Below are 144,179 nucleotides of genomic sequence, written 5' to 3'. Positions count from 1 at the left end.
ATAGGGTGGTTTAAATGTTGCTGAATGTTCAAGCAAAGCTACCCAAAGTAAATCACATTTAGGCATGCTTGGCAGCCTTTTGAACTAGCATCTTCTCAGCCTCTTCACTACAAAACAGCTTCACATTCACTGTGCACTGTTAAACATTTTGACAACAAACACACTGCTAAGGTACTAAATATTTTCTAAAGGTGAAATGGTGGAAGCTTTTGGACTGACTAAATCAATTTCCTCATTTATATTCAATCAAGTATGCTTTTCCATTGACAGAAAAGAGCAAAGTGAGAAATCCATTAACACATCCAAAAAAGATACCAGTGGCAAAGCACCTCGAATGATGACGACGTAAAAATGACTGCAAACTAAATGAGGCTACTGTATGTGACTGAATCAGTAAATTTCAGACTAAATGCTGCTACTGTTATGCAAGGCAAAAACTTTTACTCCACTTAATTGATTTCATTAAATATTGTTCAAAATATAGCCCAGGTCAGTTCAGTTGTTGTTGGTCTGTTCGTCAGGCTTGATATTTGGCTGCAAACGTATGTCACCAAACTAGGTGTAGATGTTGGTGGCATTTTCTTAGGAAGCCTGGGTTTATATAGAGTTTTTGATTCAATATTTGAGTAACCAGTGCAAGAAATGATAAAAAGTATATTTATAAAACATAGCAAAAAAATTCTGTACTTTATTTTCTAGATTTTTTACATTTACATTTATCTAATATTATTTTAGTTTCAGTCTACTGTGCTTGCATATACAGGAATCCAGCAGGAGGGACACGCCTACTCTTGCTCGGGATCACACCACATATCTGCCCTGTTCCCAATCACCTATGTATTAATTGTGTACATCTGTTCCTTATTTCCTTTTGCCACTATTTAAACCCACAGGTCCCAGAAGGTAGCGCTGCACATTACTATGTGTTACTACAAGGTGCAATGCTGCTTAGAGAGCTTCACTGGTTTTTTTCCTTCTCTTTTGTCAGTGCTTTCGGACTTTACTTATTATGGATAATAAAGAGCACTTCCTCACAACCTCGTCTCTTTCTTCCTCTGTGCCCACATCATATGTGCCAGTACTTTGTACTAACAAGTTTTTTTTTTTTTGTTTTTTTTTTTTTTTCAGTTGGAAACAACTTTTGTGCTTCTTTATTTACAGAAAATAGTAGTCTAAAAATCTTAACAAAACAATTTATCTACAAAAGTGTTGTTTTAGAATCATAAATGCTTTCAAACTTTTTAGGTTTTAAAAAGTTAGGTCAATCTTACATTTTATGACTTTTCTGCCCTTTCCTTTACCTGTTTGTCATCTGTGACACAGTGGAGATATCAACTGATTGGGATACTAGTGTAATCAATCATTGCTGTGCTTGTGTTAAATGAGATAGCTTCACCATTACATGGCCATAATCTCTGCCATGCACCACAGTTATCAGATCAGATGATGAGGCCTTTTCCTCCTCAACCTGCAGATCTAATTATGGGATGTTTGGCTCAATTCTGACCTGTCTGCGCATTAGCCGGCACAATCAGTGCCTGGGGCCATTCTCGTATTGCTTCTCTCATGTGTCACTTTCCTGTGCCTTAAGTGCATTAGCGTCAGCCTCACTCAGGACGAGGCCTGTCCTGCCTGATAGCCATAATGCACTCAAAAATATACCATTTCAGAGCCTGGTGATTTATATTGCAGGAGGTACATTAATGATACATTAATGGTATCCATTAATGATTTATTTTATAGATATATTTATAGAACAATTATTGCACTGACCTTAAGTTCTTTTTGGTTCTCTGAAATGTGATATAAAGACAGGGGGGTGGATAATTCTTGCAAAATTCATAGCACATGAAAAAATAATCATATGTATACCATAATGCTGGAATGATGGCCATACAAAAATACTGACAGAAACAATAACCAAATTAAGCTTAAGCTTTTATAAGATTCCTATTCAAATTCTATTGATTACATCATGAGATACAAAGAGTGCTAAGGGCTTAATGACTGGGTTTGTTCTTGTATGATCATTTCAGCTGATTGCGTTCATTCAGCAGCTATTTCAATTAAGGATTTTTATAAAAGTCAAATTGCAGTAATATTTGCTGAAAGCAATTTGCAATTGATTGTCTGGTTTGATTTCAGTGAAAATTAAGAGCACCCAAAGACTTTTAAGAATGCCACTGTTAATTTATTTAGTATGAACTGAAGCAAAAGCATTTTAGTGTGAAATAATCATAGTGTCACATTACTTCATTTGTTTAGTATCCAGTATAATTTCATGCTCATTTTCACCCTTCCATAGCCACTTTATATTCAGCTCCTCCTCAGCCACTATGCAGTATAATTATGTGATTTGGGAGAAATATTAAAGAAGCTGATGACAAAGCATCACAGCAAATCTGAAAGTCAGTGCTCTTTCAGTAATTGCAGACTGCACAGTCTTGAACAGCTCAATGTATTTGAGGAAGGCATGCTGTCTCACTCTCTGTTCATAAAGCCAGATAGACAGTCCAATATGTTATTAGATGAAATTCAAAGAGACAGGACCTCGGGACGCTTGACTGCGGAGAGTGTTTTGTCTTGATTATAAAAGTAGTGACATTATACAATTTTGTCCGGTTTAACTGGGTGGACCACTGAAAATTATTCATTGAGTAACCTCCTAACTACACTAACTACACAGAATTCTAAATAATGAATTAACAGTAATAAGTGGAATGGCCTCATGTTTGACCTTCTGCCCCTGGTTCAGTGTTTGCTTCTAAGCATCAAAGCTTCTCAAGTGGACCATGGGCTCATGATCATCAGTGATTATCTTCTCAAAGTTGTTGTTCTGCTAAATATGTATTTTTAGTTTGAAAAAAAAAAAGAGATACCGAAGGATTGTGACTAAAGGGATGTGGCATTCAAGAATGTGGTGAGTTTGGGTGCATACACTTGCCCATGCTGCCTAATGGTTTCACTTCTAATGCTATGTATTATAAACCTGAGTTGCAAACCTGAATGATGAATGTAAACATATACAGAATGAGCTTTCAAATTTCCTGTACCAAACCATTAGGGGTTCACGTAGCACCCAGTCCACCTACTATTAAGGATTCACATAACCTCCAGCCCACTTATAATCAACACCTTTAAGCACCAATCTTGCAAGCTCTTTACCAGGATCATCAGGTAGGCACCTGCCTTAGTCACCTCCCTGTTTCACAGAAATAAGCCCACAAACCTCCAGAGGTCTGGTGTCCCAGACTCTCTAATGACTGATTTCTTTCAATGACTAACTCAAGAGGTAAGCGACCGAGTCAATAATGAATAAAAATCAAAAGGTGAACGTCCCCTCCATCCTAGCAACATGTGTACCTCCAGAGAGGGATCACACAAATTCTCACAAGCTCCTCCTCTTTCTACCTAATTCAGTTGCTACACCCCTAACAGACCACAGAACAAGTCATTTCAATCTGTATCACCTCAGCTGTCAGCACACACTGAATTTGCATCCCTTCTCACATTAGAAGACCATCAATGTCAATCCAATGGTTTGCAGTAAATAAATAAATAGAGATACATACATGTAAATTGTTAATGATTTAAGGGAAGTAATGCTAGATTCTAGATTTATGCTAGTATTTCAAACAATAAGTGACTGAATCATTCTGAATTCTCTGAATAACAAAGTAACATTTGCCTTTTTAGTGATTTAGCCCTAATATTCATAATATATTTGTAAATATTTTCATAATGACACACCAATGTTTTGATGAATGCTAAACACTGGGATAAATCCATCAGCTAACAATGTATGGAAGTCTAACCACCCACCCACTGGGTATACATTGATTCACCCTTCCTTGTGGCCCACACATCAGAAATAAATCTTTAGGTCTTCCATTTATTACTCCTCTCTTAGAGGACTGTAACAGGAACAAAGCAAAATGGTGAGCTTTTTGTTTATGTGCTGCTTTGGTGGGCTTTAAAAAGCATGAGAATGACTGTGGGTGTGCAGCAGTGAGAGCAGCAGCCTGCTGTAGTGCATTGCAGGTGGCTGATCATTAAGAACAAGTTGACCAAAGGCTATTGATTGTAGACACCTTTTCAAGGCTCTTTAGCATAGTCCTGCTCAGAATCCATCACATAGCAACATGTTCATTAAAGTAAGACAAAGTGAACCATTGGAAAGAAAGCATAACGTGTACACATAATGTTTATAGGCAATAATGTGCATAATAACTTTTAACAATCCATAAATGGGCCTAAACACAGAAATATAATATATTTTTGTTCTCCTAGAATACATTACAAGGGTGCGAAGTTGCAAATGCTAGTTGAGGATGTCAGCTCTTGTGCTTGCTACTATGAATGTTTAGTGGTATCTCCAAGACAAGCAGCAAAACAATTAATGACTTTGCAAATGTAATCAGTAAAGCATATAAAAATATGATGCAATCATAAAAAGATAAATTCTCTGGACAAAATCATTTATATGACTAATAATTTGGTTGCAAACAAAATTAATACAGAAAGCATTTTTTTTCCTACTATTACAACTTAAAAACAATGTACTTTGCTAAGATGTGATCTGAAAGGAGTTCACAGCAAGTTCTCGTAAAGAGCATTAAAGAAGTCTGCTCCTTTTGAAGTTCATTCATGCCCTGAACTCCCTTCAGTCCTATGAGAGACAGTGATGAAATTTCAAACCCATCTAAGTAAAACGTTAAAATCATTTTCCATAACCACATAGCCTTCATTTTTCATAACCTCAAAAACATTATGTTGGCCACAAAACACATTTTTCAGAACACCTTTAATGTAGACTCAAACATCCACCCATGCTGCACCAATGAAACTCAGTATATTGAAACACATCAATCTTATCTTGGAATAAATTGCAATTCCTTTAACATTAGGGGAGGACGTTAAGTGCTACAGTGATGTGAATTTTCACCTGCAAAAAATCCTAACATCACTCCTTTTCAGAACCCATACAGTGCAGATAAAATCTTGCCAGAGCAATGAATGGGGGAAGGGGGGTGAGGATGGAAGATAGGTTGTAGGACTATAATGTGTTGGGTGTATTGCCTGGGCTATGTCCTGACAGTTCAACTTAAAGTCTTATAACAGGACCTATCTTCCTCAGCTGAGAATAATGTCCTGTTTAGTTCATACTCCTTATTTGACCAGCTTGGCCTGTCAATATGTTGGACAGAGAGAGCCTGGCATTAGCTAACATGCTTCCCAACCATAAGCCCTGAGTGATGAGCACTTTTAAAGTGGTCAGGTTTATTGACTGACCAGCCCTGACATCTTAAGTCAATGCAGATACAACTTCTATCCTACAGCTCCTCTTATTGGGCTCCTAGTACACCATCACCTCCTGCCATTCAATCGGCTTATCTGTATTTGTCCTTTTGGAAAAGTCATATAAAAAATAATAAAGCAAGCCAAATGTCTCCAGAATCAAGACACTGATATATGTCATCTTTTAATCAAATGAGTGCACTATTCTAATAAATGATCCAGTGGCAAAAGTGTACACGAGTGTGAATGTGTGTCTGTGCTATGTCCTGAGTGTGTTCTTGAGTGTGTCCTACACTGCACATTTACTTATGCACCCAATCCTGATTATGGTCTTGATAAGTCACAAGGTAAACTTGGGTTCAAAAGACAATAGACTGAAATAGACTTTCCTTTTTAAAAAGAAACATTTATGAGTTTATGATGATACATCCTATAAAATACTAACCTTGGTTAAATTTTGTTTGATTACCGTAGATGCTTTAAAAGTGCACTAACCATTCTATCATGCAGTCAAACATGCACTTAAGATAAATTAGACCTCACCTCTGACTGTTCACCTTTCTGAATGAGCTGGAACCCATGGAAACAAACCCTGCTATAGTGAGATGAGTTTGGTAGGAAAATTATTTCAGCCCAGGGATGTTAAATACTCTGAATGCATCAAAATGTGATCTTTATTATTGTAGGCATTCCCTGTATAGCACACTGTTCTTTGATTACTTTTTCAAGAATGCATTATGCACTAGCAAAGCAATGTATAGTCAAAGTCATGTAATTATTTGTCATTTGTACAGCTTACTCTGGGTTTATTGGCATTTAAATTCTTGGGGTAGCTCTGCTAAGAAACTAAACATAATCTAAAGAATACACAAAAATATATAGGTCTGGTATATATATATATATAATATATATTATATATATATAGAGGAGAGAGAGAGAGAGAGAGAGAGAGAGAGAGAGAGAGAGAGAGAGAGGAGAGTTAAAGTGATTGCAGCAGTATAAAAAGATAGAATGATTATGAAAGTAACTGCCAATTTGTGTTTTATTTCATAACCAATCAGAATTACACTGTGAAATAGAACTTATTATGGTATACTAGTTATATCTAATATTATATGTGTCAGGCAAGTGTGCAGTTAAAGCTTATTCAGCAAGCTGGATTTATAATAATGTTCAACTGTCCCTTGCTGATGACTGTGACTGTAGAACAATTTCAAATTCCAGTCCCATTCTAATGCTCTAATTTCCATCCACACAAGACAATACATAGGCTGTCTAGCTGGAAACAAAAACACCTTTCCAGTATTATGGAACAAAACAATTTGAGTCAACACAATCAATATAATCTTCTGTATTCACTTCCCTATGGTGAGGTTATAAATATAAAGCACTGATATGACAAGCTATAAATTAACACATATAAACTACAATCAGTGCCAGTTAGAAGTGATGCTTTTTACATTCTGACAAACATACAACATCACTTTACAGTGCACAAATAATTTGAGGTCTCCCCCCACAAGTGTTGAATACGAAGAGATCGTGGTAGAAATTGCATGGAGGCATAGACCTCGTCCCATTTCTCCTCATGGAAAATGAAAAACCTCTGCTATTTATCAAGTGCTCCTCAATTATGGATGCTGGAAATCTTGCACTGGATTGCAATAAACATTTCTACACACTAAATGGAGGCTGGGAGTGCTGAAAGAAGCTGAGGCATGCACACTTTCTCTATAACTGCCAAAAAATCCTGGACAAAGTGGGAACCAGTGACCATCAATACCTTGTATTGCAGGCCCTCTGTCTTAATGAGGATACCTAATCAGGATGTATTGTGTACAACATGACTGTGCAAATAGTGTGTTTTAGTCATTAAAAAGCTATTATAAAACACTCTTCCACTAACTTGTTACTAATGTAAATGTAACGTTTATAAGTACACTTGCTGTCTTCAGGACGGAGCATAATTTTTGGGTTTGCATATTGTTATCCGAACATGGATTTTGACCTAAATAAACAATTATAAGACCCAAATGAACTATTCTAAGGGCAGAAGCAGCCCTTATAATTCATTTAAATAGTGACGTGATATGGTGGTAGTAACTGAATTAATAACAATACAAAGAAGTGCATGACCTGTGTCTATTCTATTTCAAACACAGACTGAAGACCCATCTATTTGCAGAATATTTAAAGGACAATGACCGTGCTCCCATATGACTGACTAAATTAATACTTATTGTAGGGTACTGTTAGTTGACACTAACTAATACTAATACATGTTTAACTGTTTCATGTTTCCTGTTTTAACAATTTTCCAGGTAAGTGGGCTCCAGCATGATCTACAGAATGCTGCTTCCAACTTAAACTGGATGGTTTAGTATGCTTAGAGAGAATACATTTCAAAAGGTGCAATTTTTCAGGCCAGAAGCTACATTTGTAAACACCCCCCACCCCCTCCCCCCCCCCCCCCCCCCCCCCCCCCCCCCCCCCCCCCCCCCCCCCCCCCACCCATCATCTCTGCATGCAGTGGAGTAATCAGACAAGCAACAGCATGCTGATCTGTGTAGGATTATCCCCACAATGTCATCACTGATAACATAAAATCAGCTAGCACAACACGATCTCCACATGTGAAATTACATATTATTATTATGCATGAATGAAGATTGTGAAAAAATGGTCTGGCCAGAACCCACTCATCTCATCTTATGGCCCAACCCACATCAAATTTACTGGTCATTTTGTATGAGGAATTAAACCTGTCCTTACTTTTTATACACAGTTCCTAAAATGCAGCAGGCTATGATCTTCATTCTGTGATCTGTGTGTTTCCATATGGTTTGCTTTTGTTCAAAAAAGAGAAAATTACCCATGTACCCAAGACATGTGCAAAGAGTGCAAATTTGCTCCTCACATTGTGCCAATACAATATTCTAAATCAGACAGCACATTCCCACTATTAGTAATTTATATAATCCATGCTCCCTGGAAATGTCCAAATAAGAGTGAGACATAGTGAAATGGATATTTGGAGGCCAGAATAGACACACACACATGCGCACACACACACACACACACACACACACACACACACACACACACACACACACACACACACACACACATATGCACACACACACACACACACACACAAGAGAGAACTGTAGGGATTCTGAAAGTTTTTTTTTTTTTTTTTCATCAGGGAGGTCTAGAAAGGTATTTTTGTTCAGAAATGTCTCATTTGAAGAAAAAAAGGCACTAGGGAACAAAAAAGAAGCTTAGCCTTCCATAGTAGAGGCAGTGAATATGGTTTCACCCTAGGTACAACTGAAATACAAATAAAGAACTATGACATAAAGGTAGATGCAATGACAGAAATGGCAAAATAAGAGGAAAGAAACACCCGATCTCTCATCTTATGACCAGAGGACTTACAGGCTGAGATCACAGATATAAGATTAGAGTAGGATAAAAAAAAAAAGAATGGTCATGATCATAGCCCAGTCCAGTAATTATTCATTATTTTGATTTTTTTGTTTTTTTGTTTTTTTTGGATTTAAAAATTTGTGCATTTTGGCATATTTGGAAAAGAAAAATGCAAGCCCAATCTGTCTTTAAATAAAACAACAAAAACTAAACTGCTGTGTTTGATAATAACAGAACACATTCAAGACAAATTTTCCTGGAGATGTATTGCACATAGAAGCTATAGATGCTTTGAATATACCCTAAAAGAAGCTTGAATACTGCCCCCAAGCTGAAACATGAGCAGAAGGTTTTAGTTTTGCCACACAAACTATAAATATTTTAAATAATTCTATACATTGAATAAAAATATCCAAAGAACAAGTCTGGTAATCCACAATTTGGCATGATACTTTTCACAAGCCTGCAGAGCTCAGGTGTAAATTCAATAGTAATACAACAGCAGTCATGCAACCATGGAATATGATGACTCAAAAAATATTTGTAAAATAGATATTTTTTAATTCTGAGGCCACATTCTATATGACGCTGTCCCTTTTGGACTTGAACGCATCTATTAGTGGCCAGATGGCACTGTGAAATATTCAGTGGTGTGAGTTAAAATCATCTGTAGCTTTTCATGCCACATTTAACCAGGCTCATGAGCAGAACTGGCATTCAAAACTTCAGGGCCCTCAATTAAGAACTGTGTGACTGTGGGAAACAGGTTGAAGAGCAAAAATAGATCAATATGGTCACATAGGCAGCTCTTAATATGTAGTGACACTTAGGGGCTTGTGGGACAAAATGAGCCAGACTGAGGCCAGAAGAAACAGACAGATGGAGATAGATTTAGAAAGGGAAATTGGGGGGCGGGGAGTTGGTCTAAATCCTCTCTCTTTGACAAACTTGTCTGTTACCTGTATGTGTGGACATCAGGTAGGTGCAGAAGGACTTTATGATTTACAGTGGAGGCAGGGCTTACCGCATGACTTCCTTCTGACAGTGTGAGGAGTTTTTGTGTATGAACTCACCTTGGATGACCTGAGAGGGCACATCCCACAACACCACTTTTCTCTCTGTGCAGAAATAACTGTGTGTGTGTGTGTGTGTGTGTGTGTGTGTGTGTGTGTGTGTGTGTGTGTGTGTGCATGTCTTTTTTTCTATTTGTGTGCATTTATGTGTGTATGTATGTGCATGCACATTTCTTATTTTCTTATTTCCTTATTTAATTTTGATTTCTTTTGTGCAAAAAAACAATGAGAATTAACACCAGAGACATGGCACCAGGTTAAAATGCTGATCAGTTGTATAAAGGAATACGGATAAGAAAAGGCCAGTTTATAAGGATGACATTTAATTTTGAAAATATGTTATGGGAAGAAAAATAAAAATAGGAAATTAACATAATTATGAATTAGATTTTCCAATAAACAGAGCCAGGAGCCCTTCATTCACTAAAATTGGAATAAATTAGTTTTTTTGACATTGTTCACACACACTAACAAACTCTTCTACACAGACCATTTTGTATCAGAGCCCTTAACAGAAATCCACAATTAAGACACTGAGGGAGGGGGATTGGTTAAGGAGAAGGGCAAATACCAATCGTGACCCAATTACTAAGCAGGGGAAAAAATAATAATAATTCAGGCAGTGAAGAATGAGGTTGTGATGGAAAAACTTAAAGGAAGGAAAAGCACAGCAAAGAACTTAACACTGACTAGCAAGACTGCAAATGTGTGGTAGAAATTACTTAATTCTTTCAGCAGCATTTTGAATTGGCGCAGACATTTTGAACAGAGTTCAACCACTGTAGTTAAGTCTCTGTCTAAGAGAAGGAGACCTTGCCATGAGCCCACCCAAAATGTCTCATCAGACAAACTCCAAATTAGCACTCAGGTCACCTCCAGTACAGCTCTGTCCTTAGGACCTCATCTATAGCACTTATGTAAATATGTAATGATGATTTTGACTCACTGCATAAACCACACTGCCATGATTTAGCCATAAAGACAAGACATTTTATTGTCATTGCAAAATTATAGAGGTATCGTGTATATAAAAACTCAATTTAAATTAATTTGACTATTTTACTGAATTTACTTTCTCATATAAAAAGGTTTTGCTGTGCCTTGCACATTTGATTTTTTATTTATATTTTAATTAGAAATTTAAATGTAAAACTTTAATTCATTTCTTAGTATAAATCAGGATTTTGCATTTGTTCCTTACATAATATATTCGTAATTTCAAAATGGTAGGTATGACACACAAAATTGACCTTGGCAAGATTTTTTTTTTCATTCTCTAGTACTACTAGCAAATATGGTGGTGGTGGTGTCCCTTTGAAATTCAGAAGCAAAATAGCATTCACTTGTTGCCCTAGTAGCATTGAGCTGAGAGTATGGACCTAATGAGTGTATGCAGCTGGGAATGAGTCTGAAGCTCAAAAAGCGCCAGCAGACAAGAAACCACATACCTCTTCATTATCAGTCATTAGTGCAGAATAAAACCACTGTCAGTGGTTCTCCCCAGGGTACACGGGAATTAACCTAACTTTCAGAGGAACGATTCAAAACAAAATACAGTCCCAATTCCTATAAACTTCACAAAAAAACAACCCCTTATTTATTGTCTAAAACCTTCAGAGTAAATACTTTTACAGCAGCACTTTGAAAAGCAGGAGAGAGAATTATTATGGTTCGTCATTTATTTTCTAAATATTTCAGTTCCTTTGAGTTAACCCTTTGAAAAATAGGTAAGAAGATAAAAAAGGCATAAATGTAGGCAGATAATGTTTCTAATCAGTGCCTATAAAGAAACCTACTCCTGGTTTGCATATTTGACTGAAATCAAAAGAAAATGGTGTTCCATAATTGTTTCATAGAAACATGATGCATTGAAGCACAAAGGGAATTCTTAATACTACAAAACAAAGCATGAACAAGAATTATCACACATTAGAATTCCAAATACAGTTTTCCAGTGACAGTTTACCAAATATCACCCTCTGATTTTAATGACAATAAAAGACATAAGCTAATTTCCTGTAGAACTCTAAGAGATGCTTTTTAGGGCCCTCAAATGAATTAACTGTATTTAGAACTTCAGCTTGCTTGATAAAAACATTACAGGGTTTAAAATAGTACTTCTTTATATGTGGATGATCTCACTGAGCTAGAACTTACACAAAAACATGTTTTAGTAGCAGTGAATAGAATTCTAGAATATTGATTGAGAGGGAAAAAAATGTTTGTGGAGAGCAAGTTCTGCTGTTGTTGAAATTGTTGTGCTGACATTTTTAATGCAGAAGCAATAATGACAAAGTTTTATGCACCGGATAATGGTTTACTGAGAGGACAGGGACATTCTTTTTTGAATGTCCATTTATCTTTTCACAGCAAACAATGGGCACTCAGATTTATTTAACAACAAAATCTTGTTCCAGTTTGCTTTTATTTATTGTTTGAAAAAGTAGAAGTTTTCTTCTGGCAAGCCTTTTAAATAGCATGTTGTATCTTAGTTCTAGAAACATTTTGTTGCCAAGATGCAATGATCTGTAGTTCTCCAACTCTGACACTTTGAAAATGTTTCTTCCCTCAAACCAACCTTAACACTATGTATGGTGGAAATATGTATGTTTTCTTTTCTAAAAATGTTAATTGTAAACTGCTTTTAATTTCATATTATTGAGCTAGGACAGCATTGTTTGTCTAATTTCATTTGCTTGCTTTTATTCTAATTCCACTACATATATACACCCCAGAGAAACAGGACATCATTAAAGACCTTTTAATGATGGAAATATTATAACTAAAGACCACTTGACATTGGCAAGACTAAAACTAACCTAAAAATGTAAGGGAATCTATATAGATTTTGAATAAGCTTTTGCTCATAATTATTGTCATTGACTGCAACATGAACCTTTTTTGGGGAGAAGGTAATTTGGGCTACTCCGCATCTAGTTATAATCACTGCTTTTAACATGCAGTAGATGTGTTTTAAACTAATTGCATTTGTGTCCATGTCAGTGGATGAAAAGCCTCTGAAGACTCTATTAGATTATTCATGAAGCATTGTTTTTTGGAAAACTGTGAGAACCGGTCTAGTTGACTTTTACAAATTTGGTATCAACTGTGAAATAAAAGATGTTATAGGATCATTTTACACTCCAAACATATTGATTATCTAAGTATTTAAGATACATTGGTCTAATATGTTACAAAATGTTATCTCAATATTCTGCTCTCACTAGACTGAAGTTTTCATTAGCCTGTTGGTTCCAGATTAAATCACTGAAATGAGTTTGTGGTCTACATTTTACAGAAAGCAAGAGAAAAAACTATCCCCAGAACTGCTGAACTGCTGATACATACATCTTCACCATCTCAGGAAAACACATCTTCATGTTCTCAGGAATACACATCTATAGTATATAGAGAAAATAAGGCATCACTATAAAACTTCATTTATGAAGTTTATGAAGATTATGAAGACCACCTAAGCAAGTCTATTATTTTCATTATTGAAAATCTTGACTTAAAATGCTTTACTGAGATTCTAGCAACCAACTGCTAAAATCAGTAGTTCTACCTTTCTCCTCTTCTGAATAGTGTTCACCCTCACTCCTGCAGAACTCTGAACATTCACTCCTGTATAAGTCTGTCTGCATCACAGAGCCTAATTGTATATGTGCTCTCACTACAACCCAGTTTAGCCTAATAGAAAACTAAAAAAAGGCTAAAAACTAATATTTTCAGACATAAAGAATTGTATACATCCCTAGGCCCACATTTTTGCATAGCCATCTTCAGATGCTGCCTCGTTTTGTGATCTTGAAAACACATAAATCAACAGTACGATATTGGTACCCAGAGTCAGTATGTGTTTATTTCCCACAGCATGTGTGATTATAGTCATAGCTTCCTAAGGTAAACATTAGACTTCATGCTATAATGTTATCAGTGTAGCATTAATGAAAGCTAAACAATTCCAATTGTCAAATGTGTTTACTCTCTCTCTCTCTCTCTCTCTCTCCATCATGTTTTAAAGTTTCTGTGGACTAAAAGTAATAAAATCCTAAATACTTTGTCCTTCCTCAATTCCAATATTTGAACCAATATCAGAGGCATAAAAATGATCTCTTTCACTCTTAAATAATATATGTGTCTTAATTTTGTTACTAGATTAGCAAAACCACAAGAGCAAATCAAGAGGTCCATTAAAAGGTGAAATAATAATCCTACTCAAGGTCAAATAATAAGCCTCTATCAAAACTAAGAAACTAGCAATGACAGCAATGAGAGGATTATACAATACAGTATTGTATCTGTGAGCTTCATGTTACACACAAGGAATTTGGTTCTGGTTGATGGTAACTCTCAAGCAATACAGACAATATACTTACAAACACAAAATACAACAGACAGATTATGTACAGGACACCAAAATGCAATATACATAACGTGCCAGTATGTGCAGTAGTGCTAAGATCTGTAATGATTATGTATGGGAGTAAAATTGTGACATTATAGATTTATACAATGCAGTATTATAGCTGTGAGCAGCATGTTATGTACAACCAATCCAAGTATTTGTATATGAAACAATGCCCTGTCAAATGTATACATGAATCTTTCTTGTAACCTTCAAAATTGATCCATTTCTACACAAACCTTTGAAGAATGGAAGCAATGTTTAAAAGACATCTCAGTGCATTGTCTACTGACTTGACTACTTGTGAACTATACTATGTTCTCTAGACATTTCTGAAAGATAACTTGGGGCTGAAAATATATAAACCACATCACTCAAAAACTGATTCCTGTCAGAAAAGACATTTCTCCAAAACACCCACTGGGTAGAAAAATAACTTGGCTCCCCCAATGCCTTCCTAAACTATGGTGACAGTTTCACTGCTGATGATTCTGCCTTTCTGCCAGTGAAAGAAACATCAGAGTATGCTACTATACTAGACAAATAATGCATTTAAAATGAATAAATACAACAGCATACCCCACACCCCCAGTTCATTTCCCTTTCTCTTACTAATAATAGAGCATGTGAACATACAGTTCTTATGGCATCAACAATATCACAAAATTAGTTTCAAACATTTCTGAACATTCTGAAGCCTTAAAAAATTAAACAGTAGTGAAAATTCTGCAGTTACATGTTGCTTTTTCACAAGTAACTAGACAAAAATGTTTGTAACATCAAAGAAATCAAGGAATTTTGAAATGATCAGTATGTAGAAGCATGTTTGCATAAACATAAAAAGGATGTGCTATATATGTACTATATTTAACACATAGCATAAATAAGGAAACAGCAAGAGCGAAACCAAAGTAAATCTTACTATTACATTTAACTGAACACCAAACTCGTGTCAGGACTCTAGCTATAAGTCAATGAAAAAAAGAATGTCTTGGAGTATATAGGGCTCCTTTTTAAAAGTTAATATCAGCTCTATGCTCAGTGTAAACAGTAAACAGCTCATGACTGAGATGTGTTTGATAGTATCTTTCAGGACTCTCAAACATGTTATGTTTTGTCAGTTAGCTGACACTTTATAAACAGTGCCTCAAGAGGAATGTGTTATTAAGTGCCTTGCATGGGAACACTACAGCTTTAGCCATCAACAGAAACCAAACTCATATCCTCTTGAGCTGCAAGCAAGCTCTCTGTCTGCTGAATTCCACCAACACTACAAATACTGTCTTTGCAAGACCCCTCAGCTTGCAGTACAAAAGTCAAGCTCAGAGCAGTTTGCCAACTCTAGCAAAAACAGGGACAGAATCTTTTCTGATGTCATAGCTCACATATGAAATAGTCCCTGCTCACAAGGATATGTGTCAAAATGCACTTATACATTAGCTGACACTATGACTTCTCAATTATAGAAGCAATAAAATCTAATTTATAATTATAGAATATAAATTAGTGTTTCATGGCATTTTCAAACTATTTTTTTTTTTTAAACTAAGGACTGCTTACTCTGTGAATTTGGTACATTTGGTGTGAAAAGCTGGTGTGAAATGTGTGATAGCTGTTTTCAAGCCCGGGACCTGTCCAAAGAATTGCTCTCTGGTCCTTCTGGAGTTTGCTTTTGCGGACTGCTGCATGTATGGGAACTCTCCACTCCCATCACCAAGTGTTGAGTTGCACTAATTGTTCATTTTGTAATATGACTGCCTCAACTTATTGGGTTACTTCCTTTTTCAAGATTCATAAAGGTGGGGAAAGGATTGCAGTGTATCATGTATGTTAGTTATATGATAGCCCCATGTTTCCTTTACAAATGAGTATGTGCCTAATAAAACCACAATTGCATGTTTGTATCAAGGGAAAATAATAAATTGCAATAAATAGAAATAGATTAACCTAGTGGTACATGCAGAAAAGTGATGCCTGTGTTTGCACAACTGAGCCACAGGTCGGATGGAATTCTTCTGTATGAAAGCAAACCAGTAATAATGAAACCTTTCCCCAAACCAGCCCAGAATTGGTCCTGGGTGTGGACTCAAGCATTTGAGATAAGTGAAAAATGCCCTAGGTATGCATTATGTGTGCATGAGCAGAGATAAAGTGAAAGAGAGAGAGAGAGAGAGAGAGAGAGAGAGAGAGAGAGAGAGAGAGAGAGAGAGAGAGAGAGAGAGAGACATATAGAGTAAGAGTTGAACATTAAACCAAACCAAGGCACTAAATGCTATGTGAGCATCAAACAATAATACAGATTGATGTTTTGTGCTAACCTTTCAAATTAATCAAACTACTCTATTGAACTTCATCATTTAAATATACAAATTACTATGGAACATTCCCTATTTGCCCTACTTTGATATCCAGTTTGAGCATAGACTAAAGAATGATCCCCTATTATTGCATATCCAAATATAACTTTTTAAAATGTATGACTAGAGGCCATAAAACTTTCCAGTAAATGTGATCTCATTACTCAAGTTACTATTCTGTTATTCTCAGTAGAGGAAAACATAGACATGGTTTTACTTTATAGGATAAATACAATTAAACTTTTAATATGAAATCATTAGGGTAACTATCTCTGAAAAAAAAAAGTATTTCCTCCCTTACAAAGTCAAAGGTCATGGTTTAGTCATTTAATTTAATTTGTTGTGCATAAAGTCTTTAGCAAACTTTTTAAAGACTGTTATGCTAATAAGGCACTAATTATTAGCTAACCCACTGCTCACTGGCTTCAAAGTTATCGTCTTTGATTATACATGGTTTGGCTTCACTGTTCCTGTTCTTTTGTGAGCCTTCAGTGGCTATTCCACAAATGCACCTTCTTCAAGACAGGAGTTCAAAGACAAGCAGGAGTTTATTTCTGTTCTGCAAATTATCCACTGGGTTAATATCCTGGGGGTTATGTCATCAGAAGTAGAGTTCAAAAGCTGCAATATAAGGGCTAATTTTCTATTGTCTTTATCTTTTATAGCCTGCAGATCTTAAATATACCCTCTTGGTCACCAAAGTAACTGTGGTTTTACAGGCACTTTTGTCCATTTGACTTGCTCATGGGGTCAAGCTCTGCAGTGACTAGCTGTAATTTAGCCACCCATTATCCTCTCCTGTGTGTTGTGAAATTGCTGGGCTTCCTTCTACACTTTAAGCTTAAACCATGCTTGCAGATTGCTCTGTCAAACGGCATTGATCTTTCTGTTCAGCTCCCTTCCTTATGGCAAACAGATTCAACAAAATATACAGTCTTCAAATGGTGAAGGTTAAAGCCAGGCACATTAAACTACAAAAGGATTGAAGAGGCTTTGGTTACTTATTTTTTACCAGTACTTTGTAGTTTGAAAATGCTGAATTTTGGTAATTGAAAATGGCACTGGTGAATGATAAAATTAGATTAGATTAGATTCACTAGAAAGAATCAGATGAAGAGTTATTTAAGATTGTTGCTAGTTTTACTTATGGCCTTAATTTTATCCTGTGGGCTATGGATGGACAAACTTCAGTACTCTGCAATTGGCTTTAGAGGTATTTACAAAAAGGATACTTTTAAGTTTGCCATCAGTTATACATCTTAATTTCTATAGCAAGATGCAAACACAATAACTTCTTTTAGCAAATCAGCTTGAGCATCAACAAGCTAATGTACAGAAACCCAGTGTGAAATTCTGAAATATATTAAAGAAAATATTAATATTAAAGACAAATCTGTTGTAAATATTAAATCTCTCCTGGTGTCTTACTCATGCAGTGTTGTCTAATATACAATATTGCAAAAGATTAGGTGCAAACATTTCTTAAAAAGTTACACAGTAGTGACAATTCTGCCATTACATAGTTGTGGGAGGGAGAAGGAGTTGGCCACGGAGTTGGCCATATGTCAATTGTTGGTTTGTTGGGGTGTAAAGCAAACAACTAAATAACTGCTGAGAGTTCTTAAATTCACCAAGGGGAGATTTTAGAAGATGCACTACTGCAATATTTAATGATCATTTCTGAGGCTGCAGGTCAACTTCTGCTCTTCCCATGCAGAGTTAAGGTGTAATTTGCAACTTTTCTTTTGATTTCTGCATTGCTGGCTCACTGTCTGTTGAAAGTGGTCGATACTGTCCTTGTACTGTAAAGCAGGCAAAGGCATTTCACCACAGGTAATGGCACTGGTAATAGGATTATCAACACTAGAGAGAGCAAAGTATTAAAAACTGCACATGTTTCAAAAGTCTCAACATGACATCCCGAGTCAATAAACTGAGAATCTGCACGATCTGAAGTCATTTTCCATCAAGGTCAACAATATGTTGTCTAAAACTGAAAACATAACTGTGTTATGTCTGTCTATGTGTCTGCATTCTGTATTCTAGGTTTTGTCTCTGCCTCTCCGGTATGCCCCATCCCAAACCACACCAGGTTTTCTAGTGAGCAGAGGACAATATAAAAGGAAAAGGAAGAGACAAAGGGCTCGGCTTAGGACTCATTGGAGAAGAGTTTGGTCTTGCTGGTTTTGACTTGTTGCTGCATTTTGAGCTTGTGTTTGCTAGATTTTGTGTGTATGACTTTGGATTTGCCCCTTGATTTATAGTTTGTTTTGGCCCTTGTTTGTTTGATTGCTGGATAATATATGTTTCTTGTATCTTGTATATATATTGTCCTGTATATAGTTAATTTGTTTGGGTGTGGGTTTATCTTTGTTTCTAAAAGTGTGGTCAGTGTAGTCATTGTCTGTTTATTTTTGTTAGCTTACTTACTCATATTTTTGTTTCTAGTGTGGTTTTTGTTTGTTGTGTTGGCCTTGGTCAATCCTGATGCAATTGCACCGGTTTCTTATCTTTGAACACCAAAACCTCTAAATACACTTGATCTTTGCGGTAAACTTTATTGTTTGGTTATTCATTCCATCACTCATTTCTACTGCTGTAACACTCAAACCCTATGTTATGGCCTCCCAGCCTAGACAGGGTCATAACAACTGTGAGAAAATAGTTATTGGTTTGAAGGACCTGCATCTAAACTAATTAAAATCACAAGGAATAGGACAATTTGGTAAATAAACTTGTATAGTATGAGACTTCTACAGTTCACAAAATAAAGAAAGAAATAAAGAAAAAGGAAAAGAAAGAAACAAAAAAAATTATAGCTATTTTTTTAATAGCTGGAAAACATGAAAAAATATATTTTATCACATAAGAATTTTAGCAACACAACTTAATTTTACTGACAATTGATGTAATAAGTTTTATGCAATAGTCAAATCAGTGCAGTTGTCAGAGCCTCCAAGACAGCTAGTTTTCACTATGTCTTTAAGACCGGTGTTCAGCTGGGAGAAGGGCACAAAATGCCTTTCTATTTTGGCCTACTATTAAACCAGAGAACCCTGAGAGGCTAAATCCATGGAATAAGGATAAATAAGTAATACAGCACTCACTGTGTATTCTTCTGCTTTGCCTTCATACTATCTCTCAATCTCGCAGTTTGCTGTTCTCAGAAGAAGTGAAAATATATCCCTTTTAGATTTTTTTTGCTGCCTATATACTCTAGTTGTGTCAAATGTATGAATAATGTACAAGATGATTTTATTTTTGTTTTAAAAATAAATGAATGCTTCAAAAAGGGAAAGAATAGAGGAAAAGCAAGTGAGACAGAAGAACATAATGCATTTTGTCTCTGGCTTCTGTAATGGCAGTAAGGAGTTCACAGTCCCTGGTGTCCAAGTATGCAGGAACAATGCTTTAAAGGATAGAGAGAAAGAAAAAGAATGGAATATCACTGAACTTATGCAACCCTGCTGTTTTCACAGCAAGGTTGCCATTGAAAAGTGTTGAAGAGGTCAGTTTGACGTCAGGTCTGCCCACTCTCTCTGCCTGTGCACAATTAAGGGCACAAGCTAAAGTCCTACAACTGTTCCCACACATCTGCAATCTCAAAGATGACATAGAGACATGGGTCAAGAGACCCATGCTGAGAACATCAGCACCTCTGGTCAAACCTCACATAATGTACTGCAGCACTAGCCAAATAACTTTCAGCAACTCAAGGCTTTTTGGGTGCATATTTTCTTGTAATACCAGACATCTATTTTTAAACATGTTTTATGTTAAACTGTAAGATTTTCTCTGATTTGCTAATAATAGACAGCAATATAGCTAGCTAATTAAACCATGATAAACCAACTCACTTCTTGAAATACATTTAGACAAGTAATAAAAGGTTTTGAATGCGGCCTTTAACACTGTGAGTCCATCAAAGATCTTAAGGCAAATGCAGCTATGGTTTTATCCTTGAATTTAAATCTAATAGGAAGAATTGCAATGCATTGCTGGTTGATATAATTCCCATCACACAGTACACTTCCTAAACCTGCCACATAAATAGGATGTCTGTGACAAGTCGTTATTTCAACATGTTCTTATCTTAAGGGAGCGTGTTATTCTAGTTCTGTAGTTTCATTTATGCCAAATAAAAGAAGTCAAATAGTTTTTTTTTCCCCTCTCATCCCTTCTTCATGTTCCCATTTCATCAAACACTGATAATGACAGAAAGAGCAGTTGGATCTCATGAGGGTCCAGCACAGATATATACCAACAACTCAACACACACACACATACACACACACACACACACACATTTTCTTTCTCTCCAAACCTGTGAACTTGATTTCCATTTTTGTTTAAATAAAAAAGAAATTGTAAATGTCTTATTATTAATAATAATGATAGTAATAATAATAATAATAATAATAATAACAGTAGTAGAAATATTATGAAAAATAATAAATTAAGATAAAAATAAAAGATAAAATATAAAATTAACAAAATTTCTAGAGCAGAAAATAAAGTGAAGAATTGTAACATTGCGAGGTTTGGTAGCAGACAAATGTGCTGAGAAGAGTGAAATTTATTATGGGCAAATCCAGAATCGTTATAACAGTCCAGGGTCAGTGAGCCAACACAGAGCATCTGGGAATACATAAGCCAAACACATAATGATAAACAGGAAGTAAGAATAACACATGGAGGCTAGAATTATCACAATGCTAGGAATCACAGTATAACAGGCAGCGAAAACATGACAGAGGCATGGATTACAATGACCAGCCATCACACAGGCAACAAGGCAGGGTTTAAATACAAATACAATAAGATTTAACAAGACACAGGTGCAACACATGAGGGGCAGAGAACAGGGGCACAGGGACAGAAACAAAGGTAGACATAGTAACCGGAATGGGCACCGAAACTGGCACAGTGACAGAAACCACAACAGGCAGAAAAACAAAACAAGGTACAGGAGAAGGCAAAAACAATGGGGCAGCAGGAGCAGGCAACAATGGAGACACAGGAGGCCCATAGAGAACAGGAGACACAAGCTGGGGTGGGACAGGTGGGAACCAAGGGGTGAAGGCCATAAGATACACAGACGAGGGCAGGATGGGCAGGGAACATGAAGCCTGCGATGTCAGGAGGCAGGTCTGATGCTGTGGAGATGACAGGTGCATTCGGGAGGTCCGTGGTCCCGGCTACGGCATTCAGCTGAAGGCCCAAGAGGTCCGGAGGCACGGCCACGGCATTCAGTGGCGGGTCCAGGAGGTCCAGGGATGTGGGGACAGACTAAGTGCATCCACTATGCCAGGAACACGAAGTAGCAGGCTCCACATACCAGAATCTTAATCTCTCGCTGCGTCCTTAATAGGCTTGTTATTATGTAATGTTGAGCAGTTTGGAGGCGGACACTTTTTCGGAGAAGAGCAAGATTTATTATGGGCAAAATCCAGAATCATAATTGTTATAACAGCCCAGGGTCAGTGAGCTAAAAAGTAGAGGTCCGGGAATATGTAATAAGACAAACACAAGACTAGAAATAACACACAGAGGCTACATTTTAGCACATCACTAGGAATCATAGTGTAAAAGGCAGGCGAAAACATGACAGAGGCATGGATTACAATGATCAGTCATCACACAGACAACAAGGCAGGGTTTTAAATACACTTACAGTAAGATTTAACAAGATACAGGTAGAACTCATGATGGGCGGAGAAAACAAAACTAAGGAACGAAACCACAACAAGGAAGTAAACAAAGACATGAGACAAGGAAACCATGGAGACAGGGACACTAAGAGAGACCAACCCATGACAAGAATGAATGAATTTTAATTAATTAAAAGCTAATGTGACAAAATAGGTCCTAACCTTCTGCTTCAATGCTTAAAGATCACCAAGAATCCTCATGTCATTTGGAAGGCAATTCCAAAGCTTAGGGCCATAGTAGTGGGTATCATTAGCATTCTACAGTTAGTAGATCTAAGAGCTCTTGCAGGAACATATCTATCAATTCACAAAGAGTCCAATGTGGCAAGATCATGAAGGCATTAAGGGCATGAAGGCATTAAGCGAGTTGGAAAATGTTACAAAATAATTTCAAAATAATTTTGCTGAAGTCCAGCCCAGAAAAAAAATATGTTTCTTTTTTTGCACATTTAGAAAACACAGTTTTCCCAAATCACTTTAATTTCCTAAATCATTAGTAATGAATTCTGAGCATATTTAATGCTGCATTAAACCTTGTGCTGTAGAGGAGATTTCTGCTACATATGGCTGGGTGTCATCTTTACAGTTGCTGAATGTATGTATGTATGTATGTATGTATGTATGTATGTATGTATGTATGTATAAATAAATAAATACATTTTATTCTTCAGCAAAATATCTCCAAAGCCATGAAGGATTGCTAGTGACGTCATTAATATTTATTGAGCCTCACCCTTCTTTACCCATTTAGAATTTTTTTTATTGTCAGCAAGTACATTCTGAATGATTATTTATATTGTAAGATGAAGTGTAAGATAATTGTTGGGTGAAGTGTTAGATGGATTGTAAGATGAATTGCAATTGAAGAAAAAAGACAACTCCCAAAAGATAAAAGTGTACAATTACTTATTTCTGGTAGAAACACGAGAAATATACATTCAGCAGCCAAATATAATTTTATTAGAAATATTACTTTAGTAGAAATACCAGTTGTAGTTGTACAGTTAATGTTGCAAAGTGCAGTTAGTGTTCTCTAGCTCCTAAGTATTGCGTTTCTGTTGACATATTTTTGCATGGCATCCAAACATGCCATTGATACATAAAAGGTCTGGCAACATTGCTGTGTAATGTCTGCCAATTCAACACTGTGCCACTATCTTGACAGCATTAACACTGTGTTGGAAAGGCTTCTGCCTCAGCCTGCGTCTGCTTTCAAAATAATATCTGGTCAGTAGTGATCCTATTGTCAGAAACTAACCAGCAGAAAGATAGAAAATGAATGACATTCCATGCCAACAGAGCAGTTACAGTCAGTAATTGTACAAGCCATAATATCTTGAGTATTCACAGGGTGATCTCTCTTTTAAGCCCACTTATTCTATGTCTTTACACTCTGTATATTGTGTTAGATTTAATACATACAGACTGGCCTCTTTAATACACACAAAATATCTAGAATTCACCTGAACTTTTATAAACATATCACTCATGAAAGAGGCTACTTGAAACAGCATAAATGTGTAGAAAACAAGGTACATTGCTTGTTCAACCCTGAGTACAGAGACTTAGTCAATTCAACCCTGAGTACAGAGACTTAGTCATACATATCAGGGGTACCTAATAAATTGGCAAGTGAGCATATATTGGTCATCTATTTAGGAATCGCATCATTTTTTATATAAAGTCCCCCAATTTCAGATGAAGCACACAAAAGTGGCTTTATGTATTTATTTATGGAATAAAATGGAAGTTGGTTCCTAAAATTGCAAAAAACAATTAACATAATGTTGGAAACACTTAGATAGTTGCCTGTTTTGTTTTGTTTTTTAAATTCAGTGCCCATTTTTGTACTCTACTTTGACTATTTGACTACATTTAAATTACTGTTGTATATATGGAGACATCTTCAACCACTTCTACCAATTCCTTCAAACTTGTGCAACTTTACTTTCCCAGCAGGGACATGTATTACTGTAATACCAATCCAGCAGTGAAGTTTTAAACATGAAGTGTAATACTCATGGTGAAAACATCAAAGCCACTAGCTTGTCATAAAAAAAGAAGTTTGTTAATTCCTAAGACTCTCACTGAGAAAACAAATAAACATTTTCATTAAAAAGCAGATATTTTAAATGCTTGCCACATTTGCAACCCTATATCTGTTATGTAGCTTAGACCAGCAGGAACAAAATTAATATTCATTTGGATTCTGTTGCCCAAAGAAGCATGATGCACATTTGCCTGCCTTTATTGACAGTGAAAAGCTAAAACATTCATTCATCTTGGCAGAGTCATTTTACTGACCTAATTTTCATGAGGCATTGTACTAGAAAGCTACTCATTTCAACAGCAAATGCATTCTTATTAGTCTGTAATAATCTACATTGTGTTTTTCACAGACTGAAATTCCAATCACAGATCATCTGGTGTCTTAGATCAATTGAACATAGCATGGGACAGACCATAGCTGAGGCTAATAATCCTTAACACTGCAAGAGCAAAATAAGGAACTTTAATATTTTGTTTGCATATTGTGTATTAAGGGCCTATTTCTGGGTCACATAGCTGACACATTATTTAGAAATAAGGAGCAACCTACAGAGATGTATACAATTCTATAAATGAAAACTTTTTTTTTTACCTGTTATCATACCAAGCCTTCACATTGGTTATATTCCATTGCAACAATGAAGGACCAAACTGCTAAAATGTTCATAACAAGTAATGATAAATACAAGCAGCAAATTTCTAAAACATATGGAACATATCATCTGGGCACATTCACATGCTGGACTTGCCACAGTAATAAATGGTAAACAAACGTGTAGGGCTGCACAAGGCCAATCCCCTGGCCCTGACATTCACTGAATAGCATGCAGAACAGGACTACAGCTCCCAGCCTAGAATGAGCAATATGACCTATGTGACTGCTGCACACATGGGGTACAGAACAGTAGAACACTCTGGAAACATTATCTGTGAAAGAGGAAATAAAGATGCATTAAACATTAGCTAATAAACCTGTGTGTGTGTGTGTGTGTGTGTGTGTGTGTGTGTGTGTGTGTGTGTGTGTGTGTGTGTGTGTGTGTGGGTGTGTGTGTGTGTGTGTGTGTGTGGGTGTGTCTGTGTGTGTGTTTATATGAACTGGTGTGAGATTTCTCAGGTCTATGGTATGCCTCATCCCTACAACAACCTTCAGCATTTGGTTCAGATAAGTGGGAGAATGAGGGATCTGCATGCACACACACACACACACACACACACACACACACACTTACTGTTTAAACACTCTCAAGCTAAATTTAAAGTGATACACTTTTAAAGAAGAAAGAAAAGAAAGATAGGTGATTAACAAACATACAAACTAAGTTTGTGATTATAGTTTCCTTGCATAATAATTACATTTTCTAAATATTTAGTCATATACCATAAAATGCAATAAAATGAAAAAATGAATGCATGCACAGTATGGAGAATCACAATGTTTTGTTGATACCAACTGTCTACTAGTTAAATCTAAATTGGCAGATTCAATAAGAATGTCAGCACTCAGACAGTTGCTTACAATGACATGAGGAAACCTTGACAGGAATATGAACATTTATTCTACCATGTTTCACAGCACTAACTTATGTAAAATATACAGAATGTATAAAATGATGCATTTAGATTGGTTTCTATAGAGTATAATGCCACATAAAAGACTTCCAGTGTATCTGTCAAAGTATGCTAGCATATCCATTAAATTTTGGGTCTGGAGAGAAAGAGAAAGAAAGAAAGAAAGAAAGAAAAGAAAGAAAGAAAGAAAAGAAAGAAAGAGAGTAAGATATTCTGTAGGGGATGAAGCTTATAAAATAAATTATCAAGATGGCATGATCACTCATAAATGCAAGAATTCATAGATGCACATATGAACAGGTATGCACAAACACACACACACACACAAACACACACACACAAACACACACACACACACACACACACACACACACACACACACACACACACACACATTAGACATTACACAAAATTACACAAACACATACACTGCCATACATTAGTCTCACTTCGTTGGTTTCCTCATTGTACAGTCACTCAACGTCATAAACACAACCACTTCTACAGGCAGTACCGCATCCCCCTCCCCCCCTCTTCCTCTATCTCTAGCTCCCTCTGTATATATTGTCCTCTCTCTCTGTCCCCACCCACAGATCCCCAGACTCATATCAGCACCTGCACACGACTGTCAGAAGCATTTCCCTCTGCTCCCACTCACTCCGGCACACCCAAAGAACCTCATTCCAGCCATGCCCCATCCCTTTTCCTCTCACTCTTATTGTGGCAATATTACCCTTCCTAAATCTGCCATGCTCAGGATACCATAGCCACACACACACACACACACACACACACACACACATATGCACACAAAGACACACAGACACATGCACAAAAAGCCTTTGTACACTGTCTCCTCTTGAGGTCCTCAGGCCAGTTTTGTTCCAGCAGGCACAGTGTGCCTACTTTGGGCACTGAGCAGTCATTGCATGCATGCCCACCCAGCGAGAGAGGTAGGAAAATGGGGGTGCATGGTTAATATTCCAGACCATACTAATCTCTCTCACCTGACAACAACATTATAACATTATAAAAGATCAACATTTCCAGGCAGCTCTCTCCAGAATCTCTTGACACAGGCCAATCAAAAATAAACACAGCTTATATCTCCTGTTAACTTGGTATTAGGTCCCATTCAGATTTGATTAGGAAACCTATTCACTCTGTCTGATTCTAGTCAATGGTGATTGCAAATGTGGAGCATATTTCCATCTTAGACACTCTTTGTTTCCCTCTCTCTCTCTCTCTCTCTCTCTTTCACTCAAACATGCATTTCTTTTAATTACAGTTTCCTATCGATCTTTGAGTACAGACATCATTCCCACTTGTGCCACTGTTCTTATCATGTCCTCGACCTACACCTTATTATTTTTATTTATTTATTTATTGTTTTTTTACGTTTGATTGATTTGTCAATCAAGAGCTTTGTAACTTTCTTTCATAGGTAGGTACAGTTCATAAGAACAGTTCTCAACAGCAAACTCACACACCTTAAGTTTTCTTTCTTAATGATGCAAATCAGTTAAATCAGTGCAAATCAGTTAATACTGTCCATGTAAAAAAAAAAAATTGCTCTAATTTTGGATCTGATTTCATCAGTTTTATGCAAGCTTAAGTAAACATCTACCTCCATTTCTCTTATGCCACCTCATGAAAGCTTTAAAGGGGTTCAACAGTGTACCTCAACCTTTTTGTTTACCAGTAAAAAAAAAAAAACAGTAAGGAAATGCTTTTTCTTTCAGTATGGAGATTGTAGTGTTCTGAGACATATACTAATGCACATATTAATTCCAACTTTATATTAATAAAATACTTTCATATCTATATATGAGTTGTATATTTATTATTACAGCATATCTGTTGTTTTGTTTAATACCCTTGTAGCCCTTTAGCGCTAAAGTGCTTTAAATACTAAGGTTTTAAGTTCTAAATGTTTCTACATATGAACACTATATTATGTTGATTATCTGAACATGATAGCATGTGCATGATACTGAGATTTTATACAAATAATATATTTTACATCAGTATGGTTGTCTGGTGCCCTAAGTCCATCTGGTGTCCCTTAGTTTATGTCATAGAAGGCAGCTGGAAACATTCAAAATTTCAAAAAGTGTAAATACCTTCTTAGCACTGCAGCATAGACTTCTATTCTGAACTTCAGATGGGCATTATTTTAGACCTTGTTCTACACCTGCCTGGACATGTACACAAAGTGGCTGTTGCTCAGATGAAGGCTGCCCATATGAAAGGCTGCAAGAGTTGCTTTTTCAAAAATTTTTAGTTATTTTCTTTCTCTCTCACATGCACACACACACACACACACACACACACACACACACACACACATTATATATACACTGCCTGGCCAAAAAAAAGGTCACACAATCTAATATTTCATTAGACTGCCTTTAGCTTTATGGCACACATTCGCTGTGGCAACATTTCCACAAGCTTCTACAATGTCACAACATTTGTTTCTGTCCAGAATTGCATTAATCTTTCCCCAAGATCTTGTATTGATGGTGGGAGATTTGGACCACTGCGCAAAGTCTTCTCCAGCAGATCCCAAAGATTCTCAATGGGGTTCAGGTCTGGACTCTGTGTTGGCCAATCCATGTGTGAAAATGATGCCTCATGCTTCCTGAACCACTCTTTCACATTTTGAGCTTGATGAATCCTGGCATTGTCATCTTGGAATATGCCTGTGCCATCAGGGAAGAAAAAAATGCATTGATGGAATAACCTGGTCGTTCAGTATATTCAGGTAGTCAGCTGACCTCATTCTCTGGGCAGATAACGTTGCTGAACCTGGACCTGACCAACTGCAGCAACCCTAGATCATAGCACTGCCCCCACAGGCTTGTACGGTAGGCACTAGGCATGATAGGTGCATCACTTCAGCCACCTCTCTTCTTACCCTGATGCACCCATCACTCTGGAACGTGGACTCATCAGATCACATGACCTTCTTCCATTGCTCCAGAGTCCAATCTTTATGCTCGCTAGCAAATTGAAGCAGTTTTTGCCAGTTAGCCTCACTGACAAGTGGTTTTCTTAAGGCTATACAGCTATGTAGTCCCAATCCTTTGAGTTCCCTTCGCATTGTTCGTGTGGCAATACTCTTACTTTCACTATTAAACATATCCCTGTGACCTACTGTTGTTTTTCTACGATTTGATTTCCCCACACGTTTAAGTGATCGTCGATCACAATCATTCAAGATTTTTTTCCGATCACATTCCTTCCTCAAAGATGATGTTTCCCCACTGTCTTTCAACTTTTTCATAATGCTTTGGACAGTTCTTAACCTGATTTTAGTTGTTTCAGCAATCTCCTTTGTTGTTTTCTCTGCTTGATGTATGCCAATAATTTGACCCTTCTTTTCCATGACCACAGGATGTGTTTTCAACATGGTTGTTTAACAAATGAGAAGCTACTCACTGCATCAGTTAGGGTTAAATAACTTGTTGCCAGCTGAAACATAATCACCCATGCACTAATTATCCAATGGGAGGCTCTTACCTATTTGCTTAGTTAAATCCAGGTGGTGACTCTTTTTTTTGGTCAGGCAGTGTGTGTGTGTGTGTGTGTGTGTGTGTGTGTGTGTCTATATATATATATATATATATATATATATATATATATATATATATATATATATATATATATATGGGAAAACAAACACATATTCAAACGAATAAACAAACAAACCCATACAACCTTTTTTTGCTGAATTAGAAGTCTTCTGATTGGTCTAGATGTATTATTTAGCAGCTTCAGGTCTGCTAAAATATAACTACATTTTAAAAAGTTGACACATGATACTTCCCAGTATAAATTTCCCTCTAAGATGCATAAGCAGACTTACAACGACATAGTGACCTGTGTTAAAAGGCACAGATCTCTCCTGTAAAAAAAACAACAACAAGAAAAAGTAAAAGAAAAGGTATGTAAGAAGGTTGTTTTCATTATGTCAGCACAATAACTGGCCTCAGATTAACAATATTAGGTGAAGAACAGACTATTTTTAAGACTGACTATTTTTCAGTCCATACTTTATTCAGATTGCTCTGCCCTGTCATTTATATTTATAGACAACACCAGCTTGCTAAGAGCTTTAGTGCTTAAACACTTACCTCTCCTCTGCAGCTTATGACTGGCCTTAAACCAAGTCCCATGGGGTGAAGGTTTAAGCCCTCAAAGATCCCAATAAATCTCCTTTTCAAAGAAAGGAAATTCAGTTTTAATCAAAAGGAAATTTTATGTGAATAACATGAAAATAAATAATTATATAAAAATGAATATATTACAAATTCCAAAATAATTACAAAAGAAAATTATATGCAGTGATTACCAGAAAATATTTTCAATTTTTTTAACAAATGCACAATGCACAAATTACTCAATTACTGACAATTGCCCTAACATTTGAAATGCAAATGTTGGCAAGCCATTAAAGGAACAATAAGAATATCTGGGTACAGATTGTGTGGCTGCATCATAACAATCACTTGGTAACTGTGATAAAAGTTTAATTAAATCTATTCCCTCATTATTCAAGGCCTTCAGCAGAAACATTTACGATCTATGACTGAAAATGTACACAATAATATCATTAAAGATGAATTTAATAAGATGAGAATAAACTGCTTGCATGGAAACATACTATAACACAGGCATCAAATAAATGAAAAATGCAACACTGCTTATTCAGCTGACTGAATAGTTAAATTTTTTAATAAAGAAGGTTATGCCTGAGTGGAATTTAGTAATGGGAATACTTGTTTAATGTATGTTCTACCTGTTGAAATACATATGGTCTAAGAGGCTTGCAGTGTGTAATATTGACATTTAACATAAGAAGAAATGGCAAGGAATAAAATAAATAGTCCACACATGTCTAAATTAATTTTGTAAATTATTTGTGTACACAACTTTGGGGTTCAGATTGTACAGAAGTACAGTTTGCACATGAGACATTGATAGAAACAACACACACACACACACACACACATACATTTTGTGCACATCCTGCGGGAACAGACTGGTCTTATTAAAAGAGGGCTGTGGTCGAGAGGCGACGGGTCCTTCTATTAGTTCTCTCACTAATGACACACACACACCTGGGACCTTTCTTCCTTCTGGTCTAGGAAACACACACATAAATAAAATAAATAAATAAAATAAATAATATGTACACACCTAAACCCACTGCTTCTGTTTGTCTGTGCTCTAAAAGAAGCAAAAGCATCATGATATGACTGTATTGAGAAAAAAAGGAGAAGAAAAGGTGGAGAGTTGGTAAAAGACAAACAACGAAATGAAAACAGCTAGAAGAAGCATTTATATTTATCTGATGCTTTTATCCAAAGTGACTTATAGCTATGACTGAGTACAACTTGAGCAATTGAGGGTTAAGGGCATTGCTGAGGGGCCTAATAGTGGCAACTTGAACCAGCAACCTTCTGATTATAAGTCAAGTACCTTAACCACTGAGCTACCACTGCCCACAACATAAAACACAACATATGAATTTACCAAAGGTTTTTGAAGAAATGACTGGCCTCAACTTTACATCACCACAGCCAAGTGCTCTCAGGAAGAGACAGATGTCTGCATTTGTAATGAGATGATAAACAAGACTTGACAGTTTTAAATACAGACACTAAGTGTAAGACTCACTAATGTAAGTTGCAATGAAAAAGAAAACACACAATGTGGGTATGAAGTAGTACACAGAGATGACTTCTGGTAATATATGAAAACTATCCCTATTGACCATACTAGCTAGCAAAATGTAACTCATAAGCCAAAGTAAATATCATTACATATGAAGTCAGAAGTCTGAAGTAGTACTGATATGACAGAGCTATCTGAATGAGGTAATCGCAAGGCTACAAATAATATATAAAAAAGTAGCAAACAAATCAATTAGAGATAGCTGATAGCTGATAGCCTTGGTACAGTATTTAAATGTAACAATACCAACTATGAATTATTTCCTACTGATGCAAAATATTGTGTTACCTTGGATACCATAGTAAAACATGAATAATATTTCCTAATATGTTCACAATAATTAAAGGTTCAATAAACTCTGCTTATTGAAAACAAGGATGTGGAAAAAGGTATGAAAGTTATGAGTCAGAAACAGAACAAAATATCTGGGTAAATGTGTGAAATTTGTAAACTAGGAAAACTAATAAATGACCATTAGACAACATATATACAATACTCTTTGGGTCCACCAGGGGGCAGTAGCTTATTATTTGATATCATTCCTCAAAAAATAAAAAAAGGTAATTCCAGATTCACGTCCTCTACTTCAGGGCTCTGACTTTGAAGATCACAAGTCCTCTCAACACTAATCATATTTTATTTTATTCTTCCACCATCAGATTTCTGTAATTTGGGTTAAATGAAATTCTATCCCTTCTACCACCATAGCAGAAATATATAATTCTATGCTTAAAGGTTGAGCTGTTCAAACCAGGATGGGACCATTCAGCATGCTATAACTGCTGCTTTTATTTATTTATTTATAACATCATTATCCCAAACAGACAAGAGAAGAACTGATGGTCATATTATGTTCCACTACTGCGCTATAGCACATACATGCAGTTGTATATGTGGTCGATTTGTCAGTGGTCCCAGAGCAGTAGGAAAACACCCTTACTGACTGCTTACTCTTAAATGGAGCTGTGCATAGCTGGGGATATGCTGCTGCACTGCAGTTAGAGAAAGCAGATAGGGTGTCTGTTCCATTTCCTTTCATTCCACTGAGCAGCCACTACATATAATCCTGCTAGTTTTCCACTTACTAGAAGATAAACCCTCCAAAAAAGAGCATGAAAGCTGTCTTGAAATCATGTCCTTTGTCCAAATGCACTACACTTTACAGTCACCACAATTAATTATTCAGTTCCTATTGTCACAGTATATAACCTACAATAACATCCCTGACATGCTAGCTGGGACTGTTTCAGTTGGTTGTGGCCATAGCTGTGCTTGATGGCTAATTAACAAGCATGATATGTTTCAGAACACAAAAAAAAAGAAACAGACAAATTACAACAAATAAAGTTAAGTCTTCTTAAAGAAGAGGGGCTGCTCTTTTATGTGGTTAGGTGAGAAAGCATCATGAATTATGCAATTAACAACAACAATAATACTTCATTATGACACAGTTTAACACAGTTAAGAAAACAATTACAGTCATTCTCTGTCTTTCTGTGTGTTTACTGTGTATGTGAGAGAACGGAGAGAAATGATTTTTTTTTTTAAAGTGAAAAGAACGTGAATATGAGATTAAATATTGTCATTGCTCCATTTATCTCCATTTACCATTTTATATCTGTTTCTTTGGTGTTATCTCAGTCAGATTGCAAGAAAGCAGAATAGATGGAAAGAGCATGAGTATGACAAAGGCCAAGTGTGCTTTATAGTATCAGTTTCAGACCAACTTCAAAAACACTGAAGCATACTAAAGGCAGTTATAAAGAAACACATAGGTCTGTCCACAATCACCCACAGGCTTATCCTTTTCTCACACAAACTTTGTTTTTATTTACTAATAAAAACACAAAATGGTTTGTGTGTATTATATACATATTTGCCAAGATGAATACCATGTTGGCCCTTTGGAGGTTATATGCCATCTGGACAGGGGTTAATAAGAACTGTGTGGCAGGGTAGGGTGGAATATACTATACTGTGTGTGCGTGCGTGTGTGTGTGTGTGCAACAGCATGTGCATGTATAATGTCATAAAGGAACCCCACCACCTGGAGAGAAGGGTCTACTGGATAAGCATGCTAAGAGGTGTTTAATGGGGGTTGTGGGAGTTTTCTCGACAGTCACTGTCTCTTCAGTGACTGTCTCCCTGGTCACGTTTCCAATACTAGCACACAGCTGCCCCCAGCTTAATTAATAACAGAGTATTGAGTGTTATTCTACCTATTACTGCCTGATGTAGGCTGTCCCCATGAATCATTACCAACAACACATTTCTCTGTGCTTTGGTTCTGTTGGGAAACAGGGACTGGAACAGGAGGACTGCTTCACAGCACACTGAAGTTTATAAGGTTGATGTTTGAAAGGTTGTCTCATGGTAGACAAGTGCAGGGAAATATCAGAAAGATATAAATGAAATCATTAATATTTATCATCTACACCAAACAAAGATAGTTTTGTGCAGGTATTATTTGTTTAATGTGAATACAAAACAATGAAAAGACGTGAGGTGTTTTGTATCAAGTAGAGCTTAATCTTTATGACCCAAAATGAAATTTAAGCCAATTTGTTTGCTTTGCTGAAATGAGTCCAAATCGGAGTGAAGTGGCTGCAAGAGTGATTAGGTGTGGATGGGGGATTTGAGTGTCAGTACCTTCTACCCAAGCACGCACACGCACACACACACACACACACACACACACGCACACACACACATACACACACACATATATATCCTGAAGGCCACCTTACAGAAGATGAGAACCATGCATCTTCAATAGCAATCTTTTCCTTGAGGCAAAAAATTGATTTCAGTTTTATTTGCCATGATACATGACAGAAGGTTAGAACCCAAGAAATAAAAGAAGGAAACAAAAAGCTTTAAAAGCAGAATATGAAAATATGTTTTTCACCTCAAAATTGCAGAAGATTTATAGAAATCAACAACTTTGGTTAAAGTATATTTTAAGATTTTCTTTCTAACTTGACCTCATTAAAATATACACAGCTGTTATACCTCAAGAGGCTTCCCTCAGAGCCTGTAGTAAATGTATTTTAGCCAGCAAGCGTGCATGCCAGGGTGAGATATGCCTTTCCTCAGAGCAAGAGAGGCACTCATCTGGGTGCCTGACCACAGGCCAGACGAGCGCTGTCGAAGTGGAGGATGAAGCATCAGTAACCTTTGCGATGAGTGATGCACACCATGGCATGCTGTTCCTCACCATGACAAGGCCCTCTTCCTAAAGGTTATAGCTCACCTCACGCCAGCACGTGACGCTTTAGGGACAACTGACTAGAAAACATGCTGGCCCAGGTTCAAACAGCCTGGCTATGCAGTTTGAATTCTATCCATCTCGGGTTGGGTTTCAGAGAGACAGCTCAGGTGACACCAATCTGTGTGCATGTTTGGCCCACATGTGTAAAAACAGCAGTGCTCTGGCACTGAGGCACTTGAGGACTGCCCTAAATCAGATCAGCATTAACTGAGGATCCTTCTGAGAAGCAGCAGAGCTTTGAATATTTCTGAATTTAAAACAAAATGCTTTGTGTTACAACAAGGGAGAGAAGCTTTGGGGTATACAAAGGGTAAATGAGATTTCAATCAGTAATGAGTATACTGACAAACCCCTGTGTATTAGCAGTGCAACTTGATGACCATGACTGCTTTGTTTTTAGGTTTACTACACACACACACACACACACACACACACACACACACACACACACACACACACACAATAACACCCTTTACCCTATTTACTCCCATTTCTATCATCTGCAAGTGCATTGGATTGGAAAAGATGCAATCCCCATGTGATAAAAGGACTGGGCTGATTAGAATATCCCCGTAGTGACCGCAGCACACATCACTGCTTCTCTTTGAGAGTTTGGGAGGCAGTGATGAGGGGAGCAGAGGGCGGGAGCATGGGTTGAAGGGAGGCAGGGAGACTTCTCTTTCTGTCTAATCTGGCTGATGAAGATCCCTCACTCTGGAGACATGACAGGGGTTGCACCCACACCAATCACACTTGCTTTGGCCGCTAGCACAGCTTGCCACAGCACCATTCAGCAAAGTGCTTCCTCTCGCCCTCCCTCTCTCTTTCTCTCTCTCGTTCTGGCTCTCCGACACAAACACACCCTCTCTTTTGCTCTGCTGCTTGTGTGTTCTCTTCATTCCAAAACCGCAGCGACAGTCTCTCTTTCTCTGTCTCTCTCTCTCTCACTCTTTCTCTCACCCCCAGCAGTGGCACACATCTCAGTTGCTGCTCTGGCTTGTGTGTAGCGAGGAATGAGTGTGTGAGTTAGGCAGCAGACAAGGGAAACACAGAGTCGATGAGCGCGAAAGGTACTCAAAGAAGAGGGAAAAGAGGAAGGGAAGCGCAGAAAACCCAGTGAGGACAGACAAACAAGGAGAGTTTGCAAAGCACTTGGATTTTACTTGCCTCAAATCTCTCCATCTGATATCCTTACTGGCAAAAGACTCAATTAAGGTAAGACCCTAAAAACACATCTTTTCCTGTCTACAGCACTGTTCTGTATTTTTGCGCCTGTATGTGTATGTGTGTGTGTGTGTGTTTCTGCTGATGTAAGGTTTTTCACTGGGGCAATAATAAATAAACACACTGGGACGAGAGGAAAGAAAGAAGCTTCTAACTCTTGGCAAAGCTTGTGGGAGACTATTGCTCAGGTCCGGCTCCGGCGCCTGGCTCTATTGCCTGGCTCTATTGCCTGGCTCTGGGCAGGTGCCTCATACTTAGCCATCTTCTCTTCTTTCTTCTCTTCTACCCAGTGCAGAGTCATGCAAGCCCTGAGTGCATCTCTCCACTCTGGCAAGGTGATTAATCCTTGCATCCTTGAAAGTAACGGGTTTCTCTTCCCTCGTTTTGGAAGACAAACAGAGAGTGTGTGTGTGTATGTGACTCTAGTGTCATAAGCAGGGCTGCCTTAGGAGAGGTAATATTGCTGATGTATGGTTATTTTGTTGGCTGACATTAAAGGATGAAATGAAAATGTGTTCCATACCAGCATAGATAGAATGGTTGCAATCAGAGGGTTCTGATTACTACACCCTGTCCAATTCTAAAAAGTGTGTGTGTGCATGTGTGTGTGTGTGTGTATGTGTGTGTGTGTGTGTGTGTGTGTGTGTGTGTGTGTGTGTGTGTGTGTGTGTGTGTGTGTGTGCGTGCGTGCGTGCGTGCCTGTGTGCATGCGCATATGTGTGTGTCACATTTAAGACTGTCTTCTCAAAGTAACTGCTCTGTATTTGCATATAAAAGCAAATGGGTGCTTTGTTGATCACTACCACAAAGTAATGAAACAAAAGGTTCCAACAAGTCGTGCCAGGAAAGTTTGGGATTTTGCAACAAGAACAACAAATCAGGACATTTGCCATATAAAAGTGACACATCCACTAATGCATGCATACCCATGGATAAATGGCTGATAATACATTCTCAGCAGAAATAACTCCTGCATGTTGTAAGACGTCAAACATGACAATGAAACTGAATGCTGATGGTATTCAGCAAGAGGACAACATTATGAATTCATACGTCCACATGAAGAAAGGTGTATACTTGAGTGGTTACTAAGTAAATGCAAAAACAGGGAGTGTGTATCCTGCCAAGTGACTAACATTTGAAAAACACACACACATTAGTGAAGCAGAGTACATGAGATCACAAATTCCTTGTTCTGTTCCCCTGTGAGCTACTGAAGCAAACACTACTGCTCTTAGGTAGATAAGGCAGGAGAAAGATATATACTGATTCTGACTGAGAATTCACTGTATGATGCCTTTATAGTTGACAGAGGGTGAAAAAATACGTCCCTGGATTCTAGATCAATTCGAATATCACAGTTTCAGTGCAAGTACATGCTTGACAGATTGTTTGAATTTGAAACAAACAGGTACAAACCAAAGTTCATATACAACATACATATACAACAAACACATTCTGAGACTATATCATTTCAGTGATAGTTCAGGAAGTTCAGGACCAAACAGTCAACTCACTAGGTGCTTTAATTCTGTATATTTCAATATATAAAGAATACATTTGTATGAATAAGACTTTAGCACAGTGTGGAAGATGTAAAGGAGCTGTGCAGCAACTGAAATTTGGGAAGAACCTGTGCTTATAGCCCTCATCCCATATTATTTATGTAGCTTCATAAGATTAAAAAGGCATGCATTTATTTATAATTGATTAATTGATCAATTAAAGAAAAATTTATGTAATAGCTTTTCTGTTTGCATCCATTTGGCACTTTTATGAATATAATCTATTCCTGAGCCAGTTGTTTCAGCTGGAGAACAACATGATATCCCTTTTCATCTCCTTATATAAACTAAAGCAGGACTAGTAGACCAAATAAGAGCCACATTCCCCAGTGTGACCGTGGAAGCATAACACATGCAAACCTTAATGAGGAGCCCTATGTTGACCACTGGAGCACAGAATCAGGGATTGGGGAAAAAGGAAGAAGAAGAAGCAGAAGAAGAAGAAGAAGAAGGGAAACAAAAAACATCTCTGATTTTCCTGCTGAGTTCTCTGATGACTAATCAGCTGAAAGCAGAAAGCAGCACTGAGACACTGGAGGATCAGAAGTACAAGATTTGGCATGCCCCCCCACCCCCCTGCTCTTTCTTTCTATTTCTCCCTCTCTGCTTTTCCCTCTTTTTCTCTCTTTATCCCTCTTTGTGCCTGTACCCCCTTCTGTCCCTGATCAAAATTCGTAATTGTAACATCTAAGGCACAAAGATGACATTATGCGGGATGCTCAGTGGTGCAGAAGCAGCCTGCTACACCGGGTGCTCATGTCACTGGCTCAACACTTCACCCGATTTTTTTCTGTATTGAGACAAGGTCTGACCGTGTCCGTGCTCTAGTGTGGATTGTTGGTACGTGACGTTTTCATCGTGAGTGCCCTCCTTCCCTTCATCTCTCCCTCCCTATCTCTCAGTATGCTTGTGAGCCACTGCTTTTCATTGCTGTACTCTTCTTCTCGCTAGGGACAAAAGTTTGGCCGCTTATCTGTGCCTCGCACTAAAATGCTTTCAGCATGTGGACAGTGGGCTGAATGTGCAGTTGGTCACTGCCAGGACACATCCACAGCGCTAGAACATGTCCATAGGGACATGTCCATGTGTCTCTGAATGGCTCCACTACTGCAGTAGTGGAAAAGCTCTAGGGCCTTCAACAGGAGTGTGAATGGAGAGGGCATGGCCTTGTGGGAAATCCACCAGAGTGAAACTCACATAGCCCTAGGCTGTGGAGAAGATCATTGGTAATCTTGTGAATTTACTGTTTAAACGACTATCACCTGCTACTGGGACAGAGAATGGTGAGGAAATGGCTGTGTTCAGACAATAATGAGCTAGAAGTCTCTGTGTGTGTGTGTGTGTGTGTAAGCAAGATGAACTGTACCAAAGCAGAGTGCACCGGCCTGAAGACCACGTGTGCAGTGAGCACATCACTGAGGCTTCCGTAACCCCTACATGTATCACTGTTCAGTTAACCTCTTCGTCTCTCCTGCCCTCCAGGCCCCTGGGCCCTGCAGCTTCCCTCTTTGCTTTAGGTTTCTCGACCCTTAATTCTTGCCGGCTGCAGGCTGTTATCTAGCTTTATCTCGTTTCGTTCACCTGCCTCTCCCTCTTTCAATCACTGCCTTCTTTTCTGCACCTCCACCTCTCTCCCGGCCCATGTAATTTTAATGTCAGTATAGAGTGTCTCTCTCTTCTTCTCTCTCTCTCTCTCTCTCTCTCTCTTCTGCACACACACAATCCCACACACACACACACACACACACACACACACACACACACACACACACACACACTATGTAGCTCTCACTCTCTTTGGCCCCTAGAATCTAACTGTTGAACTGTTTGTGTGTGTGGTAGGTGTTTGTATTTATTTGAGTATCCATTTGAGTATCCATTGTCATCCTTAGTGAGGGATGCTAACTGATCACCGATCCGGATATGGCAGCTATCAGTGATGTTTGCCACAATGGTCCCAAGGAGAGCCCTCAGCCTCAAGCTGATCAATAAGCGCAATTATTTGGAGCACTGAGACTTACTTCACCTTGGGATATTTGGACTTTAAACTTCTACTAAAGTGAATCATCTCAGATCTGTGATTGTGTGTTTATGGAATAATTCAATCATGTAAAATTAAATTGCAGCTTTCCTTTATGATTATGATAATTGTATCATACCTATTTAATTCAATTTAATGTATTTCTATTGTATCTACATAATTCTAGTGCATCTATTATATTGTATTCCACAAGAATGGTTATGCTTTCTTTTTAGATCAACTAATGTATGACACATTAATTGTAATCAGTTAGAGTTAGATAAAGACTGTAGTTCATTCCTAGCTCTGCAGGGTTCAGTATTCTCTTAACTCCAGATTGTTCTCTTCCTCTACTCTCTCGTTCCACACACTGCCCCTTCAATGCTGCACTGCATCTACTCTTTCTCCTTTAACCCTTATTGCTCTATTTCTACTCCTTTTCTTTCTCGGCCTCACACACGCACACACACATGTGCACACACACACACACACACACACACACACACACACACACACACACACACACACACACACACACACACACACACACACACACAGACAATCAGCACACACACAGTGACAATCAGCAGAAGGGGGCCTAAATATCTCAAATTAAGGTCTGGCTGTGATGGATGTTCTCCTATCTTAGAGAGATATTGCACCTGTTTCCCCTCTGAATGATAGCCACATCTCCCCATCATTTATATTGATTTGTCTTCATTTTCATTTCATGCTTGCTTTCAGGAGCACTGTGTACACCTCCCCCCCACCCCCCACCCCCAACTGTGCACATAGTCACTTGTTCCTATGACCACATAAATGAACACTGGAACGCAGTATGAAGATACTTTTGGAGCACTGAAAAGCACTCAGGAGCTGCACTCTGGTGTATGCATGTGTGTATACAAAATCTTACCTTATTGTGCTATGCAGAATACTGAATTTCCAATATTATGTGGAAAGTTCATATACTGAACCAAGGCCAGAGGTAAGACATCATTAAGATAAAGCTGAGATTACTGAACGTCAATATTGAGGTTGGGGTCACAGCTTGAGTTTAGGGTTGCAACACCATATATAGCAGTGGCTATTTACACACATGCAAATAATACAGAGTTGAAACAGATAACAAGGGGGGGTAGCCAAGGCAGAGAAGGAAGGATCCAGAAAGTGCCAGTGGATTTGTCACAAAGTTTGAGGGTTAGACAGGATGGGTCATGGTTGATGTTTAAGGTTAAGGGTCAAAGTAGAGCATAAGGTTAGTGGTACATCAAACAGCAAGTTTAATAACTGAACTTGGTTGACATTTTCAAAATCAATCTATGTAAAATTATTCAAATTAAGGTATTAGATTTCATATAATTTCTGTAAGTGTCTAAAACTATAGAATGTGCATCACAGAAAAACAACCAACATGTATCCCAGAGAAAAAGAGAAATGAAAGGGACACAGAACTATCAGTGGCACATGTCTAATCGCTTGGCTGTGTTCTCGAAAGTGCTGCTTGCTCTTCTCCATGCTGATTCTAACCCACCCTGCTCTCCTTTCCCACACTTCCACTGGAAGCCGACCAACTTGCTGCTCTAGGGATGCTCACACTCAATGCTATTTACTGGATGTTGTTCACTCATTTGCAAAGTAAAGGACATATTAATGTGAAACAGAATCACATTTCATAGGGCTCCAGCCTTTTTAAAACTGCCCGAGGCCTAATTGTCTGTTTTTTTAAGGGTCGGTATCTGACAGGCTGGGTTTAGCTGAGGCGGAGGGGGGAGCCTGGAGGGTAGGCACTTTTGAATGCATTCGTGGCTTTCTGCTGGGAGGGAGAGTGAGAATGGTGTCAAACCTCGACAGCAATGCTGCACTCACAAATTCACCCAGTGCCATGCATAAGCAACAACTGTACAAGGCAACAGCATGGGCTTGGCACAAAAACTTGTGTGCCAGTTTACAGAATAAGCAAGAACGTGTGTGTGTATGCATATTTTATCTTAACAAAAATGTCCCGACTCTATAGGAAAGCCAGAGAAAATGAGAAAGAAGTTAAAAAACAAAACCAAAAAAACATATAAGTAGTTACACATAAATTGGTATATATAATTGGCCATACTGCATGACATGCTGTACAGCCTTACACAGACAGCATGTCATGGCCATTATATATATATATATATATATATATATATATATATATATATATATATATATATATATATATATATATATATATATAGAGAGAGAGAGAGAGAGAGAGAGAGAGAGAGAGAGAGAGAGAGAGAGAGAGAGAGAGAGAGAGAGGTATGTGTGCATTTCCTGCACTGACCATATAACACATCCTGCTAGCAGATAAATTCCCTTACACAACATTTTGACTATTGAATGTCCTTTCAGACAGTCAGCTATCATTACCTTGAGACTACCTCCCCACACTTGCTGCATCCATCAGAAGAGCAGCAGGCAGCAGTAAGGACTCCCCTGGGGAATACATGAGGAGGGCTGCTGAAGCGATGGCCTCCTCCAGGGTTCTCTAACCTTAAACATAACCCAGGCAGCCCCTACTGGCACTGGGGAACAGATTTGCTGTCAGCCAGGTGACTGACTATTAGTTTACAGACACTGTGGGAGAGAGGAGAGGGAGAGAGAAGAGAGGACAGGAGTCTAATGGTGCTCTGAGATGGGTTCCCGGAGTCTAAGCTTTTCATTTCCTCTCTGGTATATGACTCTGACTCACTAACTCTCTCTCCCTCTCTCTCTCTCACTGGCCTATACATTGAGCATTTCATTTCTCTTCTGCTGTACAAGCATCACTCTTTCTCTCAACTTTCTCTTTCTCTCTTTATCTCATACCCACATGCACACAGTTTTCTCTCCATCTTTGAACGCCCACGGATGGCGGCAAGAGGCAAGAGCTGTTCTTCCCCTAGCTCAAGCCCCTGCCTGCAACAGTGGCTCTGAGTGTGCCTGTTCACGGCACTCTGCTGGACAGCTACACAGCATGTCAACTGAACAGCTGAACAGCTGGGTTTCCTTGGGGCAAGGGGAAAGCCATTGCTTAACCTGACAATGTGCCTATGAACCGCTTTACTTAACCATCTTATTTGCCCATTGCATTTTCTACTTATTTTAAACATTTAATTTTTCACCAACAAACCCAAACAGCAACTGTATTGGACCTTAGGGTGACTACACACTAGACATGGATAGAGTGGGATAGAATGATAGATACAGAGCCATAAAGAACTTGTCTATCTAGAAGGCATGTACAAACAGTTCAATATCGAGTAGGAACTGGGTAAACATTGAGCATATATGTGGAATATCTCAACAAAATGTTCCTGGTGATAACCATACACAGCTCAGGAGAGAAAAAAAAAACATGAAAGGAAAGAAATCACAGCTGTGGGTTTATGCTATTAATTTGCATAGACAGCATAGTGTTGAATTTCATCGTTTAGTTCAACAGCAGTGAGTGGCCAGTCAATTTTAAAAGCTAACTTACCTGGCTAACTTTTAAGTTTTTTTAAAATAATTTTCACACTGCACCTGTACTGACAACCTAGCTAGACGTATATAGAGACACACTTTTCCAAAATCTTTATATTACGGCAGTCTGGAGTCACAAGGAAGAAACACACCATGCTGATTAGCTTCTCCTCCATCCTGAATTCTCATTGGACCTCTACTTGAGCCCACCCCTCCCTTTTCCAATGATTAGCATATCTCTCCATCAGAATCAGTTGCAGTTGAAATAGTTTGAACTTTCTTGACTCACAACCAGAGCATGTTTTCACTACATACCAGTACATTTCGAGTCCATCAGCACTAATACATTGTCCTTATTGAAATGCACTGAAGGAATTGAGTTTTTAATACTGTGCCAGCTCTAGTGTGTTGGAACCCTTACACACTATTTTAAGTGGTGCCTGTTTTTTTTTTGTTTTTGTTTTTGTTTTTTTTAGCTAATCAGCTGATCATGATGACAGGAGAATGTGTACTGTCACATAGAGTTTGGCCCAGCAAGCTAACAAACTAGCCTGAATAGTGCAGTATGGTATGAACAGTATGGTACGGTGTGAACCATATGGTACACTGTGAACTGTGCGGTATGGTGTGGGTGAGCTCCATTGTCTCCTGGTGCAAATATTTAATGGAAAAGCACTGACATTAGAGACGCATAAGTGGACTGGGCAGAGGGGGACTGAGCCTAAGATTCATAAAATGAGAGAGAAAGAGGGCTGCGATGTGTGAGAGCCATAAAGCATGGTTGACAAGAACAGAGGGAAACAGCAAGAGAGTAAGAGAAGTCTCAGAATGAAGAGATGCAAGGATGGAGGTAGTCAGAAAGATGGAGAAGTGGATATGGCGGTAATGGGAAAGACTGATGAGAAATCATAGTGGGAGGAGAATATCTTGGCAATGAGAATAAACAGACAGGAATCTGAGCAAGTGAGGAAAAGAGAAATCAATGAAGAAACTTCAAAGTGTCAGAGTGGCCTCTTTAAGGATGAGGGCATGGAAAGACATCAGAATCATTCACACATTCATTCCCAAGCTTTGCTGCATGACATCAAACAGCACTGCGAGGTTTTCAGTTGAACAGATGTTTTATGTCCTACTTTGAAAGAAAGAGTGTCAAACGCAAGGACAGAATATCTTAAAACCTTTCTGAAATGTTGAAGGATAGTCTACATGACTGACACCTCAAATTGTTAAAACAAGTTTTAAAACCCTTGTTAAAATATGTGATTTCTACAATTTAAAATCAAATAGCAACTTTCGTAGAGTATAACTTTCAAATGCTACCATTTTTCCAATCTGGCCAACTCCCCCGGCCCCCATCCCATTTCACATTTCCGCAATTAATATTTTATACTGTTGAATGTCACTGAAAATTTGAATAACTATTCATCTATGAACTAAAGGGATCTTCATTTCATTAGACGTATGAAGAAAAACGTTCCATGAAATGACAACAGTCCCAGAACTATGCTTTTTAATAGCGTGACCATACGATGTAGGCTTAACACTGACAAACTATACTTAGATCTTTGTTTTTAGTATATTAGGTTTTTTTTTTATAATTCTTTTGCTTCTAGGCACTGTAAATATAATGTAAATATAAAAAACTGTCAGTCAGTCATCTTTCTATAAATGTTTGCCCTTGTTCAAGTAGCCATATTGGTACAATTATCCTCTTGTCCTTATACTGACAAGTTTCTCAATCATGTACTATTACATGATCAGCTCTGCTATGAAAAGAGTAGAAAATAAGTCTGTGTGTATGTATAAGAAAGAGACACAGAGAGAGAGAGAGAGAGAGCGTGCAACAGAGGAAAAGAAAGATAATACCCACTATTCACCATTTCAAAAGAATGCATGCCTCTGCAGATAAGTCGAATATCAAGTGCTAACAGATGCTAGTGTCCAATAGGAGGAGAAAATAATCCTTTTAAACATTTCATGAGAAAGGATTCAGTGGGGAATTAGACAGAAGCATTTGTAAACACGTCTCCTCTCTTTGTGTCATTGGCCTACAACCGTGAGCCACCATACAGAGGTACATCACCAGACAAGTGCTACTGGACATTCCCAGCATTCCCAGGCTGCACTGCAGGGATGTGGCTCTACAGCTTTCATTCCAGGTGGAGTGGGTGGGGTAGTGGATCTGGATAGATGGAGCAGCACATTGCTCGGCTCTCGCAGTGCTGTTCTGTTTTTACAGAGCGGGGGAGGAAATGAGGAAACAATCTCAGTGGTAACATATCATATGCAGATTTTCAACCCTTGTTCTCTCCTACATGTCCTAATGCCCCTACATTCTGCTCTTCTCCCAGCGAGGTCACAGACTGATCTAACCTCCCGGATTCATTTCAGAGAGTAAATAAGAGTGGCCTGCTCCAACCTTGGACCTGATTGGATTCAGTATTGCACTCAAATAGGGAAAGAAGACCTAGGTGTGGAATCTGGAGACAACTGTTGAGAGACAGTTTCTGAATCTATAATACTGCAAGTTTACATGAAATGCGTCTCAGCTATAATATGACATTAAAACTTTTTTTTTGTATTGTTTAAGTTAAACCACCTCTACTTAGTCACAGAATACTATACACAGTATTACAGTATATCAGTAGTGAAAAATATACACACTGTACACTCAGTGGTTAAATTACAGAATTAAAAGAAAAAAAACCTGCACATGATCTGAAAATCCTGTCAAAATGCAGAGTTTCATCTTAAGACCTACTCAGTCATATCAGATTTGAAAGGTACTATAGTACAACCAGAAACTCTGTCTCCTAAGTAGATTTCAAATTGCAGTGTAGTAGCGAGTGACATGTTGTTGAGCTCGGATGAACACTCTGTCTGCACCTTGTCATCTCTGACCCACAATCTGGGCCAACAATGCCACTGACATGCCACTAACTTGCCAGCTCAAGTGCACAGAACCACGATTCCCTCAAGTCCTCTCAAACAGGAGCACAAGGACTAGAGTTTCCCCTTCTTCTTTATCTTGGCTTATGTCTCTTGTAAAAAAAAAAAAAAAAGAAAGAAAGAAAGAAAGGGGGAAAATGAGCCATTGAGAAGATAGTAGAAACATCATCTGTTTCTCTTTCAATTATTCAGAAGGCTGCCGATTTACCATAAAATGACCCATCTCAGAGCTCTCTCCTAAATCACAGTGACCGCAAAGGACGCCTTCCCTCTCAGATTTTGCATTGACTAAAACAGCTTACTAGTGGAAGCAGCAATGAGACCACATATGCCACTATTGCCGCATTGTATAAACCATGAACCTGGGAATAAGATAAAGCTTTGCAGTCCTACCATAAAAAAATGGAATAAGAAATCATCCTGCCATAGCCCTGCATCTTGAGGCCCAAGGAGAGGGGGAAGGAAGAGGAGAGTTTCTGAAGGTCATTGCATGCCAGCCACTTCCCTGGCCATAATCACCAAGGGACTGTGATGAATTTGAAAGAGATGATATAAGTGGAGGTTAATACATTTAGTTCAGCTGGGAAAAGAGGTGGGAGAGAAGTGGAAACATCACAGGGTGAGAAAGCGAGCGAGTGAGAACAGGAGAGAGAGGGATTGATTTAAGGAAATCAACATAGTCTGTGAACTCAAGGCTCATAATCACACTCTCTCATCACACTCTCTGTTAATTATATATAAGGAATCAAGTAGTCAACACTTGAGAAGCAAAAACAAAATACCTGAGGACATGTGTGCCCCACTTGGTATTTATCTTAATATCATCACAAGAAAAATGCTTGCACGAAATATGTGGTTACCATACATCAACTCAGTTTGTTGATTCATCTACTGGGGAATTTGAGGGGGCCGGAAGATGGACTAACCTTGCCTGCCTCTGTAGGAAACTTATTTTCTGCTCTGCTTTGCTACATGCAGGCGTTTAATGTGGGCAGCAGCTGCTTCAGAGCTGATACACTGCAGGTGAAAGGAAGGGGAAAGTCATTACCCTCCACGTTCGCATTCACACTCACTCTCTTCCCATCAAACGCAGGTCACACACATGGTGAAAAGAGAAAGCAAGCAAGCAAAGCAGACTCCAGGTCCCTGGTGAATACAAGGGGCTTATTTTGTGGATGGGGGTTTTCTGGACCTCACCAAACAATATTGGACAATCCTCCCCCACTGGTTCTTAGCCACTATACTTCCTAACACCTGATTACCTGAAAAGACATTCCAGCCTTCCTCAAACTGGTGGCTCACTTTCAAAGGTTGGCAAAAGTTGGTACACACAGACCTTAAAAAAGGACAAAAAATTATGCAACCACAGAACTGAAATAAAAAGAGACAAAAAGCATTGAATCCCTGGGTCCTATTGGTAGGCAGAATAAATACATACCATCAGTAATAGTATGTGGTACTTGGCCTAATTTGCACACTACAGTTTTCCTCATCCTAAGTTCAGCCACAGAATTGCTTCAGTAATGGCCTGAAGGGAAAAACACCTCATCCTTCAACTAGAAAGGTCAGTATCCTTAGGCTAAAATCAAATGAGCAGAAATAATGAATAGGAAGAGAGAGAAGAGCAGGAGATAATGTGGATTGAGACCTTTATAAGAACAACAAATCAATGAGGCAGTAGATTTTCTACACACAGCAAAGGCATGAAACTCATACTGAGCTGAGCTTGGCAGGGCTCTACAAGTTGATCTTGGGTCAGATATGGGTCGATCGTTCATATACAATTTCAGGCTCAAACATGCTTTGGGTTGTTTAATAAAAAATTAAGTATTACTAAAAATATTTTATTAAAATATTTTAGTTAGATAGTGACTTTAGCTATTCCTTTTTTTCCCCAAAGTTGTCAGTATGGTATCATGTAAGATAAGTTAAGGCATAAGTTACAATTTATAGCATAACCAATTACATTCAAGGTCAAACATTTCCAATAGGAAAAAAGAGAAGAGTGAACTTGGTAGGTCCACTATTAATATCAGCTATTCCCTACATTGAAGGGTAGTTTTGAACAATTTTTTAAAAGCTACTTTAGTACACACAAGCACTTAGAATATCCGAGTAACACATTGTAAAACCTCCACTGTAAGAAACCATATATGCTGAATTCAGTCAGGTCATGTCTCTGGTAGAAGCATCTGGATTTGGGGTTCTGTTTCATGTCCATGGTGACCATTATACTAAGAGTAATATAAATACAAAATGATGAATAAGCAGATGGGGTGTGGGGTTGCTGATACTGACTACAGTCATTAAATGTTTTTGCAACATTGTAAGCAAAGTTAGACACTTGCAGATAAAAGGCAGGAGTTTTACTGTAATCCAGATCCATAGGGGTTAAACTAGCCAGGGTCAGAAGAGAGATGCAGTCAAGGGTAAGCACAATCATTGAGGAAAACAGTCCAAATCCAAAAAACTGTAGCGCGAAAACACAGGCAGACAAATCCAGCAAGGGGTAGGCAAAAAACAGATTTGAGAGTAATGGGGAAAACTAGGTTTAAAATAAATAAATAAATAAATAAATAAATAAACACACAGAGATCAAAAACAGGAAACAACCACTCGGTATGCACAGGTAACCAGGAGGCAATACGTCATAACGACAAAGACTCTTAGAATGGCTTCTATATATGGAAAACAGGTGAACTCAATATGCAGGTGATGAGGATCTAATGAACTGTTGACGATTGGATGAGTCGCTCTCCTGGAGACTAACTGCATGATGGGTATTGTAGTTTGTTTTGGTGTTGGGCAGCGTGACAGTTTTGTGGTTAAATTTTAATTAAACACATGCATTGCCTTATACTTCTAGGGAGCATTTTCAAAGAACCAAAGGCAAAGTCCTTTAATAATAATAATAATAATAATAATAATAATAATAATAATAATAATAATAATAATTAGTTTTGTTTTTTCACATTAAAATATTAATAATTTAATAATAACAATTTGCATTATTACAGAAAGAATGTGTGAGAGAAACACAGAGAAAGAGAGAATGAGAGTAAAAGTGAGAGAGGTCCATTTGGGCTGGGTTTGCAACAGATGTTGCCTGTATCTTCAAAATGCTTTGCCAGACAGGGAATTTTTGACTGACGGTTTGCAATCAAAATGGTCTTTATTTGAAATGGGGATTTTGCATTATAGAGAATCTACTGTACATCAAGACAACAAAAAACTTGGCTAAAGGAGCAGGTGTTGCATTCCTTTCTGAGCAGATATAGAATCTGCAGTATTCATTTTGTACTAATTTTTCCTTTCTTTCTTTCTTTCTTTCTTTCTTTCTTTCTTTCTTTCTTTCTTTCTTTCTTTCTTTCTTTCTTTCTTTCTTTTTTCTAACAAGAAATAGTGCTGGTAATTATGTCTTGTGCAAATATTCACAAGGCCAGCTGATTTCAATTTCTCCTCAAACTGAATCCACTGGTGTTATCAGAATTAGAACTATGCTCCCAACCACCGAATAGTGTGGTGTTACATTGCCATACTGGAAGCATGGAGGGAAAATGGAGAATAGGGGAGTGAAGACTGCAAATGAGAACCAACATTTCTCTGAATTCTGGCACAGGCTGGATGGACAGAGCTTCTCCTTATCACTATCATTTTACTGACTGGCTCTTGGAGACACATGACATATGGGTCTCAGTATGTCACCTTGCAGGTGTTAAGATATAGGATTCTTGTAGCAGTTGCCACTCTGCATATCATTATTTCTTGATCATGTTGGTAGTGATATGAACCATATGCAACTGCGAGTATGTGTACATCGGTATCTAATAATTAGTTCTAAAACCTACAAATAAAACATCCAATTGTGTCCTATAGTCCACTACAAACAGTGAACTAACATAAAATGGGTGAATTTTCACACTAAAGAAGAATGAATTCCTTATAGCTAAAAAGTCATTTCTACAATTTCTGTTCTTTAGGTTCTGAAAAACTTAATTTCACCTGGGAGGGTGTGTGCATATATGTGTGTGTGTGTGTGTGTGTGTGTGTGTGTGTGTGTGTGTGTGTGTGTGTGTGTGTGTGTGTGTTTGTGTGTGTGTGTATGAGAGTTTTCTTATTGTTTCTATTTTTAATCAATACCCTTAAGTATATTTAATAACCATTGCTGTATGTGCACACATAATTGTATGCACCTGAGAATGGGTGTTAACAAATTCCATAACATTTACATGACATATTACAATTTATTACCTTATTATTCCTTTGGAGAGGACTTAGTGATCCATGACAGCTTTCCAAAATAATTATATGTCATGACATCACTTTGAAATATATCTGTATTAAATGCAACCTGGAATATAGAGCTATAGTCTTCTGTGGAACTGTTGTTTAATATACAGACATATGCAATGTGTAACTGACTTCTAGGGTTAGGGGTTTCTTTGAATACTTCTAAACCTTACAAACTGTTTTCTCTTAATAATTGTGTTTGAAACACATATACCTTCTTGTCATTTCAATTATATTAATTGATTCTTTCATGCATAATTTCAAATTATTAACACTGTACTTGTGCAAACATATATGGAACTGTGGATATTTTAATGTAGCAGAAATATCAAAATGAGACTTCACAAATAGTTTTCTACAGCTATTGTCAGCATTCAAACTGAGCTACTCAATATTTCAATAGGATTCCCTGAAGTGTAGTATGTATCCAAATGAAGAGTGTCATATTGCTATCCTCTGAAACACAGAAGGGAGGACACAACAAAAACCAGATCAACACTTAAATCAGTGATGGGCAGACCAGAGTTGTCTGAATAGCAACATCTACCATAGAGATAATGAAGCAGTCATGCATCAAATGCAGTCTCTTTTGAAAGACTTTAAGTCAAATGTATGACCATCATTTCTGGAATTCCATTCAAACTACTCAGAAAACTGTAGCTAGTTCACAATTCCTCTGCTCATATCTTCAGCCATCCTGTAAATGTATCACTCCTGTACTCCAAAATCTTCATTGGCTCTCCATAGTCTTTACAAGCTATATGATTCCCCTCCTCACCTCCAAGGCACTCCATGGATTGGGCCTCTCCTACCTTTCTGACATCCTCTCCAATACTCTACCTCCAACTGATCCTTGGGCCAACCCTTGCACTCTAGCAGATACTTCTGCTGATCTTCTCATCACTCCCCTTCTCACTTCTGGGCTTTCAGCCAAATGACACCCCACTTATAGAATGTTCTCCCCCTTTGCTTAAGATCTTTTAATTCAACAGTTTAAACTGCACCTCTAAACTCATCTGCTCACACTAGCATATTCTTAGCCTTTTTGTTATGTATTGTCTAGTCTGCTGTATCATACCACACATTCCCTCTATTTCTGAAGTGTCCTTGGGTTTCTTAACAAATTATTCCACTGCAACAAAATAGTCTGAAATACAAAATGCACATATTTCTTTTCAATGGCAAATTCCTACATGAGGGGGGAATGTCAATGAAATAAGTTGTGTAGTCTGGAGTTTTGGACTGTGCCAAGAATTGACAGGCTAAACATATTAAAGCTTGTGTTCTTTCTGAAAAGGTTTTTACTGATGTGACAGATGTATTTGTTCAAAGGATTTGAGAATAATAATTAATCAATAAACTGAAACATGGATAACAAGAAACTGTGAAGAGCATGAGGTCTGGGAAGCACTGGGTGCCTTTTGCAGATATTAAATATTATACTCAATTGAAAAAAATCAGTATAGTTAATAAAGATTTGTTTGGGGGATTTTTAGTATTCTTTAAGAGTTTAATTTTTGTCAGGAAAAACAATGTCTGTACTGTCAGTCTGGTGTTGAGAGTTGTTCACATGTCTCACAGGACTAAATCATGCTTATTAAGAGATCTTCATGCTTCTTTACGCTTTCTTAGTGTGATGTGTTTGATTAAGATAGTTTTGTCATTCCACTGCCTCAAATAGCTTAGCTTTAATACTTGGCAGTGGGATTACAAAAGCATGGCCTCAGACTAATATGCCACTTGATTACTGTGCTTAGAGGCCTAGTGAAACAAAGCTGACCTAGAGTGTCTTCCCTGTTATTCATCCAACACAAATCTCTTTAATTGGCTGTATATAATAATAAAGGTTAATAATGCTGCATTTTGAACACCCATTATACTTGGGGTTCAAATATCTATTTCCCTCCCATTGTGAAGCTCAACAGGCAAAAAATAGTTTATACACAGTCCTATACCTGAAGAACATTAGTCAAAAGGGATACCTGGCTCATCATGGTCACTTTATAACCTTGATGCACCATGTTGGCAAGGGGTAGCTGTTAATCTGAGACTGATCTTGAATTACAAGTGAGAGCCACTCCCTACACTGTTCATGCTATGTAGGTAAAACAGCACACATTAACAACACACATGTTTATGTTGTGCTGAGTCTGTCTCCATCAAGACCTTTTTTTTTCAAGCCCTAGCATAATGGATCTAGATATAACTAAAGAGACTCGTTGCTGTTGTCATAAGAAACTCATGCCACTGTTGGTGGATTCCCAGAGACCCTTTAGAAGGCCTATGGATGAGGTTTGCTGTTTGATACTATTCAAGCTGCATCCTTAGCAAAGCAACAGTCCCAACCAGTTCTTGCTTATCAGGAAAATAGCAAGACAAGCTGTAGCAGTCCAGGCAGAACTTTTAAAAGGAACCTTTATTTGATTTCCTTCAAGCATCGAGAGGCATTTGAAGAAGCTGGGTGTTCTCCCGGGGAAGACTATAATGGATAAAATGTAAGGTGAACTTCCTGTTTAATTGAAAACACATCTCCCTGCAAAGGGCTAATGCTCCCTGTCACCTCTATGCCAAGAATGGTTTTCAGGAGTGAGGAGCGCATGAACATGCATCACACATCTGCTGTATCAAATAAAGTCAACTGAGCTCAGCACCAAATATTCACAATGTGAGACACTTACCCAGGCCCATTGGCCTTACACTTTGATGCATTGGTGCCATACATATCATATACTATGTCATATCATATTTAGCTTACACTAACTTGATTATAGACTACCATTTAGTCGCTTTAATAGCTGCTGTTGTTTTCACTAGTAAATTATCTAGAAAAGCAAAAAAAGTTGGCTACTGCCCACATAATTTTTAAATTAAATTAATGTCTTGAGATGGCATTACTGTGTTTTGATATATTAACATCCAGTTAATTGGGATTCTTTACCTTCCCCCATAATCTAAGTAAGCCTAAAATATAAATCAACACTGAAATTACTAGAGAAATATTTTCTGTTTCATAGAACCTTTAAGTTGCAAATTAAAACTCGCTCTGGAGGAAGAGATAACGTGAGATTAGAAAGCATGACAAAATAAAAAAGGTGGAGAGACTGGCAGAAATCTGACTTAATGACTATCATTTTCTAAGTGTAATTCTTTCTTAATGACACAAATATGCAACATATCAAATTAACATTCACAGTTCTACAACCAGTTTTATTTAAAGGCCTGGCTGATTTGAGCCCTACTTTTGGAATACACATATGGTTGGCATGATTTCTGCAGTTTCATCAACCATCTACTCTTCCACTTTACTGAGCTTTCACACTGACACAACCAATGCTTGATCACACACATATGCACATGGTCATTTTATCATTGATTACGTTATGCAAATTTGTTATTTGTGAAATCATGCTTACTTAATGTGTTCTGCTCTTTGAGGGAACAATCCATAAAGAGACAGATTAACAGACTAAGCATAGTGAAAGAGAGACAGAGAGAGAGAGAGAGAGAGAGAGGAGATGAACAGTTAGCACAGCTTGCATTTTTTAACAGGACATGTGTATTTGCCACCTAGTGGAAAAAGCTGACTCCTCCTCATCCCAGGCTCCCAGCCAACACAAGGTCAACTGTCCATTTTAGGCTCACTGAGTTGGCAAAATCCACTGTTTAATGCATTCGGAAGCTAAGGTGCCCCTTATGCATGTGGTGTACTCAAAGGCAGAGTACATGTGAACCTTTTTGGACAGAAAATGCCCTTCACGGAGAAAAGAAAAAAAAACAGCATCACTGAGCCCATTGTGCACTGTCTGTATTATGCAGTGTTTGTAAGCAGATATTATATGAATAATTTTTCACAGTAATATTTTTATCTGTCACTCAGAAACATACAGCCACTAATCAAGCACTAGTAAATAAATAAACATAAAATAAATAAACAATGTTAGATCAGAAGTACATGGTTGTGCAAGGACAAGCATGCCTAAACATTGTCTTCTTTGGACCTGTAGATAAGATTTTGCAAGAACAATTTTAAAAAATGAAGTCAATAAATGAAAGTCTTAAGAAGCCATTCATTTTATTCATTATTTATTCATTATTTACTCATTATTACAAAGACACAGTACCAAAGTACCTTCATTTGCATATCAGTATTTTCATTAAAGGACATTACACACTAAGTAACTAGACTTCCTTTATCTTATTTAGATGCCTCAATAAGTGTGTACTACAGAAAGTAATACATTCACCTCTAAGCTTTGAGAAGCTTAAGAAGTGATGACATGCTAATTCAGAAAAAAAATGTGAGATGCAACATTAACAATTATAAATGCTGTTTCACTTACTTTAACAAGATCCTTGGTGAAAATTTAATAAATATTCTTGGCATGTTACAGTATCTAAGTACACTTTAAATCTGCTCTAGTTTGATTTCACAGACACTTTTTTTCCAAAGACAAATGTAATCAGCGCAATTAACACAACCATTAAATAAATTCTCAGTGAACAGACACAGTTACAAGTCAACTGTCAAGTAACAGTTAACAGATAAGTAAATTATTATTCAAAACTTAAGTTCTTTTCAATTATTTCCAACCATCTCAAGCTTCAAAGAGAGATGCCCAGTACTCTCTCCATATGTGCTACATTTCTGCCTGTCACTGTACACTTTCTGTGTCAGATGCTCTGCATCTGTTCCAAACAGTAAGAGACCATCAGGCACTGAAGAAAGTTTGAAGTGGTCAGTATTGGCATAGTGGGCAGGATAATATACAGCATCCATTTTGCCCTTCCCCTGGCTGTCACACAGCACAGGTGACAAATCTCCAGTGACATATCACCACATCCAGGCAGAGAGAGTATCCTTATCATGAGCTGACACCGCTGGCCACCATGTTTTGTTAGTCTGTCTGGGTTCATCCTTGAAGAAAAATGATTTATTAATGGCACACTTTGCCAGCGGTCATCCATATTACTGGTTCTGTTCCAAAGAAAGGGCACTGTCCACAATACAGGATTTTAACACAGCATTTTAAGGCTTTGTATGGCCTGTGTATTTTTATCCTGTACACCATGCATACTCAAACACCAGTGAGGTATAAAGGTTTACAGGGCTTTAATTATTTTCTACCTTAAGCCTATATAAACATTTATAGAAAAGTAAAAGCATAAATAAAAACCATGTATGCATGAGTTTCTCTGTATGAACCAACTCTGGTCGATTTTGTTCTTCAGTGCATGTCTGAATTAAAATTTGTACTGATTCTCCAAACCAATATCATATGGCCATTACTGTTCAGAATTCATAAAGCTCATTATGGTTTGTAAATAATGAAAAAATACACTGTAACTCTTGGTAATTTATTATCTATGGTGGGGACCTATTTTCTTTATAGTGAAATTAAATCTTGGGTATATTGGATGCAGTAATTTCATGTTTTTGGTTTGTATGTGTGTGTGTGTCTCTCTCTCTGTGTGTGTGTGTGTGTGTGTGTGTGTGTGTGTGTGTGTGTGTAATATGTTTTCCTAAAATGTTCTCATGCTCATGTTATGTCTGGAGGACATCATAATCATTTAATTGATTAAAGATTTGCACTTGCAGGCTTGTTTGCAATGAAATTATTATCTAAAATGGGATTTCAATTTCTGTAGTGTAAACTCAGGTAGAAATTCAGGCTGATAACAGCTGGAATGGTGTGAGTTTCTACTTTGGTGAGAAACTCACACAATTGGCATTCTGTCTCTTTTATAAATATCAATTGTATGTCATTATTTCTCCACTCTTTTGCAAACATGACATGTTGTTCTGTGCTATTCTATGCTTACTGGTATCCATTTTCAGTAACCTTAAGCCATATTTCATTTGTGGTAAAATGGTAAATCCATTTTGGGCTCTAAATAATTAATCAGACCTTTATCCAAGTTAAAAATCCCTCATTATTTATTCAGAAAGCTTATTGGATCATATTGCATTCACTACACTATATAATTTCTTGTGGAGATTCTAAAAGTGTTTACTTTATATGGATTATTTTATCCAGTTACAAAGGAAATGATGCTCTAATGACCAGGATAAAAGTACATATAGAAAATAGCTTACTGAAAACAACACTAACAATACTATTATTTCAATCATAAGCTGTTCTTCAAAGTATATTCCTTTTCTAATGAAAATACATTTGTCCAAAGTTTAGTATTTCCTATAGCTTATTTGTCCTGAACCTTTCATTTGCTTCACAAAACAAACAATTTTCTTTTTTTCACTTTTTTTTTTTCATTTGGGAAAAGATATACTACATAGTGCACTGAATTCTGTCTTCTCTATCTTCTCAAAAGGTGTTACTTCTTTTCTCTGTATGGAAGAAACAGACAAAAAATCATTTTCAGTGTACTGTTTCAGTATTCCTTAGCTAATAAATGAGAATGTTTATGTATGTGTTTGAGAAAGTGTGCTATAGTTAGTGTGATGGAGGGTGAGGGACAGAGAGAGAGAGAGAGCGAGAGTGAGAGAGAGAGAGAGAGAGAGAGAGAGAGAGAGAGAGAGAGAGACCTTGATTCAGCTGGAATGGATTGCTGCCTCATCTATTTTCAGTTGTATGAAAACGAGTACATATGATTTGCTGAAGGTCACACCATGCACCATATAGACAGAATATTCATAGCCTTCATAGCATTGTGGCTTACTAGTTAATTCTGCTTTTTGTGTTTCTATCATTGAATAGTAAGTCAATAAAAAATCAGTCTAACCCCTTCTGCAGTCTGTCTACCTCTAGTACAATCACCAGCATGCCCTTACAGTATAGTGCCATTAAAGTTTAATAATGCCTAGAAGCATGAATTCACGTACCACAGTCCTGTTAGCAACACCACCCTTCTTCCATTTAAAGTCATGTTGACTTCCAAAACAAACACATTACCCTGCTTACAAAGGCGCAGTGAATAAAAGAGCTCCCATTTAGATGACATGCAAGTGATTAAATTATCCTATAGTAGCTATGTAAAGCCATAGACTGAGCAGCAGATTTAGCAGTGAACATCATTTGGTAATGGAAGCACAATTACAGATACAGCACAGGAAAATAGAAGGACGTGCTCAGCCTGTGGTCTAGAAGTCTAGCAGAATCACAAGTGCAAAACAAAAAGTGCTAATTGGTCTCTCTAACCATTATCCCTCCATTACAAATCTACTAATGCAAATGAGGCATAAATAATTGATCTGGAAGATATGAATATTTTGTGTGGGGCTAAAGATTGCAGTACTTGTGTTCTCAAACAAATACTTTTGCTTTGAGGTTGGCCATGTGAGGTTTTCCCTACAGGTTTGAAGCCAGCTGAACTGGAGATCGATACTGACTAAAAGTGCACTTTTAAGTTGTTTGGGATTACTGGTGTCACACATATCCAGTGCTTAAGAAGACAACATAACAAAGTATAAATGAGCAAATACTCTGATAACAGAATTTACACAGCAAACTTTAAATGTAGGTTTTAGCCAGCCAGCAGCACATGTCAACTCCTGTCCTACATATGTCAGCTCCTTTGCCAACCTTCACTGTATATTTCACCTCCTGGACCAGGATGCATTATGCGTATATTTACAAGCACCAAGTGAATGCGTGCACATATGCTAGGAGGTGTCCTGTCACTCATGCTACCAGACAGGTGAGCAGGCTGATTGATGGCTGAGTCTGCTGGAAGCCACCCATATCAGCCCTGGCAGGCCGCACTGCAGTACTTGAGCACTGCACCTCCTTCTTTCACTGGCCAATAAGAACTGTCAGTGCAGACAGGAACACAAGTGTTGAACAGCTATTTCTCAGACTGACAAATGATACAGAGCAACAAAGAATGAGAAACATGGCGTTAATTCTCTCAGTGAGGAAAGTTAGGGGACACAGGAAACATCTTTTATTAGAGAGAGAAAGGCACACAGGTGCAGAGAATCAATATTCTACAATTTCATGTACACACACTGTGCCCTGTCAATGTAAACGTCTGATCTAGCATCTCAATGTCGATACTAACTGAATCTTCAGCCTGTTATGTGGTATTAAAAACATACACGTAAAATGAGAGTCCATCATCTCACACAGAATGATATGATGGATTGTCTCCCATTTAAAACCTAATTTCGTTAAGGGTGCATCTCATCATAAGCGTTATGCTCATTTAACTTCGACTCAGGCCTCTGATTGGAAGTACTTCAGCAAACTCCCTTGGCTCCATTATAACTCAACAGGCCACCTTCAGCCTTTATTGAATTTTCACAACATGATGTAAGAAAGGGAGGGTAACAGAAAGAACACATCAGCTAGATCTAGTATGTACCTTGTGCCAGGAGTTGCTTCTAGCTCTTGGAAAACAGGGCCAATCAAAATTTGCATTTAGATTAGGGTTGTAAAGGAAAAATGGAGTAATGAATCTTGTGCCACTAAAACAGACTAGTGTGCTTATTTGCTAAATGAAAATATGCAAACACTTTGAGTAGAAGATATTTAAGAAGTAAATTCATGAGACAAGAAACCATAGAGAAATATAATAATAACAACAGATAACAGATAACCATACAGAAACTGCTAACTCTGATAATGTTTGAATTGCTGTAGCATGCTAAGGAAACAGTGTTAAATTTAAAATAATGATCAGTAATTAAAAATAGAATATCCCAGAGAGTTAAATTTTTTTCTTCACTGGTTAAAGTGAACAATGGGGTCCTGACAGGAAACTACACTGGGGGCACTGACAAACTTCATGAGGGTTTAGATTTAGATGATTGTTTAAATTGTTCCCATCACTGGCATGTCACCATAGTTACTGTTGTTATTCCCACAACAGTAATTTTAAATATAATGTTTAAAAGACATTATGAGTACTCTCACATGGAAACTAAACAATGAATCTTAAACTTAGCAGCCGAGGTCCCAGGTCACAGCAATGCTAATATAATAATTTTTGTTATTTAATTATTCTACTGCATAAATCAAATAAAAATAAACTATTATTAGAAATGTAGCGGGCAATAAACTCCCTCAGCAAGGTGCTGGTTCCAGTGTCTGTTGGAGATGACTATGGACCTGTTGCTCTTCTCCAAATGGCAGTCACCCAATTGTCAGATGGCATCACACTATAGGTGACTAAGGAATGAAGGCATGCACCCAACTACTCTCACTGTGGGAGCTACTCTCTGAGTAGCATTGCCATGTGACACTCCTCTGAGTCCTATTTAAAGCTCACCATTAAGCACTCTCAAATCAACGCTTCAACGCCTTCATTTACTCTTGCACCTCCGAAGTACAATTCAATCAGCACTCTATCGCTTCTCTGTGAATGAGCTTGTCACTGCCTCAGGAGTCAAAAGATTTGTTTTGTTTCATCAACCCCACCCCTCATAATCATGCAAATCAGATCAGGTCCTATTGAGCAGTCAGTAGTAATGCAAGGTTTTTGTGTAGAGCTTCCTTGTCGGTATTTTACGCATGGCGACATGAGTTGTGGAATGAGTACATACTTACATCATTATGGGTTAAATACATGGCAAATCTTGAAACTAATTAAATTCAGCTCTGCGGAAACCGATACACAGTAGACTGTGTCAGGTGATAAACACAGTTCCATATGCTTCCATAATTAGTCATGAGGATAAATTATATTATGCTGAATGTGTGACATCACATTTGTATCCCATATCACCTTTTACTTTATACTAAGAATATTCAGGGGGCTTTTTGTTTTAGATAAGAAAGTTTATATGTGAAGCATCAGCTAAAAAGACATGAGTACATTATAAAGATGATTTGCTGAGATGCATGTAGTATAAACTTCATGCTGTATATACAGTCGTCGTCCCCCCTCTTCTGCCTTTCTATCTCATAACTGTCCCATCTGGTAGATTGGGTGTGAATGTGAAAACAGACTGACACGCTCATTCAAGCTTGTGTTATATGTTACCATTTCCCAATGTTCAATTAACTGCATATCCAGGATGTGCTCGACAAACAGTTGTTACCACTGTATGATAATTGCTGTCATAATAGTTTAAAATTGCTGTCCTTCACAAGTTAATGAACTTACTTAATCACAGGTAATTAGCAGAACATTCTGAAGGCAGGACTAAAAGCTTGTATATATATATATATATATATATATATATATATATATATATATATATATATATATATATATATATATATATATATGATTTATATTATGATTTGCAATGGAGTTGCTTTGTCCTTTGTCATCAAAGTATATTTTTTAACATCCAGGCATCTCAAAACTGAATGTCTATACTGTACTCTGCAAAACTGAATGTCTGTACTGAATGCTGTGAATTAGAGAAATAGAGAGAAAGAAAGACAGAGAGAGAGAGAGAAGCATCTTAACCAAGAGAATATGCTGAAGTATTAACATTTGATTTAAAATGTCCAATTAATTAATCATAATGCAATACCCAATTTTAACAACAGCAACAACTAATCAATTTTCCATTTAAATATCTATATGCACTATCACAAGCCAATGAAGGGCAAAAGGAATTTTCTTCAAGAGTAGAGACAATTACTTACTAGAAGAAAAAAAAATACTAGAAAGTGTTTTCATTAGGCATATGTTTCAAATGAACTCATTCATTTCAATCATTTACTTTGAAAGGCATTCTTAAGGGAGAGTGGGCTAGTAGTGCTTTTAAAATAGCCTAATGAAGCATCTCATTTACTTGCAACTATAGCAAAAAGACAATTAGATATTCCAGTCAGTTACTGAATGAGAAGACACATCAGCTTTCACATTGAGTATAAAAACATGCTTGTGATATGACAGTTCACATAACATTTTAAGTAAAAACAAAACAAAACAAAACTTTAACATAACTACAAATAGTCTGCCTTTATCTAATGTGATTATGATATGTCTGATTAACCATTTACATGTATTAAAATGCATTGAAATAAGTTCAATCTGTTAATGTTTTGCAATTTATTACATATTCTAAAATAGTGACATGCCATTTTCTATTAACTATTTAAGTATACTGCTGTTAAGATAAAACATACAGAATGCACCTATTCAATAAATAAAATAATATTATGAAAATGCAACAAAGCAGATTGTGAAAATCTTTCAGAACTCTGACTTACAAAGACTTTGGCTCATAAGGCAAAGAAAATGGAGATTTTACAAAAGAGGAGTCAATGAGTTTGATGTTAAGTAGGGGAGATAGCCAGCATCCAGGGCTTAGCTTTTACTACAAAGATTGTTAAGTAGGGGAGATAGCCAGCATCCAGGACTTCGCTTTTACTACAGAGATGCTCATTACTTACTCCAAGAGGAGTTAAACATTGACAGTTCTGCCTACTCAAACCCCTTTACCTCTCCTTCCCTATCTAAGCCCATTCTCGAAGTGTTCTGTTGTCTGACCATAGACTGTTACCCTGGGAGCAGAACACTTGGCAGCAGGTCTTCTCAACTCAACAGATACTTCCTACTTTTGCCTTGATACAAGATATCTGGGTCTGGATGAGAGAAACTCCACTATGGATCTTAAAGTGGCACAGTCTCACGAACACTGAAATATGACAGACAAGAGAAAAATACATAATTCATACACTAGCAGCACTTTTTGAGCTATCGAATAATTCCGCTCTCTCATAATCACACAGTTTCATTCATGCTTTGTCAATTGCATCATAAGGGTTTGGTTTGTAGCAGCAGAACCAGACAGGTCTCCAAAGGGGCATGCTGACTCAGAGCCTTCCCTGTCTATCCTCTTCTTTGCCTCTGGCCATTTCTGTCTGTGAGCTAACACTGGCTATGTCTTCAGGGGTAAAGGAGAGTTCATGTAGCTTCACTCAGAGAGTTTCCCAGTCGTTCAGTAGGCCAGATGGCCAAGGAATGGAATAGAAAAAAAGTGAAAATAAAAATAAAAGCCATGATATGAAACCTTTGTCTATGATCATTTTGCAGGGGACTTTCATTTAAGTAATTTGAATGTTTTTATGATTTGCTCAATCGTTGTAGCCACTCCTTATTTATCACCAATCTTCTCTACAGGGTTTGGTGGAAATATACGTATACAGGGGAGGGCAAAGAAATTAAAATAATGTCACAGTCATAGTCATATTGGGAATAGAATGAGATCCTTAAAACAGTTTGCAGATTAAAAAGTCCAGTCAGTGAAGGACATGATTGCCATTTATTCCACTCTGCCACAAGCCCCTCTAGAGCTCAGACTCTGCATCTGTGTGTGTTCAAGGCCAGCTTTTCTTAGCTTCCCACCGTGGCCTCAGTCCCACCAGCGTGACCATTATAGACAGCTAGCAAGGGGTTTCAGGTACAGGCAACCAGCAAACAGACGTCTGCGGATGATTCAGATGGCATGCTGGTTAATAGATGGCTTTGTTCAGGAAAAAAAAAAGCTGAATTGTCTGGTTCTCTCTGAGTGATCTATTCTTCACAAAACATGCCACACAAAGCTCCTGGTCCTTCAGTGTTTTCAACAAAATGTATTATTGACTAGGCCAAGAGGAAAAGAGAAGGACAAAACCAGTGTACACAGGCTTTTAGCAAAAACACAGGTACAGAGAGAGCATCAGTCTAATGTATTGTATGTTTATGCATCTAGCGATATTAATCAGTGTCACTGATTACCTAAAGCTAAATTCTGAGGTCTACAGAAATTTGCCAAGATGCCTGTGTCTGTTTTAGTAGCTTAGTTCTGTAAAAACAGATGAGAGAGAAGAAAAAAAAATAAGACAAGGAAAAAACTCAAAATATATTTATAAAAAAGCCTTGTTGGACAAAATAAAGTTTCTGAGGTAAACTTTAAAAATGTCTGTGCATATTTTATTAGCAAACCATCATATACCCATGGGCTTGGAGCCATAACATTATTTTATACAATCCATCTGTAAGGCAAAACTTGCTATGTCCAGTACAAAGCTCTCATGCCCAACTAATTCAGGCTGACATCAACATAATGAAGCAAAGCCTGGGCAAGAGGAAAGGAGCGACTGCGTGGGTTGCAGAGAAATGGCCAAGACGTTCTTGGCATGAAGTGCAGTAGCATAGTGAAAAGCTCAGGAGGAGGGCTAGCTCCCGAGCTGAGGTGATCTCAAGCGGGATAGCCTATGCCCCAAGTACCATGCCAGGGGGAGCTACACGTCCACGGCGGTCCTGCTGTGCAAAGCTGTGCGTGGGCTCAAGCCAAGTCTCTGCAGTGCTGCAGCCAGTCTCGACAACTGCTCACCTCCACTCGATCTTTTATTCATGAGTCTGCTTGATTATTTATTTAGCTGGGTCCTGTCCACACTTGCTGTTAGTCTGCTTTATTTTCTTACTGTTTAATCTCCCTTTGCCTTCTTGTCTGTATTTAACACATATTTCTCACTCTCTTTCCCTGTGGCTCACTTGGTCCTGGCTCCAGGGCATCTATGCTTTAGTCATGCCGAGATAAACAATGACAAAGTTTGCTCTAGATTCAGTACTCCATTTTATTGATGTTTCATCTCATTCCGGTACTTACATCATAGGTGTGCTTTAGAGATGAACAGAAGGAGAAAGAGACATAGAGGGAGATTCAAAAGTAAGCAATTTTTAGTATTAAGGCTCTTATTCACTTATTCACTATCCTTATTCACTTTTATCAAGCCAAACTGGAGCAGTCATCATCACAGAAATATGCTTCTTGATTGCATTATTGATTACTTCCAGAATTGAAACATAATCTGTAATAAAATATGGTTCATTTGATATTTTAGCATCAGGACAAATAGCTTGTTTTAATAAAAAAACATACATTGAAGTTCCTAAATAAGTTATATGTATCAGTTTTTGAGGCATTGAGTAAATGAAAGGAACTGAACCAGAGAAACATGGGAATATCATCCAGAAAATATATTACAGGCACATGATCTAAGATTATTGTGACAGTCCAATTCCACCAGTGAATCCAGGCAGTCACTTAATGCTTTTAAACAGATTTCACTTGAATTTAAAATGCCATTTTTCATCCTACAACAAACTGAATCTACACACACACACAAACACACACACACACACACACACACACACACACACACACACACACACACACACACACACACACAAACACAAATACATGAACACCTGGGCCATCATCACAATTAAAATATAGCTATCCTGACATCATGAAATGATAAATAGATTTTGAAATAAGGGTCTCCTCTAGATGAACACCATTCCTCCTGCCTCACCTCACCGCAGTCTTGCATGCTTATCTGTTAATCATGTTTACGACAGACCTGACAACTAATAACTTTCACAGGGAGTTCCATCTCTCTCTTTTTAATCCGAGCCGGCAGCTTGGTGAGCCATATGCTTGCTGATTATTGAAGGTGATGAGTTAAGGGAACGCTCAGGTAATGCTAAGGCATTGCTAAAGCAATGCTCAGGCAACACTAAGGCAATGCTGTCAGGTCCCAGCTTCATGTTATCAGGTGCCGACATGTGGGTCAATGCAGCGCGCTGGGTCTGACACATGCTAATGAACTAGTCTCATCACGCATGCGACACACTGTATCCCTCGGAAAAAAAAGACCATCAGACTGTTACGGACTCTCAAGGAACCATGGGAGAAGTCATATCCCATTATATCATAGCGGAATAAACACTGACCCTCGCCATCAAAGAGATGACCTGTGCCATGATGGCTTGTCTTGATCGTGAACACAGGTTCAGAAAGCTGTGGGGGGAGAGGAAAGGGGGATGATGAGTTTGGATTTTTAAATAGGACTTGCAGAAATAATTGTAATAGGATATGCTGTGTAACCTCAATAAGGTAACTGGCTGTGAGCTAGTGTTCCAAATCAATAGAATTAATCACTGACAATGATGTCAATGAGAGTAGTTCTAATCAAATTTGTGTAGTCATTACTTATATTATTATATAAGTCTGTGTGTGGTCGGAGTGTTTGGGGATGGGTGTTAAATTAGAAATTGAACTGGATGTCACATGATAAAGTTAAGAGGAATAAACAGCCAAAGTCCAAATAAATACTGATCACTGCAGCGATTTACTCAACATGGCAAGTTTTAGACAAAGGTATATGATACTTGAGGCTGGCCCACTTGAAAGACTCCACCTGATAAAAACAACATAATGAACAATGTAGTGAACAGCTATTAGTGATGGGGCCCTCATCACCAAGAGTGTCCTCAAATTAGAACTTGAGCACTTCCCAGCTGTACTAGTCCAGTAAGGACTAAATTAAGCATCCACAATGTGAAAAAGTAAAGTGGCAAACATTGTATGCAATTGCGCTGTTTCAGTCTGGTATTGAGCACAACTCTAAGAGTGGTAGAGGAGAGAATATTGTCCTGACTGGATCAATCTTTCTGTCTGAAAGTGTTCTTCACTGAACTGCCACTCTTAGGCACATCGATTTGTCTTGGTCCACCATTACTGATTAAATCAAACAATCTGACAGCAGTCCAGCAGAGAGAGAAGTCTTTTCAGGAACTAGCTTTAATCAGATCCTCTAATTGCTTAACAAGATCAATCATCAAGTCTTAATTAGCCAAAATGTCCAGATGTGTCAGGGGCACTCAGTAATGCAGACTGTGAGATGGTAATGAAGGCTGGCAGTGCATGGTGTTCTATTTATCCACTTCACTGGCAGTGAAATAATTTGAGGGCTTTTCATTTTTGATTTGCCTGTAGTGTAAAATACTGTGGAACTTCAGTCATTCCATCCATGAGTTTGCATGATTTCCCTGTGTAGCCATTGGACACCTTTCATTACAATGTGCTGGTCACCATTTTAACCACTTCCCAACAAATGTTCACTGCAATGGAACTTCTGTGTTATCCCTTTAATTGAGTGAACTCCTGAACACTTGCCAGCTTTGAAAGGGTGGTAGTGGTAATGAGATCTGCATGTCACTGGACTAGGTAAATGAGATGAGTTTGACTCTAGGTCATCCCAATCCCAATGTCATCATGACATTCACACAAAACATTGTTAATAGCTCATATTTATTTCACTTCCTTTACCTCTTCTGCATAATATATTCTGTCCCAGGCTAAGGGTTTAATTTGTCAGTTTTTGCATATATAACTGGATTTATTTGTGTTTAGTACATGCATGTAGGACAGCAATGAATTGCATTGAATGTAAATAACTTTAGAGTCTGTTATTATGTCAAGATATAGTGAACAATATAAAACATATAAAGAGTCAAATTCCTGGGAGAAAAGATTGCTGTTGCTGACTGTTCAGGTATTTATTTAGTAAATTTATTAGTTAGTTATTTTCAGAAAACTCCTCAACAAAATCTTTGTCTTGTGATTATTATCATGATTAAAATCCTCAGCTTTAGCATGTTCCTACTACTTTAGCCCTCATGAAGCAGCACTTTAATAATGCTTGGTCTTGGAAAAGGTGCCTACAGGTATCAGACATCAACTGATCTTCCCGTGGCCACCTCTCTCAGAGTCTTCAGAGACTGGCATGCTTTGGAGAGATTCTGCATCTTGGTCTCTTCAGACCACTCCACAGGGTGCCAGCTTCTCCAGCTATTTTGCTCTATCTGTGCATCCTGGCAAGCACATCTTAGTATTTCCTCTCACTGTGCTTGAATGCTGCCAAGAGCATAACCATGCTATGGCAGGTGGGGTTTGATACAGGCCATCTGATAAGCACATTGACTGAGACACGTAGCACCAGCAATCAATCCTGTAGCCAATGAACCACATGGGAGGAGTGGAGAGCCACCGAGGCATATCAGAGAAATATTGGGTTGGCATCTGGACAAGGATGGAGGTGTAAGAACAGCACCTTTCAGTAGTTGAAAAAATGCTCAGCGCAGCACTGAGGCTTTCTAATCGGATTTAGGGGAGTGATACAGGGCTGATCACAGATTTCCTGTGATCTACAGTTGCTGCAATACTGAAACAAAAGCCTGAAAGCCTGAGGAACATTTCCTCTGGGTCTACATTTGGAAATAAATAGTTTGCAATTAGATCAAATGAATGGTAATTTCAGTATTAATAAAAAAAGTCATTTTTATTGAAATTATGTTGCTTTGCAATGCATGCATATTACACAGCTATTTTGTGTCATGAAATTTTCTCGAATTTTATTTTCTCCTGACAGCAGAAAAATAATTGATGTTAAATAAATAACTAAAAGATGTTTATCCTAAAACTAAGAAATAGTACAATTATCATTGCCTCTTTGAGACACCATGGTCAATAGTTTTACACATTCAATGTGTGTGTTATACTCAGGTACTATAAGACAAAGACCAGTTCATTCATTTTTTTAAAAGGGCCTGGGCTATAGGAAAGAGCACCTGTCTGATTAGATCTCCTCATTGCCCCTTAGAATCCTACTATGTCTTTAAAAATATTTCACAGCTAGTGTGAAGCCATTCAATAGCTGGATTAAAAACTTTGTAGATCAGTTATTTAGTTGTAAGCTAGTGTGCATGACAGCCTGTGCCTAACATGCATCTGATTTCCATAGAAATGCTATCTCATATCAAAAGAACCATGGTTATTTCAGGGCTAATGTTATATCTCCTTTAACAGCATGTAAAAAATATGGATGGAGATACTGATGCCAAATGAATATAATACTGAATATAGCTCTTGAACCATCTCCTGTATTGAAGAGTGACACAAGCATTTTTCTCTATATATAACATTTATATTTCAAGGAAAGATGTGAAAAATACAAGTAGTCTTTAAGGTTTCACTTTATCAAACAGTTTTCAAACTATTCAACTGGGATTCAGGCTCATCCTATGGGTGTAAATGGTGTCTGACTGGAAAGGATGACCTTGTTCCTCTGTCCCATCTATCTGCTGGACATTAGTCAATCATGGGTGTCTGTTACAGCAGAAATACAGAATTAGGCAATTACAGAATTGGCGGTGCTTTTGCCAAGCATGTTCAGCTCTCCTATGATACTGCATGGGGAGTGGTGTGAGGGGCCTTATACCTGTCATGCATAGAAAAATAACAAAATAACCAATGACAAGCTGTCAGATTTTCAAGTTCTAAAGGGTTTGTTTTAATTTTATAATCAACAGGAAGAAAACTGATGTAAAAATTACAAGAATAAATGTATGGTTTCTATACTTTTAAACATTTCTTTTTTAATTACAGCTCATTATTCATATACAGTATTAGACTGCAACTGCAGTCTATTGTAGATTGTGTCAATATATTGCTTGCTCTATGATATTACAACTCAATATAAATAATCAGTATCAATGAATTCACTAACCAAATATTTTATTCATTTCTTGCCTTATTTCAGGTGATGATTTCAAGTTCTGGTTGACTGGCTCTGTACCACTAGCAAGTTGAGGAGCACCAGGCTTTGAGTGACTACTTACCTGGTGCCTCTGTCACTCCCTCCTATACTAGTCCCTCTCCCAGGCATCACTGTCTAGCCCTCACCCCATTGCCCTGGCTCTCTAGTCTCCACTTGTCCACTCTTCTCTGGACTTTGAAAACTGTCCCGTCCCAGACCGCCCAATGCTGAAGAGGAACTGTCTGCTGCTGTTCCTGTGCTGCTTCTTCCTCCAGCAGAGTTCTTCTGCTCCCCTCCACACAATACCCCCAGCTCAGCACCAGGGCAGGGCGGGCCGTGACTGGCCCCGCAGCCCAGCTGGCATGTCCACAGCAAGCCAAAACGGAGGGTCTGGGGGCTTCCAGAGGGTGAAGAGGGGATGGGTATGGAACCAGTTTTTTGTGCTGGAGGAGTACATGGGATCTGATCCACAATATGTGGGCAAGGTAAGGGCTCATTTAGTAAATGAAGCAACTGCAATTGTCCAAGGACTGATTTGTTAACAAAGCTTTTAAAAGTGAAAATGCCAAATAAAAAAGGTGCAAGATAGAAAACAGTGAGAACAGAAAATGTCTAAGTTGGAAGCTGGTAGGAAGACGAGCTGAGTGTAGTATAATAGAGTTTAACCAGGAGAGTCAGAGAGAATCAGACAGAATATTCAACCCTAAAATATAATACTAATACTTTTCTTTCTATCACTATTTAGTGTTTTACACCTATATTAACAGTTTATGAACTTTTGTTTTTTCAATTAATTTTTTGTTTGTTTCTTTGTTTTATGGTATTAATAGTCTTGAAGCATAAAGACTAAAATCAATGCATATGCTGACTTCCAGCTGAAGCTTTCATATCGACCTTGTATTATCATAGGCACTTTCCCCTGGGGCTTGCTGGAGCTCAGCTGAAATATGTCCTTGCAGGAACATATTTGAAGGCTGGGACTGTTGCTGACCCATTGTAACCTCAGACTGCACTTATGCTAAAAGTCTCAATGTTAATGAAAGATAGAGAGGTGCCATTATCCCAGAAGGCTGACAAACTACTAATACATTAACATTATCCCCCTGAGCCCTCCCTGCCCACATTTTATCTGTTCCTTCTCATCACCTGTATATATGTTCCAGTCATGGTACATGCACTCCACTTTTTCCATTTGTACCTTGTACCAAGGCAACTTAATCTTTCTTAAGATGAGAGAAAGCAAAGTTTAAGGAGGTTTAAGGATACTAAGGGTGTAATTTGGAGCCCTGTGGCTTACCCCGAGATAATACTTCCTTCTGCCTTATCTGCCCCTGTGCCTTAGCAATCAGCCTGACTACGCTTGCTGTTCAAGGTCTCTGAGACTGGGAGGGAGCTGCCAGCAGCAGGCAGGGGTGGGAGAAGCTGGACGCATTCACTCTCACTCACTTAATCCTAAACCTTGGCCAGAGCTTCAGAATAATTGACTGATTTTAGGCCATATGAAAGGCATGAGGAGATGAAATCTCTCAGTCCTGCTTAAGGCAATCTTAAGGCACGCAAAGAAGGACAGACATAACTGCCAATACAGGAAAACCCCAGGAGAAGAGGATTTAGAGCTTTAGAATGTATCTCTTAGCATCCACATGAGTTGATGCCATTTCCATGGCATGGCCGACGAACCTTATCAACTATACATGTGTACATCTCAGGAACAAAACATCTTAGCAGAAAAAGAGACCAAAGCATCCTGAACATTTTATGACTAATTCATCATAAATTAATAGGGACCATGCTAACTCTCGCTAACAACATAAATGGAGAAGGTTGGTCATTATTTTCAGTAATGACACTGCCAACAGAGTAAATGATATAATTTTCTTTCAGTCTTTGTTGCATTTAAAGCCATAGTAAGGCATTTCAAAATAGGTCCTACAACATTAAAAGAGAGGGCTGAGGGGCATGTTCACCTAAACGAATAGGTCTGAACACAAGAACCAATAACTGATGACAAACTGTCAGATTTACAAGTTCTAAATGATTTGTTTGAATTATTTATAAACAGTGCAATAAAACTCTGTTGTATGAATCACCATGGTGCAATGCAATTGAGTTTGTAAAATTCAAGTATGTAGAAGTATATAGGGACATTGCACTTACACATGCACTTTTTCAGACAATACCCAGAAGCAGAACAGAGAAACAAAAAATACCCCTAAACCATCATTTCACATGAGTCAGTAATGTTGAAGATAATTGCACATTTTGTCATGATAAATTACAGGCCTGTATGCTGCAATACTCATTTATTCCACATATGGTCTCAGTGTCCTGCATCATGTATAAGTACTAATTAACTAGCAACGACTCTAGACTTGCTCTCCATAGCTGTCCTTCAAACTTTGCATTTCCCACACCCTAGTGTTTGCATTGCCTTGCTGTGGATCTGTGGACACTTATACACACTTAGGTTGTTTAGTTAAATGCTAGGAAATATTTTTTACACCATTTATATTATCAGTATTTCCTAATTATGCTTTAGTTGTTTTTTCTTCTTTTTTCAATGAATTGTGTCCCATTCATGCATTTTTTTCTCTTGTTATTGTGTGTGTGTGTGTGTGTGTGTGTGTGTGTGTGTGTGTGTGTGTGTCTGTGTAAACTCAGACCATGCTTATTTTATGTAACCATACTGTATGTTGACAGAGTTCACAATATGCTTTTCAAGCAGAAAGTTTTCTGATGAAAAGACAATGGCAAAATGTGGGTTTTGTTTTGCACTTATGCGATAGCTGTGAGCAATGGACCACAGAGGCACAGAGGCCCCAAGACACAGGTGAAAAGAATACAACACATCAGCAATTTAACATTTATTACCGATGTGAGGAACAAAATCTCCACTGAGCTGTTGGGGAAAATGCAACCAATTTATGCTTCTATCCATTACTACCCCTCATTTGGTGTGTGTGTGTGTGTGTGGGGGGGGGGGGGGTGTTACTTTAGGCAGGCTTTACTTTAGCTCACATAAATCAGGAAGTGAACTTTAACTGAGCTTGTACTGCCGATCATTATGAGGAATTTATAGTATGCAGTACTTCTCAAGAGACCATTCAAAATTATTTTCATGAACAGAATGGAAGTGAATTAATCTGATTTAATATATCAGGAATGGCTTCTCATTAATAAGCATTGTGTAGGTTTTTTTGTTTTGTTTTTTGTTTTTTCCTGCTAAGAAAATAGCAGTGACAAGTACATTTTCTTTATTATTTATACTGTCAGTATAGCACAGATGATGAGGTAGTCATATAGAAAGTCTATAAGAATTTTGTAGGGTCACCTTCACAAGAAGCCAGAAGTAAAATGAGAAATTGAGGGAGAGGTAGGTGGTTGGGGGTGTGTGTTTGTGTGTGTGTGTCTGTGTATGCATCATCATGTATATGTGTGTTTGTGTATTTGACTGTGGGTGTAGGTTAGGAAGTTCAGATCCATGGCTCAGATCCATGTTTTATCACACAAAAACCCACATTGGTAAAGGCACACAGATCATACTCCACTTCCAAAGCCCAGCCTAGTGGGTCTCCACTTGAATGCACTCATCTCAGTTTGTGGTTTAGTGTGCTGGGGAGCTTGATGTCCTTAATGAAGACCTAAACAAATGAAAGGACAGTGGTGCCAAAGAGATGTACTGCATTACTTGAGGAGATTAGCAATGAGAATTTATGCAAGCAATTCAGTAAGGCATACCAAGAAAAAGCCCACCTGAGCTCATATAATAAAACTAAATAACACATATGGTATATGATATAAAACTATACTTAGAAAATAATACTGATCTAAATTATATGGGTTCCAGAATGGTGACACTCTTTCTATCTTTCTATCCCTCTCATTCTCACTCTCTCTCTCTGTATTCTTCTTCTCCTCCTCCTTCTTCTTTGTTTTAGTCATAAAAATAGCATATATTGGAAAGGTCACTCATTTGAATACAAGTCAATAAGACACTTTTGTTAGAAAGGGCAGTCAACCCTCCCACAGCAGCCTGCTTGTGTGAGCACAGCCAGGCCAGCTTGACAGGTGAACGTGCCTATCTCTCTCTCCTTCTTTGTTGTTTTTTTCTTGATGACACTTCTTGCCTCCAATCCCTTTCCTGAATCATTTCTGTGTAAGGCTCTGTAATTGAAGCACAAAGACAACCTGCCTTTCCCAAAGGCTTCTCAACACAATATCTTTCACTCAGATATTTGGGCAGCATGGTGTTTAGCATGTTTGCCTCTCAGCACTATGCTCTTGGGCTTGAGTCTCTGGGTTTGTTCTCCCTGTGTGGGATTCCTTCTGGGGTCTCTGGTTTCTTTCTATGAGCCAAAAGCATGGAGGTTAGGTTGATTGGATACTCTAAATTGTCCTGTATGAATGTGTGCATTGTATAAGTATGAATAGATAAGATGTGTGTGTGTATATATATATATATGAGAATATGTGCATATATGATTGGTGTTCTGTCCTAGTCTTAACCTCCTCCCTTTTACCTGGTGCAGTCCCCCTGGAGGCTGTGGATTGTGAGTATGCTGTGTGCAAACTGGTTGCTGCTTTTCATCAGTGTGTGAGTGATTGTAAAAGCTGATATCTGTCTGTACAGTGAGTTTGAGAAAGGTGCTATATATATGTAACTAATAATATTTAGTACTGAAAAAAAAAAAATATAACCCATGCGAATAGAATAATAAATAAGTTACATTTTCAGTCACTCACTGAGACACATGATTCCTGATCAGTTCATAAATTATGTTAGAAGCCTTCAAAAGTATTAGTTTAATATCTGTGTGTGTTCCACTGTCTATTAACAGAAGTGTGTTTGTTGTTATCCTTCATGCAGATGTCTTTTAAATAAGCAATTGCTAACAAACATATGTTGCTGATACTAACACAGCCCAAATTATTGTGCCTGTGTGTAGTTTAAACTGTATGTCAAAGGTAAAAGCATGTCACACACCATTAAAAAAAAATGACCTACAAGCCAGCCAAGTCATTAACTTGCATAATACAATCACAGCCTTTACTCTTTACTAATTGGTCTTAAATGACCACAGAAAGAATCATCTCCACTGACCTATAAAATAATCAAGGTTATCATGCCCATAGACCCTGCAAAGCACACCATGATTATCTGCTCTCTGTGTTCATGGAGCATGTCTAAAGCATTAAGTGAGCCATGGCCAAATGCAAGCTTCTCACTAGCAATGCTGACTGACTGTTTGAGCTTGTGTCTCACCATGATTTTTATGGCGACTCTGTTTGCAATGTGCAATGGCCCTTTCATATAGACAGTAATATGAAGCCTGACCTAACACTGGCAATGGATGTCCCATTACGGGTGAAACTCTAAACAGACAAAAACAAGTCAATGAGGCATTTCTTCAGATCTAATGGATTTGAATTTCTTTAACCATGTTATACCACTTTATATCTTGCCTAAAAGACCTCACAGTGAGGATAAAATAAATTTCACTTACTACAGTGAGGACTTCAGAATTTCTCTCAACTCAAGCTTGATCAGGTATTATTCAAGTTTTAGCCTTACAAATTTAGGGACAAGCAGCCATATGTTCAATAATACAGTCTAATTGAGAGGATTGATGCAAAATGTGACACTGACTACTTAATTTAAAGTCATAGCCCAACTATGGTTAAAGGACCTGCATACTTTTCTGTGGCATTTAGACCTAGTGCCAAACTAATTCTGAGGCTGCAGATGTGAAGTCATTTATAAGGATTACGCTGACTTCAATTATGCATCTGACTTGCCAATAATCAAGTGGCCCATTATAATACGTTTAGGGAACTGAAGACATTTACAATGGTAATGTATGTTGATGATGAGGCATGCAAGCTTCACCAAAAAAGAGCATCAGAAAAAAAGATAATGATGTCATTTATCTGCTGTGCCAATATAATACCATTTCCCACATTTTGTCTGATATCCTTTAATAATGGGATTTCTGCTTGAATTGCTCCAGGAGCTAATGCTTCAATCACTATCACTTACTGGCTTTTTTCCAATACTATAGCAAAGAGAGTCAAAGTTTGATATTATGTAGCTAAAAGTAGATCTATTCTCAGATTTTATTTCTACTTTTTTCATGTTATTTTTAATATGAATTATAAACCATAGAAAATGTATATAAGACACTTTTTGTTTCATGGGAACAACTGTGACATTATAGTTTGGAACTCATGGAACATTTTCTATTAGGTAATTGCAAGCATTTTGCATATATTTCACAATATTCTTGATATACTTCATTGGGGAGATAATTAGGCTGGTGTCTAGTTGGATCAACTGAATTAACAGAGTGACACCTGAATCAATTTCTGTATAACCCCCCTAAACCTTGAAACACTGAAATACTTTATGTCATATTCAGACAGAAATGCCTGCTGCATGAGTTAGGAGTGCTGTACTGCTCCTACTCCTCTGGTCAAATCATTCATCTTCCCTTGATAGTTAGTTCAGTTGCAGCAGAAACTGAATGGACCTGCTTCTATTTCAATGCTTGTTATGAGACACTTTGAGTAGCAAAGATATAGAATATAACATGACATTGATTTCACCAACTGCTGATTAACCACAGTCTGACTTTATCCATTATGAAGGGTTGTTCATGCCTAGGCAAATCTTAAACATAAACATCAGAATAAAGAAACACATGTACAGTTGATACACACACACTTGCACAATGTCTTTTCAACTACAGGAAGATGAAAATAAACAATAAAATGTAAACACCTAGAAAGAGAGATATAAAGAAAGTCTTGCCCTGTTTACACACCTCTTAACTATAAAGGAAAATGGACTAAGGACTTTTCAGGCCCCATATCATTTTATATTGATGCTGAGCTGTAGAGATAAAACAGTCATTGAAGGAAAAAAAAAATGGAAAAAGACCTTGAGTTTTCTACAGCCCCCTCTAACATCTTGAGAGGTTTAGAGGGAAACACAGAGAGGTAGAGAAAGAGATAGAGGTAGAGAAAGATATAGGAGTGATCAAGAGAGATGGAAAGAGAGATAAGGAGGAGTCTGAGAGAGCGAGAGAGGTAGAGAGAGACATAAGGAGGAGAGATAGAAAGAGTTAGAGCAATAAATAAAGATAAGTGAAAGAGAGGAGAGAGAGGTCATGCCTGACTATATATACCACAAAATACATAATACAGCTTAAAGTGTACAGTGTGTACAGCAGCTCTGCTGGGGCATAACTGCCATATTTCATGAACACACTGTGCGTACTCAGACTGATGTAAGACAGTAAATACATCCACACATACCAACTGATGACTGGTCTACTCAGTCTCCATAGCTGGATTAAAGAATTCTATGCTATTTGACTAAACTGGATGAATAATAAGGCATTAATATACAGCTTTTCAAAACCTTCCAGTGTGTGACACACATGCTAGATTATGCTATATGTAGAAGCTCCTTTCTTGCTCCCTGCCTTTTTTCTGGGATGAATACCTTGATGAACACATGGGGTGGGTCAATGGACAGACTGTAAAACCATTGAAAAGGTTACCCTGATGTCGAGCTGGTGATTCTCTGGTTCTATGACAGAGACCTAATGATAATGGGACTCCCAATATTCCTGTACGTTTTACAGCCCTGCTGTGTCCACGGGCAGCAGAGCTGCCTGCTAATTGCTGCTATTGTGAGATGGTGAAGTATTTGATGGGCCCACTACAAAACCGTTGGCTTTCCCACAATGCATCTATGCAAACAGATGCCCTGGAAAGGGAAAATAGCTTGATCTGCTTCAAATTATACAACAGCAATTTCCTAACCAGTAGAGCTGTAAATGTGAGCATTTATTATCTTGAAGCTTGAACAGCAAATTGTGTTGTTTGTTAAATACACACTTTCTTCACACACACACACACACACACACACACACACACACACACACACACACACACACAAACACACACACTCACTCTCTCTCTCTCTCTCTTTCTCTCTCTCTGTCTTCCTCCCTGCTTGCCATTTCAGTTCACAGGTTTTGCTCTCTCAGCTACCTAACCCTATCGAATATGCATAACAATAACTCGATTACTTCCTGCTTCTCCTGCTTTACGACTGTCGGATGTTCTCTGACTAGCTGTTATGTCGATGCCAGGACACAAACTGAGGAAGACATCTTATTGTGGAGCCTACTCTGAGCATAAGGGCACACTGACTACTTTTAATACTCTTAATGCATACCTCTTATTTTTGACATATGTTTTCCCCCAATACACTGTTGAACTTTTGAGACAAGATAGGAGGGGAAAAAAATGTGTGTGCGTGTGCGTGTGTGTGTGTGTGTGTGTGTGTGTGTGTGTGTGTGTGTGTGTGCCTGAGCCTGATGATGTGGTTCCCCCCTGTGCTCTACAGGACCCAGTAGATGAGACAGCACATTAGAAAGAGCACTCTAGTGCTACTCCCCCATTAATGAATCTCTTTATGTCATTGATTACTTTTGTTAGCCTAATGGAATTTTTAATTAGTACAGCTCAGCTTTCGAGCCAGCATTTAATCAAAAAATGTGCTGTTGTTTTTTTTTCTTTCAGGCATCTTTGGTCTTTAAACTTCATCTTTAATTGTTAGGATAGAGGGTGTAGATAATTAGGGGATAAAACCTTTCATATACATCTGACTGGCCACACAAACAGAATGTTTTTAGCACACTGAGGTCATATGAACAGAAGCTGCTATTATCAATGTGATTCAAATCATATTAGGGTGTGATTTGAGGATTTTATTATCCCAACATAATAGAAATATAATAAAAAGTAATGATAAAAAATAACCCATAGCCCATGTTTAATAAGTGATAATGTTATAACTGATGTGGTATTATATGACAACAGGAATTAATATAACAGCACTCTTTTTTTTTCTTTTTTTTTTCTTTTATAAGCAGCATATTTTGATTTTTAACTGTGACTTGAAAACTACCATGCAAGTGCCCTTATTGAAATAGTGAGTTCTCTTGTTTTACTAAAAGCTAAAGAGTAGGACCTTTTTGCTAAGAAATATCTTCAAATAAGTTTTTTCGAGGTGCTGTATGGGTATAAAGATGTGTGAGAAAAACAAGGTATGTGCACATTTATGAACATTTAAGAATGAATCAATGTGTCATAAGTAAAGAAAAAGAAAATCACAGTAATATGCATCTTAGGGAGAAAAAACAAAACAAAACTGTAATATGCAGACAGAATGAGGTCAGATTATCAGGTTAAGACATTATTCAGATAAAAGATTAAATCACATCATTTGTGTCTGCAAGCATCCAGTTGAAAATTAGATTTTCCTTACTATAGAAATCCCCAATTTAATAATTTATTACCTTCAAGGTTCTTTTTGTTACTACTGCCCTGTGTGTGAAAGAACACAATGATATGGAAAATCAAATTGGCCAATCATACAGAAGAATCTGGAGGAAATGCATCCCTGAATGTCTGAGGACCTCATTCACCTATGTAGACAGTGTTTGATGATTCATAGTTTATGGAATTGTTTTACAACTGATGGAAGATGCACATGTTACAGTGAAGATAAAATCAAATTACTATGACTACCATCCCATACCATATTGTCCACAGTTGCTGTTTCCATTTCATTTACTGTCTGGCATTTCTCTGCTCTCTCAGCTGCACACGGATCTGGATAAAGGGGACAGTGCCGTGAAATACACCCTCTCGGGAGAGGGAGCTGGCACCATATTCACCATTGACCAGACCACAGGAGACATCCATGCCCTACGCAGCCTGGACAGGGAAGAGAAACCTTACTACACACTTCGAGCTCAGGCTGTAGACATCGATACAAACCACCCCCTGGAACCTGAGTCTGAGTTTGTGATCAAGGTCCAGGACATCAACGACAATGAGCCAAAGTTTCTGGAGGGTCCTTACACAGCTAGTGTTCCTGAGATGTCACCTGTGGGTAAGGGTGTGCTAACTGGTTTTTGATACTGCAACAATACTTGTTTATTAACTTTCTTAAGAACTTACTATTGTATTAGGAGACTGATGTCCTACATAGAAGGTAGTATAGAAAAGTTGTTTCTACACGTAATATACCGATTCTCACATTAGAGCATTTTCTTAAGGTTTTCAATTAAAAAAAAAAAAAAAAAAAGTTTTCCAAGGCCTTAAAACTGACTATCCACTGACTGCATGAAATTGCTCTCCACGGTACCTGAATAACACTGCCTGTCAAATAGTTCTGCATGGGTTTTTGTCCTTGATCTTGTTTTTCTTCCAGATGAATGCACACAAGGTCAAAAAGGTTGAAAATGTAATAATCAGCTATAGTTGTAACCTCAAAGTCTAAGTTAAACTTGTTCAGCAGCTGCTAAATAAACTCCAAAAGACACACTACAATGAAGCAATGATTTGTTATTAGTTTAATAATCTAAAAGGATATATAGGAGATTTAAGTAGTTATCCACGTCAATATTTTTACCTTCTCCATGTGTCCTGTGAGGTGACACACAGCAGTCAGTATGACATTGGATCATCCAGCCTCTTAGGATATTATAGCTTCATAAATGGTTATCATACCTGATTATATACTAGCAGTACAATTCCCCATTCCATTTTTACTTTTTACACATTTGGCAGACAGTCTTATACAGAACAACTTACAATTTTAATCACATTACAGAGGCAGGCCAGTGTAGTGTTAAGACTCTTGCCCAAACACCCTTATTGGTATAGCATAGAGGGCTTACCTAGATGGGGTAAGCATATAGCTTACTCAACATATAGTCCATATGTTTTTGTGACTGCATTATTGATCATTATTTAAAGGTCTGAATTTGATCTTAACAGCTAAACAACAACTAACTGTTACCCTAGCCCATCCTTTGAATGGTTTACCATAAAAATGGGGCACTTGGTCTATTGATTTCCACATAGTCTAATTCAATAGCTGTAACTACAAGTCACTGAAATGAACACTGTCGTCCTGCTCACAAAATCCGCATTGCACAGTTTGTTAAAGAAGTAATGACATATCTGATTTGACATGTCACATTTAATACAATGCTTAATGTGACATTACACAATTCACAAGCCCCAGAGGTGACTTTAGGGAAATATATAGCACCACTATAATAGTCTTGATTTAGATGTGGAGTAGCTTTTTTTTTTTTTTTTTTTTTTTTTTTTTTGTAACAGCAGTATCTTACGCTGCACTGGTGAAGCTGCTGCTAGAGCCGACAGTGACTAACTGATTAGAGGTAAATAATACAATATAGTAAAATACAGTATAACTGATTTATTCAACTTAATCACTATCTTAAAGCCATCCTTTCAAGCCATTATAGCTATGCCATTAAATGTACCAGAAAGGATATAAACCAGCAGAGATTGTTTCTTTGTTCTGTCTCTTTTGTTCATTCTTTAAAACCAAACACTAAGGTTGTAAACCAACAGAGGGTGATTCTTTGTTCTTTATCTTTCTTTCTCTTCCCTGATTTAATGTTTGCTCTATTGTAGTAGCTACTTTGTTGAACAGCCTTTTATGGAGTGTAATTAAGCTTAGACTCATTTGGCTTGGCTACACATGGTTACAGTGAGTGGCACCATGGAACAATATCACTCCTGAAGGCAGGCTCTGGTGTCACTGGCAAATAGCCATCTTCACTCTAACTTTAATTAAAGCAACCAGGTACACTACCACTTGAGAGTCTTAAGTATATGAGTAGGAATGGAAACTAAAGAAAAAGAAACAGAAGCATAAACAGAAGCATAAACAAAAACTACAGTGAACTTTAAATGGTCATATGTTAAAGCTTGGACATAACACTTTTTAGAGTGAAGATCAGAATATTCTCATCAAAGTTGCCCTTTTGCATCAGATTCTGATGCGCACAGCTGTCCCATAAATTCCAAGCTAAATTCTGCTGCCTTTAAATTCAGAATAAATTTCAAGTGGCATAATGGAACCCAACCATGCATAATTTATAAAGTCAGATTGATTTAATAGCCTATCTGGTATTGCTTTGTTGAATGTTGAGTGTTTAATTACAGGTATTTTATTTCAGTAGATTGTCCAAAGATGCCATGTCTGCTCAAATACAGATTTTATTCTACATATCCCAAACAAGACCTCCATATTTGATACCTTTTCATATCAACCCAGTCTCACTCCCAATGGTGCTATAATCATGAAAATGAGAGTTCATTTTGTGATAAAGTCTAGTATCTTTGCTATATCATGTGACAGTATCACATTTATGGTTCATTAACATGCAACCGCCTGTATCAGTGCTTTCCTCATGTTATGTAACAGTAACTTGAAAACATGTTCTGATTTTATGCAACAGTACTGAGCCTGAATACCATCGTCTACTTTAATGTTCACATTCAAGATAACTTATTTCAACTTTTTTAAAATGAATTAAACTACCTAAGCTAATATGCATAAAGGTTGAAGAAATTTCATTTCTGTTACCCCCTTTGTACTTTGTACAGTACTTTGTACTGGTAGGGAGATGAGAATGCTGGTAAGTGACAGAGAAGCATATTTTTTGTTAGGTTTAGCTAAAGAAGGACACCTATAGTGGTATTTGCTTAGAGGAAGTAATAAAATGTTTCTAAAATGTTTTCTTTGCTTTGGAATGACAACACACACTACTTATGTTATTTCATGCCTTGCTCTGTTATGTGAGTGATGCAAAAATGTAAAAAATAAAATAAAATAAATAAATGCAGCTTAAGCTTGTTCATCCATTTGGCCACTTTGGTAATGTTAGTCCCTAACACTTAAAAAAAAAAAAAAAAACAGATAGTGAACCTTTTTACCTTTTAAAGGTTTATAGACTCAAACTTAGCCTCCTTAAGTCCTAGTTTATGAGCATCACATTGGGGCCCCTAAGTGACTCAGCTGCTTTGCAGGCCCCTGGAGTGTTGTTTTCACTATCCAATTCATTTACATTTACAGCATTTAGCTGACGCTTTTATCCAATGCAACTTACAATTCTGACTGAACACTTAGGGCTTGGGGTCCTACGTTCAATGGCCTACATACTGGGCTAATTCATGCTTTTACTGGCTAATTAAACTGTGCAGGTTAGGCAGGAAAATTCAAAGGATCGTGAGATGTGGACATTTTCCTAGGGTTTTCAGTTTTGGCAGACAATGTCACCCTGTTGCCTAGTCTATGTCCACCAAGATTGGGGCATCTAGGTTCCATGGCTGATCCATGGCCCCTGTAATGTTACTTTCTAATTCAATTGTGCTTGGCCAGTTTGGGAAATATCAAAAGATCCCAGGAGGCCATTCATGTGAGAATGGTCAACCTTGCGTTGTGCTGATTGCCTAAGATAGTTCATACCTACCACATTTGGGTCTCCCATGTTGCACAGCTTGTCCAGAGGACTGTGGAATATTACTATGTTATTTCCATGCTTGGCCTATATCAGCAAAATGAAATGGCTGAAGACAGCCCACCATGTGACCTAGAGCTTCCAAATTCTGCCAAGATTGTGGCTCCTAGATCATATGGTTGCTTCGAAGGCCCATGGAATGCTGCTTTGTCCTTTCATTCCAAAATATGCCTGCACTCTATTTTGGCCAGCAGAAAGTGAAAGTCAAATTGATATAGCAATTTTTACAACAGCCATTTCCAAAAAGCAACTTTGCAGCTGTCTATGTCATGGCCTCCAGTGAGCAAACCAAAGATAACAGTGGCAAGGAAATGCTCCCTTTGAGCATGAGGAAGAAACCTGGAGAGGAACCAAAATTCAAAAGGTGAGCCTATTCTCCTCTGGCTAACAAAATTTAAAATAAATAAATAAATGAATAGATAATAACTACAAGAAGTACAAAATGGCTTCTTAAAGGTTTTAGTCTGGGTTTGATGAGTGTAAGTGTATCTGAATGTTGCAGAATGCTGACCGTGTGACCTAGTGCCTCTAAATTTGGCACAAGCTATCTCCCTAAGGCATAGTTTATGCCTACCAAGTTTAGGGCCCTTATTTTTTGATTACCTGGTAGTAGGTCTGGAAGATAACAAAATCTACCTGCCAAAATTTTATAGATTTTTATAAATCTTCAAAAGTGGTTAAAGGTTTGGTAACTACAATATGGAAAAAATATAGATCTAAAAGCTATATACTCATATAATTTGTGCAGGAGCACCAAGCAGGAGCACACCTCATATATAGACTGAGACCAACTGACTTAACAATTGGCATCAAATATGTTTCTGCTTGACTGGCACACTCGCTCTTTATGGTTAACAAGCCCTACTTTCCTATTATATCTTTATTCTGTGCTTTTCCACCTGATTGTTCTTGTTTAGGTATCATTTTGCTAAAAGTGATCATTTTGAATTGTGTCCAATGAGGTCTATGTCCAGTAACATTGCGCACAAAGGCCTATATCATGTGAAATATATCTGCTAACAAAGCATAGAAGCACAGGGACATACTCCTGAAGAATTTTGGTTTGGGGCTTAATGCCATTGTAATTGTTTTGTAGACAACTGACTAATGTTGTGTCAAACCTTTAGTGATGCCTACCTTGGGGATTGGCAGTTTCACACTGAGCAGACACCCTCCGTTCCAAAATGTCTAAACTGTCCTATAAATTAGCCTAAACACCACACACATTATCACCATCTACAGAGAGCCTCTTGCACTGTCCTTCAGGAAAGTTTTATCATAAATTGGAAACACTGGTATTTCATCTTACAACTATATTAGCAGATGACTAGTTGCCATTTCTGTCTAGGGGAAAAGAAAGACAAGCCTCCAGTGGGCAAAGGATTGTGTAAAAACTGTTTTAGTTATCAGTGGAAAAACAATGCCTGGTCAGATGAATCCACATTTCTGCTCCACCATGCTGGTAGGAGAATATGGTGCAAGGAACATGAATCAATGAAACCTTTCTGTCAGGTGTCAAAAGTTCAGGCTGATGAATATGGAGTAAAGGTTTAGGTGTAGCAAAATTCATTTTATTTAATTTATGAATTATTAACATGGGGCATTACCCTAAACATAGGAAAATGAGTATCAATTATTAATGATTAATTACTGAAGGTTAATTAGTGTTATATCAATATTATATATAACCATTCAAATAAACACAATGAACAGTCAACAGCAAGGCCACAAGGCAGGATTTAAATACAAAAATTTAACAAGGTAGAAATAAGGGAGAAAAACAAAGAGAAAACAAAACTATGGCATGGAACTAGAATACACAAAACAGGGAAAACATGGAACAGGGACGCTGGGAGGGACTAATTGTGACAGTCTCATTCTGAAATGAGTTCATATCCTGTGCAGTGACCAAGTACCATTGTATAAGATATACTGATAACCAATTTAATAAATAAATGAGAAGTTTATTGATTGATTAACCAAAATAAATTATCTATGTTATAAGGTAAGTAATACAATGTTTGCAGACTTGGCTCAAGTCTACAAAACTGTCTAACAAATGATAAATGAAAGAAAGAAAAAATAATAAGGAAAATGAATAAAATAAATAAAATATAAAGCATAAAATAAAAGCATGATTTTTTTTTAAATAACATCAAATTGAATAAACCATAGACCAAAAACTACACACACACACACAAAATCTTAAGCTAATGCTAATTAGCCAAGAGGCTACTATGGTAAAGTAAATTGATATTGAGGAGAATGCCTGAGTGGGAAGAACATATCCAGAGAGTGGATGGGAAGTTAGATCCATTACTACTACTGCTGTGGTTACTATCTAAGATAAAGGGGTGAGATATATAATTCTGTGCAAAGTTATCTAAGGGAATTACAGCTCATTGTTCCTTGCTGATTTTTTTTTTTTCTATTGATCTGGAGGCGGTGCAAGAAGGGAGGACTTAGCTGACCTGTTCATGCATATTCAATGTTTCAGACTTAGGCTAAATCAGGCGTTTTCTTTGAGTAAGTATACTAAACAAAAAATAATTCAATATCACACTGTATGTGCATATTTCTAAATGAAAAAGAAAAGAAAAAAGAAACAATATAAATCACACAACCACATATAAGGAAACAGTTACATTCATCCTTAAGAGAGACACAGCTTAAAGATAGAGAGTATGATTATTACATAAAGATTATAGTTTTCATATTATTGATGGTTGAAATAGTCTTCCTCAGCCTATTATACTTCAACAGATAATCACTTAAAAAAATAACAAGTATAAAGGTTAATATGCAAATACTACAATGATAGGGGTAAGACATAGATATAATAGTTTCATGGATAACTTATCACAACAAGTCATAGGGACAAATTTAACAAATGTATATATAGAGAGAGTCCCATAACAGTTCAACAGTAATGAGGCTAGTTGGATTTGACTCTGGAATGTTTTATATATATATATATATATATATATATATATATATATATATATATATATATATATATATATATATATATATATCTTATATCTCTTATATATGTTATATATCTCTTAATTGATCCAGTTTGAAGTTCTTGTTAAATGCATTGACGGGTACTGTGGATTCATAGTCCACACAATCAAGTGTTTGGTTTTATTCATTAAAATGAAAGAAAAATATAGTTTTATTTGACTTTGGTATTGTGGGGGCTCAGAAGGCAACTCTTCATTGGAGAAAGGTTATAATCCAGCAGTACTTCAGGAATATGGACTTTTAGTAAGGCTCACAGATCTAGGCATTCTGAAATGTGAATTTATCCTCAAGTTGCAAGAGGTGTGTTTTATGGTCTTTGAGTTCCCTAGGCTAGGTCTGGAGGGCCCTCAAGTTAGGTCATGTCTTCTTGCAGAAGTTATACCCTTTCTTACCAAGAAGCTTTGAAGGCCTGATAATAGGGTTGAAAAGCAAACTTGGCGGAGCCAGGAAGGGTCTTGATAACTGAGGCCCTCCAGGAGGGTGTTGTGGGTCATCTTAGGAGTGAGAATGGGGAGAAGGTTGTGTTCTCCAGTATGTTTTCTTGGCACACCCCGAGCCTTGTGATACCTGTGGATGGACATTTGAACAGTAAGGCTTACCTAAGCATTGTCACCATTCATCCCTTCATGTCAGCTGTTTATACAATGGGAGAAGGTAGAACTGGCAGTTCAGAGCATGTCAATACCTCCGTCTACTTTTCAGAGATTGTCAACACAGGCCAGGTTTCATACAGAATGATTTCAGCACCTATCAGAATCTATGCCACAACAACTTGCTGCAGTTATGAAGTTCAAAGGAGGTCCAATACACTAGATGGGTGTTGCTTATAAAGTGGGCATTAATTGTATAGTGCTAGTGATTAAATGTCATATATAGCAGTTTTCTAGTTAATCATGTAGGTTATATTTGATTCCTATGCATTTATTCTAATTTAAATTATCTGTTTTTTCTCTCTTTATCCCTTCTATCATTTAGTGCATTATCCACTATATTATTGCTGGTGAGTTAATAAACATGCCATTAGTTGTTAGCTTTGTGGCTTTGCTAGTGGTATTTTTCACCCTTGGTAGATGATCACTAATTATTGTCAACTTGTGGCTTCCTGTTGGGATTAATTAAAATATTTCCATATGGAATGGGGGAGCATTTCCTGGTTAACTTCTGATCTATGAGTTATGTGATCAGGTGTGATCTGAACTGACCACTGAAAAAACACTCTACAATTTAGCAAAGTGGTGCTAAAGAATACGACTATCTAGATTGGGAACTGCCACATTGCCACATTGAGCACTGGGACCCCCCCCCAGGGCTGTGTGCTCAGTCCACTGTTGTCCATGCTGCTGACCTATGACTGTGCAGCATGCCACAGCACGAAACACATCATCATGTTTGCTGAAGACATGACCTTGGTGGATCACCAAGGAACAACAAATCAGAGAGGACGTGCAGCAGGTAACAGAGTGGTGCAAAGTCAGCAATCTTTCTCTGATTGTGGACAAAACAAAAGAGATGGTGATTGACTTTAGGAAAGTAACATCAATGGCTCCTTTGTGGAAATCTTCAAAAGCACCCAAGTTCCTTAATATCCAAATAGCAGAGAAACTCACCTGGACCCTCCAGGTGGGGAAACCATCGCTTACCAGCATTCTGACCTGCTTACTGGATGAGAGAAGTCCTGGAAATCTATAGGAAGATCACAAAAAAAAGGATATTTACATAATTTAACTGACACTTACATCGTTTAGCTTTCCAATTACAAGTCAAGTAGTTTTAACACTGAACTACCACTGCCCTGTTTTTTCTCTAGTCTTTAAAAATATTAGCTTAGTTAGAGAATGAAAAAATCTTTGTTATCTTTAATTTTCCAGAAAACATATATGTATAAATTTCTTTGTCACATAAAATGAGGAAATGTTTTGATGTTACTGAGGCATAAAATGGAGAAAGCACTAATTTTTGGATTTGCATGTCAATTTGCTAACATTTTTAATGCTTTTGCATAATGTGACAAACATGTCACAAAATATACTTTCTCATTTATGTGATTATGTCACAAATTGGACCTGAGAATTGGTTGATATGAAACATGTAGGAGGTGGTAAAGCCTATATAATTTCAATTTGTTTTGTAAACAGACTGATGTTTCTTATTTGGCATACAAACGATACAGCCTGAACTCGAGTAGATTTTGAAAACAGGTGCTGTTTTCTGCTGAAATAAAATATCTATAATTAAATGAGTAAATCACAAACACTCAACATTCAAAATACCAATACCAAGTAGAATACTAAATACATTTGAGTTTAAACTTCAAGCTTCATCATATGGTGAGTTGAGAATGAGGGTGGGCTGGTAAGAATATGTGTATCTTGTTGTTTCTAATTTACCTTTCATCTTCTAAGAGTGTAGGAAACAGACTGGATAAACTATATTGTTCATCATTTTTGTCTTTCTTTTGATCAAAGTTGTTTCTTCACAGTGCAAGTACTTGTAAAATGTTCCAATAAATAAAAGGGCAATATTCACTTTTATATTCCCAATGGCAACAACAATAAGAATGATAGACAGTCTGAAAAAAGTGACAACTCAAGCATATTCACATGTTGCTGTTGGAGCATAATACCCAAAGTGCCCTGCATTGCACCAAACCACTTTTCAAGCATTGCCCCCTGAGGATGACGGCTCTTGATCTGATCTGAATGGCAAAAAAAATAAAATGAAACTCTTTTCAGTGGGCATGCAAATCAAAGCCACTACTGACCGCTGACAACCTAGTGTGAATCCAGTTGTTTATATGTTCTTCATTCTCCTAAGTGTAACCGGACAATTCTGGAGCAATGTTTTTAATGTTTGGAGCTAACAATTAATCAGATTCAGTAAGAAAAGACTTTGTTCTGCTCTACATCAAGAGGTTTTTATAAATGTTTTCTAAAAAATATTCCATGCAGGTGATGAAACAGCTGAATAACAGATTGACACATGTGAATGTGTGTGTTCAAGAAAGAATTGAATTCCAAAGCTAATTACATCATCTGATGGAATAGAAGTGAGAGAACTACCTTTGGGACACAGAGCTGCCAGAAATCTGAAGGCTTAGTCTTGCCTGGGTTGCTATCTTCCAAAGACCTTCCAGTGGCCTTGTTTGTTTATTTGAATATAAATGATGCTCCTACTGCACATCCACAAACACAATGGTTTTAAACACTGAGCTACCCAATTAACCACTGAACCACTAATTGACACTGGAAAAGAATATATATTTGCCCTTTCATTCAGAAGTTCACCTATGACAAGTGCAAAGCAAATTATTACAAATTATTACCTACAAGACTATGGGTTATAGAAATAGCATTACAGCTCAACCTAATTAACAGGGAAAGAGCTCTGTTTTTCAAGGCAAAGATATGAGTGTGTGTGTGTGTGTGTGTGTGTGTGTGTGTGTGTGTGTGTGTGTGTGTGTGTGTGTGTGTGTGTGTGTGTGTGTGTTCATGTGGCTGGAAGGCAATCTTGCATCTATGCTTTGAATTGGGGTATATATTTAGCTCTTCTCATAAAATACTACGTTAATTGTCTCTATTAATTCTGTTGTGTACTTTATAAAGCCTTTTTGAGCATATTTTACATCTATTAGTTTTGTACTTCATTTGATTATTCCAAACCCTAAGCCATCACAGCATAAATCACATACTGTAACTATTACAGGGTGAGATCAACAAGTAGCGTTGCTGAACACACTTGCAAATAAATGATAACCAATGACTGAGTCAAGCACGCTGTATGTCATAAGTAAACAGGTCATAACTTCACACCTTATACTTTTTTGCAGGTACCTATGTGACAAAAGTAACAGCATCAGATGCAGATGATCCCACCTATGGGAACAGTGCAAGAGTGGTGTACAGTATCCTGCATGGCCAGCCATATTTCTCTGTGGATCCCAAGACAGGTGAAATCTAGAAGTGGGGCCATATCCCTGTAAATGACAAAACTTAGCTTTATGACAACTATATATATATATATATATATATATATATATATATATATATATATATATATACACACACACACACACACACACACACACACACACACACACCCTGGTACAGAGGAGTGAAAAAAGTTTGGGAATGTATTTCTGTCAACAGAAGTCAATGTACAGGTTTCAATTTAATTACAAAGTATTGACCCCATTAAACAAATGGAGAAAGACTGCTTGATTTGATTACATTGTGGTCAGCCATGGCAATAGATTTGCATCACAGGACAATTCTAAACTGTAACTCATTTTGATTTTGAATAGTGGGAAAGCAATGGACACACTGTCACCTCAATAGCCCCACGGAGATCAATGTTCATGCAAGCAGGTGGTACATTTCACACAGCCCAATAATCAACAAGTACAAGCAAAATAATACCAGCTTTTTTGTGTATGGGGGTAAGATTATATAACACAGCAAATGCAAGCTGTTTTGCAAGGTTCATATGAAGAAAATATCTCAGTTAAGTGTTGATATAAATATAAGTATATAAAAATTAAATATATAAAGTAAAACTTTTTAACCAAGGCTCAAAACAACATAGTTTTCTATTAGATCAAATGTAAAGTCCTCACCAATCCCTTACTCCAGTGTTAGGATAGAGCAAGATATTATTACCCTAGGGAATACACAGACTATTGGCAGAGTACTGATTAGATTTCCTATGAATACACATTTTCTGCCGCCTTTGCGGGTCTCAGTGTAACATAGAAAAAGAAGAATATCAAAATTCATCATGTCATGCTATTTCAACACTGTGAACTCTACCATCAAAAACAAAAGGAAATAGGCTGGGGGAAAGACGAGATCAACAGAGAGAGGGAGGGAGAGAGAGAAAGAGAAAGGAAAGAGACAGGAAGACAACAGAAGCCTCAATCACTGTACACTTCACAGAGCAACATGTTTCAGAGCTCCCCTAAATCTGATAAAAAGTCAAAAACAGAGGCCTTTGATGGTGCTCACAGGCACACAAACCCAGGAGATCAAACATGACATTCCTTTTCCATATTACCTGATACTAGTGTTGCAGGAAACACCCCCATGACCCTTTTAACCACCCACCTTCATATCTAATCTGACCTGTGAGATGCTTGCTTGATCTGTAAAAACGCAATACTGCACTGGGAAAAGCATTATATGAGCTTTTGGTACTGGAAAGGTATTTATTTGACAAGAAGCAAGCTATTCAGACATTGTCAGCTGATTCAGTCTGCCTAGAGAGAACATCTCTTGGAATATCCTCCAGACTGAAGCTCAAAGGATCAGACTTCTGCCCTTTTAAAGCCATTTTATGTGTATTTTTACATGTATAGGGACACAGGAACTGGAGAGTGAATGCCATATCTTTTAAAAAAGTTCTTTATTTACTAACTTTGCATCCTGAAGTTTGATTACATTTCTGTATTTTTTTTTTTTTTACATCTTACTGTAAAAGTCTGCCAAGACTACTATTCCATTGACCCTTGCTTTTTCTTTCATATCTGTACATCTACTGCTCATCTCTTGACCTTTTATAATTTATTTTATTATTACCTGTACCTTTTAATATTTGTTTTCATTTTCTATACTTTCACCAAATCTCTCTAATACCATTTTCAAATCCTATCTCCTCATCAACCTTCTCCTTCCTGCACACTAACCCAGTTGTCTGACAGCCTTCTCTTTCTCTGTTTCTTTCTCTGTCTGTCTGTCTGTCTGTCATTCTTTTTGTCTCATATCTTTGGTGTAAAGGAGTTATTAGGACTGCTCTTCCCAACATGGACCGGGAGGTGAAAGAGCTCTATCAGGTGCTTATCCAGGCCAAAGACATGGGCGGCCAGCTGGGGGGTCTGGCAGGGACCACCACCATCAACATCACTTTGAGCGATGTAAATGATAACCCACCAAGGTTTGCCAAAAGTAAGACACTGCATTTTGTGTCCATCACCCAAACTCAAGTTCATCACAATGAAAATTAAGTGTGAAGATATTTTTATTACACAATTTTCACAGAGTAGAACTGTAAAAATTATTTCCTTTGATTAGTTATGTCTTGACATTTATGGTGCTAAATTATCTGCAGTAAAGGACAAGCAAAGCATAGAGAAACATTTTTCAACAAAGTCTCAAGTGCATGGATGCTGTATTTACAACTCCAACCTGACTGTTTTCATGCTTTTACCTCATTTTGAACACTTTAACTGAACAAAGATGATTGTGTAACATTTAAGTATTACTGTCCATATAGCTGCTGTTATTCTGTATACTGCGAGGCCGATTCCCCTACAAGCTTTCACAAATTTCATTAACTTCGGCAGGTGTTCAAAATCTGCTGATATGATGCGCACTGAGGCTCAAAACACCTTTATGTCTTAGGGGAGAGTAAACAATGCAAACAATGTAAACTTAGACGACAGTTTGTTTTTGAGGTATTAATCAAGTATACATAATTTGATTTCTTGTTCTAACTTGCATATCACTGCATAAATCAAACAAAATGAATTACTGCAAAGCAACAAAGTATCAAACCATTCTCTACTGAAGCTGTGACCTTTCTGAAACAAAACAAAATGAAAAAAAAAAAGATACTACTTAACTTTAGCCTCCATATCAGTCAACACGTATTACTTAACTTTAGCGTCCATGTCAGTCAACAACACTTTTTAAAGGGCCAAAATGAGCATGGGTCCCTCACTCACTTTCACTTTTGTAGATTTATTATGCCAGCATAACTATTTAAAGAATGTTTTTTGTTCTCAAAGGTCTTACATAGCACATGTATAAATTTGTAAGTATTGACTCTATTGGGTGCTCCATCATGCCAGAGTACCATTAGCAGTGGATGCTGTAAGCAGGTTCAACATTGTGGGCACGCTCCCCTGTGCTTGGTTTCCCCACCCCTACATTGTTTGTCTCCTTTGGTACATTGGTCTAATGCATATAATGACTTCTTTATTAGCTGAGGTGTTTTTTTTTTTTTCTTTAATTCCAGCATGGCCACCAAGCATTAATGTCAGCTAATCTGTTTCTCTGTGTGTGTGTGTGTGTGTGTGTGTGTGTGTGTGTGTGTGTGTGTGTGTGTGTGTGTGTGTGTGTGTGTGCGTGCGTGTGTGTGTGTGTGTGTGCCTGCGTGCGTGCGTACGGGTGTTTGTGTGATGTAGATGTAGATGTGTTCTCAATATATCTCATTATATTGAAAACATTTAGAAAGTCTGCTTTCCAGGAGTGCCATTAATTTCAAATCTACAGGTCACAATATAATTTTTTTTTGCTCATTTCACTTTGTCAGTCCAAAAAGTTTTATTATGTGCTTAATGTTTTATCATATCTTAGGTATATTTCACTTTCGCGTGTCCGAGTCCAACAATGTGGGGACTATTGTGGGCACAATCAAAGCCCATGATCTGGACATTGGCAAAAATGCTGAGATTGACTATAGCATCATCCCTGGAGACGGAGGAGCCATGTTTGACATCACCACGAATGAGCACAACCAGGAGGGCATTATCGTTCTCAGACAAGTAAGGCATAAATATACACACACTCGTACACACATTCACACAGGCAACATTATACCCTTTCCCTTATAAAACTTGCAGAACTGGAACATGTAATGTGGGTATAATTCTCCACCATTTTAAAAAATGTACATGACTATTCAACATTAGTAAGGCATCTGTAAAGAAATTGTTGTAGTATTGTTCACTATATAAACTGGCAGGCATTCAATTGTTATCTGATAAGGGAAATCCAGTATTTTTAAGTATAATACATAATGTGCTTTCATACTTTGCTTTGGGTGTCTGTCGGAGTTCTTGTTTAAAACAAGCTGTTCTTTTTATGTGTGAATGTTTGAGTGGGTTGAGTTCTTCTGTACCATCTGGTCAGGGTGTCTGTTATTTGTTGCTGTTTGACATCCTCTGAATATGACAAACATTTAATGTTTGCGACTGATTATATGTTACTTTTCAATAATGGATTATTTAAATACTGCTTCACTGAAAATGATGGCACATGGCATTTAAATAACACTTTGCAGACTTAAACCTACACAACATAGAGTATTATATTCTTATTTCCACTTCCTGGAGAAGCCAGATGACAGGCTAGCCTATATTAGCACAAATAAAGAGAGATGCTTGGCAGAAAGTGCTCTCCATAGCCATATGATTTCTTACACTTTCTTCATAATACTCCTAGTACAAAGCTTCAGAACAAGCATACTGCTATTCCCTTGCACTCATGATGGACTGCATCCATCTTACCCATCTAAGAGAGTAAGAGGGAGCATTTATATATATATATATATATATATATATATATATATATATATATATATATATATATATATATATATATATATATATACTCTGTGAATGTATTTTAGGTTTGTCTCATTTCCTATAGGCACACACAAAGAGAAAGGAATCAACAGTCCCAAGAAAAGCAATCTATGTTAATTCTCAAATCCATGTTAAACTCACACAAACCTTTACTTCACACCCACTCACACACACACACACACACACACACACACACACACACACACACACACACACACACACACTCCCCAAAGTGCAACTTGCACATATTCTCCTGTAATTAAATTTGTGAAGCTATAAACTGCTTTGGTAGTGATTCCAAATCCTGTTTGTCAACACATCACCATGAAGAACCACAAGAGAGATGATGAATGCAAAATAGAGCTAGAAAAGCTCTGTTTATATCAGCAGTCATCTTCCTTCAATATCATATATGAATCTAAAATGCAGAAAGATTACTGTCAAACCTCAGCTGTGTCAGGGCTTTTTCTTGATGTCAATTATAACAGATCACATTATTTTCCTTTGTCATCCTTCTAATATTGTTCCATTTTTACTAGTGAAAGCAAGATGCATACAAATCAGGAAATTCTTGTACCTTAATGAATCTACGAAATATTTCTCCTCCATTTGGGGCAATAAACTAAGCAAAAAGTTAAGCTCAAAAGGACAAATGCAAGTAGGTCTGCAAATAGTTTGTTTTTTTCTCTATACACATATTCTCAATATTGGGGTAGAGTGGAAAAGGTTTATTGAGTAATGATTAACTTTCTACACATTTTGCAGTTCATGGACATTTGACCCACAGGCTTTAATGTTTCCTGACCAAGCTTAATTTTATGTTGTAAATCTACTTTAAATATAGGAGTAGAAAATGCCAAGTTTATAGCAATGTTGTATGTGCATTCAATTTTACAACTGATTTTTAGGTGATTTTACACTGCCATACGATTTTTTTTTCTGTCTTCTGGTGAGACACACGATTTTGGATTACATGGGCAACTGACAGAGCTCACTGTGTGCATGCATGTGTTTTAGGCATTTATGTATTTTCTGGGTTCATTTAACAATGCCTTTTATCTATAGAATGTCTAGGTTTTAAGCATATTTAGACCTAAAACCCATTGTGTAGGTGTGTTTGCATTAAGGTTTTTTAAGCAGGTACATTTAGGATTAAGATGAATAGAACCCTACCACTAATGCACTTGTAATTCATAAAACAAACTAGATTGGAGATTAGTGCTCATTTTTACTATATAGTATACATGGGATAATGCATCAAAAAATGTCATTTATATGCATTTATGAAATATTACTTTGTGTACGTTTTGTTGTCAAAGGCTGAAATGCACATTTCCTGATGTGTAAATGTCTTGTAAAAGTTTTTGGGTTTTTTTTTTTTTTTTTCAGCCATTCATTTGGAATTGTAAACCACTCTTTGCTTGCTGCTGATACTCCATATGATATTAATGAAAATGAGCATGCATAAAACACCATCCTTTACCATTTTAGTTTAAAGTCTACATGTTGCTCTTCTGCTCAAAGCCTGATTAGTGTGTGTGTGTGTGTGTGTGTGTGTGTGTGTGTGTGTGTGTGTGTGTGTGTGTGTGTGTGTGTGTGTGTGTCCTGCATCTGCTCTGTCTTTCTTGTGGTCCGTGTGAATAGTAGGGGCAAGTGAAGTAGTTTCGCATTCTTTTAAATTCAAAATTGTGTCCAAACGTTACATTTGACATAGGTTATATATTATGACATCCTGCTAAATGACTAAAGTTTATAATTATATGCTGTTACATTCATGAGGTTCAGCATGCAGGTTTGGTCGATTTGAATTTAGGCATAATTAGTAATTTGTCTAGACATTCACCAGTTCTATAGAGCATCTTTCTGTGGAAACTTTCTGCTTAATCTAAGACATATGCAAACACCACTCTCACATATATTAATGATTTTTAAAAAGAGTCACAGACTGCTACTAAAATGAAAGAGATCACACTAAATAGATAAAAATCTATCTAAATAGATAAAAAAATGAGCAGTGTGTAGGGTGAGTCTTTATTCATAAAACCTCATAGCATTAGTCTGTCAGCTACACCATAAAGCCATGGAGAATTTCACTGGATTTTACACTTCAGCATGATTTAAGTCCAGCACAGGAATTGTGTGATTGGACTTCAAAAGATCAGTAATGAGCCTTTGAAAATTGGGCATCTAATTATTTTACTGTAACACAGTACTACCAGCAACTGACTCAGATGACAGAATTTGCTGAATCCGAGACACAATGCAGAGAAACAGAACTGCACCAGACATGTGGCATGTTCTGCTGAATTACACTATGAGTACATTCCAGATGTTACTATGGCATTGGTCTTATTCATTTGTGACAGGATTAGTGAGAGAAGAGAGGCTAAGATAGGAAAGGACATAGACCAGAATAAAGGTTTTGTAAACAATTCAGCAGGAGTAAAGGAATACATCCACACAAACACATCCACACAGACAAAAACATACAAAGACACACATGCAATGGAAGGCAACACAAATAATTAACATGTTTTAGAAAGGTTTAGTAATTTAAAAAAATTAACTAAATCAGTCAACCAACAATTTACCCATTAAAAGGCTGAATATGACAAATTGCATTCATAGCCCTTATTCAGTCACAGGAGCATGCCATAATTGCCTTCTATCAGAAAAAGAATGCAGTGCCATCAGTGCTGAGTGATCGGTATGGTCTGGTGATCTTTCATGATGTGGCAGATTGGAATATGTTAGTGTTAAGAGGATCAGCGGTAGGAGAGGGACCCAGACTGATCAGCTACAGCATGAAGGAGGGTGCAGATGAGCTCGTGGGGGGTTTACAGTGCTCCACCACTAAATCCTGATTAAAGGAGACAAGAGACATGACCCAGCAATACTGCATATTGTCACAGTGAAATCTGAGCAGCAAATGAAAGCTCGGCACACACACATACGCGCGATATCAAATAACTTAGCAAAAACTTTACACAGATATAGATTCGTTTTCGCATATTGTATTGTTGAGTGGTAAGGAGGCGGACACATGCAGAGAACAGCGAGATTTATTCAGGGAAAATCAGGGTCGGTATAATGGTCCTGGGTCATATTACCAACACGGTGAGTACAGGGATACATGATGAACAAACAAAACACCCAAAGGCAAACGGGAAACAGGCTAAAACAAACACAATGATTCAAATATAAATGCATGCAGGGAGTCAATAAACAACCGCAATGAACAGCCAAAACTAAGGGAACAAGGCAGGGTTTAAATGCAATCAACTAAACGAGGGGTGGAGAAAAGGAAACTATGGAATGGAACTGAAAAACACAAGACGGAAAATATGGAACACGGAAGCTGGGAAGGACTGATCATGACAGTATCCCACCCCAAAGCACGCAACACTGGGGCACACAAAAACAGGAAACACCAAAAACAAAACAGGACTAGGATGAAACACTAACAGGAACAGAATGAGTAAGATGGGGAGCAGGAACAGGACCTAGATGAGACACAGGTGCAGAAACAGGAGCACAGTGAGGAAGAGGCACTGGAACAGAAGCAGACACAGAAACTGGGGCAACAGGAGCACACAGAACAGGACAAGAACCAGGAACAGGAGCCGAAACAGAACCCACAACAGAAAAAAGTGCTGGGAGGGAGGACAAGGATTACAAGAACGCAAAACAGACCAGGCCAGGGACAAAGGAACAGGAACAAAAAGAGACACGGGCAACAGTACAGACACATGGACGGGCATGGGGAAAGAAACAAAGGGAGACACAGAAACTGGAACTGGCAAAGAAATGGGCACAGGGACAGACAACACAACAGGAGCAAAAACAAAATCAGGTAACGGAGAAGGCAAAAACAATGGGGCAGTAGGAGCAGGCAACAATGGAGACATAGGAGGCCCACAGGGAACAGGAGACACAGGCCAGGATGGGACGGGCGGGAACACAGGGGCAGATGCAGCAGGAGGGCTTCAAGGAGCAACCACTGGGACAGGCCTGGCATGAGGCACGGGGACTTGTGGAGTGGTTTCTTCCAGTCCAGGAACAGGAAGTGGTGGGTCCCGAGGCGTGGCAGCGGTCATCAGCAGCGGTGGGTCCGGAGGCGCAGCTTACAGGAACAGACCAGGTAACAGGACGGGCGGCATCCACTATGCCGGAAACCGAAACTGGATCAGGATGGGCAGCATCCACTATGCTGGGAACTGGAACTGGATCAGGATGGGTGGTGTCTCTCATGCCGGGACCAGAACCAGGCTCAGGACGGGCAGCATCTCTCACGCTGGGAACACGCTCAGGATCAGGTTAGGTGGCTTGTGAGTTAGCCACAGGTACAGGTTGGGTGACCCTGGAGGAACATACAGACACAGTACCCTCTCGGCAGCGCCCAAGGCTCACGTGAGTGATAGGGAGCTCGCAGTTGTGCTTTAATGTTATCGAGTACCAAACCATGGATTGTCTGTGCATTCATTCCACCTACTCATGTCTTGTGCTGCAGGCTGCTCCCCCCTACAGCATTGGTCAAGACGGGTAGACTCATGGCGCTTACCTGGGATCTCTTCGTCATCAAAATAAATGTGATCCTGCTTTTTCCAGGAACCACGAGATGACCATGTACCCACAGTGCCAGGGGATTTGCTGTCTCTGGTTTGGTGGCACTGAGACGTAACAAACTCGGACTGCATAGAAACAGCCGGAGTTTCGTCCCAGAGGAACAACCACCTCCCAGAGGAGGTCCTTGTTAGGCTGTTCATTCTGTAACGTTGAGCGGTAAGGAGGCGGACACGTGCGGAGAAGCGCGAGATTTATTCAGGGCAAATCCAGCATCAGAGTCAGTATAATGGTCCTGGATCATATTACCAACACGGAGAGTACGGGGATACATGATTAACAAAGAAAATACATGAAGGCAAACAGGAAGCAGGCTATAATAAACACAATGATTCAAATATAAATGCACGCACGGAGTCAATAAACAACCACAATGAACAGCCAAAACTAACAGGGGAACAAGGCAGGATTTAAATAAAATCAACTAAACAAGGGGCGGAGAAAACGAATGTATGGAAGGAAACTAAAAAACACAATACAGGGAAAATATGGAACACGGAAACTGGGAGGGACTGATCATGACACATATAGGCAATGTCAAAAGCCTACACAATAACTCTCAAATATGAATACAGTGCATAGAATACTTGTTACTATGACTGCATTTTCTGTTTAAACTTTCTTTACCTGTGGATCTGTCCCCAAAAAGTTGTTTGCCTGTTTAGTTTTGTTTGTTTGGCTGTCAGTAGCCATGATTCCAATGATAGAACTGATAAACAGCATTCACAAGACTGCTAGAAAATTTCCATTTATCAGGTATCAGTTATGTGATAAATTAAAAATGGCATTCTTAGGACAGTTCAAACCTTAGGTATTTTGTGCCAGTGAAATTTTATTCATTCAAAAGGGCGATGCAGCATGCAGAACTTGCTGAAAATCATTCATTGTTCTTTTGTTATCTGAGCCAAACATTGTTGTCCTTTGAAAATTATTGTTCTAGAATATTTTTTGTGACTATTCTACCCAGGCTGTTTGGCCTGCATGCCGATCACCCAAATGTGGCCATTATTCCAAAGTAAGCATGTTTGATGGCTATAATTGAAAGGTTACTAATGTTAAGCAAAGCAGAGGGTATTATAAATATTATTGGAATTTTGGTGAGTGGCATTTTGGACCAGTTCTGTAGTTCTACTCTTTTAGTGGGGTCATCTGATAATCATCCAAAATGAATTCACCTCCCATTAACAAATATAAATATTGCTGGAGCTTCCAGAGAATTCTGTTCTCACACTTGTGTTTGTGTGGATATTAGAAAAAAATAATGCTTAATCTATTTGTGTTAGAAGGTTTAAAAGCCACCTACATCTTCACTTCCAGTCAGCCTAAAGAAAACCATTTAGAACTGAGCACAGTGGAGGAGGCTGCAGGACAGCCCACAGTGGTAGCATTATGCTTACTCTGACCTTTTCAACTGTCCAGAACTCTACTAATATGACTTTTCAAAGTCAGTGTTGGGCAAGTAACCCTCTGAAACTAATGGCCATCAATTGAGCTCTCCATTTCAGCGGTGTCACAGCTATTGCAAGCCATTTGCACTCTCTATTAAAAATGTCGTTAATTTGCTGTTTGAACTGTAAATCTTTGGAGAGCATGTTAACTGCTAAAAGCACTCCCAGTCCTCCTGAGTTACTGCCTTTGGCACATAAAAGTGTAATGACTGAATGACATCATAAAGACCTCAAGTGCCCAAAGAAACCTGTGCAAAGCATAGAATCATAATGACAAAAGGTGGTGATGTGGTATGAAGCACAGATCTTAATGTTATCTGTGTTTTGTGTGCAGTACTGATGCACAAAATTGATTCAGGAATAAACAATGCCACCTATTGGCAGTTTAAGATAGATCTTTTGGGCAGTTGTTCACCTGAAGTAAACCACTTTCCACAATTTACAATGAGTCTAAAATATGCCACTGTACATTTATAGCAATTTCTGTTTGGAGACAAAACAATTACTTTTATTATATAGGTTTATAGGTTTGTGTAGTTAATGTAGTTCTGATGAAATTACATGAAGGAAGAGCATTGTGGGTTGAACATGTGTGGTAGACAGAAAGAAGTTGAAAGTAGGTTCGTGTTCATAAAAGCAAGCATATGTGCCTGTGGGATGCAGACTAATATTTATACAAAATAAGGGAGAATGTGTGGGACAGAGATCTTTTATATCCTATTCTGAATGTTTCATGAATGGGTGGGGGTGTTTGCATTTGGATGTCTTGATGGGGTTCACAGAGGGAAACATTTCAATGTGAATAGAACCTGTGAAAGAAACCAATAAAATCACGTGTCAGTGTATCTGTTTTGGCACATGTAAGAGTGCAGGCATTATCACACTTGTAACCGCTCTACTAAGTGACAAAAGCATCATTTAACACCTTTTGGAAACAAATTTAAAAATGTATTTAGGTCTATTTAGTTCAATTGTTTCTATAATAAGGTATTGCCACATACATGATAGCATCATCCTGACTGCAGCATAAATTAGCCCCAAATTAAACTCAGTTTGTGAATATAGTTTGCTGAGCACTCTACTGATTTAAGATGGCCGACTCTATGCTTCTTTGAACCCTGCTGTGGTGGAGAATGAATTACACCTTGCTGCTTTTGTTCAAAAGAGCACAGCTGTAGTTATGTGGAAACAACACCCTACAGCAATATAACACTGATAAACTAAAGAAAGGCAGTTTACTGTGGACATGCCCATTCTTTAGACAATTGGACAGTTTTTTTGTGTATTCGTGGTCTGTTCCAATCAGCATAGAAGATGGAACATATTCTCACAGGGTAGTTTTTGTTACTGTGTTTACAGTACGTACAACCCCACTAACCTACATCATGGAAATTGGTGCAGGCAAAGCTTTACTGCATGTAAAACATGATAAAAAAAAGTAATACATTGCTCCAGTTTAATTTAGAAATATATTGAGTTCTTATTACATAGCCCTGCATAAGTCACAAGTTTACTACTAAATTTATAAAGATGTTTTAATGTTATAACAGACATTTACTGTTCACTGTTCATCTATTTATGGTTTTACCTAATAAACATCATCATCATATTCATCATCTTTCCCCTTTTCCTGTTGAGGGTCTCGGTTATATCAGTCTAAGAAAATCAGCCTGGATTATTCCATTCCCTGTAACAGATTCCAACTCCTCTTATGGGACATCCAGATATTTGAGGGCCATGTGTGGGATATAAACCCTCCTGTGGGTCCTGGTTCAGCCTCTGGGACTCCTTCCAGGGGGACGTGCCTGGAACAGCTGAAATGGAAGCCAACTAGGGTGAATTCTCATGAGATTGGCCAAACCACATAATTTGGCCACTCTCAGCAGTGGCTGTATTCTGAGGCCTCCTGGATTGCAGAGCTCTGCACCCTATCATGGAGAAAGAGTCCAGCAACACACCAGAGATACCTAATATCTGCCACTTGTATTCACAATCTTATTCTTTTGGTCACTATTCATATCTCATGGCCATAGGTTAGGAAGTGGTTGTAGATTGACAAGTACAAAGAGAGCTTCATCCTGGTTTAAGATCCTTCTTAAATACCACAGTCAGATTCAGAGACTGCAACACTCCTACTGCTGACCCAATCTGTTTGTGAAACTTATGCTCACTTTTTCCAACAATCATGAACAAAAGCCCAATATACATGACTCCTCCACAAAGAGCAAGTTTTGTCCATTTACCTGAAGGGAGCATTCCTCTTTTACCATGACAGTACCATGACCTCATATTTGGAGGTAATGATTTTAATTCCAACCACTTCCCATTCAGCTATGAAGCGCTCAAGTGCTTGTTGAAGGTTCTCCTTTGAGGATACTAAGAGGACAAAAGCTTTATTCCCAGAGTCAGTTTCCATCAACAGAGTCTAGTCCATCAGAAACTGACTAACCCATGACTAGCACTAGACTGGTGTTGTACCTGACACCCACCCTTCACCCTGCAGGTAGTGAATTTGTACAACGGTTTCACATTGTGCTTTCAGGCTGAGCCTGACTGGATTATATAGGTATCTTGCTTATGAACACTTTTCAACACAACAACATTCTGATTCTCAAAAGAGCCTAGTAAATATGCACAGCAGATTGAATTGGTGTTAACAGTTACACAACTATAGCTGTTTCTTGATTCTAGCTAGTAAAAAAAAAAAAAAAAAAAAAAATATATATATATATATATATATATATATATATATATATATATATATATATATATATATATATATATATATATATGAGCTTTGTATGAGTTCAAGGTAACAGAATTTGTTGGTTTAATACAAACCAATTATTTACATATTACAATGGTATCAGTGCTTCAACGCCACCCCAACTCTGTTCTCAGCTCTAATCCAATTGTCTTCACCAGCAGACTCAGAATTTATTCAGTCTTATCTTGCGCAAGAGCAGTTTGTCACCAAAGACCAATCAAAAGTGACCTCGTACTGGTATCACCACACCAATCAGGAAATGACAACAATCTGAAAACACATTAACAGGAACTTACACTTGGTATGACACTGACTTAAGTCCTGAATACAGAACAATTACCATTTGTGGTGAGGCAGGTGACCACTGATGTTCTGTGTAAACATTTCATTAGTTTCTTTGTCTTCTTCTCCTTCATAATTCATTACAGCAGTATAGCAATTTCGAAATACAGGAAACATAAAAGCTTCAGTTGATACAGTATCTAGGATATTGATTGGCATTCTAGCAATGTCTGTTGAAGTAGATCTCTCCCATGTGTTACAGTCAGTTTAAGGTCAAAGGAACATGATCGTCTGAGACCTGTGAGGCCTACCACTGCATGCTTACAAAGACTCAGTCATGCAGCACTACTGAGCCTCTCAACACATACAAAAGAAAAATCTTTGCACTCGATTACACCAAGCAGCTTCCAAATCGCTTACACCGAGTAAACTCCTACAGAAGTCATATAAGTCCGCTCTGGACATATCAGGCTCAAATCAGCTTTTTTATCAGTTAATGTAAAACTGGATTTTATTGTGCATTTCACTGCTGTTAGTCCCTTCTGAAAGAAATAAAGTGCCCCCCCCCCCCCCCCCCCCAGGAATCCTTAGCCACAGACAGCAACCCCAATGTTTTCCACTAAACTGCTAAAAGATTTTACCATGTAGCTATCAATTCAGACGACGGATACTGGAGGAATGCATTATTTTAGCATTTGTTCATTTGAAATTCTATTAGATTAAGGCATTAAGACTTCTTGCATACTGTCATGGATTGTTCTGACGTGCTCTCAGAGGAGGGAAAGCTGAAGAGATTCTTAGCATAGCACCATGTAAAATTTTGATAACGGACACTTAGCTATCCCAACACCAACAAGCCCACAAAATACTTCTGCCTTACACTCTAATGAAAGATTCAGCTCAACTGCGCTGACAATACACATTTAATCATACCAGCAGTTGTCCCAGATTATATGTCAGTTTTGTGTAGTATATAAGAACTAGAGTTGCCTACACACAGCACTACAACAAAGGTGCCATCCATGCTCAAGAAATCCTTCAGAGGAAGCCAGCCATTCTGCCACTTAGTGTATCACCGTGCTTATTTTTCATCCCTTTCCTCATTCTCTCTATTGGGGAAAGGAAGAAGTGCAGCTGAGTTAATGTAATAGCACTCTCAACACAAACATATCCAAAGCTTATTGAAAATGCATCGTCTTGTTTCAGTTTCCAAAAGAGGGAAGCAGCAGAGAGCAGTGGAGGGGTCATCGCAATGTGAACAGCTTCCCCATGAATGAGGCACTGTATCACGGGGACACTAACAGGCATGCTTTGGCAATTAGATGACAGAAAATCTTCTTTCATTGACTGATACGCATGAACACAGCACAACAGCACGTGCAGTGACCCTGTTTCTCACAGGATGACATGTTCTGTGGACCGTGGAGTTAGACAGGCCTGGTGACTGCTAATGAACATGAGCCCTCATGTATGAAATTTCTTTTCAGAAATGTCACTTTATTTAAGGAATAAAACATATTTTTACTTAATGAAAAAAAATGGATTCCTAAGAAAGCTGTGGGGTCTCAACACCTGCTTGTTCCCTTACAGTATTATTGTACTGGCGACAAAACAAGTATTCCTATGTGCTCTGCCTAAATTAAGATAAATTAGGATGGCTCTATATATGTTTCATCATAGTTCAGGTGAAGTTACCAGTGAAAATTAATTATCTTAAAATTTATGGAATTCTGATTTACATAGTGGTAAATAAACATACCAGTTAAAGAGAAGAGCAAAACAGATTCATTTAGTGGCATTAATTTACTAACACTAACACATTTTTATATATTCTATTTAGAAAAGTTTGCTTAACCCATATTTGTCCTAGCATTTAGCAATATATTTGATCAACTGCTTCACATTCTTTGCTTGCACAGCACTTTAGCTTACACAGCTGATGAGATGTCCTATTTCTCAAGAAACCTTTTTTGTATAATGTGTATTACTGCTGATTAAGAAACATTTAAATACTGTGTATTACTGCAGATTTTAAAAAAATCATTGAAGCACAGGAGTTGCAATCTGAATTTTAAAACATTTGTTAGGTAACATTGCTGTTGTAGATATATTTAAACATGTACTTCATGTGGACAGGCAAAAAAAACGTGAAACTGACATAGCCACAACATACAGTAAAAATACCATCTAATATTGAATTCCCTACTTGATTTCTGAAACACACTTATGCACTGAATATGGAAGATACGATGAAATGTTGCTCCGAACATCTTTACCTAAGCAAGGACAACTCCTTGAGTGAGGCCATGCATGCACAATTATTCAATTCCCACAGTAGGTGTTGATGGGACAGGTCAAGATCTTCTGAAAATCTTTGTTGGCAACCACAATGGTGCAAGGAGGGAGCACATTAACATATCAAAGAGGCTGCTAGCATGAAGCCCTGAATTTAAAGTGTGTCACTTTGGTGACGTTTCAGCTCTCTGATACATACACACACACAAAATTGGGTAGTTGTCTCATTCTTTCACACACACACACACACACACACACACACACACACACACACACACACACACACACACACACACACACACACACACACACACACAAACACACACACACACTTGCCCGAACTCGAGGTCTTTGATGTTCATGGTGCAGATATATACAACTTTTATTGTACAGTTCAAAGGAACATGCCAAATCATGTAACACATTTTGTCTTTTGTTGGAGGACAACATATATGAACAAAATTAGATTTTTTAAACAGGTGATATACATTCTAAGATAAAATAAAGTAAAATAATTCAAATTGAAATAGTTCATACACTAATATCTTTTTTGTTAATGCACATGCCACACAAATATATCTTATAATTGTCTTGTTAGAAGTGATCATGTAGCTTGAAAGACATCAAATTTAATTAAACTTCAGTTTTGGTAGTGAGGGAGATGTTGCAATTAGGAATTCATATCCTTCTGATCAATTTTGAATCATATTAGTTTGAAAGATTTCAGACAATACAATTTTGGGTGGTTTACATTAATTATTTAAACACCAGACTTAATTATGTATCCAATAGGATATAAAGGAGCACTACAAAACATATTGACCTATTTTAACCTATTCTCTAGAGTAAATATGCATGTCCATTGGACAGATAGATGTTCAATGTGCACATGTGTAAGTGCCCCCCACACTCCCCAAAAGCCATTTTCATTACCCCAATATCTTCTTCTTTGCCAGCTCCTTTCCTCTCTCTCTCTCTCTCCCTCTCTCTCTCTCTCTCTCTCTCTCTCTCTCTCTCTCTCTCTCTCTCTCTCTTTGCAAAGTCATTAACTAGGGATATTGGCATGATACTACAGGGTAGTAGCGTATGTTAAAAGGGCAATGATGCTTTGACATTCGTCCTTGGTTAACCCACACAACCTTCAATAAGACAAAAGATTCCTCTGACATTTAATCATCGTTCATGTCTACTGGGAGTAGTGAGCAGAAAGTGAGAGCACACGGACACATGCACGTATACACACACACACACACACACACACACACACACACACACACACACACACACACATGCACATATCCAAAAATACTTATTTTCTCCATTTCACCCCCCCCCCCCATTTCCCTTCTCCATCACCTGTTCTCAGAACATGTTTTATCATATTGGAATCTAATCTAATTTCTGAGTAATCTGGAATGTTGAGGCATTCACATGTCATTAATCAGACTTCCATAACATAGAGACTGGGCTCTTGAGCTTTTTTCTGACACTGTAAAAGAAAAGACCAAATAACATTTAGATCTGTTGTTGTGGTTGCATTTATTTACCTTATTTATCACTACTTTATTTACCTACATTTAAAGCCAGAAATGGGTGTGGGCTAAGGTTTTACATTTCACTGACACTTTTTAGCCAAAGCAACTTACAATTTCCTGCAATGGCAGGAAAGCAAAAAGGATTTGCCAGAATAATTGAAGACACAATTGGGCATCCTGTTCTTAAATTCCACTGCATGATACAGCAGGAAAATCTCTGTGCAAATATGTCAAATTCTGAACACTGTGATGGCAACAGTTGTGAAAATTGTGTCAGGTGGCTGAGTAGTGGAAAAGTGCTTGAGAGTTTTGTGAACTGCATTGATGCAATCAAAGCCTTTCTTGTTGAAAAGGACCAGCATTACCCTGAGCTAGAGGATGTCAGGTACCTTGAGAAGCTTATGTTTTTGACAGTCATTACAACACTTGAATGAACGCAATGTCTGCATGCAGGGAGCTGGACAAAGAGTCCTGGGACTGTTTGAGATGTGGAAGACATTTATGTCCAAATTTAGTTTATGCAGAGGATATAGAAAAGGATATGTTTCGCTATTTCACACATTTAAGGGAGATTTCCATTCATCATTTGTTCAGCACAGTTAAAATTTCCATTTACATTAGGAAGCTTGAGTCAGAATTGTCCAGGATATTTTAAGATTTTCAGAGATATGGACCAATGTTTTCTTTTCTCATACATCCAGACAAAACTATTGTGAAAGACATGGACTTGTCAGTTTTTGAATGAATGGGCATTGATGATTTTTAAATGCAACTGATTGACTTCCAGAGTTCATCTCTGTGAATTAGGTTTTGTGAACTGCGCACATCACCTGAAACATCCAAAGAAAATGCACAGTGCCTTTTCATGTATTGGACATCACTTCTAGAGAAATTTAACTGTTTTAAGAAGATTGCCTTGGCAATGCTGTCAGTATTTGGGTCAACATATCTGTGTGAGCAGATCTTCTCACACATTAACTCCATCCTCAGACCCTCATGAAGTAGCCTTAGTGCAAACAATTCTGAGGCCTGTGTAACCTTATATACACTACAGATGGATCATCTTAGCAAAGAATGTCAGGGACAAGGATCACACTGAAAAGTAAGTTTTATTAACTGGTTACATGGTAACACTTTGTGTTTATATGACTATACATTCTTGTTTTGTTTTTTTGTTTTTAGATGCAAACATGTTGCCAACCCCTACTTTATAATATTAAATAGCAATTGACCATTTATGGTGGGGCAGGGCTAAAGTGAATATTGTGGGCAGAAGGAAACAAGGCTTATGCCAGAGTTTGGTCTACACAGTAAGGTCCATTTAAATGACAAGTGTAGAACAAGTAGGCATCATTTTACAATACTTACAGTGTGGTTTTTGAAATCTAAGTGGGGTTATCAACTAATTATCAGAGGATTATTATTTCATAGAGTCAGGGTCAGGAAAGAATGATTAATTCTGGCAATTAATTACCTTTCTGTTGTAGTTAACGACCACAAGACAATAGACAATGAGGCACCTTTAAAAAAGTCAAAATTGAAACAAGCAACCCTCTACAATGACACACAGGCAGATGATTTCCACTGTTTTTAAACAATAACCATTTTCTTTTATAACGAGCAGTTAATGTTAAATATTTGACTTCATTTCCCCCAAATAATCAGATCCATTATTTAAGAAGCAGTAAGCGTATTATGCAATTAAACAAGTGTTCTGACATGCTTAAAACTTCACTTCTTTTTTTGGTGCATCTAAGTGGGAATCCAATTAGCAACATTGGATTAGGAGAAAGACTGCAAATGATAAAGTTAGCATACATTGCTAAATACCAACTGATTGTTGTCTGGTTACCAATGTGTCAGGATTAACACGCCTTTGTACCAGAGGTAACTCATAAAAGATCAATTAATTATATTGGTTTAATGAACTGCATAAAAAAGTCATTATTTGGAATTCATATAAATTAATATTTGTTTCTTTTCATTCAATGCCTTTGACAAATTGGAGTAGTTACATGGAGCAGTTTTGACATATTGGAGCAGTTACTTAGAGCAGGTTTCTCTTTTATGCTTTCTTTTCACTCACTAACTGTTTTCAGAAGCTGGGAAGCTGGTGAAACAGCAATCAGTATTTGACATCCTGAAACAATGTGGTTTGTGGTGGTAAGAGGGTGGGGCTGGATTAGTGGAGCAAGACTAAAATAATCAACACAGCCACGCACACGTGTACACACACACACACACACACACACACACACACACACACACACACACACACACACACACACACACACATCACAGCTGAAGACACAGTTTATAATTGTACTGTGAATGAGTGTCTAATTGGCCAGCATGTGATACCAGAATATAAGGCTGTAAATATATGCAATATTGTAAATAACAACTGTAAGAACATAAGAAAAAGTAGGAAAAAATAAAGTAAAAAAATAAATGGGATCCAATCATATGAGAGTAATGTTCAGACAAAATGTTTTAAAGCATTAGCCAGTATCACACATTGAAATACAAAGACACACAAGAAATATCTTGCGAGACTTTAGATTAAAATCCCACAATTTCAGAAAATGTCAAAAGGTACCTATCAAATCAGGAAAACTTCATGATAATCCTGTGGCAGGACATATGGGTATTGTGACAATGTGTGAATCTGAGTTTTCTCTCTGTTCTCAGACTCATTTAGTACAGCCTATCTGTTTTGTTTCCATCCTTTATATCTTTGTTTTGTTTTTTTTGTTTGTTTTTCAAACAGCTTGTGGACTATGAGACAAAGAAAGCCTACACATTTAAAGTGGAGGCATCAAATGCACACTTAGACCCACGATTTCATGGTTACGGCCCATTTAAAGACATGGCAACAATCAAAATCACCGTTATGGATGAGGACGAGCCTCCTGTCTTCACCAAGCCATCGTACACAATGGATGTGTATGAGGACACACCACTAGGCATCATCATTGGAGCAGTGACTGCCCAGGATCTGGATGCCGGAAGCAGCCCAGTCAGGTATGTTCTCAGAGATGTGAACTAGAATATAACACACAAACAGCACAGCGCAGGACACAGCTACTTCAGCAAATGGTAGTCTCAAATGCACTAAGGTACAAGAGTTAGACTATTTTAAAAATAAGAGATTTCTTGTAGTTTGTACTTTATTTCTACACTATTTTTTTCAGTCTGACTTCTGCTTTTATTCAAGCATGCTGAAAATGGAAGTTGGTTGATAATTGATGCACTACCATGGATGCACTGCACTGATGTCCAAACAATACACAAATATTTCCTACAGTTGTTTTCTTCCAATATAAGTCACAATATAAATATTTAATTCAATATAAAACCACAGAGCGGACAGAGAGAGGATATGTGTATGAAAATATACTGTGAGATCCTTTTTTGTTTTATTTTTCCATGGTCTGCCCTGTTGAATTATTTAGAAGTGTTACCGTTGGTATTGTTCTTTGGAGAGTCAGTTACTCACCACAAGACAATGGTTCCAAATGTGCCCTCATGCATGGAGAGCAAAGCTTTTAAAGTCAGAGCGAACTCATCCACTGCATGCCACTAGAAAGAGGAAAACAGCTAAAGTGTTTTTTGATCACCTGCAAATCACAAGTTCCTCTAACTCCTTTTAAACCTTCTTCCTCACAGCTAAAGTGGTGAAAGGGATGTTTCTTTTTTGTTTTTTTTTTTTGTTTTTTTGTTTTTTTAGAAATGGACTCATGAACACAGATTCCTGGCACAAATTCAAATACTGACCTTGAGTACTTCCTTTCATATGAGCACTGCTTCCAATGTAGGCCTGATTTCCTTCATGAATAAAGACTCACAAATTCTTGACTGGATTTTGACTGTTACACTTTAGTTATATACAATATATAATAAATTTTGTTTGTCCTTGTAGTGTAAATGTGGCATTATTGTGAGCATTCATATAGAAAATCACAAAATCCATCCCTATTTACAAATTTCTCATTTGAGTTCCATTATACAAAGATTTCCAGAAAACCTTATATTATAAAATTTGTCATAGTGTAATTTATTAATGGACATATGAAATGCACAGACCTTCCATTACTGGGAATAATTATTTAATTAACTGGCACATCAGCAGTATGTGTATTGTATACTAAAGTATTAATTTTATAATATGCTTTTCATTGTATATTATGGTCTTTCATGCAAGTCTAAGCACAGTAAGAACTGATATGTACACCAACTATGAAAAAATTGTTCAACACACTCATTGCAGTTAAAATATTTGCTCTAAACTGTTTATTGCAGGCTACATGAAATGGACAAAGGACAGGCTTGTGAAGTAATTCCAAATGCAATATGTTGTTGTTTTTATTTGCCATGGTTTATTTTTAGAGAACTATTATCTGTTCATTTGCTTTTTAATGCTTAAGAGAGGCTTACATTTTGTATTGCCCTCTTTTTTTAGTTTAGCTTACATTAACGGTAGTAGAGACTGTTTTGTACATTCTTGCACTAAAATTAAGGACATTAACAGTTATTTTCAGTCATTATCTGATATAGGAATCATTCATTGTTCTTAACCATAGAATGGTCCAGAAATACAGATTTCCTATAGAATAATGTATATTTCTATGAGTACCACAATTAATAAGTATTAAGAGCATGTTCTTATAGTATAGACCACTACATAAATCAAAAGATAGCTGCTGGTAATTTTTGTAGTCTAATAAAATTTTGCTGTTGCAGTGGAAGTCTGAGGTGATCACCAGTTCACAAATCACTACAAGCAGCAGATTCTGAATAAACCCCAGACCAGTGAGACTGTTTGCTTGAATGTTTTATCTGCTCTCTATGCTGCTGTGTGAGCTAGTGTGCTTCAGACTGAAACCTGCTAGAAATATGATGACATAATGGTGAGAGTGACAGTTCTAAAAGATGAGAAAGAGGTCCTTCATCATCAGTGATGTGGAAATTGTTGGCTATTTTAAGACTGTCAACATTTTATAGGAAAACTAGATGGGATGAAACCACTGTGAAGGAATAAAGGCATGAATAATCAACCAAAATTCAGAACAGGCCCAGGTCTGATTAAAATAAATGGTCTAAGTAGAAACCATGCAACCTATATTACAAGTAATATAACAGATAACTAGACGTTCAGTCTGCTAATATTTATATAATCTGTGTCATTAAAACATTGTGCAAGAGTTCGGCACATATAAATTAAAGTACAAAATAGACATTAAAAATCATGAAATCAATTAACATAGTATCTCCCAAATCTTATGTACACAAAATGTTTGGGTCTGATTCACTGAAGCTGTGAGCCTGAGTAAAAGTCTATAACTTGAGCAAAACAAGATGGTGATCATCAGGGCCAAGGAGTGATGCAACAAAACTTCCAGTTATGGTCAAATATTACAGAACATTTGACAAATGTAAAAATGAATAAAAAAAAAATTATTGGGGTTTATCAATAATATGAAAGTCATAAAAATTTCATAGTGAACATGTCCCTTCCATTTATTTATTTAATTCAATGCAATGTTTATTCTATCCCTACAATAGGTATTCAATTGACTGGAAGAGTGACCTTGACAGCTTCTTTGAGATCGACCCTGTGAAAGGAACCATTTCCACCAATGAGCTGCTGGATAGGGAAAGTATAGCCCAACACAACATTACAGTTGTGGCAACAAAAGTTAGTAAGTATGCCCCCTTCAGCCAAGTTCCATTCTTGTTACAATCAAGAAATATTAGATTTCATACAATCAATAGTGAATCTAGTCTCAATGCTATTTATGATGAGCCACAAAATATGACTCCTCTGAATGTGTTTCATTGGCATAGTGTCTTTCTTGACCTCACAAATGTAACTTTTCTGCCCTATGTCCTTTAACTGTTGAGTGATTAAGGGTTTCTATTTTCTAGTTTGATTATACAAATCACTTCTGCTTCATCTTTCCAGATATTCCAAGTGTCAATGACAAACCAATTTTTTACACTATATGTTAGGAGATTGTAGTGCTAATTTGAGAAGCCATTAGCCACATCAAACATCATCTAATTGTGTTTGTGCCACAAAAGGACACAAATTCACTGACATCAAGTCATCAAATCCTCTAACAAAGTCATTATTTTTTAAAGCTCTGTGGTGCTCAATATAAATTACAAACGCTGCACTCCACATTCATTAAGATAGAATAGGGATGAGAGGTCATTAAAAGTTGAGCTCTTATCACTATGGTAACAAGCATTACTAACTGTCTCTCAAGGTTATGGTACTGATATGCTAATTGTGATTTGTTAATGCTAATTTGCTGAGTTGATGGGAGACTTTGTATGAACCAGACCTGTAAAACTTTGGTACTCTGCTACAATGGGAATTGTCCAGTCAATGTGGGGAGCTCACATTTATTAATATGTATTTTTTTTAAATATCAGTGTCTACCAGAGAGTATTACATTCTGTTCCCAGGCCCCACACATGAAACCAAGTTAAAATAGAGTCAAGCAGACCATCTAGGCACTTCTTTTGTGATTATGAAAAATACAGGAGTGACTGAAATGATAAAATGTTCGGATAAAATGTTTCTGGTAAAAACTGAAAGAAATTAATCTTTATCAAGAATTGTCAGATGTGATCTTGTAAGGAGACAACCATAAGTGAATTTATCTTAAATTTGAACTGATGAATTTGAAATTCCTGAACAAGTCTATCTTATGAAGGTGGAGCTCAAAGAAGAATTGATTAACACTTGACATACATTTGTCATTAGATTTCTAGATATTCAGTGGTCTATATAATTTTTGTAATATATCAGTTTGGTGTCATTCTTTGAAATCACACAGATAAAGTTTAGTTTAGCATCAGTGTGAAGAACTTAAATGTGTTATAAAGCTTCATGGTGACATCCTTCTCTGTAGGGATTAAGAGGTAAAATATGTCCTGCCAAATTAACAAATAAATACAGTTTGTCTACATCTGAAGAGCCCCTCCCCCCCCTTCTTATTTAAAATTCCAAGCCAGGTTCATCTCCAGATGTTGCAAGATCACATGATATGAAATCAAAAATAATAATGCTGATGGTAGCAGATGAGTCAGCACTGTTGCCTAAAATATTATTATACTTGTTGCTGGTAATGAGAACTGAGCTCCTCAGACCCAAACTGCTATTTAAGCAAGTGTGTGTGTGTGTGCGCGCTTTGCCTTCATGAAGCTAATTAGAAGCTAGTAGGCAGGTCGACTTTAATTTTTTTCCCTTGCTCTCTTTTTTATCTCTTCAACATAAAATGTGGTGTGATTTTTAATAACAGATAACTACCCATCAAAAATAAATGGCTATTCTTCATCAGCACAGAACAAAACTGCAGCATGGGCTATCTGACATCTGATGGCCTTTGTCCCCACACTCATAATTCACTGGTACTCAAATCTGGACCTCATATCAAAATCTAGTCCTGGATTTTGTAATCACTGGTGGTTAATTGAGCAGTTAATATAACTGCTGGCTACATTGTCATCAAACCTGGCTCCTAGGTAAAAGGTAGGCCGAAAATCTATTATGTAGACCTTGAAGGCCATGATTTTAATACCCCTGTTCTAATTCTTTCACAATGACTAATGCAATGCAGCACAAATGCAGATTTCCCATATCAATCTACTATGCCATCTAGTGGATAAAATAGTATAATTGAATTTGGTCCTATAGAGCATGTAAAAAGGCCATTGTCTATATGAAATACAGCATGGATTAACAGGACAGTACTAAAATTATTTAACACACATTTTAAAAAAAGAAACGCCTTTTTTTATAAGTCCTAAATGTAGCTCAAGATGTAAATGGGATACAGAGCACAAATATTATTGTTCTGAAAGCTTCAAATTAGTATGTTCCCACACTCTAAACCTCCATTTTACAACACAAGATATATCCGCATGAATTATGTTAACCCATTAATTATCTGTTACTTTATTACTGCCCTAAAGGAAAAGAAACAGAGGCATTGGTGAATGATTTTCTGCCTAATAAGTATGACAAACATTGTTTCGTTTTTGTTGTGTACTTGTATATAGCTGAAATGACAATAAAGCCTTTTGAACTTTGAAGTTGAACTTAAAACGGTTGGAAAAGTGCACCAACAATTTTTTTGTCCTGGCAACACTTGCCTGGATCTAAGACTGCTGGCAGTGTCCTGCAATTTTGTACTACTGACATTCAGTCATGTGTCAGATATCACAGCCATCTTTCACATTTATTGGGATTTATTGTAGCTACTTTAGGTGTTAGATACATAATTTATAAAAGATTGAGTTTGCATCATTATTTTTATATTGCTATTTATTTGTGCCAATTTCAATTTGATGCTTCCTGTTTTGACATAAATATTACGTCAAACAGGAAGTCTCAAAATTCTTGTCGTAACACAAAAAGATATTCACAAGAAAGCAGGGAGCAGTTGATGCTTAACAACAAGTAAGTCTCACAAGTTTGTTTATTGTAATGGAATTTGCATATAAAATGTTGAATGGAACAGTTCCAGACTAAAGCAAGTGTGACATGAGACTATGACAGCAAGACCTCTAAAGCACACACAACCACGTACACATACCCACACAAACACAAATATGCGCACACTCACCCACACCTCTATCTTGCCAGGAATATTGCTTTTCTTCATCAAGGTCCTCCAAAAGCTGTATATGTGACCCTAGGGGATGAACATAGATCCCCTAGCCTCTGAGCCAGTCCTTTAGCCACCCGAAGCTCATATCACAGATAAATCCATAAAAGTTCATTCCACACTGAGGCCCCCTTGCACTGCATAGTCAGTCATCACAGCATTTATACTGCAATCCATACATATGCAGTACATATGCACAAAGCACTCATATCACATGTTTAGTAGGATCAATTTAACCTCAGTTTCCATGTAATATTCATGTTACCACCAGTGTGGAATTAAATCCTTCCTCTGAGGCAGGCAAAGTAAGAATAATCAAATGTAAATCTCATTCCATTCTAGACAGTCACATAACAGCATAGCAACAACAGCGCAAAAAATATGTGGAAGGGTCAGTCCTGGGCATCACCCAAGCCAGCTCAAAAATCTCATCCCTTGAGATACGTAGAACCAATCATAAATCATAATGGCAAGCAGTCCAATATGCCATTTGTTTATAGTTAAGTTTATAACCACAACATGCAATGTGTTATTTAATCAGGGCATTTGCTTAGACCTACTTTACATTTATATTATCATTGTATATACATGATGGGAATCAGACAAATTAAATCTTCTACATCATTCATATTAAAATCTCGCATTTTAAGATGATTCTTCTTTGTTTGTTTGTTTTTTAAATGAAAGGTTTTTGCTCTTTTGGGGGTAACAGACTTGGGGGAGAGTGGGGTAAGATGAGCTGCTTTTTACTTAAGTCAACGTATAGCCAAGGGAATACGAGACAGGAATATACCTACTGCTTACAACACAAGTTGTATAGGGTAAGATGAGCCATCACAGAAAAAAAGTTACTAATTATTGTATTAACCACATTTTATATAATTCCAAATATTATTCATAGTACAATGGGAGGGTTAATTGATAGAGTTGGTGTTCATGAAATAAATATAAATTAATAATTTGTTAACAGTTCTGAAAGATGAGTATGGTTTACCAAGTCTTTAGGATTAGGAAATAGACATGGCAATTTTAAAATTAATGAAACTTTTATTTTGTGCGGAACATCCACTTTGTGTACACTGCCCACTGTATGTTTGATATAATAGCAATAACATTTTAGCCTAATTTTTTAACAAAAAGTAGGCCTACTTAATTATGACAGCAATCAGTCATAGAAAATTATAGAAATTATTCAATATTCCATGCATGTAGGATGCAGGGATATGCAAAGTGTTGAAGTTGTTGCTTCAACAGATTTGAAGTGTTGCTCCCCAGGGATGTGGAGGCCCTATCTCTTTTTTCTTCTGTAATTAGCTATGTGGCATGTTAGCTGTTCAGATACAACACCTAAAATATGAAACATAATGTCAGTTATTCATTGTTAGGATGCAACACCAATTTAAAACACCAAATATCCGACTTAGATTCACTTAATGTCTGACTTAACATGAGGAGGGTCAGATGGAGCTCCAGTTCAACTTATCCCCAAGGTTCTGGTTCAGTTTATGCCACAGCCACCATTTTTGGGAAAAGTGTTAGTCTGGCAGCTATAGCTACACTTCTATTTTAGTGACATGTTTTTACAGAATGATAATTCAACATATATAATATAGCTTTTTAAAATGAGAGAAATTATGCTTGATGTGAGATCTGATTATACCTGATATACCAAAAAAAAAAAACAACTGACAGGCAAAAAACTTTCTTGTGAAATATATGCCTACCACTTCATCAACATAGTTGTTCCTTCCACAAAGAGATTGTAACGGAGAATGCAAACTAAATTTAGGGCCATGTCAAAACAGTGCATGGTTGCCCAGATACAGGTGGTGGGTCAAATCATCCTCTGGCCCATCTTACCATGTTCTCCCTTACAGCAAGAACAGGGCTCTAACAAGCTTTCTGAATATGGCCACATGGTGTCAGCAATACACTATTAACAAATTTCATGCTGGCTCCTTAGACTGCACTGGGGCACCCAGCTCTGCTCCTTGAGATCTACTGCACTGCAGTTTAGTTCCAACCCTGAAGTAAGTGCCAGGCCTGACCTGTGTGCCTTCCCTAAAAGACATGCTTTGCATCAAAGTCTTTTTTATAGCAAATACTGGGATATAGCAACACTTGATCATTGTCCTCTTGAAATGCAAATATCTGTGCTCTAGAATCACATTTGTGTCAGAGCATACACACTATGGACATATATTATCAGATCAGCTAATAATGGTATTTTTATTATGATTCATATATAATTATATTATGTTCCCTTATTATACTATGGTTATAATTATAATTTTCAACTAGTTTTCAGAATACACTATGTATGTAGTTACATATCAATTATTTAAATAATTTTTATTACCCAGAAGCCAGGTTCTGCTTGTTGTCAATTCTGAGTTCTGATTAAACAGAACATTCTAAAGTCTTTCTAATAATGCAGTCTTAAAACACCCAGTTCTTACAGTGTAACTGTACTTTTATTAGAGTATAGTTCTGAGTTACTAGCACACTAATTGTCTGAGCTTATAACATTGTGAACTGTCGATGTAGAAGAGTAGGTACAGCAACAAGCTTCATTACATATTGATATAGTACATTACAGTGTAATTAATAGTTGTGTAATATGGAGTTGTGTAATGTGGAGTTTTACTTCATAGAACCTTTCAATAAATTTACTTGTAGAAAATATATTTGTGGTAGTTGTCAAAGTTTTTAATTCATCTATTCGTATTCATTCATTTTTGTCGAGTTTAAATGCTAGCACTTAACAAATTATCACTGAAGAAAAACTGCTATTTTTAAAAATTGCAGTCTGTGCAAAGTTTAACTGCATGTGTTTTCCCCTTGTTTTAGAAAACCCGGTGCAGACCAGCCGAGTGGCAGTCACAGTCCACGTCCTGGACATTAATGAGTTTCCACCAGAGTTTGCTATACCTTACGAGACCTTTGTGTGTGAAGGTGCCAAACTGGGACAGGTGAGAGAGGGTCATTCATTACCAAAATGTATGCTTCTCTCTTATTCACATATATGCACAAAGCCAATGCATGATCAAGTGTGTGTAAGGGAGAAAGAAAGCGAGAGAATGCATGAAAAAAAAAAATTTCTGACTAACGAGCCATTTAAGACGATGTATAACACCAGCACAATCATTAAAATGTTAAGACAGCTCTGTGTGTGTTTGCTCGAGCATCTCAGAATGTGAATGAAATCACTCAAAGTAATGGTAAATTTGTGCATAATGCCTGTTTATACTAAAAATGATGCTTCTAATAAGAGTAACCCAAAGTTAGAGCAAAAAATATTAATCAAATCATTTGGTCTTTTGCCCATCCTCATGCCTGTCTGGAAGGCTGAAATGTAACATTATTGGTTCCATAGCACCTGAAACTGTTATAGTCTGGCTGGAAAAGCCATTCTGGTGGTGGCAAGAACAACTACTCTCCAGAGAAAAAATGTGATCACCAGGCAAAGAGGCCTTACCATGCTTAAATAACGATGGTATTAAATCAAGCAAGGGGGTTGCTTGTGTATATGTATATGGATGTACATACATTAATTACCCAAAAGAACCGATTGCGGCACTTCTCAACATTATTTTACTACAGTGCTTGAATGAAGGATTGACTGCCGGTGTCCTAGTCTTGGCTTCCAACATGTTTTAAGTGAGATTAGCAATGGCTGTTTGGTGTTTGGATTTCAGGGTTTGACACAATTATGTAGCTTGCTGAGATGATGAACTGCACAGCAGTGATCAGATGCCCAAGCAGCATGGGTTGATGGAGGCGTGCGATTGGACGGCCTTGTATGGATAAGCGATGCATTAGTGTGGCACTAATTGCTTTGTTTTGCATACACCTGTGGAGCTCACAACACAGCCCACAGGCCTGGCGGCAGGTGATGGTAAGAGTGGGGTGGGCCTGGAGAAGGCATGAGCAGTGGAGTCCAGGATCTGGGATGTGTGTAATTACAGCACAGGGGAGACTGCAATATCAGACAGGGCACCAGGGAGCAGAGCATGTGCTCTGTGAGGACTCATTTGTCAAAACATTCATAAACAGAGAGTACCATACATGGACACATGCACACATACAAACAGAATCACAGGGACAAAAGACCATGAAGCACCCTCTGACAACAGTACTGAAAGGTTATTTACACTCACTGCTTACATGTCCTCCAGTAGTTGATGTCTGCACCATCTTTAATAATTTTAAGAAGTGCTGATCACCAATAAATCCTAGTACAAAGAGATAAAGTAACATTTCTTTGAAGAAGACAGTAATTGCCTCTTCATAATTTGCAGACAAGTTATGCATTCATAAGCTTGGCTGTGGCAATATGTTCACACAGAGGGCTATACTGATCTACTAAAGGTTACTAGGTACCGCAGGGTGCAAGAAAACATGACTAAATTAAAACCTCTCTGAAACATCTGGAAAAAAAAATGTATATAAAGATTATCTTTTTTTTTTTTTTAAATGCATTGGTGTGTGTGGTCATACAAAAATGAAACTTAACTGATATATACAAATTAATTTGTATCTATTAATACATGCATCTGTTTTGTCCATTCAGACATGAATTAACATACATCATATCTCTCCAACATTACATTTACATTTATGGCATTTAGCTGATGCTTTTAAGCAATTTACAATTATGACTGAGTACAACTTGAGCAATTGAGGATTAAGGGCCTTGCTCAGGGGCCCAACAGTGGCAACTTGGCAGCAACCATCTGATTACAAATCAAGTACCTTAACCACCGAGCTACCACAAACTCAAACATATCTGCATAGTCAACATTATTGATAACATAACTATCAAACTCAAAGTCTATAAAAACATGTGCAGTGAACCTGTGTTGGAATGTCAGTGCTCACCAAAGTCTAAAATACAGCGCAATACTATATCACATTTTCTCCACCACAATATAAGAATGAGGCAAATTCTGGGGCAAAATTAAAACAACGTTACTGAAGCAAGTTATGCATCCATAGGTGATTCAGGTCATCAGTGCAAAAGACCAGGACCTTCCAATGTCAGGACAGATGTTTTCCTTCAGATTACCACAGGAAGGGATGAAGAACAAGAACTTCACCATAAAAGACTTTGGCAGTAAGTCACTATCTCTCGCTCTTGCTCTCTCCAAGGCTGGCACCATAGTGTGTTTCAAATATACACCATATAGCCAAAAGTAATCACTCACCCATCCAAATTATTGAATTCAGGTGTCCCAATCACTTCTATGGCCACAGATGTATAAAACCAAGCACCTAGGCATGCAGACTGCTTCTTCAAACATTTGTGAAAGAATGGGTCGCTCTCAGGAGCTTAGTGAATTCCAGCGTGGTTCAGTGATAGGATGCCACCTGTGCAACAAGTCCAGTCATGAAATTTCCTTGCTACTAAATATTCCACAGTCAACTGTATTATAACAAAGTTGAAGCGACTGGGAATGACAGCAACTCAGCCACGGACTGATAGGCCATATAAAATGACAGAGCGGGGTCAGCGCATAGTGCACAAAGTTCGCCAACTTTCTGTAGAGTCAATCACTACAGACCTCCAAACTTCATGTGGCCTTTAGATTAGCTCGAGAACAGTGTGTAGAGAACTTCATGGAATGGGTTTCCATGGCCAAGCAGCTGCATACAAGCCTTACATCACCAAGCACGATGGAAAGTGTCAGATGCAGTGGTGTAAAGCACGCAGTCACTGGACTCTAAGAGATGTGTTCTCTGGAATGATGAATCATGCTTCTTCATCTGGCAATCCAATGGATGACTCTAAGTTTGGCGGTTGCCAGGAGAACAGTATTTGTCTGAATGCATTGTACCAAGTGTAAAGTTTGATTTACATTTACATTTTTTGGTGTTCATGGTGTGGGGTTGTTTTTCATGAGTTGGGCTTAGTTCCAGTGAAAGGAACTGTTAATGCTTCCGCATACCAAGAGACTTTGGACAATTTCATGCTCCCAACTTTGCGGGAACAGTTTGGGGATGGCCACTTCCTGTTCCAACATGACTGCGCACCAGTGCACAATGCAAGGTCCATAAAGACATGGATGAGCGAGTTTGGTGTGGAAGAACTTGCTTGGCCTGCACAGAGTCCTGATCTCAACCTGATAGAACACCTTAGGGATGAATTAGCATGGAGACTGCAAGCCAGGCCTTCTTTTCCTACATCAGTGTCTGACCTCACTTCAGGAAGAATGGTAAAAAATTCCCATAAACACACTCCTAAAAGTTGCAAATAGTGGGCCAACATCATATTAAACCCTATGGATTAATATTGGGATGTCACTCAAGTTCATATGCGTGCGAAGGCAGATGAGCGAATACTTTTGGCAATATAGTGTATATGAAGATTCTGACATTGCATTTATAAATCATATAGGCAAAACTATAAATGCCTGGTACAGACTAGATTTCACACTCAAGTTTGACAATGACGACTACATGTCCTCTGGAGTAAATCTCATGGTATTCAGTGTGAATGCCTGCTTGCCTGAAGCAGGAAAACTATTTAAAAAAATAATAATAATTATAGAAAATAAGAAAATGACCATGTGTATTTGAAAAAATAGTCTGAAAATGGGAAAACAGATTATTGTTCAAGTACGCAAGTTGTGCAGGTGGTACCACATCCAGAAAATTATGTTTAATGCATGAAAGGATCCAAAAAGCTCAGAAGTTCAGTCATGTTTTAATGTGGCCACAGACACTGAATGCATGCCACAGCACAGACTCATATGTCCAGAGACACCCTGACATGAATACCAAAGAGAAAAGGCATGCCTGGGATTTAGTTTTTTTTAATGGTTGTTTTCATTATCAGAGGGCATTGAATGGGAAATCATTCTGACCCTGGTCAAGCACATCAATTAAGGGCACAAAGAAGTCATTTCAGGCCATTGTCTGGAAACAACCTCTCATCGTTACTCCACTGACAATCAGCACAGTTGTTACACCTCTTGAATCCAAGGCCAAACTCAACACCACGTCCATTATTCAGCATCCCTTTAGCAGTTGCAGGTCTGGGGTCAGATAAAGGGCATGAGCCCTCAAGAAAGCTATACCCATTCATTCCAGCACATGTAGATGAGTTATGGGCAGGAGGATGGTTGTTTATGAAAACAGTACTGTGCTGCAATTATACAGTGTGAAACCTGAACTGAGTACAAGTGTTCTGTGGTTAAAACACCTTGGCACAGTCCATGAGGACACTTCTCTATTCATAAAGGAAAAAAAAATACAGGCCATTGCATTGCACTCTGCACAGTTCTCACATTCATGGGAAATATATTTGTGACCTCTGTGGTCAGATACACAGTGATGCTGCCTTCCAATTACAGGCAAGCATGACACTCTGGGAAAGCATTAACACACTGCTTACTTTTATACAATCTTTATTAAAATCCTTAAGAACTATGTGATGCACTGGCCAAGATCCATTCTGAAGTGTATGGCTGTCCATTTTTCCATTAGTCTCCCTTTAAGAAGCTTTCTATCAACCCAACTCCTTTTTCTCCTTTAGGATTTTGAGCATTTAATGGAATTTAGTGAAAAATACAGCAAACATTAACATGTCCCAAGTCTTGACAGCTTCTCTTCCCACCTCACATGAACCCAGACAACACTGCAGGGATCGTGACGCTGCGGACTGGTTTTCGGCGCCGCTCTCAGGAGATCTACCGCCTCCCGGTGGTGATCGAGGATGGCGGCTACCCGGCACAGAGTAGCACCAGCACTCTAACCATCCGTGTGTGTGGCTGCGATTCTGAGGGCTCCCTGCTCACCTGCAGTGCTGAAGCCATCTTCCTCCCCGTGGGCCTCAGCACTGGGGCCCTGATCGCCATTCTGCTCTGCATCATCATACTGTTGGGTGAGTGAAATACTGGCAGTCACCAAAGAAGGAACACAAGCAGTTTAAACCCTCATGAAACTTGATATAATCACATATAATCACATGGCTATTTTTGCACACAGATGGTCATGTTGTGCTTATATGGTATGCCACATCAGCTAAGAGTTAACAGCCTGCCATTTTTGCTCGACTTTATTGGCTTTGTTTACACATGGCCTATTATTCCTTTAGTGATCAGATTCATATCTTGATCAGAATACAAAACTATTATAACACTTCTGTAGGAAAATAGCAATCCTAATGTACTCAAACCAAATTGAATTTACCTCCGATAGTAAAAGGTAGTGTAGTCTTTCAGCAAACCATCCATCAGTAAAAAGTAATGTTAGCTATGTAAACCTGTGAGTCCAGCTCTTATCATAATCAAAACATTTGCTTCATGCTAAACAACAAATATGGTGGCAGCTACTGTTCTGCTGAAAAAAGCAAAAATAACTTTTTTTTTTATTGCAAAAGCTGAAAGGTTTTGCCTGAGCCTCCAAAACATAGGTACCCTGCATCATTCACATATGCTTATAGAAATTCCAAGGAGAGTTTCACAGTTATGGAAACCATAACACTAAGTGAAGCTCCTCACATGCCCAAAACGTTTGGATTACATATTAGATGTACACAGATACATTCAGTGGATTAATGCATTTAGGATGCATATAAAAAGTTCAATTAAAGTCTTCATTTGGAATGAATTCATTTAGGTTGATGAAAAAGTCAGTATATAAACATACTCACTAAAGCTGGAGATCATGGCTGTGCAAGTGAACCCATCAAGGGTTACTGAGTCTACAGGTAAAACACCTTATCTCACTAATTAGGCTCTAATTGAGAAGGAGAGAACATTAGTGGAACCAGGCACTGTTGTGCAGACTTGGAAGAAATTCCTGTGTACTGCTTTTGGGTTTCAGGATTATGACTAGGAAGAAAAGTATAGTTTAGTACACTTCACTAGAGACTGGGACTTTTTTAAAATGCTGTAATTTTGGCATTTTGCTTTTTTAATTTCTCCATTAGGCTATTTTCGCTGACTACGAGAAGCTGCCTTGAAGGTCTGGGCTTCAAAGGCTACAATCCAACATGTTTCTGGATGGAAGAATCATTGTGTGGATCAAAATAAAGAGTGCTGTTTTCTGGAACATTCCAACCTAGGTTAATTAAAATACACTCATTAGTTACACACCGTGATATCAGCCATAGCATAGAAAATTGTGCCACTATCTGATGTGATTTCTCTCCCAGTGAGATTTATATAAAACACCCCCAAGTTTCATTACTGGGTGGTCATGACATGAGTTACTAAATTATGCAATTATATATAAAACTTAAAATGTATATCAGAGAAACAAAAAGACCAGCTCTTTGCAAAGATCACATAAGCTTGTCTACATAAGGAATAGAACAGGAAACGTTTATTGCTTGGGGTACAGTAGTTCATCATTAAACTAGACCCTTCTCAGAAAAATGTGTTAAGTACTCATCTGAACCTAACTTAACCTGAGATGGGCCAAAACTAACCTGAACCTCACTGAATCAGTAGCAAGTTTCCCATCAGAATCTGCAGTTTCATCTCTGCAAATAACCTTAAGGTGAACAATCAAAAACAAACCTTTCAAGTTTGACTCTATTCCATATATCAGAACAGCTATTATAACAAAATATTAACATGCTGATGATATACCTAATTTAGGTATATAACTAATGAGTCAAAAACACACTTCTAGCACTCAGAGCTGAAATTCAGCCTGCTAAAACTTCACCTTGAACATGTTTTATGAACAACTCAATGTACCAGTGCAAACAGACCATGCTAGAATCTCACTAGTGTCATGGAAGACTCTGCAATCTATGGGGCTACACTCTAAAAGCATTTATGGCGGCGGTTCATATAATGCATCCTTACTGCCACAGAAATTAATCCCATTCCATCAGCAACCTCTCATAACCCAGTAATAATCCAGTAATAGCTGCCTGCATATATTCAGCAAAGTGAGCTTGCGCACACAGAAAAGGACACATACAAAAATGTATGAAGTTTATGCCCACTGCCGTGCCCAGGGTGTGCAAGGGAAAACTAAGATGCATTATTTTCTTAAAGCAAAACTGTCTGAATCCCACTTCCCTTTGCGTAGGGATGTTTTATTACATAACATGATATTTTTTCAGGCTATGTTTAAAGTGTATGTGTATGTTTACATTGAAAGTGCTCAGACACAAAATGAATAAGCATGTGTTTCAATTAAAATGATTCTTTGATCCTTAACCTAGATAAAACCTCCAAATTATAGCTCAAGCCCTCTCACTTTCGCACTCTCACATGACTGGTCTGTTTTGGACAGGCTACTATCACAGATGTGTAAAAGCAGGCTTGTCTCTCTGTCTCAAATGCCCTTGAGAAAGAGACTGGCACATTAGGCTGTTTCAGTTACACCATGTCCTTGTGAGAGGTGCCAGTCAAAATTAGTGACTGTATACATAGGTACATACACAGGAGAAGAGCCAGAATATGTTGAGCAAGTGGGCAGGAGAAAAAGAGAGAGAGAGAGAGAGAGAGAGAGAGAGAGAGAGAGACCCTACCATTAGAGGTGCTCTATTTCTCAGCATGACCCACTTTCACTTCTGGGGCGGAAACCATAACAAACACAGTCATGGATCAGCCTGACCAAGGAAAAGGCATCAGTGGCATGCCCGCCTACCCTGGGACACACATAATCTGAATAAAGTACACCCCCATATACACACCAAAACACATTTGATATAAGCCAACAGGAGTGAGTGTTGTAATGTGGATGTCTGTCACTTGGGGGAGTTGTCGTTCTACAACCACATACTCACAGACAAGAAGACATAAACACCCCAGTTATTTATTTATTTATTTATTTTGCTGCCATGTTTTGTCTCTTTCACCAACCCCAAGTGTAAATACTATACCAGCCTTGACATACACTATTATAAACTTATACCTTCATCCCAAAATGCATCTCCACAATGTACTACTACATCTGTAGTCTGTCTGTAGTCCTTCCTGCTCTGTGTGTGTGTCCCTCCCTCTTTCTCCTCTCCACTTATCTGTTCTCCCCTGTTAGATGAAAAGGACTGACTGCCCACGCACTGAGTACTGCATAGTCTACCTAGTGCTCATGAAAACATACATCTATATTTACCAGATTGTAGCCAGACAGTGCAGTGCTCTCTTAGTAGGATCTAAGTGAGAAAAGAGAGAGAGGCCCAACTGTGCCTATCAGTGGTGCTCACACATGGTGGCTTGAGGAGTCTGCCTCATAAGTCGCATCTTCCTCCATATCTCTGGTGCCAGCCTGTTGTTAAATATGAGATGACGCTAGAAATTGTTTCAAATTACCTAAAACTCTTAAGAACAAAGCAAGATGGTTTCTTTGATTCCTGAGGGAGAAATATTTGATGTCATTGGTCCTAACTAGTGATTATGGTCCTTCACATAGGGTTACATGTTTAATCTACATGACTGTGAGCTATGAGTGCATTTACATGCTGCCCCCCCCCCCCCCAGTGATTGTGGTCCTTTACGTGGGAGTGCGAAGGCAGAAGAAAAAGGAAACTCTGATGACGTCTAAAGAGGACATTCGAGACAACGTTATCCATTATGATGATGAGGGCGGTGGCGAGGAGGACACACACGCCTTTGACCTGGGCACCCTCCGAAACCCCAAAGCCATTAAGGAGAACCTCTTTCGGCGCGATGTCAAACCTGAGGCTGGATCTACCCCTCGCCCACCCATTGCCTCACAGGACAGTGCAGACATCCAGAGCTTCATCAGCCAAAGGCTCCAGGAGCACGACGACGATACATCTGCCCCTCCTTACGACTCACTGGCTACCTATGCTTACGAAGGGGAGGGCTCTGTGGTAGAGAGCCTCAGCTCCATAGAATCATTAAATGAAACAGAAGAGGATTTCGATTACCTCAGCGAGTGGGGACCCAGATTCAAAACCCTCGCAGGAATATTTGGAGAGCATTCTGAAAGCCAGAGAAATATCACGTCAACAGTTACTGGCACTACCATCACCACCACCGAAAATAGACATTGATGATTTCTGCAATGCAGGCTTAAAAACAAATGTGAACTTAAAAGAGGTTTATTTATTTACTTCACTTTCATAGCAGATTTTTAAATTGTAATTTCTTTTTGCTATTTAAAAGTTTTGTTATTCTCAGATTGATTTTTGTTGTGCTCCTCTTTGCCTCCATTTGCTAAGATCAAGGCCTATGGAGGTTTAGATTACAACAAAAAAGAGAGAAAACTGTCAATTATATATGGATGAACGTTGTGATTTGGTCATATTTATTCTGTCTTGTTTTTCATTGCTTGAGGAAAGAGAAACCTAAAAAAATCTTCAACATCTTTAAAGTGCCTCAATGGAATTGGTTTTACATTTTATTGATTTTATTGATTTACATTTGTTTTTTTTTCTCTTTTTTAACACCCCTCAATAATCGATAGAGCCACCTCGCCCCATGCCTCCAAAAAAAGAAAAAAAACATCTAAAGAGACTTCCATGAATGGTTTTAGAGTTTTCTGAATGGTTTTAGCCTTTCATGAATGGTTTTAAAGATTTATGTATGGTTTTGTCATTGTGGAGAATGAGCAGCTTCATTAAAGGTTTGTGGGGAAAATCAACACTATTATTAAGGCCCAAGTTTGGCCAAAGATATTTTACATGTTATTTATATTTATTTATTTATTTATAAAGGTGGGCAAATATGTTTTTAGGATTTAAAAATGTATTTATGTATTTATGGCAGTCAAAAATCACTGACAGTTTTTTCTTTTTTTTAAACATGGGGATTTTTGTAATTAATGGGTCCTCATGGGGTGTGAGGAAACTGTAAAGACTTGTAAAGAATCTTGTAAAAAAATAAGTTTAGGGCTAAACATGAGCTATTACAATTAAGTCATGTAATAAACACAAGTTTCTTAAATAAATACCACTTGGGGAAAAATCTAAATGGTTTATTAACTGAAATATTTATTATCTGTGTACCTTGAGGTTAAACTAGATCAGAGGGAAATATTTTTTACGTTTATCTTAATAACCCCATCTTTCATTCTATTGATGCTAAAGTGTGAGTTCTAACTTTTAGTTGATCTTGATGTTGAAAATACCTGTCAGAATGCTGTGGTTTTGAGCATGGAACTCAAATTTGTTAATTGAAAGCCACCTCATTTACACCAAGTTCTTTCAGATGAGACCCAAACCTTGATCATTTTAGACAAATGGGTTCAAATTTTTGATGTTGGTGTTTGCTGAGAGAATGGGAGTTTGTCTGTGTGTACTGACCTCCTACAAATGCTTTAATTAGTGCTAACTCTCTTCAGTCCCAAAAATGCACTATAATATATTGCTACGGGCTGGGCTTTGTCATCTTGTCTGGACAAATTTGCACAACCATTCAGACCTATTTCTTAATTACACACTGAAATTAATTAAATAAAACTAAAACCACATCATGCTTATTAACTGCAATAGATCATGATCATGATAGCCATAATGAACTTTCAGATTTGTCAGACCTACCCAATTTGGTGAGAAAATGTGTTGGCTGTTGACAAAGGCAACCAAAGCTGGCTGACTTTCATATTTGTAGATATGAAAACTACCTCTGCTTAGAGCTTACTATTCAAGTATACTGTCCCCATGACTCTACCTATTGGCTTGTTAGTAGTCTATATCTCTGGGCACAATCTAGGGCATTTTATGAATATGGAAATAAGATGTCATAACTACAGTGTTTAATGGTCCTCTCTGTGGGTACTACAGCCTGCTGATAATCTCAAGCTTTGGCAGTCATTATTCCCCAGCAAGCACCAGATGATGGCTCAGAACAGCTTTTAGGATACTAATAAAATGACTGCATAAAGCACTATATTAAGAATGTAAATGTATGCAGAGTTAAAAGGTAAAGTTTATCAGATATGAAACAGAACTTCCAACTTCCAACAGCCAAGAACCAACTTCCTGAAAAGGCTTTAATTTTAAAATAATTGTATCTGTTAAAACAAGAAAATCACATTATCTGTATTTTTATATTTGACAGAATAGAACTTAGGCACTGGAAAAAACATGCAAAAAACCACAAAATTTTATAAGAATCCTTAAGTTCATAGATTTCATAGGTATTAAACATAATTTATCTAATACCACTGCATAACATTCAATGTGTGTGAGGACTGTCAAATAAAGTATGCAGGAGTTTATTACTTTCTTTTGGTGGGGGAAAGGGTTTGGCCTTGGTCTTATTCCTTTTTGCCACTTTCTTTGACTTATTTGTACCTCTACCAGCAATACCCTGTTTCATTAGGAATTCCTGCCTGTGCCCTGCCCACTACAGTCTCCAGCATTCACTCACATACCTCCTTATCCCTCCCACTTTCTCTGTCATACTCTAGGGGATTTGTGTCCTAGCATATGTGGGTCATGCACACAGCCTATCATGCCTGTACAGTAAGTGAGTGAATGAAAAATACTTGTATGTTTGAGTACACATGTTCTGTCCACTCAATGAAAAATAGTTTTAATTTCCACCATGACTAAGGCACATTACAGGCAGTTACTCTATTTCATCTCAAACTGCTGATCTATCACATTTCTCCCCTCCTCCCATCTCTCTTCAAGCTTCAAAATCCTTAATCCTTCAAGGTTTCAACTCCATCACATCACAAACAACAAAATGAGTTTCCAGTTATATAGTGCAATTTATTGTAAACAAAACGTATATGTATGGTGTGTGGATCTAGGCATGCTGGACTTGTCTTCATCATTTGCATATACATTTTGACCTGCAAAGGAGTCAGTAGGATGTTTGCAGTTTCTCAATAGAGGGCAATCAGTGATCCAACAGCGACACGTCACAGTACAATGGGCTACTTAAGACAGGAAGCTTAATCAGACTTTTTTTTTTTTTTTTTACTTTTTAAGAAGACATTGTCCACTTCACTTGATTGCACTGCAAACATCATCATAGTCACTGAAAGAAATTATTAAATTACTATATATAATTCAATGTATTTACAATTATGTCATCTGTGATTAAAACAGAAAGGTTTTTCATGAACACAGAAATCCAAGATAAGACCCTTGGCTCTCACTGTACCCTTTCAAATTGAATATGGTCAACCCCAGTATTTCAGATGTTCTTGCTGACAGCTTTCAGTGGCATTGGAAATCACAGGCAAGGATTATGCTATTCATTTTACATGTTCATTTTGTAGATTCTTGCAGGACCTTCACACTCATCATACTTTAATAAATAAATAAATAACATCAATCCTAGCTTCCTAAAAGATTCCAGTGTAAGTGCTCCTTAGAATAAAGTGTACCATACCAGGTTTCCTTTCCTGCTGATGCGGTTAGTCTAACTAATCAATAGAGAAATCCATCAATATTAGCAATTTTATTAATGTCCCCAATTACTGGTTGTTGGTGTTATACAGTATATAATTATATTTACATAAGCAAATGATAATAAGGGTGTATGTGGTACACCACACTCTCCAAATGAGCCCGATTATTCCTGAGTAGGGAATTATTTTGAATTATGTGGCATATCAGATACATGTGGTATGATATTTATGTTTTACAAAAAAGTGAAAAATTGTTATTGGTGAGATGAGTCCATTCCCTTCATACCTCGTCAGAACTATGTGCCAGCTGTTGCCATAGCTGTTGCTTTTTATTAAGGCTCAAATCTTGACAGACTATTAATGTGGTCTGAAATATTTTTTAAAATATTTTTCACACTGACTTGGAAATGTCTGTAATAAAACACTTTAATGCAAACTTGCCATGAATAATAATTCCCTTAGGGACCTACATCTTTCGGTGGTTTATAAAGGAACAACGCCCTTATGATTAAACTCAGTTAAATTACTTCGCATTCAGACTGTGTTATCAATGAATTTTTGGTCTTTTTTTTTTTAGTTCAGTCTTGTGCAGAAGAAATACCTGAGAGGAAATATTGTACATTAATACTGAAAGTAACCAATGGGAATTAGTTTCCACTTACATGCAAGGTTTTTTTTTTGTTTGTTTGGTTTTTTTTTCAGTTGTATAGCACATTGTGAATAAATGATCTGTAGTTGAACATATTGTACCTGTGGGAACACAGAATAACCATGGCAGGTATTAATATGCTTACAACACTGTAGAGCCTTTCTTCATTATGATTTTATTGCTGGGCTAGTCATTCTTAGTCCCACTATGAATGTGAGACTTTGCACAGTGCTTTAAAGAGTACAGGATGAATTATTAACATTAATGTTGTACACAGGTATTCAAACTGCATTACCGTTGTGTCATCTTTGTTCACTTTTCTTAAGAGGTGTGCAATGCAATTGAAGGTGATAAAACCATGTATAATGTATTTTCAGAAGGCAAAAATGCAGAAAAGCTTTGCTTGGACTAATTATCACATGCAGTCTTTTTCGGGCAAGGAAGACATCTATATTGGGTGGACTGGCTCAGTTACTTTAACAATTCAACTGTTTTAGTTTTTTTTTTTTTTTCCTTTCTTCACCAGAAAGTATCATTAGTGTGGGTGCATGCTATCAATCAACACAACATCTAAACCACACAGTCAAAAATGTACACGACTTCAAAAACTGTTATAACAATGAATCATTAAGCAAAGTGGAAGAGATAAGGAAAGAAAACATAGTTGGAAATCATCACATACAGCATCTTGAATCCTGCAGCACAGAGAGAACAACTGTATTACTACAAAGAATTTTGTAACTGTGGTCAAACAGCTGATTTTTAAGTCAGGTTATATACTAATTCTTTGATTGCAATTAGTTATGATAAGATATATCACGCTCAGAATAGTGCTATGTTTCTCATAATAAAATAGGTTAGTTCCAAAATTAAATGTGGGGGCATTTAATTGTACATCCACATTCGCCCATACATAAACTACACTCATTAGTCATTTCCTGCCCTCACATCAGTGTTAAAACATTAATTACTCTACCAAATGAAATAACAACCAACCCTTTAGCTTACAAGCACAGCTAATCAGTATAATTACCCACATTTAAGCCATGAATGATGTGTTAACAGAGACATCACTCCTGAAATATGAATTTTTCTTGATTTCCTGCATTCTTAATTATAAGCTTCTATACCAAGATCTAATCTCTATATGCTGCATATTTTCTATGTTTTCTATGAAGCCCTACATGTATGTCTGACTCCTCTACCAGCAGCTTTGTTATATGCTCCTACACTCTGTACACACTGACTGACTATTGACAGGGCTCCTACAACACATTCAAAAGGATGACAGCCTGACAGATTGAAGATAGTAATTACTGTAGCTGTAGCATTTTGGCAGTTGTTCATGGACATTGCGATTTGTTCTGAGCCATTGCTCATACAGCTTTTGCATTAAGTGTAGGGATGCACCGATAAGGGAATTCTGTGCTGATGTTAATCTCTGATATTTACACACACACACACACACACACACACACACATATATATATATATATATATATATATATATATATATATATATATATATATATATATATATATATATATATATATGCAAATGCAAATATATACATTTCTAAAATATAACTATAACTAAGGTTACAGACAAATGTAACATTTATTTGCACAGCATTTTAGCTTTCAACCCACTATATGCAAACAAACAAAATTACAGTTGTCTGCTGTGAACATTTTTAGGCTAAATGGTCTTTATGTAGACTGGTCACACAACTGGTCTTTTTTTAATTAAATAAGTTAATATAAATAAAAATAAATCTACTCAAACTAAAATAATTAAATAATGCAAGTTAAAGGATTAAACACAGAAATACTAGTGGACCTTCAAAAGGGCAATCATTCAATGATACAGTAGTACAGCTTTTGTGCTTCTGCACACTTAGACGTGGCTGAATATAAGCCAACCTTTTTTTTCTGCAAGTTCATCAGTCTATTTTTCTTTTAAGAAGAATGAGATAAATGTTTTTATTAACAAACATAAGCATCTCTGCTTTATCACATGTAATTCTGTTCCCCTTTTCATTGAACACATTGCTGGTTGCACTGAATATCCTCTCACTGTCAATTCTAGTGCATGGCGCTAACAAGAACTTGAGTACTACTTTGGCAATAGTAGGGAATCAACTCTTGTTATTCCAGTAATGAAGTGAACTTTCATTCTTTGATATTGGAGCTTCTGACAGAAATCCTTGCATCTGAATAATAAACATATATTGATATACAGGATTATATTCATTGTCATTTTTCATATATATAAAAATATTGGCACATAAAAAAGGCAACAAAGTCTTCAGTTGACCTTTTGGAAATAACTTTTGTTAATGTGTATACAATGCAAACATTTTAAACAAATATATTACATTCTTATTACAGAAGCAGATAAAAAAGCTTTTTTTCATGATAATTTGAACTTACTTTTGTTCCTGTCTGAGTGTTTTCCTGATATGCTTGTGTTTCTTCAAGACGTTTTGTTGTACATACATAACACAGAACATGTCTTATCATCCATCTTAGCCCTTTACTCTTGTGGGCAGTCTATTCTATGCTTGCTCCGTGTTTGGAACATTTCATGTGTTTGTAGTTTCATTGTATCTTGGGTCTAATATTGTGGCAACACACTACAGGGGACCATGTACTTTTCATTAATTAGTCTTCCATTTCTGCTCTGTGTGCTCAGTCTACTCTTGCTATAAATTAGGAACATTTCATGTGCTTGTAGTTTCACGTCTGCTTTAAAATAGCAATCCCTGTATCTTGGGTCTACAATTGTGGTAAAACAGCAAAACAGTACAGGGGACCATGTACCTTTTGTTAATTGGTCTTCAGGAAAATAGAAAAATTACATCATAAAATTCTGATTAATTCAATTACTTGGACTCAAAAGAAATGAGAAACAGTTCTTTTTTTTCTTTTATGCACAAGAAAACAGAAACAAGAATCCTCTGCAATTTCTGTTGTCGTTTATGTCTACAAAACCAACATGTATGCTTTTTTTTGGGAGGAGGGATGTGAGTGGGCCTAAAACACTGGTTGTATGCCACTGGCCAGTCTGTGAGGTCATTTGTTTTTTTCACAAACTGGATTGACTAAACTAAGAGTCCTTCACTTTGTAGTTTTGTATAATATGCAATTATCGCTCTGCCTATATCTTCTTCTTTCTATTTTAGGATTAGAAACAAAAAGCCAATTAACAAAAGGTACATGGGCCTACAGGGACTCAGTGTAAATATCACTGAAATGTGTTTACAGCCACCAACAGAGCAGTTTTGCTGGTTTTAACTTAAAAGTCAGAGGGAGCACTTTTGGTCCACAGTCATTTTAAACGCATTGACTGAAGGAATCTCGTTTGATGCCAAGGCTTCAGACTGGAAAATTCCTCTGGTTATCTGTTCGAATGGAGGAGTGTCTTTTTTTTAAATTAAAATCCATTGAATAGCTGTCAAAGTAGGTGCTAATTCAAAATCAGTGGCATAAGCACCAGCCACTCCTTTCTGCTCTAGCAAGGTTTGCAACATGTAAACATACTGTTCCATCTCATAGAAATGTCTTGTTGAAGCACATTTGACTGCATTCCCAGCTTCGTTTGGATGGTTTTAAGATTAGAGCTGGTTAATTGTGTTTGAAATGGCCAAATATTCTTCTGCCAGTTGTGATTACATCCAAGATACAGCACTGGGAGAACACTTTGCAGCTCACAGCAAGCTGTAATGTGTGGGCCAAACAGGGCAAACTCAGCACCTCGCATTCCACCACAGCATTCACAATATTACATGCATTGTCACACAGTATCACATGAAAGTTCACCTTAGAAATATTCCATGTTTGAAATATTCTTTGAAAGGCCACAGAGAAAGTCGATCTTGTGTGTGATCTAGAACAATCTTGGGCATGCAAAACTGATTCTTTACTTCAAAATTTTTGGCTATCTACTGTGTGGTTTAACTAATAGTACTCACAGGACAAACATCAGATGTCCAGATGTCTGTGGTAAGGCTAACAGAGGTTGCATTCTCATCAATGAGCTTGTGAACATGAGTTCAACATGTTGTGTAGTTCTGATAGGGGTATGTCAGAAAAGTAACAGTGGCTAAGTATGGTGTAACGTGGCTCACGATGTTCGAGAAGCCATTGAAACCCAGCATCATCCACAACAGTGATGAATTCCATCACTTTTTTTGTAATAGTTGTGGCTTTTGGACTGTTTCATCAATTTGTTTTTATTTTTGAAGGAAACCGGCTGAGTAGCTACAAGTTTTGCTTGTGTGTGATGTGCTGTTTAAGTCTCCTCTGTCACTGTGATGTACTCTGTAAAAAAGACATTGTCTAAAACAGTGGAATTTAAATCTGGACCTTGAATACAAATCTTTTTGATTTTGTATTCCCTTGTAGTTGATTAAATGATTAATGTAACTGAATAGCCATTTTGTTATCATATCTGACTCCTAGGTGAAGTCAAGGTAGAAAATCTTTAGGACCTGGAACTTCAGCACTATGATTTGAATACATCTGATCTAAAAGATAGCAAAAAATGTATAATTTTTCATAAGTCTCTTATTATCCCAATCTATTAGTGTCACTCTTCTAAATGTAAAGAATCAAGTAGTTACTTAATGTAACACAGAGCCACTGAGAGGCAGACACAAACGCTGAGATGAGCTAGATTTATTATGTGCAAATCCATAATCGGAGACCATAGAATGTTCCAGAGTCGAGCAGCCAGAGGATCCAGAACAAGAAACAAAACCAGTAAACATAATAAACATAAGGAACCAAAACACATAAAAAAGACTGAAACAAACATGCTAACAAGGAAGTACAGAAACACAATTTTATATTGTGAATGACCTGAAGAATATGCACAATCTACTTTTCAAGGGAATCATAGAGATTGTGACATTTTATGTTCTCCTACTACTCTTTCTAAGCTTCACAAAAAATGTAGATGGCCAGTAATGAAGTGGATCCCCGCTACATTCACAAACCAACAGAATGATTACTTGCCATAGGGTCTCTTTAATTTGTGATACATTTTAAAAACAATTCAACATAGCAGCACGATAGCTGGTGCCAAAAAGGGACTCGATTTGAGTAGTGTGAAAGTGATGCTTGTGTATAGTCAGATATTTCTCAAATCAAAGTTGTCTGTAAACGTTGTATGGCTTTGATTAACACTTTCAGAAATAATATGACAAATCTATTCATCCACCTTATTTGAAGGAACAAGCAGAGTTGGTTTCACTCAGGTCATACAACCCCAGTCTTTGGGATCACAACATCCCAAAACATAAACAGTGATCATTGACGTATGCATAAAACATTAAAAAATATACATGATAAACGCAGCAAATGACAGAAAAAAGGTGACCGAGGCAGTCACATTATATCTAGCTAAGGATATGGTGCAATTTAAAACTGTGTACAATGTGGGATTTTAGTGCACTCTAGATGCATGGTATGATAAAGTTGCTAATATTTTTCTAATGGCAAATGATGATGATGGAGCATTGCACATATAAAGCACGGCAAAAGTTCTGTTTACATTTTACATCACCTTTTTTATTATACATTAAAAATAATTGGTATATATTATATATTTTATATTATATTATATTATATTATATTATATTATATTATATTATATTATATTATATTATATATTTAACTTTATTTAAAATAAAGTTTAACTCAGGTTTTAATAATCATTTTGAAAACAGTGTCTTTAATGCAGTATTGTGTTTTAAATGGTGCAAATAGATAAGTCCAGAGACTGTTTTGAAGATCAAGGAACACTTTCTAATTAAAATGACAGAGTCTGATGATGGACCACCTGTATAAACACAGTGGTAATTGTGCTAAAAGGCAAACTCTGAAATAACAGTAAAATAAGCCTTCCTGCTCTGGGGCTAGAAATTGCTTGATAGCAATGTCCTGATAGCAGAGGTGCTCCTTTAACACATGAAGAGAATCAACAGTCTTTCATGATTTGGATGTGAAGTGAGGTTACCACCAGCTATAACAGCCCCCAGAATGCAAAATGGGGTTCACAGACAAAAAATGACTGATTTTTTAGTGAAAAACAATGAGAACAATAACAGCATGAAACCCCCATTGACTGAGATGAGGAAGTTTTCCCGGATTGTGAAGCGCAGCACATTTATTTCTCTGTCAGAGCTATCGCTCTGCTTAACCCAGAAAGACATGTATGCTCTTGGTCTTGAGCAAAAACAAAAATTTAAAGGACTTAAAGATGAGATGATGCCACAGCATTGCAATGGGACTGTAGTCAGCAAGAATTCTAAGTGACTCTGTTTAGTTACTTCTGTGCTTTTTATGTTTGTCACACTGCAAGACCCGACCTCTTTGAGACAGATGTTCTGACAATCTGATGTAATTTGGAATTCATTGGTAACTCAATGATTGCAATACATAAAGGCCTTAAGGAAGCAAAGCAGCCCGAAACCATTATACTTCTTTGACTATGCTCAAATGTTGCATGCATTTATATTTTTCTCATCTATCTACATCTAAATATATTTTTCTCATCTATCTGTACTTGTTTTTGTTTTTTTTGTGGCTTCCTCCATGGTGATTCCATGGAAACATTATAAAATAAAAGTGATGACTGCAACTGCTCTTTCTAACATATTTTTTTGCTAGTTGTAGAATTCTTACTCCTAGCAAATCCTCCATTCTAATTTTCATTCAGAATTTTAAATTTGTTTTCAGAATTTCTTTGTAAATTATCTTCCTGAAGTCACAGTACGCCCCCTCCTCCAAAATGTCTCCCTGTGTGTGTGTGTGTGTGTGTGTGTGTGTGTGTGTGTGTGTGTGTGTGTGTGTGTGTGTGTGTGTGTTCGTTCATCTGTATGGCTACGCCCTCCCTGTGTTTTACACCTGCTCCTCATTGTGTGTTGTTAGTGTGTGAGTATATAAGTCTTTTGTTTAAATATAAATATTGTCAGTGTTTGATCCTGTGATAGCCTAAGTGCTACATTGTCTTTTGTGTTTAACAATAAACGTTGTTGTGTCATACGGCTCCTCTTTGCATCCTGCCAAGCCACCCTGTGTTACACCTGACTGATGGAAGCCCATTTTTAAATATATAATTTTATAATCCTTTCCAGAGTTACGAGCTTCATAAACCTTTTTCAGTAGTCCTTTGAAATATATTTTTGGATGTGGCTATATTGCACTTATAAAGCCATGTTTTACCATATTCCACATATTCCTACAGAATTCAGCAGAGAATTGTAGGTAAAAAAAAAGTTGTGCCTTTATATAATTTACCGTATATATTTTATGAACCATTTATTAGGTTTTATGTACAATTTTAAAATGTTTGTTCACATCTGTAGTCAGCTTGGATCTTATCCAGGGCATACAGACTTGGTCCAGGTAGGACCAAAATAAAAAGACAGGAAAATCTGAGAAATACACTATAGGTCAGATATGTTTTGAACTACAAGAAGTTTTGTATCTTTGCATCGTCTAGTTATATTCAGATATGCCGATATCAGGCAATTTGAATCATGCTCACATTTACAAGCCACAATCTTGGGGCATATGGGATTAGTGATTTTTTCTGTTTCTTTTTAAGTATAGCCCAGTGTGTGGTGTATAGTTGTCAACACCATCAAAATTCACATGTAAGGGTTCTGCTTATCTTTTGTCTATGGTGATTACAGTATGCAAAATTAATCCACACCTGGGGATTGGGGTGCTTTTGTCTACAACCAAACTGCTTAAAACCATCAATTACCATGATACCAATTTCAACCAATTACAATTAGAGTTTCTTAAATTCATAAATGAATTTATTTTAGAGTTTCTTAACTTGATTTTCTGTGACCAATGACAAAAATAGATATGGATGAGGATTTGATGCATGTTGAACTTAATACATAAATATGTGGTTCATATAGCTCTAGGATAAATTAGTTCAGACTGAGCCATGCTGTTTACAAAGCTGACTTTCACATATTTTTAAAGTAACACTGGATTTATTAGCGGTATGCAAGTCAATTGGAATTGGACAATTGGATACATGATTATATTATAAATGACAGGAATACAATATGAAAACTAATACCATTTTTACACTAAAAGATACAAAGACTGTGCTTGACAATACAAAATGGATCAAATGCAATACACACCCATGAAAGATATTAAGGCTTGGCATGACAGTACAATCCAACCAAAATCATGTGTGTCATGCATCAATTTTATACCCTTTGAGCTGTTTAAAACAAACATTGATAAAGAACCAAGTTAACAAATGAAGGATGTTAACCATAGGAGTGGAATTTGTGGATGATCACATTATAACCAGCAATATAATAAAAAGAAAGTAATAAACTCAAGGAATGAAAGATATCCCCCTCCACCAGTCACAGCTCTCTACATAAATATACTGTATACAAGCTAAAATATGTCCACCTAACTGAACATTATTATACTCATTTAATTCCCTGACTTGAAGGCATGCTTAGGAATGCACCCAAACTGAATAGCTAATCAAAGATCAAAAAGAAAGTTGTAGCATGCTTTTTTTTTTGCTGACAGATATCAGGAGTTATGAGCAGTCTTTTGAGCTACAAAGCAAGTATGACAGCTTATTCACTGCATTTTTACACCATACAGATTTGCTTCTGTCTGATCATTTTGTTCACAGATTTCTTTTTGATCATGTGAATAATTGAATAGGAAAAGTGATGTTTAAATGTACTTTGAACTTAAATCATCTGTATACGGATGAAGACTTAACACATCTGATCCGCTTTAGCTCTATGCATGGATTATTATTTAGTTCTGGATTATTTAGCTTCTCTCTTCTATCTGCAATAAATGAATTAGTTATCAGTGTCTAGGATGGTGCCAGGAGTGGTGAGAAGCAGTGCAGAGTAAAAGGCTTCACATGGGGGAAAGAGAGAAAGAGAGAGACTGTTTTGCCTTTAGAAATATGGGCACAAGTCCACCTTTCCGAAATCAGATGGAGTAATTAGTTTAAAGGTCATTTGCCTTAAGTTACTGCCATCCACATGGGACTAAAATATTGCAAACCTCTGCATATGGTCTTTAATTAAGAGATAAAGATAAGGTTATTTTCTCGGGGGGGGGGGGGGGGGGGGGGGTATTTTTAACCAATACTGAAAACCAGAAGGAATATTTTGAACATTTTATGCTGTATTCATGCCATATCTAAGAAAACAGATTTGTGACTTAGAAATGTTCTGCGACTTGAGGATTATACAACTGTTGTTGGGTAATGTGAGAAAAGATAAATTCTAATTTCGGACTATGTATGTTAACTTCTACAATCCAATGAAAAACTTTAAACTTTAAACTTTCTATATTTAAAGATGTAGTCCATAGGATTGAGAAGGGAATGGACTTGGCTTGAAAATTCGAAGGAGTACAACTACTAGGTCCCTCCCTCTCAGCTGTTCTGTGAGGAGGGTGCTGTGAAAGTTGTGAAATGTCAACATTGCCAGCCAATAAAAGAAGAAAGAAATATTTTAGACATGAAACATCCTAGTATAATGTGAAATGCACTACTGAGAGATACTGTAACCATTACCATCTTAGCTTAGTTTTTTGTTTTGTTTTTTGTTTTTGAAAATCAAATAAAAAATAAAGCAGGGTAGCAGAAATGTGGCTCGGCATTGGTTTTGGCTTCTTTTCAGGTACTGCAGCTCCTTTCCTATAATATTTTGAGAACAGGTCAGATAAATGTGTGTAATTATGTAAATCGTCTGATAGCTGATCCTCGAACTGCCTTATTTTGTTTTCGCACTAGTTCGGATAAAGTAGCCTATTGCTTGGGGCTTGGGACCAACCAACACTACTGGATAGCTAATCAGCATTAACTAGACAAACAGCTCCACAGATCTGCACAATGTGCAGTTAAGATTTTTGAGGTATGCACGTCAAGTGGCATCTCCAAAATCGCACATTACTATTCAGTCCCCATATATGCTTCACAAAATTGTTACCCAGAGTGCACCATAAAGGTACCACAATGCATAGCAGTTTCCTATAGCAGACGTAAGCACTGTATTTAGTAGGACTGCCAGTTCTATAACAGATAGGGCCTACGTTAAACATTAAACTAATTCACTCAATTGTCTATACTGATAAATGGGAACATGGAAGTAGCTATAGAGATAGTTATTATTAAGATCTCGAAGTAGCACATTTGAAGTTGTAAAACATCACTAAACTATCTTACTTCAATGTGTTGTGATTGTACTGCTAGTCTAATTAGGCCTATTGTTGATGTTCCACATGCGATGAAATGTCACAATACATTTACGGTGCAAGCTAATTGTCATTTCCCTATATCCATGAGCAGATTAGTCAATGAGTAAACAAGTAGACCATTTCAGACAGCTAGGGTGTCTGCGAGGTACGCTTACCTTTTCTGTATGGCAATGCAGACATTTAGGTGGATCTTTGCAGAAGTATAAACCAGCCTTATGGGGGGATGGGCAGTTATTTCATTGATGGTGTTTCATTGATGGTGTTTGTCTTTCCATCAGTGCTTTTGCAAAGCTCTTCAAGATGCACACTAATCGCAGTTGATTTTTATACATAGCATTAGGACAACTAGGTGGAGACAGCAGAACTCTGATTTTTTCACAGATTATTTGGCTCATGTACTACTGTTAGGGCAGTGACGGTGTTAGCAAATATGTTTTTTTTTATTATTCTTATTCTTTTTTTTATGCTGATTACCTACTACTGCTTTACAATGATTTAAATTCAGAATATTTTCTAGATTTAATAACTAGCATAGACATAGAGCCCTATTTTTGTGGGTTCTTCAAGACTGCTTAAAGAACTAAACATTTGTGACATTTTTGGCTATAGGAGAGAGGCACAAGTGCTGGAAGCAAGCAGGTTTACTTAGAAGTACAAAAACAGCAAAACAAAGCAAAATAGTCCTTTTAGATAAGAAAAACAGATCAGTCGTACTAAGGCAAATGTGGAGCTTTGGGGAAAAAAAAACTCGTGTTAAATATGACTACTATGCTTAGGTTAAATATGGAAACGATGTGATGAGACACAGGTGTGAGCAATAATTCAATAAGTAGATGACTGAGAATGGGAAAGTAATTTGGGGGAATGATTGGTGCAAGTGTGTGTGTAATCTTGACTGAGTGCCAACCAGGGCTTGATGATATTAATATGTCTGTGATCCTGGAATGTATGTTTGGAAATTTATGTACATTGTACAAAGGTTAGAGCATTAGTATAATAAATTGGGTGTTCCATGTAAATGACTACTAATGTTAGCATCAAAGTTTCAGCAGTATGAAAATTTAGTCATTGTTTTAAAAATCATAATACCATGTCTAAATGCAAATCTAAACACAATGATATTTGATTTAGTTGATTTAGCTTATCATTAAGTTGATTCCACCATCAGGCGCAAACCAAATATGTGCTGTAAATGCAGTTAGTCATGGAATTCTGCATTTGGTAATCATACTGTCTGTATAGAAGTAGATAGATGTAATTATAGGTAGTTAGAACTTGCATTCTTTATTAAGATTACAGCATAATAATGGCCATTAAAAACAATTTATTCAAAAAGATCTTTGTGTTACCATGTAAAGTATGGTCTGAATCAAATTTTATTTTACTTACAGTGATATCAATGTTTTATTTGTTTTGTTTTTTTATAACAGTAAATACTGCATGTATGAAGATACACACACACATGTGCATGTTACTTACCCTCAATCTGTTTCCATTTGGCTAAACAGTCAGACTTGAGTATAGTGAGTAGTCTGTTCTGTAAATTAGCTAAAAATGTTTATTAAAAAGGATAGCACAGCATTCATCATTAGAATCATAATTCTGTTTTTGTTTATTCAACATTTATATGGAGGATCCCTTAAGTATTTTTTTTTCCACTTAATGCAAACACTAATTAAGCACCAAGCATCTAAAGACAAACAGTGGGTGTAGCAAGACATTCTTGGAGGAATCAGGATCCAGTGGGAAATCAGGCTACAGTGATGGTGATTATTTAGTAAGAGATCAGAATAACTGCAATCCTCAAGTACAAATCCAAATATTTATTTAAGAAGAGTAATCTTGTGGACAAAGAGATTTAAACTACAATAGTGTTCAATTCTTTACTCCCCATTAGTCAAAATATATGATTTAAACTTTTATCACATGGCTGGAGATGTAGTACCAGCTCCAAGGCACATTCTATAGTATACATTCTATATGTTATATAGTTCGCAAAACAATTAAATAGTGTGCAATTACAATCTACTGAAGCTATTTTTCCTTGGTATAAAATGGGATAGACAATGTAGAAATAGAAGAATTCAACCACTGCTGGAGATGAAGGTTTCAAGTACTCAAACTATGTCTAAATCAGTTCTGAAAAAGTTCCAGAAAGCAGGCAAGGACAACAACACACTTCCCAGGCAACACCTCCCTGGCATGCTGTGTTTCCTGAGCTTCTGAATGTTATCACAGTTATCAGTATGGCCTACTGTGTGCCTACCTGTTTGGTTTTGTTTTAAAAAACATGTTCTCTGACCCTTAAACTGTCTTTTCTGGTATTTATCTTTTTGGTTTGTTTTCAGCCTGTTTGTCTGTTTGGACAACCTATTTGTTAACTTGGACACTTTATATTGTCCCAATTACTATAAATTAATTGTGTACATTGTAGCCAGTGTTCCCATGTTGTGTATTGTAAATATATATCTCTCACTGATGCTAGGTTAAACAAATTATTTGATATGAATATACTGGGTCAGTTTCTGAGCACAGGTCTTAAGCTGACTGGCTATTATTTGGTTGAGATATTTTCCACAATACATGAGTAACACTGACATGGTAGTGGCATGGTAATGGGATGTTGCCCTTTTATGAGTGTATGTCACAGCAATGCTACTGAAGATTTTGAGAGTGTCCCTTTTGGGTTTAGGGAGGTCTGCCATCCAAAAAAAGGTACAAGACTATAATTTATTCTAATAAATAAATGTTTGTATTAAACTATAAAGTAGATGGTGAGTGTT

General features: G+C 37.4%; 1 protein-coding gene across 2 annotated transcripts; it reads left to right on the top strand.

Annotated features, from left to right (window-relative positions):
• Positions 1-35,806: 35,806 nt before the first annotated feature.
• LOC113576455 (cadherin-12) lies at positions 35,807-127,225 on the top strand. Of its 2 annotated transcripts, XM_027008526.2 has the most exons (12): positions 35,807-36,122; positions 68,732-69,213; positions 78,404-78,698; positions 89,003-89,122; positions 90,945-91,112; positions 92,526-92,713; positions 109,256-109,509; positions 112,051-112,187; positions 118,017-118,138; positions 120,165-120,282; positions 122,800-123,051; positions 126,614-127,225. In XM_027008526.2, the coding sequence occupies exons 2-12, from the start codon at positions 68,953-68,955 to the stop codon at positions 127,150-127,152; spliced, it is 2,454 nt and encodes an 817-aa protein (XP_026864327.2). In that variant the 5' UTR covers positions 35,807-36,122; positions 68,732-68,952; the 3' UTR covers positions 127,153-127,225. The 2 variants fall into 2 exon arrangements, with proteins under 2 accessions (XP_026864327.2, XP_035389729.1); XM_035533836.1 differs by lacking the exons at positions 120,165-120,282; positions 122,800-123,051; positions 126,614-127,225 and adding an exon at positions 118,865-118,940.
• The last annotated feature ends 16,954 nt before the right edge of the window (positions 127,226-144,179 follow it).

Source organism: Electrophorus electricus, chromosome 14 (assembly GCF_013358815.1).
Source record: "Electrophorus electricus isolate fEleEle1 chromosome 14, fEleEle1.pri, whole genome shotgun sequence".
Lineage (NCBI taxonomy): Eukaryota > Metazoa > Chordata > Actinopteri > Gymnotiformes > Gymnotidae > Electrophorus > Electrophorus electricus.
The sequence above is the reverse complement of the archived record's forward strand: the minus strand, read 5'-3'. Positions and strand labels throughout refer to the sequence as shown.

What these genes read in the sequence shown, in the direction of transcription:
- LOC113576455 (XM_027008526.2), top strand. Translation starts at nt 68,953, where the DNA reads ATGCTGAAGAGGAACTGTCTGCTGCTGTTCCTGTGCTGCTTCTTCCTC. An exon ending in ATCCACAATATGTGGGCAAG is followed by an intron (nt 69,214 to 78,403) that starts GTAAGGGCTCAT and finishes CTGCTCTCTCAG; the next exon opens with CTGCACACGGATCTGGATAA. An exon ending in CCCACCAAGGTTTGCCAAAA is followed by an intron (nt 91,113 to 92,525) that starts GTAAGACACTGC and finishes ATCATATCTTAG; the next exon opens with GTATATTTCACTTTCGCGTG.